This window comes from Amphiprion ocellaris, chromosome 19 (assembly GCF_022539595.1).
Source record: "Amphiprion ocellaris isolate individual 3 ecotype Okinawa chromosome 19, ASM2253959v1, whole genome shotgun sequence".
Lineage (NCBI taxonomy): Eukaryota > Metazoa > Chordata > Actinopteri > Pomacentridae > Amphiprion > Amphiprion ocellaris.
This window is the reverse complement of record NC_072784.1, coordinates 6,183,967-6,291,777: the sequence shown is the minus strand read 5'-3', so window position 1 is coordinate 6,291,777 and position 107,811 is coordinate 6,183,967. Positions and strand designations below refer to the sequence as shown.

At 41.5% G+C, this 107,811-nt stretch overlaps 3 protein-coding genes and 1 non-coding gene across 4 annotated transcripts; 1 reads left to right on the top strand and 3 right to left on the bottom strand.

Moving 5' to 3' along the window:
- Positions 1–1,084: 1,084 nt before the first annotated feature.
- Positions 1,085–64,102, bottom strand: smurf2 (SMAD specific E3 ubiquitin protein ligase 2). Its single transcript, XM_035947701.2, has 20 exons — positions 63,784–64,102; positions 63,496–63,569; positions 37,206–37,244; positions 34,662–34,770; positions 28,656–28,789; positions 24,382–24,447; positions 23,711–23,795; positions 23,402–23,485; positions 22,665–22,879; positions 18,628–18,712; positions 17,463–17,621; positions 17,300–17,347; positions 12,617–12,818; positions 10,181–10,284; positions 8,874–8,988; positions 8,493–8,671; positions 5,779–6,037; positions 5,476–5,677; positions 3,393–3,468; positions 1,085–3,257 (listed from the first exon to the last, which is right to left on the bottom strand). Exons 2-20 carry the CDS (start codon positions 63,545–63,547, stop codon positions 3,158–3,160), a joined length of 2,313 nt encoding a protein of 770 aa, XP_035803594.1. The 5' UTR covers positions 63,548–63,569; positions 63,784–64,102; the 3' UTR covers positions 1,085–3,157.
- A 2,420-nt stretch (positions 64,103–66,522) lies between these two features.
- kpna2 (karyopherin alpha 2 (RAG cohort 1, importin alpha 1)) lies at positions 66,523–71,472 on the bottom strand. Its single transcript, XM_023269278.3, has 11 exons — positions 71,451–71,472; positions 71,115–71,237; positions 70,880–71,020; positions 69,089–69,177; positions 68,710–68,978; positions 68,339–68,433; positions 67,935–68,198; positions 67,609–67,842; positions 67,091–67,273; positions 66,843–66,992; positions 66,523–66,758 (listed from the first exon to the last, which is right to left on the bottom strand). Exons 2-11 carry the CDS (start codon positions 71,169–71,171, stop codon positions 66,669–66,671), a joined length of 1,572 nt encoding a protein of 523 aa, XP_023125046.1. The 5' UTR covers positions 71,172–71,237; positions 71,451–71,472; the 3' UTR covers positions 66,523–66,668.
- Positions 71,473–73,370: 1,898 nt separating this feature from the next.
- LOC111567909 (nucleosome-remodeling factor subunit BPTF-like) lies at positions 73,371–102,964 on the bottom strand. The gene is given in 33 exon segments (XM_023269279.3): positions 73,371–74,184; positions 76,303–76,489; positions 76,979–77,063; positions 77,552–77,744; positions 77,917–78,093; positions 78,179–78,336; positions 78,338–78,694; positions 79,039–79,264; positions 79,399–79,481; positions 79,583–81,069; positions 81,193–82,366; positions 82,583–82,812; positions 82,912–83,023; positions 83,114–83,250; positions 83,721–83,888; positions 84,364–84,604; positions 84,712–84,835; positions 84,937–85,087; positions 85,525–85,653; positions 86,295–86,419; positions 87,593–89,216; positions 89,325–89,600; positions 89,706–89,841; positions 91,086–91,215; positions 91,470–91,601; positions 91,810–92,162; positions 92,381–92,460; positions 92,590–92,811; positions 94,948–95,130; positions 95,339–95,509; positions 97,789–98,009; positions 100,261–101,083; positions 102,229–102,964. Coding segments are annotated over 33 exon segments (10,446 nt in total). The 5' UTR covers positions 102,740–102,964; the 3' UTR covers positions 73,371–74,144.
- A 757-nt stretch (positions 102,965–103,721) lies between these two features.
- trnas-aga (transfer RNA serine (anticodon AGA)) lies at positions 103,722–103,803 on the top strand. Its single transcript has one exon. It is a non-coding gene; the product is annotated as a tRNA-Ser (tRNA).
- Positions 103,804–107,811: the final 4,008 nt, after the last annotated feature.

Below are 107,811 nucleotides of genomic sequence, written 5' to 3'. Positions count from 1 at the left end.
TTTATACATACTGCATAACAAGTTTGGAATGGGGTATTATCCTAAATAAAGGGCTTTGATCAACAATATCTATTCATTTTCAGAGGCCACAATGCATGATTGGAATAAGAGGTCAGATTAAGAGATTATCCTTTGTTGAATATTGTTTTTGTTTCTAAAAAAAAGATCTGTTTTGTTACTGTAGAGATGCTTACTCTTGATACTATTCACAGATTCATTTGGAACAATGTCTGATTGACTCCCTAAGTCACATTGATTGGAGAAACATTCAGAGCTGTTAGAATAGAACTAAACTCCCATGCTTTTGCGTTATTAACATGACAAAGTGCCTTATTTCCTGTTTGTGTGGCAGTATAGTTTGACTTGTGCAGGTTCAAGAACAAAAACAACTGTACTTGACACCTTTTGTGCCCGGCAGCCTTGTTAATTGTCATTCTACGCTTTTACGCCCTCCTCTGAGCCTTCTGCCAGACGCTGTAATCCAGACTGATAGCTGTGAATACTCAGTGGGTGGTCGAGGACATGTGCAACCCCCACTCCACAATTACTCACACATCTCTGAAACTGATGCAATATAAATAATTCCAGTTTAAGCACACCGTTAACTTAAGCACCCATAGCAATAATTACGATCGAGCAGCTTTCTTCCTTATGATCTTGAAAAGAAAAGACAGGACATGTCTTTGTACAAGGCCTTACATTGTTAGACAAAGGCAAGTTTAATTAGAACTAATTACACACAAAAATAAAATACTCTTACAAAATGATAGTGTTAACATACATCAAATTGCATCAGTCAGCTATGAGAGATATAGTCCTGCTAGTGGATCATGCTATTAAAAAAAAAAAAAAGGAAAAAAAAAAGCGGCATCTCTCAACTTTGACTTGTTTAAAAAAAATAAAAAGTTCAGTTCAGTGGGAGGCAGCTATGGGGCTTTGCTGAGCGATGTAGTGTAGGAACAGACAGTAGGGCGATCAGCTTGTGCACTGGACTTCTTAAAGGTGAATGAATATCTGGTACAGAAGTCGCCATTAAATACACACGGCGACCTCCTTTTCGTCTGTGTGCAATTCCTCTTTTCAGTTCAAGAAAATGTTTTTTTTTTTCTACTTAAGTTAAAGATAAATTACAGTTTGTTTGATCCACATATATGAACAATATCTTATTACTGTACAAAGCACCATCTGAGGACACTTTTCACTTTGCATACACTTGTCTACGTGAAAGAAACTCGTCTTTTCTTTTTTTTTTTTTTTTTTTAGCATATGCAAACCTTAAGAACAGTCCACGGTCGTAGAGATTGCTAGACAGGCAGCATCTTTTAAAAACATTCAAGAATTTTCATTTCTAATTGTAGAAAACAACCCCCTCCCCGCCCCCTTTCTCGAAATAAAAACATCACCGATAGGACTGTAGAGCAGGCTAAAAAAACAGGAGTTCATTTCATTCAACCAAAAGCAGACATGGAGACATGCAACAGTATGTTAATGGTTCGCTGTGGGCACAATAATGCAAATAACAAGACTTTTAAAACCCCCTTAACATTCAGCAAATCAAGACAAACGGTCAGAATTAAGTTTTCAAATCAAACTGACGTTGCAAACTACACATGGTGTCTCCTGAGAATGTGGCAAAAGGTAGAGCTCTTGATTTCTTGGAAATGTTTTGTGGCAAGGTGTGAGCATGAGCAGTGTGTTGTGCACGTTAAGCAGTAGTACGTCAGTGAGCGCCAATATAAGACGAATGCTAATGCTGCTTAGCACCACATGGCTAGTAGGTAGTAGAGGTTTTTCTTTTTTGATCATGACATGGAGGCAGCACAAAGTAGATAGTGACAAACTTTGGACTCTTCCTAACAGAATACCATTAGAAATTAATGGTAGTGACACTAATACAGCCCAGCTACAAATGACTGTTAAAAAAACAGAGGAAACCACACGGGGGGAAACGTCGCACCACCACACGTAGCTCCAGGATAATCAGTAGAATTTAAAGGGTCAGCTCGATATTTGCAAAGATTCATTCATTCGAAAAGAATTATGGCACTCAGAGGACATTGTGTGTTTGAGATTTTTTGCCTTTAAGACCAACCTCTCCTCGTACACTTACAAGAGGTCACGTCGACAAACAAACCACAGCATTCTTTAGTGAAATTCAGTCAAGCTTAACTCTGCTTTTCACAAATTGTCTCGTATAATTTAAACAGTAACACTCAACATTTAAAAGATTTTATTTTTCGGAAACAATGGAAAGGGGTTTCTGAAATATAACAGCAATAAATTATATATATTATATAGAATTTTATTGTTTCTTTCTCAATTTTCCCTGTTATATAAAAATAACACATTTCAAGCTATTCATTCATTTACTCAATTTCACACACAGCTAGTCGTGAAACGTGCGACACAGGGTTTCTGGGAATGCAGCGCTAGTCGTTGGGCAGCGGGGGCCCTTCTGCTTTCTTTGGAGAAGGTTGTAAACAGTCGGTCGTAATTCAGTCTCTAGTCTCGCCTTCTCGTCCACACACATCCCAGTTTTCCATTCTTGGCATCACTGACGGCCCAAATGTGATCGCTCTGAGGCACCAAACAGCCCAAGTCGAGCACACTCTGCGTCCAAATTTAGTGTTTCCAAGTGGTCAACCAATCACAACCCTGTACTCTAGCAAACAAACCAGTCTTGCTAATGTGGCTATTGTTTCAGAGTGGACTGACCTTGTGTTCTGCTTGGTAAGATGGAGAATTGCTACATGGAATATGGTCTATTTTTTTTTTTAAATGCTAAAATGAACTTAGAAAAAAGGAAGAGCCGGCAAAAATTGCTGGTTCCACAAGTTAGTAAATAGTCTGAGTTATTAGCAGCTGAAGAGATCCTTTTCAACGATAAAAAAAAAAAAAAAAAAAAAAAAAAAAAGATATTAAGGAGGGCTGCAGGGTGTAAAAAAACAAAACAAAACAACAACCCAGAGTCAGGTGGCATTTTCTGGTCTTCTTCCTCCCTTAGCTTGGCCACATGTCCCCCAGGAAGTGAGAGGTTCCCTGGGTGAAGCAATCATCAATGACCCCCCGTCTGAATGGATTGATTTGCGGGCGGGGGCTCATCGTGGCCAAACCACGTTGCTTGTGGCTGTTGGTGAGCTCTGCCGGCATCGGTGACTCACTCCACCGCGAAGCCGCACGTCTCCTCAATGGCAGTGAGCAACTTGTCGTACAGTTTGTCGTAGTGCTCGTAGGGAGGAATGTCGATCCGGTTGAAACTGGAGGAAACAGAGAGATTTTAAAACCGTGCTTCGCTATCGGAAAGAATCATTTTTAAATTGTGACAGTTCAGTAGTTCTCTTCCAAGACTATGTCACATGATCAAAGCTTTAATAATGCTGACTGTTCCTCACCAGGTGTGGGCTTTGGGCAGGTTGTTGGTGCTGGCATCGATCTGGTGGATGGTGAAGAGTCGCGGGCCAGCAGCACCTGTGTGATAAAAACATAAGGAAGACAGACCTTCATACACCTGATCTGCACTGTCAGTGTTTGTACGTATTCTACAGATGAAACCAGCACAAATAAACATGTCTAGGTATTAGATATAGTGATATTTGCACTGGCAACTATTAAACCCTATGAGCTCAAAGCTATTTTCAGAGTAATTTCACTGCCTTTTTCTTGTGAAATGATGTTGATGGAATAGATATTAACTATAATATATTCAATGATGAATTCAGGAGTAATTCAAAGCAGAGTTATGGGTGCGGAAAAGGATACAGAGCCGTATGCAAGTTGCAACTATGATCAAATCTTAGTGTATATTCAAAATACATTTTTCTCATCTACAATTTGTTGCACAGACTAGTGTTGGAAAGGTCAATGATATATGATCAATATATACTATACCACAGTGCAATGAATACTTTGAGAGCAATACATCCAAGAGGAATGGATATGAACTTAGTTTGTTCGTCTGGCTCTAAAGGTTAAAGTTAAAGCTTAAAATAAGACAATGCTCTCTTGTGAATGTGCACATGAACACCAAGGACGTATTCCAACCATACAGCTCCCGTAGTTACGTTGCAGCACAAATACAAACTTTGGACTGCATGCATAATCAGATAACATAATCCATGCAGACTCTGACAGACTTGGCCACATGTTAAAATTTATATTGCTTGGACCTCTGCCATCCCTCACATGCTCCTAGACGCATAAAATAAAGCATTGGCCTTAAAAGGAATTGAAAACCTTCCTGAGAAAACATTCAGCTATATTTTCACATTATGTATTTTCATGTTTGTCCAGGTAAGTTGATTGATTTAGATGTACGAAGTGAATTTAAAATAGCTCCTCAAATTAAAGGGAAAAAAATCACATTAAAATATCTTAAAATCCAGTTTACAAAGGATAATCAATCATCTTCTGTTCTTCTCCACCAGGAATCCACAAAAGAAAAGTTAAGATTAGTAACAGGAAACCCAAAGATTTGAAAATCTCCATTTATGGGGAAAACATCTGTTGTTTTTTTTAATCACACAATGTAACATTATGTTCTGGAAATCTCAAAGAGGACAATTTATATCACATAATTCAGACAAGTAAAAGTAAAATGTGTCCATACGATAAATACAGTGGATTAAATGTGAGTATTCTGTATTCAGAGGAGGTTAAATTTCTTTCGAATTTCTTTATGCAATTCTAATTCAAACATCCCTTTTGCTTCTGTACATCAAGAAGTGTCAAAAATATGTGTAAAGGTAGTGATTGTTACAGATAGCAGTTAAAAAAAAAATCACTGCAGACTGTCCTGTCATTTGTAACACGTCTGTGATTCACAGACCCAACATGCTGCTGCAACTAGTGGACTGACCTCCATCCTGCTGTTTACTTTTTAACTACAAGTAAAGAAACTAAAAGCAACATTAGTGACTGACATGCTTTATTATAATACTGGAATCCCTCATTATTTTTGCAATTTTCTTGTTTATGCCTTCTGTTATTACAGACAAATCCATTTGTTTTGTTAAACATTCAGAGGGTTTAGTGTAGTAATTGGATGCCAGCAGTGATAAATACATTAAATTTGTCCCAACTGTAGCTTTGTGTTCATCCACGTTAAGTCGAGTTTTGTATGAGTCATTTTGGGACTTGTGCTGATGTTTTACCCAAGAAAGGACATCAATGTTGTATAAGGTGTGGTGGGGTGCTGTGTGTCTGTGGGTCACAGTGTACATTTTCATGCCTGGCTGCTCTGTCTCTGGGCAGCATTCTCTCCCAGGACGGACCCACTGAACTACACTCAGACTCAGGGTTCATGTCAGGTTGGAGAAACCCAGAGACTCCAGCACACATCATCAGTATTGCTGTCAAAGCCTGAGAGTGTAAAGTGCATGCACCAGAGGGACCAAGCACACCGCTGCTGATCTCATTAGCATTCCTTTCAAAACATGACCAGGCTGACATTCATTGTTTCGTCCTGGGTGTTATTACCTTGAAGGGCCTTGAAGCCTTGAAGGGGAACCCTGGAGGATCCGGTGACAAACTGCAGCAGCCGCGCTCTCCGCTCCTCATCAAAAGACTCCACAGCTTTCCAGAACCATTTAACGATGTTGCTGTCTGGAGTACAGTGCTTGAGCCGCGTGTTGGACTTCCAGTCGTTGATGTCAATCTTCCCCAGGCCACATACAATCAGCTGCAGGTAGAGAAATGATTTCAGCGTGTTGGATTAACTGTACTTTGTAGGTAAGTCGAGTAGTATGATGTCAACGTGTGAATTCGGAGACTTTAAAGTACCTCTAGCTCCTTCTCATCAAAAGCTTTGAGCAGGTGTTGGGGGATGACCTCATTGAAGCCCTTCTGCAGAGCCAAGAACTGGGCCTCTATTCCTCGCAGAAAACGCCAGTTGACGTAGAGTCGGACGTATTCTTTCTTGGTGTCCTGGGTGACGGGGATGCTTTTGCCGTTGGGCTTGAGTTCATGCTGGATGATCTCTCCATACGCGTTGTGTTCTACACAGAAGGTGTGGTCCAGCACACCTGTGATGTCATTGTCCCTGGAGGCAGATAAAGTTTGAAATGACTGTCAAAGAGCAAAAACAGACCAACGTGCAAACCATTTTCATATCCTATGGGACTGCCCACTTATTGGACAGGATTGGAATGATGTTCGTGGAGCACTGAAAGACATTTTTAAATGTGTAATTCCTTTTGGAATAAAAACTGTTTATCATGGATGTTTACCACAGGAATGGAGAAAAAAAGGCTAAATATTTATTGAGTGTTTTGTTGGTTGAAAGTAAGAAAAATATAACTAAGAAATGGTTATCATAAGGTATTCCCATTATGTCAGTATGTTTGGATTTAACACTGGATTTTTATAAAATGGAAGAGATGACAGCGTTTGTAAATCCAGAACAAGACTGGTTTGTAGCATGTTGGGAACTATGGGTTGCGTATATAACAATTAAAAAGCCCAATTTAATTTTGAGTCTGAAAATTTAAAGCCAATGTAATGGTCATTCCCAAATGTTCTTCAATGTACTAACGTACACACATGTACAATAGTCAGTATTCCAATGGACATGTATAGTATTTTTTTGCACCATGTACAACATTCTCTGCTTTTGCACTGTATCATGCAATTATCATTTGCACTACTGTCTTTATATATTACCTCCTAGCAGTAAATTTCTGTATATATTGAGTTATATTTAATTTTATTACTACTATTTTTTCCTCCCTGTTCCTCTTTCTATAGTTTCTGTATTTTTTATTATTCTTTTCTATATTCCTAGAGAAACACCAACAGCCGAAACCAAATTCCTTGTACATTGTGTACGTACTTGGCCATTAAAGCTGATTCTGATTAAAGATGTTCACGTTTCTGGTTATTTTATTTTTGTTTTTGATGGGAAACTGTTTTCTGGCAATAGAACAATCATAATATTGTGCACATGATGGCACGTGAATTGTACCCATTACTAAAAATTGTTAAAACTGATTCATGAAGAATTTTTAAAAAATTACAGAAGAGCAAAAACAGGCGGTTACACAGTTAATATTAGTTACTCAGACTTATAACCTCACTGCAGTACAACTCTGCCAACCAGTCAAGTTGCCCTTTACATCAACCTCTCCATCTGTTCCTCAGTTATGGTGTTAAATAAGGGCCAGAATGCTTTTTGAGAAACTTTCCTATCTTTAAGCAGGAGCATGGTCTTTCAATTTAAGAGCATTACTTTTTAATTTTAATTTTACACTTAGATTTTGTAATGCTTCCCCTGAAACCCTGTAGTCAAATGATCTCTTGCTTCGCTTTATTTCTCTGGGTGCAAATCTGTTTGTCTGCACTCAGGTGTACTGATGCTACACAAATGTTCTGTGCCTCGCTTTGACCACATCTCCTCACAATCAGACTGCTTCTGTGTAAAACATTTGCTCTCAAATGTGTATTTTCACTCTTATATCTTTGTGAAACACTCTGTCAGAAATCCCCAACTACCAGAACACCAGATGTGATGCCGACCAATGACATCTTCACTTTGTTTCTTCCTGTGTCCTTTACTATAATAACTAAACATGCTAGTAGCTGTATAGCACGCTTATGTCTTTTACAGCCTCCAGGTTCAGCAAATCACTTGCCAGCATTCAAATCAAAAACCTCAGGTAAGTATTATATTTTAATGGTGATATCATGTTCTTCAAATATATTTATTGAAGAAACGTGTGTCTTGGGAATACAATCAGGACAATATGCTCAGCTTTCAAGCGTAATGCAACACTGTTAGTAGTCAAAAACAACAAAATAGACGCAGACCTGTTTCTCTGTTATCTTCATTTCAGTGTTTATGAGCAGGAAAAGTACTAAGTAACAAGATAAAAAAGCAAAACGGTACAAAAATAACTCCTCTGAGCTGTGATATTTTTATAAAATCCAACTGGTGAAGTCATGTGTATAAATATAGTGTGTTACTGATGAAGCTGTGTCACAAATATTATTCCATTTTATTCCAGTCTTACCTAAAGCTACAGTGAGGTTACTGGACATAAAGATACAGCCGTGGCTGCTTATCACTGCTCTTGGTTTGTGTCAGATGAACCTCGGATTTCAGACTGAAAGCTGAACTCACTACATTGATTTCAGACAAATGCGCAATGATTTTTTAAAAATTAAACATATACCAAGATTTAAGCTTGGGCAGAGAAACAGATGTTTTTGTAGAACATTATGGTGTGACGGTGAAAACATGAGCACATGGTCTGAAAACATGTGCTCCAGAGACCGCTGTTGTAAAATTCAGACAATAACTCTGGGGGGCGCTGTCATCCAAGTAAGGACAGAGGAGTTTTTCCTTTAACAAATACAGATAATTAGGTTTTTCACTTGGAGTAATGACAATACTATAGTGGATAATGTGTGTGAGAAAGCCTTACAGACTCTTTTCCTTGTTATTTATTCAGAAAAGTCAGTAGTGTTTTGATACTGTATAAAATGTATCTTATACTTACAGGATCCAGACAAGGCTGTTGTGCAGGTCGGGGTCAACAGACTCCATGTCATCCAGGGTGATGGGTTTACCCAGCAGCTGTTTGTAGAAAGGTAAAGTGAAGCCCCCGTCTATGTAGTGACCGTGGAACACTGCCATCCCCATAATGCGGCCCACAAAGTGAAAGTATGACAAGTGCTCCTGCAGGGAGACAAAGCACTTTCAGTTTTCAAATGAGGAGACATCAGTGAGTTAATATGGGACTCAGATAAATGAGGTATCATAATGTTAAACTGCTTTATTCATGTCAACATCCTTCCACAAGATCATTCCCACCAACTGATGGGGTCACAGTTTAACAGTTTAAACAAACAGGGTGATGAAGTTGTAAAATAAGACTCACAGGATTGACAGCAGAGTCGGGGTTAATCTGCAGAGTGTAGATGTCGTCGCGGGAGTACTGGAACAGGCCGTAGTACGGGTTCAGCATCTCATGCGACAGCAGATACAGCCACTCCCTGTACAGAGAGCATCACACAGAGGAGAGATGGAGGGGGAGGAGAAAGACAAGGAGGAGGAGAGAGATCAGTCACACCATGCACATTGTAAGACGGAACATGAGCAGAGAATCACTTTTGCTGATTAAAAGAATAGGGGCTGCACAGTGGTTAGGTGGTTAGCACTTTCGCCTCGCGGCTACAAGATCCCCGGTTTGTGTCCTGGCCTGGCCCTGGGATCTTTCTGCATGGAGTTTTCACGTTCTCCCTGTACATGTGTGGGTTTTCTCCAGGTTCTCTGGATTCCTCCCACAGTCCAAAAACATGCTCAGGTTAACTGGTGATTCTAAATTGTCTGTAGGTGTGAATGTGAGAGTGAGTGTTTTTCTTTATATGTAGCCCTCTGATAGACTGGTGACCTGTCCAGGTGTCCCCTGCCTTTGCCCTAAGTCAGCTGGGATAGACTTCAACCCCCCTGTGACCCTAATGAGGATTAAAGGTACGTGTCCACTAGATCCGGCAATTACCCGCGTCCCATTCATTGTCTATGTGAAACACACCGTGTTGCATGCTGGTCCAGTTGCGGTGTGTTTCGAGCTGTGATCCGGTGCGTCTCCCTGGATTGAGCCGCAGCTGATTTGCATAAAGGAGACTCGACTTCTACTTTATACAAATTCGATGCAGCGGAGGTCCGACACATTGCGAAACGTTCGTCAAATGTGCAAACTAGCCATCGGTGAACTAAAACAAGGACAGTTTCAGCAAATGCACAGCTCATTTCTCGCTTCAAATGCTTTCAGAAATACTTTTCGCTGAACTCTCTTAGTAATAAAAGAGAAAGTTTGTGACCGAGTTGGTCCAGCTTGAAATCCAGGAGCAGACAGCTCCCAAGTCGATGCGTTTGTCCAGTCAGGGGCAGGATAGTTCAAGAAGATGGTCGGCAGGAGTTAAACACCGGCTGCTGGTGTTCAACTCCTGCCGACCATCTTCAATGACAATAAACGGTACACGCCCACCAAGTGGGTGATTTTCAGGTGTGGCGCGTTTATATGGGGGAAAAATGCATCTAGTGGACACGTAGCATAAGTGGTATATAGATAATTCATGGATGGATGATTAAAAAATACCCTAAAACCAATAAGTAAGTTGTGTGCTTTGGCTCCCCCCATAGTGGAATGATTTCCAAACTGTCCTCTTCACTATGGCTCCTTACCTGGCCACTCCTCCATAGTCAAGGCCCTCTTCACCTCTAAATTTCACCATTAGCCTTTTCCATAGGTCCTTCGGCCTCATCTTCATCACCTGTCGATAGGATTCCTGCAACACAGGCACAAACAACTCATCAAAGTCAGTAAAGTGTGCTCCCTGCTGGTGCCTCGACATCTGGTTCAAAATGGCACTGAGATGGAAAAGATGCTGCACAGTGTGCTAAAATATGACAGATGTATTTAAGAAGTGTGCAGGTAGTGATGGGGACAGTGGGTAAGAGACGCTGAGAGCAGCTACTTTGTCATGATTACTATGCTGTGAACTAAACTTGTTAAATGAACTAAATGTTTTTGACAACAGTATGTTTATATTCTGGACTCCATTTCCAGGGTTTAACCTTTTAGACTCATCAAAATGGTCCGCTGTAAATGGATAAAATGGTAAATGGTCCACACTTACATAGCGGTTCAATATAAACATGTATTTTTGATCATTTTCTTTCAGACCACTCAATTCTTTTTTGTGTTATAGCCTGTAAGGCATAAAAATAAATAGTTAAATGCTCTACAATCTACACAAGCAGGTGAACAAGGCTCTGAAGGGAAAGAATGTAGGAGGAGGGAGCAGAAACCAGCACAGATCCAATTCGAGGTGCACCATTGTTTGTTATTGTGTGACTGCCAAGTAAATTAGAGCACAATACATCATTTATGTAATTACAATAAACGGAATGAATCGCAAGTGTCTTGCAATATTTCAAAAACTAATTAAAAAAACAGCCTTTGAGTCACATTTGGTGTCAGTTGATCATTCAAGGAATTTGGTTTTGAATTTATGCTTTGTCAATTTAACACAGAGAGGAAAATCTTGAAAAATGAGTTTCATCATTTTATATTTTAGCCTGAGACTAGTTTGACAATCTCGCTTTGTCAGTTGGAGTTTGGTGAATAAAACTGAGGCCAATTGACAGAAAATTCCTGATCTGCTTTGTGTTGCCTGACTCTGGGGACACTGTCAAAAACCATGATTCTTCCTCTACCCTCCTGTTTTTCATGCCCATACAGTGCACTACAGCAGATATTGAACACAGCAGGAAAACTGATCTACCACAGGTTGACAGGTTGGAGCTAATACCTGAATAAAAACGAACTAATCTACTGTAGCAGTTTTGTGAGAAATGAGAAAGCTGCAGTGTGGCGTTACAGCAGTCACTTCCAAATGGTTCTCTGCTGCGAGGCCTGAGATCTCTCCGCCTCAATCAGCGTTCATCCCACGTGCACACGGCTCACAGCGTCAGGGGGAGGGCTCATTTAAAGTGGATTAGGGGCAGTTATAATAAACACAGCCGTAAGACTATAATAACACGGCCTCTTCTACTGCCAGGTTGCACTGTGCCCTCCAGACAGAGCAAGACAACTGAGGGGTGCTGTGGGAGGAACGGGAACGTCTTATCTATACCAAAAAGAACACATAAAGACAGCTCTGACAGTCCACCAGCTAACACTTGCCTATTCAGTCATAACTTAATGCTTCAGCTGGTCTGGAGAAGCTATGCAGTTATGTCTCGCTCAACCCCCCCCCCCCACCTCCATCCCATCCTCCACCCCCCCAACTCTCTCACTTTGAGATCAGCCAACAAAAATGTCTTCGTTCAGATTAACAGACGCGGCTGTTCCAGCACATTCCAATGCATATTTTATGAGGGTCATGCAGTCTGTTGCAGGTGTTGTTCTGATGAAGGCCCTGCACCTCCTGGATGCACAAAAAAACTCTGAGAAAATCTTCGTCTCAAACAAGAGGTCTGCTTTAGATTTTGAACAGACTACCTTCACACATGGTAGATAACCGTGTGTGTGTGTGTGTGTGTGTGTGTGTGTGTGTGTGTGTGTGTGTGTGTGTGTGTGTGTGTGTGTGTGTGTGTGTATGTGTGTGTGTGTGTGTGTGAGAGAGGAATCATTCTCACAGCCAGACTGCTTTGGGCAATGACCTTTATGGGGGTACTCAAGAAGAACAAGGGAGAAAACTACCTCTAGAGAATGTTCAAAATAACTTGGATGAGACTAGAAATAACTACAATTATAAGCAGATCTGCGAGTACAAAATAATTAAATACGATGCTGGATGCTTTATTTACAAACCATAAAATTTACTGGCATTATTTGGAAACTGAAGGTCAACACAGATTTTTGGTTGTTTACAGTTTGTAGGGCCAAATGTCAACGTGCTGGCTGGAGGTTTTTGGGAACAGTGGATCCAGTGGTTGTGCAATGGAGTAAATGTTCGATTATTTTCCTGTTTTTCTAACATTTTGACAAGCATTTTAAGCGGTTTTGCACATGCTCTGGCTGCGACATCTGAATTTCCCTCTGGGTTAAATTATGTACCAATTTCTGAGTATCTTTAATAATATGCACCCCTTGTGAGTTCTTTTCATACTCACCTCGAAGATCTCCTCCCGGGACACCTCAATGCGGCAGTGGCCCGCCTGGGGCTGTTGCTGGGACAGTTCCTGGCGAAGGATCTTGAGCTTCTGAACAAGGTCTCTCTTGTACTTGGGTACCGTGAGGCACTCTGCCTCCTCTGGGAGCTGACCGGGGGACACCAGAGCCTGCTGGACTTGATCCTTCAACTGGTTCTGACGGCTGAAGAAGCGATGGCAGAAGAAAGGGAGGAACAGGCCAAGAGAAAGAGACAGAAAGACAGAAGAAAGGCAAAAATGTTAAGTCTTTGGTGTACAAATATCAGTTACAAACACTCGTGAGAAAAAAGTAAGCAAGCGCTAGTGCAAAAACAAGAGCAAAGCCAAGAACTCAAAACACAGCGCTGTGAGAGTCAGAGTTCTTTCTCTGTCCTGTGCTGACTGCAGAGAACGAGGAGTAAACACACTGAGGTCATCTGGGAAGCACATCAAGTCAAACAGCTGCCTCAGCCCCTCACACACAGACAGACATAGGTGGAGGTGGGATTACTGGAGGTAAGACATCTCCCTTCTTCACTCACAGATAGACACATATCTTCCTCTCCTTCTGGTCTCTCACACAGGGACAGATTAACTAAAACAAGGTTTATATAGATGCTCTGTTGCTTTTGACTCATCATGTCCAACTGAGGAAATGCAAGGTCACGAAGGTCACTTCTCAGAGGTGGACTGGAACATTCAGGCAAGTCCAAAAGTTAGTTCCCAACATGAGAGACAGAAAATACTACAGGCTCCTGCCATGTTGAAAAGTTACAAAAAATTTAATATAATGCAAATTCGGCTTGTTTCCATACACTAAGGCTGTGTAATGTGGTCAGAAGGTGGTGGTATAGCCTGCATTAGACGTGGCTGGAATAAACTGAGTAGAAGAAGCCCAAAATAAAACCAGTTGTCTGACAACCCCAAAGAACCTTGAAGGAGAACAAACAAAACTTGTCCATCTATGAGAGAACAAAGGAGAGAAATCTTCTGGAATGGTTTTCAGTGAAGAAAGTTATAATTATTTCTTCAAGTCAGCTGGTATCAACCATGTTTCATGCTGTCTAGAGATGAAAACAACACATCAGTCATGCGAGTTAAATGTTTGCTATTGTCAGAACTAATTTAGACAAGATTTTTCCATCTTCTATTGTGCGCATTAAGTTTTTTCCCAAAAAATTCACAAGTCACTTCACTGGATGAACACTGTATGTACAGCAGTCACGCAGCACTATAAGACGGCTTTGTTTACATTTGCTGCCACATTGGATTATGCTACATTTGCTAACTTCATTATGGCTCCCAAGTGCAAGTCAGACTTACAATTTACATTTTTGCCGCTATCTTCTTACCAAGTTGTGTTTCAGTGTGAGCTAATGACTGTTCTCATTACTGTAGCTGTACAATTATGTAAATTGAGTGATATCGTGATGCATGTAACGGCTTGGTTTACATTGTCACTGGAGTTAGAATAGAATAGAATGTGCTTTATTGTCATTATACAGTGTACAACGAGATTGGAGAGCTTCTCCTTTTCAGTGCAAACATAGCAGAAGGTGCAAGATAAAAGTCTTTAAAATCTTAAAGGTAAGTCTATTTACAAATACACATGAATGGCACAAACAAAACATAGTGTGAATATTGAGGTAGTATAGAGCAGCAGCAGCAGAGACAGTGGTGTATATTGCACGTTTTACATTATATTGTTGGCTGGGTTGTTACATGTGAGAGTTCAGGGTAGTGATGGCTCTCGGAAAGAAGCTGTTTTTTAGTCTGTTCCGACATACGACGAAAATCGACTTACATCACACTGTAGGAACAGAACTCTGATGTAAGTCGAGGACCCCCGTACATGGTTTTGTCCAGACAACTGTCCAAAAAAAGTATGTAACATCTACATTTAGTCTGAGTTCTTACGTGCTTTGTAGGTTCAATTATCGGCCTTTGTAGAGCTGTCTAGGTTCAATGGAAAGGCATTTCATTTATTCAGTTTTCTTTGACACTTTTCAGCCTTTAAAATCATTTCTTTAAACAGTTTATGCACTCATTTAAGCATCAATAGTGAGACTGTTGGCATCATATGAGTTTCATGATGACAGAGGTCCTGATTCTGGTGCAGACCACCGGATGAAGAATACAACTTTTGAATTGGGTTTGGGAAGAAGGCCTCAGAGGGTGGTACAGTAGGGAGGGGGCACACAACACACACACACACACAAACACAGACACACACACAAACACACACAGAATCAAAAGAGCCTTTATGGGGCCGGCACTAGAGGATTATTTGCACAGTGGCCTTTTGCACTTCAGTGGGGGGTAGTAGGCATGCTCGACCCTGAGCAGGGTCATAAACACCAGACGCTAGAGTTGAGCCCAGAGGGTGGTAGAAGGATACACACATCAGTCTGCAGGCATGCAGTATGGATATGTAGGATGTAAGACTCAAAGTAACGCCAAGGTAAAATAATCACTTTTAACAGGTAATTACATCAAGCCAACAGTTTTCAACGGAGGAAAACAGGAAGAACAAACCCAAACTGTCAGTCAGCTCACTTCTCAGCAGAATACAGCTGTCAGGAGCTCATTTAGCTCGAGACTGCTGCTTTAAAAGTATCCACCCAACAGCCTGCATTCTCCTTCACCACAATGACAACTTCTCCTAACAAAGTGACTGAGTTTGGTTTCTGGTGTCTGCCCAGCAGAATCCACTTTGGCTTTTCAATCACTTCCTGCTATCCCAGAAAGCCACAGGGCCCCATGAATCCCTTTATTTCCTGCAGACTAGACTTAGAGGGAGGGAAGGCAAGCGAGGGAGAGAGGGGAGGCAGGAAGGGCACTCTTCTGACAGCACCCAAACACTGCAGACAACTCAGAGGGTGGGAGAGGAGGCATGGAGCATCTCTTCCTGCACTTTCACCCATAAATCAAATGTTCCTGCTCCGTCTCTGGCTCCTGCAGGCCTCGCAGCTCTCTGTTCTCCATCCAATTGCTTACCGATGAGCACGACTCTGGTGCATGCAACCTTTAGACGCTCACCGCAGAGACAAGTTGTCGCAATAAAAGAAATGTTTTGCTAAGCGACAAATCACAAACGTCTGGGAAACTACAGTCATTTCTCAAACAACTGTACAGATGGGCATTCCCGCAGCCAGGTCTTAAAACCAGACAAGGATTCAGTTACCTATTGGACAGTGACCTTGACCGGTCGAGGGGCTTCGATTTAGCAGAAGATTGCAACATCACAGGGGGAATTTAACCAAAACCATGCTCTCAATGCTCAGGCTGTGTCTTTAGCAAATAAAAAGGGCAATAAAGTATAACTTTGATGGACGTGTATATATCAAACATTTTTGTGGGATGACGGCACACGAGGGGTGAAAATTTCTAAAATCCCTGACCTGATAAAAGGCAGATGTCTTGATGGAAATCCATGAAGACTGATATCTTTTACAGACTTTTGTCATGAGCTAGAAAGTTACTCCAAATTTAGGACAGAAATCATACTAAAAAGGTAATAGATCATCAGTTACATGTAAATAGAATGGACAGACATGGGCTCAGGCTGAACCATAAGATGTCCAATGTCCATTTGTCTTTGTGTAACCAGGATTTAATATTTTATATCATGTCAAAATAACCCAAGAACCACACTAGATCAATAACGCTATTAGCTACATAGGTTTTTCCCATGACATTACTTTAAAAAGACACACACATACTTTCTAGCTAATTAGCCAACTCTAACATATACACAATCACAATTCTGCGTATGGGATTTTCACACATCTGGGCATAATCACGCTCATGACAAAACTCCTACATTAAAAACAAATGTGGCGTGCCAAGCTACATTTTTATAAGAGGGCCGTAGATGGAAAAAAAAGTGAAACGAATACAAAATCCCAAACACGTTCTTTGATCCATCAGAACAGGAAAAAAAAGAAACCTGATCTCTGTGTCGATGCATTCCGTTTCTCTCTGCATGGAGAAGGAATGAGGTCAGGAGAAGGAGGCCCACCAAGGCACCCGTACACTTCTCCACCTTCGTGAAGCAAGGGCCTATGGGTAATTCTATGGCTATTGCTGCACAGTATGTGTTTGAACAGCTGCAAAGGGGAAGAAATCCTGAGCATGTGCATCCATGCACGCAGGCATGTACCAAGCGCAGAAGCATGAACCCATACACATGAACTCGCGCAGATGGACGCACATACATACGGCTCATTCATTGACTTGGGTATAGAATTTATGCTCTGTTTCCTGGACGTAAGACGCTCCTCAGCCGCAGACACAGCAGCCTTGGTTTCCACTCCGCTATCTGATGTCTGGCCAAAGACAGCTTGTGACGGATTGTGTGCTAAAACGCCTTTATGATCAAAACCTCTGCAGGGCTGAGGAATTTGAAATGTTGTGTGGAAAGATAGACTGTGGGGGAGTACGCTGTGCATGTATTTCTGTGTGTGCGCTCGCAGACGTCTGCTCAGCAGAAGGACTACGCTGAGTGTTGAACCTCTACAGGTGGTGAACACACCTTGGCACAGGATCCTGGTGTAAAACACTGACTGAGGGGCAGACAAAGTAACCAAGTCTAAAATGATGTGTGTTTGTGTGTGTTCCTGTCTGTGTGTAGTGAGCTGTACTGGCAACGAGCCCAAGCCTTACCTGACGTTCTGACTTTCGATGCCTCCTCGAGAACCATTAGGGCTTGGACTGCAGTAACAGAATGAGAAAAAAATAAATGGCTGCTTTTATAGCCGTATTTATGAACTGTCTAATCTATTTCACGGTTACATTTTTCTGGTTCAAAAGGTGCTATGGTTCTTACTTTAGGACTAGATGCAGGTTAGCAGAGAGGCGTGGGTCTGTGAACTGAGTGGTTCGGTTATTGTGGTCGACAAAGTAAACCCTCCCGGTGGCGGTGTTCCGGATCTCCCATCCTGGCGGTAGAGGACCTAGCTCCTCACAGTTCACATTACTCAGATCTCTGAAGGCACGACAGAAGAGCAAACAACACACAACAAAGCATCAGTACACAAGAATTTCAGAAAGAAAAGAGAGGCTGAGCGCACACATTAAACTTTGGGTATCAAACATACCAAATGGCTGACTAACTGGACCAAAGTGGACAGCAAGATTCCGAGATGTCTGAGAAATCACTTTTATTGTATTTTATTCCTTCCTCCCATCAAAATGATTTACTGCTGCCCTGCAACCCCTTTCAGCTGGACTCCACGGAGACTAAAAGGTTCAGAAATTACAGCAAGCTTGCTATGCTGGCTAGCCTTTCTGTACGAGAGGGTTAAAGCCAAAGCGACTGCAGCCCAACAAGTGGTGAGAGCTTGGATGCTGATGTTGGAGCTGCCTGAGGAGCACTCAGTAAGGTGTGGCGTGATCAGCGGCCTTCTATCTAGAGCAATAAAAATGTCATTCATTGCTCATATACTGATAGAGTGCAGAAGAGAAGTAATCACAATTTCCTGAGGGAGCACACTGAAGCCTGTTTCTGCAAATGCACATGTAGATATTGTGCATATGCATTCTTCAGAAGTATAGAAATCAATAAGACGCACGTGCCTCAGAGAGTATTTCCTAACAGCCTCTGGTCGGGGCTGATTGAGACCTGTGTGCTGTCGGCCATGTGTCCCACACTGAGGCATTTCAGTGGTTGTGCCAGAGGACTGAATTGCTCTCAGAGCCCCGTGACATGGGTCTTCTCACAGCATGTCAGAGTCGTAATCAGCTGCAGGTTTACGGTGAACTACAAGGGAACTATGGGTAGTGTCAGTTATGTCGGTGTCAGTAAATTCAGGGGGGGGACTGTGAAGCACGAAGAAAGAATTAGAAAGGATTCTGTGGACAGCCAAAATCTTTTATCCATTGAAACATTCTTTTCTTGTTTACATTTTATAGTATAGATTATGTACAGTGATGATAAGCCATGATCATGTTGTGTTGTGTATCTGTAAGCACAGATGTCGTGGAGAACATACCTGGGTACTCTGGGGTCGTGCCACGTGCTAACACCTGTCTGAGTGTGGAGAAAGTATACTTGGCCTTGCTGCGTCGTCCTTTGCTCTGAAGGAAGACAAAAACAGGGGGTTAATCAAATGCTTGTTTATGCAATGTTGTGGATCAAATTAAAAGTGAGAAACAAGAGTACGGCATACGGCATTAAGTGTTCGTCAAATCATTGAAGTAAGCAGTACAGGGGGTCCTTGACTTACGTTGGAGTTCTGTTCCTATAGATTGATCTAAGTCGCTTTTCACCGTAAGTCCGGAGAAAATGCAAACAAAGCCGTTACATGCATCACAATATTGATCCGTTCTTCATAAAAGACATGAATACCAACGACTTTCATGCACGTATGAGTCATTTTACAAGAAGACAACAGAAAATGTTGCACTGCTTTTACAACTTGATCTAAAAATGCTGATGTTCATCTGTGTTTTGCCGTCCCGAGCGTTTTATTAAATCTAATTTCACTTCCATGGTGTGTTGCCCTTAAGGCAGAATTATCGATGTACTTTTATTGTAAAAAAGCCTTTATTTTGAAGTTGTTTGTTGACAGCTGTCATTTCCAAACTGCTATTTTGATGTTTAGCTTTATACCTGTACGTACTTTTCTGGATGCACGGCTCTCTACTTTGTAAACGCCACAGAGGCAAGGTCGTAAGTAAATAACTTCATTATTGGACAGACTGGTTAAATTAAAAGGATTTATTTACATGCATTTATGTTGTTTTATTCTGTTTTTGTTGCAGTTTTCACTCTGCTTGTAACGTATATCAAGAGCCACAGTAAAGAAGTCGTGTGCTACGACTCACGATTCATTCTGCAAGTACAAGTTTAATGAGTTGGATAGCTGCAGTTTTTACCATCACCATCTTCTTTGCCATCAGAAGAGTCTGACATGCTTGGGAGCCATAATGAAGGGCAAAAAGTTAGCAAATGTAGCACAATCCAAAGTGGAATACAACCGGAGAATGTATACAAAGCTGTCTTACAGGGCTTCGTGATGACGTATTCATCCGCTCCACTCGTCAACTAGTTCCACGTAACAACTTCTGACGAAACGCTGTAGGTCGAGGACGTCGTAAACTGAGAACCCCTTGTATTTCTAAATGAAATTGAGTTTAATTCACGCGCAATGTGTTGTCCGATTGTGCTTATAATCTGTCTGAGTGAGAGAGTGAACAGACAGATGGAGATAAAAGAACGGCCTGAGTCAGTGTGGATCCCACAAGGCAGCCAGGAAGAGGCAGAGGAGGGAGGAGGTGAGAGACAGGGTGAAGAACATTGGAGAGGAAAGGGAGGAGAGATGGGGGGTGGATGTCTGACTTTTCAGTTGGTGAGCTCATTCATCACAGCTTGACTGAGATATTTCCATGAAGCTGCCTGCCAGAGAGCCATTCGCCGGCATCCCTTTGGATCTACCACCCTGCTTCAACATGAATGTAAACATAACCTTCCAAACCCGCACTCAGTTGACGAACTCGCTATACACCCCCCACACAGGGTGACATCTCTTGGCTCGTGTAAGAATCAGAGCTGCAGACAGGTTTAACAAGCGCTGCCAAAGAATTAACAAAGTAAGGACAGATTAAAGCCCTTTTCAGCCACAAGACAAGTGAAATTGCTGCCTTTGTCAAGCTGTTAAAATGGCAGCGTTGCTTCATTCAGTAACGGGTGACGTTTACGTTAATACACCTGCCAGGGTTATTCAGATATGCCAGAACCAGTATGGAAGGAGCCATGACATGCAAGTGATATTTGGTGTCAACACATGCAACTAGAGGGTAAAGAATGTAAACTTACAGCCTGGTTATGTTTCCATTACACAGGCTGGTTACGTCATCTACAGTGCAAAGGAATAGGAGCTCTCTGATCCCAGTGACAGACTAAATTTCCAATAGTTTTATTTATTTATTTTTTAAAGTTATTTTTGGGCCTTTTGTTGGCTTTATTTGATAGGTTAGCAGAGAGGCAGACAGGAAAGTAGTGAGAAGAATGGGGGGATGACCTGCAGCGAAGCAAAGCAATTCCACAGTCAATCCTGCCATTCCCGAATGACGTCAGTACTTCAAAATGTTGTGCATGACAAATCCCTCAGTGTGACTGCATTCATTCACATATTCTATATTCAAAGTGACACAGCAGTGTGAATGCTGTGAACGTGTGAACGGTCACATCTAGGTTAAGCCATACATGCTGCATCTTGTTTTCTTCAGAAAAGTCTAGGTATCATGATCTTCCATCATTTGATAATACCTGCAGATATTTTATATATTAGCCTTTACATGAAGGAAAAAGCATTTACTGTAATGAACTTGTGATGTTTTTACATGTATTCAGCATTAAACAGTAGAGATATCTTTTCGTAATTGTGGAGAAGAGATCATTTGGAATCTGGTAATATCAGACCGATGATGGTAGAATACTATATGACTGAAAAATATTTTATTTCGTGAACTGTTCTCATACAGTAGCCTGCTTGCAGAGATGGAAAACCAGGCAAATTAAATGATTACATGTATAATAACATATTTAGGTATTAATATGTCCATGCGATGACGAGTTCATGAGCACCTCAAACAGGGGAAATGGGTGTGGACATGGATGCAGAGCTGTATCCAGACTGTAACTATGATTCAATTCAAATTCATTTTTTTGTCTTGGACACGTCGTCGTACAGACAAGTAACTAGCATTGTGGGAAAAGTCAAGTTGTGCAGCTTTATTTGATACGCGTTCTACCTCAGTGCAAAGAACACTTTCAGAGCAACTCAACCAAGAAGAAGGGATGTGAACTTTGTGTTGGACTCTAAAGGTTAATAGATCTCACCTCGTGAGATTGCCGTCATGACTTTTCTAAAAAAAAATAAACGGGGCTCTTATTCTGACATGAGACCAGCACATAGGCTGCTGTCAGATTACCAGAAAAGAGAGGGAGGCACAGAGATAGAGAGCAAGAGAAATAGAAAGAAAAGTGTTGTGAGACTTGGAGCCTCCTAATCTGAAGGACTGAGGGCAAAGCTGTGATACGCTTCTATGGCTCTGGCTCCCAAATCCTACAGAAGATTTTACTGTGAGGATAAACAAAAGTCCCTTGGGCTGTGTGGGGGATCTGTGTGTGTATGTGTTTGCTCTTACATGAATGCGTCTGATTGTTTGACTGTGCGCAGAATGGAGAGAAAGGAGAACAGAGGGGGGAGTGAATGGCTGCCGCCAGCTTTTAACAGCTAGATCAATTCAGTTAGATTGTCTAAAATGGAGCCAGTATTTCAGGCTCCTTGTGGGAAGCTGCAGCGTCATCAGAGCAGCGCTGGACTGAATGAGGACACAGATTAGCTGGGTTACTGAGCCCAGTGTTGAGCAGGCAGGAGGGCCGAGGTGAAGCAATTAACACAACAGCATTACAATGATGACACAGTTCACTGTCAACACAGAGGCAGAGTTCAGAGGATTAAAAAATAATGCACATTTTTTGTAATTAAAATATTAAATCTTTATCTGTATTGACATTAGAAAACTGGAGTCTTGTGCACTCGTTTTTTCCAGAGGTTTATCAATTACCAATAAAATAAAGGGGGATTTTTTTCCATGCAATTTAGCTGCAGGGTTTAGGGTTACTACAAAAAGCAACCCCATGGGTGCAAGTACTGCACTTGTAGAAATCAAAGGTGCAGCACTTGCAGTACTTCTTTCAATGCATTTTCAGTGGATGTGGGGGGACCTTGTGGTCTGATCTCAGTTAGCCGTTCCCTTTGAAATTCACCAGATCAAGCAGATGTTAATGGTTTATGATTTAAGACTTTATGCCAACATACACGACAGTACACACACTAGCGATCTCGTGCAATTATGATTGATTTGCAGCTGTGGTTCGAACACCGAGGCTATACAATAATTTTCCCAGCTATTCTTCCAGCTGCAAAGCCACCAGCAAAGTATATGTAAATGTAACACGTAATTTTGAACTCCATAAATAAAATACATGTCGAGTCTGCGGTGTCGGCTTCCCACTAACCATATCCCTCAGGAAGGTCCGGGGGCGTGTGCAGGTGGGTTCTGCTCATATAGTTGCGATGCCTCTGCGAACGGACCCGTCTCTCCTGGGCCCGCTGGTCGCCGTCAGTTGGCGGTAATGCTGTGGTGGGCGTGGCGCCGTTCGTGCTAATGGGTGTGTTCTCGTCCACAATGCAGCTGAGCGGCCGGCCAGGGCTGGAGTACTCCGATGCAGGCCTGAGAGGGGCAAAAAGAGTGGAGTATAATAGGTAATACAGGAACAACTGCCAAGAAGAAGAAAAGGTAAAATAAATTAGAATGGAAGAAAAAAGAAAATGAGAAAGACACAAACAGCAGCAAATCAATAGGCACAATAATCGTGTATTAATTAGGAAATCCATTCTAAACAGAACAAACATCTGAGGTAAAGCTGGTAAGAACTAAGCAGGAAATATGAACGTGCCTGATGATTAAAACAAATCAAAAGAAACACAAGTATTAAAGACAGACAGAGCAGGGCAGAGATGCTTCTATTTCTGCTAATGTCAGCTCTGTGACTTCTTCCACATCATTAAACCTCACTGGAGCAGTCTGTCTGACACCTTTTTTTTTTTTTTTTTGAGGAGCCCACTCTAGTTCTCCAGAGTTCCCCAGTTTGGGAGCACTGAGGTCAGAGATGAGGTCTTCCATCAGGCTGCTGCTGCTGTTTGATTGAAGAGGTCTGGGCTTGAGTTTCTGTGGGCTGCAGAGTGTACTCACCTGGTAGGCCTCTCCCACTGTGTGGTGCGTGTGATGTGGTTCAAGTACTGGATTCGTCCAGACGCGGTCCTTCTCTCCTCCCAGCTGGCAGCAGAAACATACACAGACCCAGCAGTGAGCGGACATAGTTGGGCACCCACAGAACCATCCAGTAGACCTGCTGCTCTGTTTTACCACATGCTAATATCATATTCTAACATGAATATCATATTAATATCTCTACTCCTGTTCTTAAAACAACCATTAATTGTTTAAGCTAAAAAACTCCTCCTGAAATGACAAGAGACTTCCCCCAAATCTCTCACTCACCCATCTGGAAGATCATTGTCAAACAGCCGGCTGCAGTCCACCACAGGACCTCCTGTGCCTATCCGGTCCCTCGACTGCAGGCTCACTGCAGCAACACATGGCACACAGATGCACGCACTAGTGTTACTAGACAGCAGATCACAGCGTAGGCACAGATTTTTCTTTTAAATCGAAGCACAAAATGGAGCTATATATCTTTATGAGTAGCAGGAAAAGGGTTCAGTTTCATCAGAGGTGTACTGGAAGGTCTGCTTCAACAAACCTGCATTTTCTCCCAGTTCTTAGTTTTACTTCTCCAGGAGGATCCGGAATTATGAAATCTGATCTGGTATTTTGCAGACTTTGCAGAACAATAATGGGCCAAATTTGGCAGACTACATAAGGCATTTGCATACGCATAATGACATTAACTCTTTGATGCACAACATGGGTCAAGAGATACCCATTTTCCATTGAATATGGGTCACTTTTTACCCATGTAGCTCATCAAAAGGTTAAAGAACACCCCTGAGCATATGCATGTACTATGCATTAATATGTGAGAAACAAAACAGAACATGAAGGATCATTACAAGCTCTGAAGATCAAAGCAAGCATTTTTATGGAAAATACAAAAATGGCTTTATACGTAATTTATATTGTGTCTAACATCAGGCAAGCAAACTACTCACCAACTATCTGGCCCCTGACCGTGTCACTGTCGTTGGGACTCAGCTTGTTCAAGTCTAGTCTCTGGTCTGTTCAGGACAGCAGAAAGAAGAAGTAGAGAGAGAGCAGAGGCAAAGGACAGGGGAAGACAAAGAGAGAATGAACACAATCAGACAGGCAGGAAATGAGAAGAAAGATGAAAGAAAGAGTAAAAATAGAAAAGAGGGAAGAAAGAGAACAACAGAAATGAAGATTTATCAATTTGAGAGAGATGCATGTAAACTAGCGTGAGTTTGGGCGCATTTTCCCTTCTTGGACGAGTCCCATTGCTCTGTATCATTTACATCACTCAGAGTCAATTCGTCTTCCCTCATTATCTGTCTCCTTTTCTTCTGTCTGCAGACCATAGCTTGGCTGTGCCCTGGAACAGATGGTCTGGTCTGTGGAGCAGCCACGGGCTGTAAAAATCTCACTGAGCATCGGTACAGAGCAGGCTTCAGTTCAAATGTAGGGGTCAAACATTTGACAAATTTCAGTACAAAGCCTGCACTATTCCGCTCAGTCTTAGCATGGACATGAACTTCAGCCAAAGTCTGGAAACTCTTTGTCTGAACTTCTTAAAGTCTGTGGAATTTGAGAGTGAGGGAGAAAGAGAGAGATCAGGCGGAAAGAAAAAAAAAACAGACCAAAAAAATGTCCAAGTTGCCTGCAGACATGAGAAATGCCACTATCTCCTCTCTGTTGTCTGGGTGTCATGCAGATCAGCTCAGGATGTCTGTCTAGACTAAGCAGGGACCAAAACAGGCAATGGTCAAACCGTTACAAGGCTGGCCGGAGGTCAGGAGCCACAGAGAAAACAGAAAATACACACACAGACAGTAAAACGTAGAGCTCTCACATGCTGCAATGCAGAAAAGGGCATACACGTAAATACTTGCACAGTCATATACACAAAGACAAGAAACAGAAATACTCTGCAATTATACATAAATGTTACAGTCAACCAAAGACGGTCTACAATTATACACAAATGCTGAAGTCAACTCGGTGCCCTCTCTGCAGCTTGTGGAGGGGACAAAATGGCAGCTGCTGGTAAATGCGCACAAAAAACAAAAGAATGACAAATACACACAAGGGGAAAGAGACCACAACAGAGAGAACGCTACAAATCTACACTTACACTTAAATAGCTGTACAATTATGCATGTCTGCGTAAAATGACCGGTTGTCTAGATCGGCAGACGGAGATAGAGGGAGGTTAGTCACAATGGCATTTTGTGTGTGTGTGTGTGTGTGTGTGTGTGTGTGTGTGTGTGTGTGTGTGTGTGTGTGTGTGTGTGTGTGTGTGTGTGTGTGTGTGTGTGTGTGTGTGTGTGTGTGTGTGTGTGTGTGTGTGTGTGTGTGTGTGTGCAGATGCTGCCAGTCTATGGAGGAGAGTGCAGGGAAACCACGGGGTGAGGAGAAGGCCAGCAGAAAAAGGAAATGCAGAGGCAAACCACTCACAGCTGTGGCACAAGGTTCAGGTTTCCTGTGTCGCTTCAGGAAAATAACAGTGTCAGGGGCTTCTAGGAAAACTGGTGGGATTGTTTCCCGTATCTGCCTCCAAGACTGCAGGGCCCACGGAGCAGGTACCAGCTCACCATTCAGAAAAAAAAACCCTGCACCGCTTAGCTGGAGCTACAACTGTCTGGCACTATTTGCTCGGAGCCATTTACTAAAGCTTCTGTCTCATTTATCTAGTTAGCTTCTGACATGAGACACCTTTACTGTAACTGTAGGGTGACACTGATTGACTCTTCTGCCCCCTCTCACACCCTGGTCTGGCCTCTGTCAGAACTAGTGAGTGAGACAGGACACTAAATAAAGCTTCTCTGTGTTGTAGTCACTTAACTTTGCTATTAACTACTTCTTCTTAGTCACACTATGCCTTGACGGACACAGCTTCATTAGCGCTGTGGAATTCTGATAACTGCAATTAATAATGTCATTGCTGCTCTCCTCTAGTAGAGAGTAAATCAAATAGCACCCAAGTGGCTCACAAAAATGAAACAAACAACACGAGCCGATCCTGAGGATTAGTATTAGGATGATCCAGGCATATTTTAAAGGATCAGTTCCAGCTAAAATAAACTTCACCACAGTCTGCTATTGCGAAGTTGCTCTCTTTTAGGATAGCCAGCCTCTACAGCGCAGCATTTTCTTAAAAAAAAAAAATGAGTGAAAATTATAGTGTACATAATGTACAGTCGTCGTGTGAACCAGTAAGAGCTCTGACACTCAAACAGGCAGAGTGCACTCTCTCTGTCTCATTAGCAAAGAGCAGCAATAGCAGCGTCTCATTTTTAGCTGACTGCGACTTTTTCCTGTTAACACAATTCTCTGGCGGCGAGTCAAACCAGCTGTTGCTATTAATTAATGTTAATTAATAGGATGACGTTAAAGTTGTATGTTTAAAGTGGTTTAAGTGCTCACTGGAAGCTGGTGTCTGCACATTTGAGAGAAGATCGTCCATCAGAAAACTGTGAGTGGACGTTATAGTCTAGACCAGGGGTGTCAAACATGCGGCCCGCGGGCCAAAACCGGCCCGCCAGAGGGTCTAATCCGGCCCGCGGGACGACTTTGTAAAGTGTAAAAAATTACAGAAGACATCAACTGCAATTTGTATATTTGTACAACTATAAATTTAAAATAATTTCTAGACCTTGACAAGTTGTTTTGATCATAAAATAAAATACTAGATTGCTCATTGTTCTGTTGTCATTTTTGTGATATTTTGTCCTGTTTTTGTTGTTTTTTTTGTCTTTTTTGTCCAGTTTTTGTCGTTTGTCTCATGTTTTTGTTGTTTTGTTTCCTTTTTGTCTCGCTTGTGTTTTTTGTCTTATTTTTGTCATTTTGTGTTTTGCTTTATCATTGTAACTTTTTGTCTAATTTTTGTCTCTTTTGCTGTTTTGTTTTGTGTCATTTGTCTCATTTTTTGTTATTTTGCTTCTCATTTTTGTCGCTTTGTGTCTCATTTTTGTAATATTTAGTCTTGTTTTTGTTATTTTTTGTCTTTTTTAAAATAAAATACTACATCACTGACTTCCAGATACCTGTGACTAAATGTTTTGTGCCTTTGTAGACACTCTGTGATCTGTAAGTTGTAATGTGTAAATGACAAACTGAGGCATCATGTTGTTGAAATTTTATTTATTTTCCATAACAAATTTCAGTTTGTTTATAATGTTTTGTGAAAAGATAGTTCCTCAAATGTGATTATCTTCAGAAAGTGCCTTTTTTTGCGTGAAAACAAAGGAAAATTTAAATTTGGAGTTGTGGTTATTTGTAGGTTATTATGCTCTGATTTTACTGGTCCGGCCCACTTGAGACCAAATTGGGCTGAATGTGGCCCCTGAACTAAGATGAGTTTGACACCCCTGGTCTAGACACTAGAAGATTGCAGTTTAAAACATGTCACAGCATATTGTATATCATGACATGACATGTGTTTTTTGTGTCATAATATATCATATCACCAATATCTTGTTGTATCAATAATTAAAGCTCATCATCTTAATAGTTTTTAACCAGTACCTTCAGCTTTTGGATCATGCAGATTGTGAAAAATAAGGTATGTCAAATTAGGTCATCTACATTTGGTATTCTAATGCCTTGGGCGAATATTAAATCAAGATTTAGCTAAATATAAGTATAACATTGGAATAATTGTTTCACCAATTTAAAAAAGTGTCCACAATGTCTCTGATTTTAAGATTAAACTATAAAATTGTAGGTTTTCTCATTTATTCCAACTCATGAAGTAAATCTGACCAGCATGGCCACTGACCCACTTGCAAAACACATACTAGTGGTTTCTTGAGGGGAAATAAAAATTTAAACAAAACTGATTTAACTCTTAGCTGTTCCAAAAGCGTGAGGCAGGGAGACCAGAACAAGAAAAAGGTCTGTGTATTATTAATGGCCACGGTCTGTTTATTACCAGTAGAATCACGTCTGTGAAAGTTTTTCTTAATTATATAAGCAATCATGTTAAGTTAGCCCACAGCTTTTTACAGTTTAACAATCACCATCTTTCTCTTGTAGACTTTTCCCTGATAGTGAAGCAGGATTCTACAGGAATTAATATTTTCACCGTGTAAAGTTTGACCAATCTGCTTGTATTTCTTGTTGTTACATGTAGTTTTAATTCTTCCCCTAGTGACCAAAGAGAGCTAAGAAACATCAAAACAATTACAATTACTCAAAAATGGGATTGTTTACATATGGGTAGCTACATTAAAGTAACACTGAGACTTACAGCCTGTGTCTTTAAGGCGGTTGATAGCGTTGGACAGAAGGCGGACACAGCCCAGGAACCCAGCCCCTTGCTTCTTATGAATCTTCTTGTGATTCCACACACTGATAGTGATGGAATCTGACTTTCCGATGTATCTGAGAGGGGAGAGAGAAGGAGATATAATTAAAATTTAAAAGGGTGCACGACTAGTTCAAACTATAGCAGCTAATTTGCTTTATGAACGTGACTCAGGATGTCGGCATCACTACAGGGGAGACACACATCCACTGCAGTCTACTCCTGAGTCTCCTCATCAAGGACACGCTGTAAGAAACAGTCGGGACGTGGAGGCGGAAGAGGAAGGAGGGGGGATTTTCCAGTCAGCGTATGTGAATGTGTAAATCTGACCCTGAGCGTCTGACAATGAGACAAAGCACCACAAACAGAGTGTGATCCTTTGAATCATGAATAATATCCACTGCAGCTCTCCTTAAATATCACTGAGATGACTGTGGGAAGAAAGACATTGCAGAGAGACAACAGACAGCAATAACAAAACAATTTTAACTCTGAAAATACTCTGAAAACCAACTAGTTGCTTTTAAGAATCTAAAAGCATGCCTATATTTTCCGATGAAACAGCTTTTTGTCAGTCTGTTCCCTTTTGGTTTCTACAATTTACATGACACTTTAAGAAACATTACCATCTTTCTCAATTTTATGAAAAGAAAAATCACCAGCTTGATTAAAGTGGCTTAATTAAAAATGCAATGAGCATAAACAGTAATCAATCATGCTGTCAAGTGTGGAGGTCTGCAATATTACTTATAGAATTTGAAGGTTGTTTGCCTCGGAGTAAACTATTTAGACTTTTATGAGTAAACTATTTATGCTAAGTTAAGGAGAAGTTCAGAACATAATGTGTAAACTCATTGTGAGCTGAAGACGTTGGCTAATGATTGCACTGAAGTGGTGAAAATCAAAAACATCACATGGTGCGAAGTGACAACACGCTACAATAAACCTCCAGATATAATGCTGATCACAGTAATAGTTTAGATAATGCTCCTTAATTAGGGTTTTTTCCTGCCTCAGAATAAACCTTTGGGGAGTAACAACACACGACGGTCAGATCAGTCTGCGTACTACAAAAGCAAAGAGGCAATGCGTGCATTTGTGACCATTTAATGACCAAAAATGACTATTATGCAAAAAAAATAAATTAAACCCTAATTAACATTTTTTTAAAAATTAAATGTACTCATAACTTTCCTTTGGTGCTGGGGAACACTACGTAGAGAAAAACCCTGAATTAGTACTCAACACAAAGCACACCTCAAGCTTATTGAACTGTCATTAGTTTTACAAATATTTGACCAAACACTGATAATGTGACCCGATGGTGACGCTAGACAGAAAGGAATTACCAAAGCCATTACAACTCATTCTGAGCAAAACATGAATGTGTACACCTAACCGAGACGTTTAACTACTAAAATACACAAAATTTCAATCTCATGTCGGCACAAAATTCTGTTGGCTTCATCCTCTGAGGACCAAGAATACGTGATAGATAAACTTTAAATAGGGCAAAACTGCACAAAGGTAGCACAAAAAGCAGTTAAAATATAGCAACCTATCCAAACCAATTCCCCAAGAAGGTCCAACATCTGACAATATTAGCACCCATTTCAATCACATTTGTCTTTTATATGTCAAAATTATGAGAAAACTGTCTCATAATTAAGATGAGATCAGGATCTTGTTATTGTCAGATTTTATTTAATTACTGTGAGAGCTTTACTTGTAATTATGAGATCCAGATTTCATAATTACAAGACATAAAGTCATAATAATGAAATACGGAAGTCATGATTTTGTATTTGTGAATGCAATATGCTTCCCAACAAAACAAACGTTACATAGGGCAAAACTGCACAAAAGTACCACAAAAAGTTGTTCAAATATAGCAACCCATTCAAACCAATTGTCACTGATCAGTTAAAGTAAAGAGGGTCCAAAATCTGACAATACTGGTTTTTGCATCTCAAAATTATGAGAAAACTATCTCATAATTGAGATCAGATCAGAATCGTGTTATTATCAGGTCTTATTTCATGACTGTGAGAGCTTTTCTTGTAATTATGAGATCCAGATATGGTAATTATGAGACATAAAGTCATAATAATGAAATATGGAAGTCATGGTTTTGTATTTGTGAATGCAATATGCTTCCAAACTGACGCTACTATCTGTAGAGTCATGCTGCTAGCACTGGCAAAAATTAATGTTAAAGGATCAACTGCTTCACCCATTATGCAAGTAACAAACATGATCTTGTAATTACATTGCAAACAGAGAACCAAAGATTTATTGCGAATGAGAGACATGTCTAGATAAAAGTCAGATCACTTCCTAACTGTCTGTGTCTGTCTCCTTAGGTGTCGGGCCGGGGTGTGATCAGATCTCTGCATGTGAACCTGCTGTGGCACATCTGCTCGGGTGGGCTCCCTCCTTCAGTCGAAAACTAATCATCTGCACGATTCGCAGAACTGCATCCCACTGTAATTATCATGCCGCTTACCAAAAGGGATATGAAACAATGGGGCTGTGAGTAAGACGTCTGGACATTTTGAGTCGATGCCAAATGCCTGTCTGGGGTGCGATGTGAGAGAGCCGCTATGTCAGACAGACGTGACGGGAGGGAAGTATTACAACCAAACCCCAGTCATCTGGATCACCCTCCATGTAATAAAACTCATTAGTCTGGCTAAGATTTTTAATACACTCATAGACAATAGCACACACGCAGCACAAAAGACAATGGGGAACTTGCAATAAATGGAAAAAAAGCAGCAGATCTGAAGAGTCAGATGTGCTTTCTAAACATATCCTTTAATTTAAGAGCCTGTGGTCATCAAAGAGGCATTTTTGGTATGTTTTTTGTTGGTTTTTTCTTCTGCACAAAGTTACTGCCAAGAACATACGATCAAAGCAAAAGAAAAACCCTGAAGCAACACTGAGATCACAATCTGAAATGCAAATGGAGCAAAACAGCACGTTCACCGCTAAGATTCACAGCTCGGGGCTTCAAACTGCCATCGCTTGAAACATCTCGTATTTGTGGACCTGCAACAGTAAATAGCTAATGCTGTTTTTATTATTTACCATTAAAAATTTAGGCAGTAACACTTTAGAGCAGCAGGCATTTTTATCCCACAGAACAGTTCTGCAGTTGCCAGTACTTGGAAAGACTGAAGTTAACTCTGCTAAATATATAAATAACAGCTAAATGAATGCACTTATTGAAACACACACAAAAAGTTAGTATTAAATATACAAGAAAACCAGCTTGCAAGTTAGTATAGTTAGCTGAATGTTGCTGATAAATAGCTGCATCAATGGATAATGGATAACAAAGCTTTTAGTAGCTGATAAGCAAGTGAAATAGCGTAAAATTATCAATAAATTGCCCAAATAATTAGGATAAACAATACAAGAGTAGTCTAAAGTACTGCACAAACAGTTGAAATAGCATAAAGTAAAGGAACAGCCATTGTTCTGTAATTAATAAGAGCATAATGTACTGTAAAATCCACTTTAAACGACATTTGTTGATGTGCAGGTGTCTGAGATCAGCTGACAGAGCTATGTAGTTGCACTAAGTGGTCCCATTCATCACATAACTTTTGTTTTTAAAAGAAAAGCAGCTGAAAATGAGTCAAGTATTGCTATATTTATTAAATGTGTCAAGACACATTTAATAAACGCAGACACATAAAGTCCCTCCACTGTCGTTCATTAAATTCCTATAAACTCATGTATCACAGTTTGATATTTAGCAGTGTTTTTACATGGAATTAATCCCTTCCTGCCTTTAAATTGTTTAGAAGTAAATCGCCATAAATCTACCTACTCACTGTCTTTAATGACCTGCCCCTCCAGCAGGCAGACTCAGACACTGTAAAGCTACTCTGTGCTACACTTAGCAATTTAAAATATTTGATTTATTCATTTGGAAACACTGATGAAGGATTATGGTACAGAAAGTACCTCCCTGCAAGATGAAAAGATTGGTTCCTAAGGTTTGTTACATGTGAAATCTAGAAGTTTGAATCCGTGTTTTTGAGTTCAGGATGTTTCTTCTAGCAAAGAAATAAACAACATATGGACACGATAGCAAAGTAAAAAACTTTAAACTCAAAAATATAGAGTGAAACTTGATACAGAGAGGGCAAAAAAAGCCGTCCCATTTTTTTTAACCAACCCACTGAAACAGATGATTTCACAAATAGTTAGGTATAAATACCCAGACAATCTCTTTTGCTATGTCTGTGTGGTGTTTTTTTTCCCTTCATTTTTCTTCATCCTAATTATATTACATAGCAATAAGGTTAATGATCTGATAAAGCCAGCTAGTAATTCTGTTTAATGGGATTCTTCCATAGAAATACAGCTCAGATTGTGGGTTGGAAATGGATGGATGAGTGGGCGTAAATAATTTGAGTCTAGACTGGGCACTTAACATTGCAAATGTATTATTTAATAATGCTGTATCTGAAGGCCTCGTAATTACCCAAATGTGATGCAGTGCAAACTGACAGGAGAGTTCGCAAATGCTGGAAAACACTTCACTAAAGATGAAGGTCGGACTAATCTTTTCATCACTAATAATGACCATGTCCCCGTCCTCTACTAAATGACAACAGGAGCTGCTGTTACGCTCATGTGTTCTTCATTTCAATCATATCCTGCTGTTGTTAGTGATCTGTTTTTTAAAACGTGGCTCAGGCAGAATGAGTATGAGAGCCAGACGGCCAAATAGACTGTGTCTACTATCCTTGGCATGCCGGCCACATCCTGCAACAATGCTGCAGGGTCACAGTTCATGGGCCAGTTTGCTGGCTGCGGCACACCAATGAAACCACAGCTCTGGACACACACACACATATACACATACACACTTAGACAGAATTTCTACACCCTCACATGAGCGCATACAACAAATGGAAAAAAAGAGTCACTGCCAACAGCTTTAATGCACTCGGCTGTATTGGGAACACCAGGTGTTGCAGGACCTATTTTAATAAGTGTGAGCCCGCCAGACAGCTAGCAAGGCTGCTCTCAGTCAATTAAAACCTCTCTCCTCCAACACACCACCTGAGAGTCCTTCTGCTGGCCATAAGAACAAACACTGAGACAGTAAAACAGGCTGCGGTGATGGTAAACTTATCACTGGAACAGAAAAATACAAGTCATTTTCACGTAAATTCCACTCAGCTGTATCTGCAGGCTCTGGGGACAAATTAGAGCAGAGACGTTCCACCGAGCCATGAGTCTGTGCTCTTCTCTCCATCAATTTCTCCCCAAGGTGTGCATACGTGCGCGTGACTTTTTCCCTCTTGTCAAATGTGACATGACTAGCTAATTTAATGGCCGTGTAGAGAGAGAGGGTCCTGTATCCCCAGCAACCAAACAAACGGAGACACATGCTTCCTCTCGCTGTTGGCTACGAGTGATGGTTTGGATAAACACCGGGCGAATACTGGAAACTTTCACTCTCACATTTTCGCTCACACGCTCTGTCTCTATTTTTTTTTTCCAGGTTACTTTCACAGTACACACCATCTTTGGGAAAAGGCAATCAGGGTACAACAAGACATGCACGTGTTTCAGTCAATGGAAGAAAATACTATTGAGACACCCCTCCTTCTCTGATTCCTTAAATACTGTTCCAAGGAACATTTTTAGACTGAAGTGTTATGTCATAACAGAGAGTCTAGATAAGTGAGAGGCCAGATTCAAGAGCTGTTTTCATCTGTTACTGTTTAGATCCTGTTAATGGCAAATCCTGCCACTTATCAAGGTTAAATAAAGAAAGACATGCAAACTGTGGGGCATTGTAACAGCTTAGACATGGTCTGAAACTACACTTTATAATCGGTTAAGTCTTTAGGTAGGTGAGAGGTATTCAAATCCATGAAAGCAGACGCATGAGAAGCGTCATAAAAATGCTCATGGACTTACAGATCATAGTGTTGGTTCCACTTTGGGTCAAGCGTGTTCCTCACAGTGTCTGTAGAGTGGCATTGTCCTGAACCGTCCACGACCACCTTGGCAAAGGGATCAGGGAGGCCTGCAGGGAGAGAGGAAAGCATCACCGCACTCATGCCAGGAATAAATAGTTTAGGAAGAGACAAACAACCACTTAACAGATGCTGTGGTATTGACAACACTTGTTTCTGCTCTGGTACTAATCCAGACTAGTCACATACTACTCATCATTCAAAAAACCTCTTGTATTTTGACGCCAATGGAGGTGACAAAAGTGCAGTGGAAAACGGTGTTAATTTTGTCAATATCAACTATAGCAAAACAATATTTGTTGACCACCTCTTGGATCTCCTTGGATGGAGGGTCACCATCCAACGAGAGCCACGAATCTGAGCAAACAGACGAGTCGGTGGGCTCAGTTCACTCACAGCTCGAAGTCAGTTCACCAAATCATACACAAACACAGTACTTCTATGTGAGGAAGTCTTTTCTACCAAGGCTCTCGTGAAGTAAAACAGATCAAAAACATGCAAAAATCTATACATGTCTAATATATGTTAGCCCACTAACAATATTACATAATGCTATCGGAGTGGCATCATCTATCATACCTACTCAATGCATTTTAAAACTAATTTTAGACAGATTTTAAGTAAATTCTGAAGGTTTGAGTCCTTTAGTACTATTTTTTGACTAGTTTCAGAGGATTTAAGTAGTTTTCAGCTCATTTTGGACAGGTTTTGAGTGATTCTGGGCAGTTTTGTGTCCTTGTGGACAATTTTTGAGTCATTTCGGGCAATTGTGTGTCCCGTTGGACAATTTTGAATCAGTTTGACACGTTTTCAGTCAAAAATTGACAACAATTTTTAAAAAGGTAATATTTCAAATGACATAATGTTACCCTTTTCATTGACAAATAAAAACTACATTTTAATGGGTAAATTAACTAGAATAATCTCTGGTTTAATCACTGTTCTGTGATCAACAGCATCTGTGGAATCACATCAAAGATTTCTGAGTTCAGTAGATTTATGAGTTTGACCCGTTGTACTGCTGGTAACTAAGAAGCTCCTTACATTCACTAAGAGTAATGTTATTGTTCTTGTAAGAAAACAGTCATCTACAAACTACAATGAGATGCGGCAACAAAGCAGCTGTGACAAACTGCAAACACGCAGGCAGCTGCTAACAATTATAAAAGGGTAAGCTAATGTTAATCTAACTGCTAATGCAACACATTTGATGTGGGTGAAATGTTGATGCTGCTTTCGGTAACATTTGACTCATTCAGAAGGTATGAGTCAGTTTCAGGATTAATGACGGCGCTCCATTTAAAGCTTCTTCTAAATGTTTATGAAATAACATTGGCTAACTGTATTCAGTGTCTCTTCTCAAGCTAAACCCCAGACAGTTCCTGATCCCAATCCTTGTTTTACATTTGCTGTCCTATATGTGTTGCAAATGTAAATAATTGATTTCATATATGAAGCATTATCAATCAATAATTAGATATAATAAAAAATGCTCTGAATTTTTGTACAATATTGGTGGTTTTCAGTTTATGTGGTGGTGTCATGTAAAAACAGACCACCTGGTAATTGCTAAATCCATCAACAGATGAATTACTTAATCTCAAGAAAGTCAAATAAGTGAGAATTTTAGTTATGTTAGGTGTAGAGACTTCACATTGACTCTTGACATTATTGATAACCAAAGACTTTTTATACGTATTTATTTATGTATGCTTCAAACAGTATTGTGAAAATAAATGATAATGCAAATTAACCTTACAGGTCTATAACTGTGTGACATTTTCCTAGCTGCTAATAATCTAGATGTGATTCTAGCATGCAGTCTAACCGCTAAGATCAATGACAATGACAAAAAACAGAAAAGATGCTTATAGTTCACAAATAAGGGCACAAAGAGATTTTTATCCATGTTCTCAGTGCCGCCGTCCACCACCTCCCTAACTGAATGTTTGCTGAGCTCCTGAGCATTGGAATGGCAGGAATGGGCACCACAGAAACCACCTGAGTGAGCAGAGGACCTTTACATGCTCATTCACCATGACAGCCTGACCCAAACACACCAAAACACTCCCAACACTCCAGGCACCTACACGAGGGATTACAGCTTTAGCAAGCAGTGGTTGCAGAAAAGTGACAATATATTCCCAGTATTCTAGTGATGTTTTACGATGAGGGATGAAATTTAAGTGTATGTCAGTAATTATTACAATAAGTCTTAGTTTGTGTTTTTTATTAATTCAATGGGGTACTATGTTGGCACCACTTCTGTCTGCACATCTGCTGAAATAGCTAAAAAAAAAAAAGTAGATCCTCTTGTGTTGCTGATGACGAACAGAAGGCATTTTATCAGCCAAAAGTGACCCAAGTTTCTCAAGTTCAAGAGGTATTTGCAGTGAATCATCATATCATATTACATAAATCCAAAAGGGAACACCAAAGAGTTACCAAAGGAAACATAGGTTTATCATAAAAAGCTGATACTTACGGAAGAAGTCCTTCTTCACCAGGTTTTTGGCACAGAGGACTGAAAAAGAAGAGAAAAAGCCAAGCATTACATCAAAGAAACACTAATCTTACAAATCGCAAAGCATTCTTGCTAATAAGCATAGTTTTGTACTATGAATTTCACAACAAAGGGGCAAAATCCTGTAGCGTGATTTTTTTTTAAAGCCACTACAAATGTCAAATTCATCTGCTTATATGAATTTTTTTTTTTTTTTAAATGAGTCCAGTGTTTTTGTTAGAACAATAGGTTAGAAAGTGGCAGAAATGCAAGAATGTGCATGGGTAGGCAGCAGTAAATGATTGTCTACTAGAGGATTCAAGAAGGAAAACATTGTGTTGAGAACAACTGCATAACAGCCACGAGCCAAATACAGGCGAACGTTGGAAAAGATTACACAAATCTTTTCTCCCCTTTGATTAGACAGCGTATTTATAGCTCAGAATGCTGGCAATGTGTCAAGACACCTTGTCAGCAACACCACAGGGAGCCACTCCCTCGCTGGAGGTTTAATACAGAAGCTTTACAGCAATTAACAGTTATTGTGTCATTAGAATAAAAACACTTCAATATGTAAATGTCACATTCGAACATCTTGACTTCAAGCAGTTGGAGCGGATGTTTAGTCTCTGTTTCAAACAAGTCTGTCTGCATCGGAGAGGCTGGTTCTGCTGATCTACTTTGAGAGCCATGGAGGCCGTTGCTGAGGTGATGAGGTCGAGCCACTTACACCCTCCTGTGCGAGTGTGGATGGATGAGGAAACTCAGTAACCACCTGGGTGTCTGGAGTTCACAGCTGCAGCCAGTGAGTCAGGCGCACGGAAACAGCTTTGTGTTTTTCTAAAGTAAGGTCCTTTTGGGGAAGAGCCACTAATTGGTCTGGATATTGAAGTGGCTGATTCATTGGTTTGAAGAGAAATGATCCATTATAACAGAAGTGATACAGCTTTAAAAAATGACAGGGTAGTTTACATTATTAGTAGTAAGTGAAACCAAGTGTTCCAAAGGACTTCTGTACTTCGGTATTCTGAAGAAACTGTACCGAAAGCAGCAGCTGATGCAGTTAAAGTTGTAACATCTGCTCAGATACACTTGGAGCTACAACTGGAATAACTTAAGGCAAGATCTCAAAGGGACACAGTGTTAATGATATCATCGCTGCCATTTTCTTTGTTATGTTCTATATGGCTTATTGCACAGGCTGCTGCTTTGCCTGCTGGCTACCTCCTCAGCTGCAAAAAGCTGTGCACATGGCAGCAAAGTGCAGTCTCTCCTCACTGTGATAATGCTGTAAATTAGGACTATTTAAAGTCTCAAACATGTGTTCTGCTTTTTTTTTTTGGGATGTTTGTGTTTCCCTTCACTCTGCACAACGATGTACAGCAGGTCCTTGACTTACGTCAGAGTTCCGTTCCTACAGATTGATGTAAGTCGATTTTTGCCGTCATGATAACAATGACTTTCATGCATGTATGAGTCATTTTATAAGAAGATAACAGAATATGTTGCACTGTTTTTACAACTTGATCTAAAAATGCCGATGTTTGTCGGTGTTTCGTCCTGGTCCGAGTGTTTTATTAAATCTAATTTCACTTTCAAGGTGTGTTGCCCTTTGTTTTGAAGTTGTCTGTTGACAGATGTCACTTCCTGTCTGCTATTTTGATGTTTAGTTTTGCACATGCGCGTGCTTTTCTGGATGCAAGGCTCTCTACTTTGTAAACACCACAGAGGCAATGTCATAAGTAATTAACTTCATTTTTGGACTTACTGCTTAAGTTAAAAGGATTTATTTCTATGTACTGATGTTGTTTTATTATTTTTTTGTTGCAGTTTTCACTCTGTAATGTGTATCCAGAGCCACAGTGAAGACTCACAACTCATTTTGCAAAAACGAGTTTAACTAGTTGGATAGCTGCAGCTTTCACCATCACCATTTTCTTTGCCATCAGAAGAGTCGGACTTAAACTTGGGAGCCATAATGAAGGGTAAAAAGTTAGTGAATGTAGCACAATCCAAGGTGGCGCACAACCGGAGAATGCAAACATAGTCGTCTTATAGCACCGCGTGACAACATATTCGACCGTTCCACTCGGAAACTAGTTCCACATAACCAGCTCCAATGCAACAAAAAAACGCCGCAGGTTGGGGACAAAGTAAACCGAGGACCCCCTGTATAAGCAAGACCCTTTTTACCATTCACGTTTCTCTACGCTAATCTCAAATTTGAATTCTCACAATTAATTTAGACAATTGTATGAAATATATATAGGATATATTGCATAGGAAATAGTTGATAAATTAAAGGACAAGCCAACAAAAGCTGTCATAGTAAGATGTAAGGCAACAAGGTGCTCATATTAACACCTCTTGTTGGTTACTTATAGAGATAAATTGACAAATCTATTCATCAATTGGCAAAAATATAAGCACCAACAGAGAAATGGTTTTTCTTCGACCTGTCCCCTCATGTAAGAGTGCTCAGACTTGACGGTCACAAAAGAACAAAAGACACACCCATAGTAGCAGACGGCAGCTTAAGCCATTCATTTCTTTTCCTCTGGCCCTCCATTCCATGCCACACATACTCAGACACACACCAAGTCAAATATCACTCTGAATCACTTTCGGTTGGAGATGAAACAATTTTGCCCACCAGGAAACGGAGGGAGGACGGCATACCTTCTGCATGAACAAAATTAAACACACAAATCACTAGCTTCACACACACAGTAATGCATGGTGTTTATACACACACACACACACAAGGGGCACATGCGATTGAAAAGAAGGAGAGAGGAGCACAAACAGTCAACTAAGCTGGATGCATATCCGTCGTGGGGTGAGGGGGGCGCAGAACATGCTCGACAGATGAGGAAGAATTTCTTTCCGCAAACATCCCTGGGAATGTGTTACGTTCCAGTGAAACCCACCTCATTTCTAAAACATCTGGTACGCATCACTTTCAGTCGCATTCTTCAAGAACACAGTGGCGAGCATGTGTGCGCGCGCGCGCGCGCGCGCACACACACACACACACACACACACACACACACACACACACACACACACACACACACACACACACACACACACACACACACACACACACACACACACACACACACACACACACACACAGGCTCCTGAGACACCTCACTCTCCACTCCAACTCAGTGATCTAATTAATTAACAGGAACAGAGGAAGGTACGTATGCGTGTGTGTGTGTGTGTGTGTGTGTGTGTGTGTGTGTGTGTGTGTGTGTGTGTGTGTGTGTGTGTGTGTGTGTGTGTGTGTGTGTGTGTGTAGGTGTGTGTGCACACTTCGAGTCTCTCAGGGAGGTGAAAAAGCTGGACTCAGTTAGCAGGTGACAGTTTCTGTTTCCACAATGCTTCTGCCCATATGCCGCAGACAGTATACACAGCACAGTGCAAAGGATTCAGGCATTTTGGATGTTTAGACTATCCATCTAGCAACCATCCGGTGGGCGTCTCATTGGTCCCAAATCCATTCTGCAGAATGATAATGACCCCAAACAGTCATGAAAAACTCTGGTATGGACAGCACAGAGCATCGCAGAGTCAGTTTGGGATTACGTGAGGAGACAGAAGAAACTGAGCACATTGAATTAAGTTAAATGACAAATAGAACTGGTTCACGTCATTATTTTTAAAAGCAAAAATCACTTCACTTTAAGTGCTTAAAATTTTCACACAGCCATGTATTTAATGTTTTAAAAAAAGCTTGACATTGATTTGATGGAGTTTCCAGGCGGGGACATCAAACATCAAACACTCAGTCTAGAAGTCCCAAAGCAATAAATCCACATGAGGTAAAGAGAAAGAATAGTGAACAACTGGGAAATATGACTCTAAAGCAAGGTAAGGCGGTGGCAACAAAACCTGCATTCAACATCCAGGCACAAAGAAAAGACAAAACAAAAATTAGACCAACTGCAGAGAAGGGCAAGGCATGGCCCACACAACAGCCAGTTTAAACTTAAAGCAGGCTAAGCCCAGGAAAACCTGCAGACCCTCCTATGACTGCACAAGCAGTCCTTGGCTGGCCACACAGCAGGAAGGCAACACTACAATTATACCTATATAGGCTCCTTATGAAAACATACAAGGGGCCAAATTCCTGCTGAAAGCAGAAAACAGAGAGAAAACCGCTGGAATGGTAGACGCACAGAGACAATAGTAGCAAGGAAGCCAATTAGGAGTCTGAGGCTGCAGAGTAGTGAGGGGGAGAGTACAAGGACAGCAATCAGGAGGCAGTGGAATCCAACCATCAGATTACAGTTCTCATTCTCCACTGATGAAACAGAGTCATTATAGAGTGTAAAGATGATTTACATGAGCTTAAATTAAACTGCCTTTTACAGTTGTGCATTAGAGCAAAGAAGTGTATTTTGCAAATGGAATAGTTAAATGTAATTTGAAAAACAAACTGCAGACACTAAACAGTAGAAAGAGCTCAAATCTGTAATCATGGACACATAGCAGCGTGAAACAATCTAAAACTGCAAGTGTGACATGCATGAGGTTTGCACTGATATATACTGATTCCAGGAAATACCCATTATGCATGCGCTCTACCATCAGACATTCAATTCAATTCAATTTTATTTATATAGCGCCAATTACAGCCAAATTGTCTCGAGACGCTTTACAGAACCCATATGCCTGACCCCCAGAGCAAGCATGACAAAAGCTTTTGCTTTCTTTGCTTTTATATGTTCCCAAATGAACTGCAAGCCACTGAGTACACTACTTCCTTTAGTTGACCCAAGGGCTTCACTGAGAGGATCAGCAAAACATCCCTGTCTCTCTGAGGTAGAGTGACTGATGCTGCAAGTGCTTAGGACTCTATGTGTTCTCAGAACACTGGCATAGAGGACTGGCATAAAGGGCGAGCTGGGTTTTGGAAGACTTGGTTTGAGCTGCCTGTCACCCTTCATGGCAGGATTGGCCTCATTTATGTTTGATGAGTCTTCTCTGAGGGTTTCTCCCTGCTTCACTCTGACAGTCCTTGTTGATTAAAATCCGAATTTTACCATCCCCAGCTTGTAAAATCTCTCTAATGATGTTGTTTTGACTTCAACTGTCATGCACTAAATCCATTCTGAAGCTAAATCTAATAAACAAATAGAAAGATGAGTGGGGTTCTTTGTTAAGGTGGCACAACCCTTTACATGAACGACCTTGTAATCAGCTCTTTCAGCCAATCTTTAACTACATATTAACTCTAGTTCTATGAGCATGCAGGAAACAGATCAATACAGGTTTGTTATGTTAATCTATATGGTTAATTTTATGTTAAAGATTACAAAGTTTTAGTGGAGAACACTGATAGGGCAGAAAAATGGTGCTTGTTGTCCTTGTCAGAGTTGAACCAATCAGCATTTGTATTCTACAAGTTTAGCCAATCAGTGCCAAGACCTGCACAGCAGTTTTTTAGGTCCAGAAATACCTACTATCTGTCACGCGAAAACAGCAAAAACAGCACCGAAAGGGGATCTACAGAGGTAGTTACTGGGCACCCTCAAGTCCCTGCAGCAGAAAACTGTCCAACATATGGCAAGCAGAGGAATAGAAACGTAGAAAAGAAAACAATGAAAGAAACTTTATGTTGTGAAAAATTATATGGAGATTAAATTCAAAAATATGCAAATACCGTCATGATATTATTTTGAGCCACTTTGGGCAATGCTTGCAGATTTAAGCAGACCCCTTGCTGAGGTATATCATCAGTAGCTACATGACCCAACATACACAATATTATTAATTTCTCTTTCTTGATGCAGAAGCTTTACATAATGTCATTAAGTCAAAAGGAAATGCCTCTTTACTGACCAGAGCACAGAAATCCCCCAAAATTTATGTCATAATGGGAAACAGGGTGCTGATGACAGAAGCCTTTTCTAAGTAAAGGAAGTGGGCGAGCTTGCACCTACAGGGCAGTATCGTAAATCTGATGTTTTATTGGTCACCCTGGACGGGCTTTCTCATGCTCACACACTGACAAATATAATTATCTGCTCTCTCTCCTTCTACATAAAGTTGGAAGAGAAGCCCACGTCACTGTTCACACACATTCAGTCCTGCATACACATGATGGACACACATGTGATTCTAAAAAATTACGGAAAAAGCAGAAACTCTCATTTCCCTCATGTCAGATGCCAGCTAGAATCACATCATTCTGTTCCATGGCTGCACTTCACTGTTTTCAGGGAGTGGCATTTTTAGCACAACCAAATTATTTAGCTGTTGCTGGCGTGAATATGGGCTGAGGACGACTTCAGACGCAGAATTAACTTTTTTATTAACTTCTGAAGGTGTGGTGGTTCAGCGGGGATGCTATCCTCTCCCCAAAAATAAAACCCAGCCAGTAAATATTTATGGCAGCCTTCCTTTAGAGAGACAGTCTCAGGGGAGCAACAACATAGTACGGCGCAATATTTCACAATACAAAAATGTGACACTATGCATCATGAACTGGACTGCTATCAAAGCTAAATCTTGCAGATTTTGACAGTTATGTCCTTGCCCTCGGTGGGAAATAAAAAAGCAGTCTTTCTGAATATGTTTCACATGAGGTTTAGGAAAGTTGGGTCAATGCATAATTGAGGGACTTTTGAAGTCCATGGGAAATATCACGCATACATTTTTATTTAAAGTTAAAAAAAAAAATGTTTTTTATGTTCATTATAATCATGTCTTTACAAATTCCTTAATTATTTTTTATGGAAACAATCACTTATTAATAAAAAATGACTGGATATCACTAAAATGTCAACAAAATAACTGTTCATATTTAATAACAACCACCTAATTAGCTAAACAATAATAAAATGAGCTTATTCAAAAATTGTTTTGATTGTGTTCTTTTTATTAAGTTGAGACAATCATGACAGATGTTTCTTTTTTGCCAATATATCAAATTTGATTTGGAAAATAACAAATTGTATGTGTCCCAGGAATCACTTTCAACTAAGTTCCCCATTACAAAACCACCTCTCAAGGAAATGTGTTGATTCCAGATCACATGACCTGCTCCACATGATGTCATTTCCTTAATTCAGTTCAGTTTTCAATAGTCTTTACTGGCATGCATATCATGTAAACAATATTGCAAAAGCATCACGGATAGTGTAATTAAAAAAAACAGAAATCAAAAATATATAATTTATTAAGCAGGATAAAGAAAATGAGGATAAATAATGATTGCCAGACCTCCAGTTATTTTCAAATCTGATTAATCCTTCATAATTATTCATAAAACATATTGAAAAATTCCCTTTGTAATTTACCAGACTAAGCTGGCATATTCAAATTCCTCATGTTACTGCAAAAATCTATTACTATCGCATATACATGACAGAGACGAGTTGCAAATTATTAAGAAAATTGCCAATGTTCCAGCAACTGACTAATCGATAAATAGCAGCACTAATGTATTGTCTTTCGCTTTGCAAATTGGACTTGGCTGATGTATAGTTCGAGTGATTCATTGTTTGCACTTTGATTCAAAATGTGCAACAAAAAAGTAACATAAATACTTGTTTTCTGTCTCTAATAATCTTAGAGACAGAAATAAGGAATCTTGTGCTGTCATTGTGTGTCCTATGAGTCTGCATCGTACATTGTGCTGAACCATGAAACGACTGTATCATTACGCTCCTCGACGGCTTTCAACTTTCTCTTCGTCCGTCACATGAACACACAGAACTCAGTCCGGAAAAGCATCACATAGCCCCCCCATGCATCTCGGCCCATCTGAAATCCTCTGTCGTCATAGCGACTGCGAGTATCGAGGCGAAGCTAAGAGAAGGGTTTCTCTGTGTTGCCTGTGTTTCTCATTCCGGTCGCAGCGCCTCACACAGCCAGGGACTGCAGCGCTGACTGATGGGGATGAGGGAGGGGAGGGGAGAGACGCTACCGCAGAGAGACAGACAGGATGAGCACCACTGAGACATTCAAGAGACCGGCACAGACATTTAAAATAACAATAAGAGAAAGCAGCACTACTTAAAGCCATCATTTATAACCATTTAACCATCATTTGATTTTTGACAGGAAGTCAGCATATAGTTTTTTTGCAGTCAGTCCAATACCAGAATTTGTCACTTGTCATCATATTTCAGCTCCACTTCAAGTCCATCTTTCCATCACTGGTGCCTCCTTGCAATAATTTCAAGGGGACCACATACAATTCCTTCCATCTGATAAATGACCAAAACCTTTTAGGCTCAGAGCACTTTCACTGAGTATTCTCAGGCCTAATAGACCATAGGAGACAGGAAAGGAATTTAAGGATGTGATTGCAGGCAGACAGGCTCACCCACGCAAAAGGCTAAAACACATTAAAACACTGTTGAAATGCAACATTGTGTTATAAGCACCTGCAGCCGTACACACTGCGACAGGCAAAAACAAACACAAACTGTCAGTGGAAATTTAACGTGGGGGTGTCGTGTGTGTGCGCGCTCGTTGGCTGCTTGGCTCACTGCAACTTATTAGTCACATAATGGCTTTTCACATTACGGCCCAAACAGGGCTGCTTCCCCGAGGACAGCTGGGAAAGCTAAACAAACACCACATACAACTGATTATCAGCCAGCGTGCACTTAGCTCCTTCCTCTGCCAGCCTGTCTCTTAATAAAAATCAATTCCTCTGAGTGGCAACAGCAGCTCCATGCAGGCAGAGACCGAGACCTTGGGGGTGAAGTTAAAGTCCCACCTGTGGGGAGAGGATGGGCAGAGTTTCTCACAGGCTGGCACACAAAGAGCTCTACTGTGCAGGCGAATCAATGAAGTCCACCAGACGCAAGCCAAACACCTGGGGAGGGAGTGGTCACATGATGTCTTGGGGAGGGAGGGAGGGTAGGGGGCGTCGCCATGGTAGCAACCACTAGTCAGGACAAGATGGAAGTGGGAAATCTACTTACATCTGCTGCGAACCAAACATATAGAGTCACTTTAACGCAGCATGGGAACGGAGCAGCACACCGTGGGGAAAAGAGGGTTCACACTGCCTCAAGTCGCTGCTTTGTGGTTAACCATTACACTGGAGCCTATGAGTTGAAGGAAATGGGGGTGTGGGAACAGAGACCACCGCCTGGTAATATTCCACCATTCCCATCGACGTCCTAAGTCAAAACTGTCTGGAAACACAGCCTAATAGGAAGACGGAGAGGAAGAGGCATTTCAGAATATCAGGCGATCGTCTGGTCGCATGAAATCGTAACTATGTGTGAACCTAAACAAATCTCTTCTAGCTCAGGTTGACCGCATTCTGAACCTCGCTTCCTGTCCACCTGGTTCCTCCAGTCCAGTGCACTGACCCATCCCCGCCAGACAGCCAGACACATCTTCAGGGAACAGTACTCCCCCACCTCCTCCCCATTCTTCTTCCAGCTCCCCAACCTTTCCTCTGCCTGTCTGCCTGTTTGTCTGTCTACCCTGTTTTGACTCCAGGCCCAGGACCGTACACTCTCATGCGTAGCATTGTTCTTCTATAAACAAAAGGCTTCCTCTTCCCCTCTCTGCTACTCCCTAACCTTTGTGGGACTAGAAAACAAAGATGACGAATTCGGAGTTGTCATTGATGATTGCGCAAGTCAACCTGTTCTTTGTCACATGCTAATCTCGGAGACGTCTCCTAATCTGTCTCCAGTGACAGCACGGTAGGTATTGTTTGGGCTTCACTGTCTCTGTAGGCTCATATTAACTGGGTGCCACAGCGTCCATGCACGGCAACTTGACAGACATACAGCTATTCAGCCTGACACAGGAAGGAAGAAAAAGCACAGTTCATCTGGAATAAGTCCAAGTTCAGTATAAACTGAACTGACACAGTGACTGACCAATAGCCCCTTTGACTAAAAAGTTCCAGGAACTATGTAGCAACTAAACTGAATCTGAAGAACCTCGACAATTAGACCAATGATTGATTAAAAATCAATGACACTGAAATCAATTTCCACACACATGAAAAGCAAGACTAAAAGTAGTTTGTATTTGTTGTGGTATGATGTTTTAGTGAATATGTTTTTAAAAACTGCTCCTTCCCTTACTGCTTTCACAATCCCATCTACTACAGGAAACAACAACGTCTACAGGCTGAAGATTTGAAGCATCGAAGGTAGCGCTGCTTGGCTCTTTTGGTGAATTCCATCACCAAAAGACTTGTGATCATCCCCCCTTGCGTGCAAATGTGAGAACAAAAGAATTCCCTGTCACTGTTTTGCAGGGGCATTGTTGCTACATCATGGGCTTAATGCCACCTAAGACAAATGTGATTGGTTTAATGAAACACAAACAACCCAGACTGCTTCTTTCTTTTCTAGCAGAACGAGATGCAGGCAGCATCAACACAGTGTGGTGGAGATGTGAGATTACTCCAGTTTTAGCCCATAGTTACTTGTAAGGCTCAGCAAAAAAAAATTATTAATGAGACAAAAGTTCCAACTGATTTATTATCTATTTCAATATTCTGATGCATGTGAAATGTAACAAACAAGTGGAACTGCAGCAAAACCCTACGGTCAATATATAATTGCAGGACTTTGGTTGTCAGGTATCATAGTTGACATTTTCACTGTTTTCAGGCCTAAAATCAACATGGCCGCCTATAACCAAATACCACATGGTATTTTTACAGAAAGATTCTTCTAAATATTATATATATAATTGAGTAAAATTGAAATTGAAAGTTATAAAAGTTTATAAAGATATTGTAATAAACATGTTGACATGCCATAAATCCACACTTGACTCACACACTACTTTATATTAAATAACTCAGAAAGCCTTGGAGTCTGGCCAGACTTTTCTTCAGGAGGAAATGACATCATATGGAGCAGGTCATGTGATCTGGAATTAAAACAATTCCTTGAGAGGTGTTTTTGTAATGGGTAACTTAGTTGAAAGTGATTTCTGGGACACAGATACAATTTATTTTCCATATCAAATTTGATATATTGCCAAAAAAATATCTGTCATGATTGTCTCAATTTAAAAAAAAGAACACAATCAAAACTATTTTTGATTAAGCTCATTGTATTATTGTTTAGTTAATTAGAAGGTGGTTGTTATTAAATTCGGACGGTTACTTAGTTGACATTTTAGTGATATCCAGTCATTTTTTTTTTTAAATTAATAAGTTAATGTTTCCATAAAAATAATTGAGGAATTTGTAAACAAATGATCAGAATGAACATAAAAAACATTGCAAGACATATCCCACGGACTTCAAAAGTCCCTCAATTATATATTGACTCCCTAATTATCTCTCAAAGGCTGATACAAGATAACTGAACTCTAAAAAAGGCCTGGTTTTATGGGGTAGTCTTGTGCATTTGCGACAGAGGTAACCACAATGCCCATTTACTGAGTGCATTCAGAGCTTCCCTGTTCATAGCAAAAGTGGGTTACTTTATAAAGACCTGGCTGCACCACTTAACTTTAGCCCTTAAACGGCAGTCAGGCAGAATGGAGTGGGGAAGCAGGGTAGAATTTCAAGGACCCAATCCAGTTCCTCATGGGGTACATACAGGCTAACTGTGGAAATGTGGTTAAGGCAACTTGACTTGTAGGCACTGGGAAATATCTAAGCTTTGACGGGTTTTTAGATCTTTGCAAAGCCACTTACATAATATGCAAATCTGATAAGACTTCTTCGGGTCACAGAAGACAGATACTAGAGCCATTGGTTGCAGAGTGGAACTGCTAACTGCCAGGAAAATCTTCTAATACCTCTAAACAGACCAGTAATTTCCAAGATTTACAAAATTAGGAAGGAAAAAGAGTAACATAATCTCCCAGTGCATCACTTTACACTGAGAGGAAAACAGAAAGGAACACTTCAAAAAAGCAAAATGAGACCTTGATCACCTCTTTCCAAGTACCAAAAATTGCACAGACATTCAAAAGACACGCTCCATCTCCTTCTCACACGTGCCTTGACTGAGGAAAGGAAAGAGGAATCTTGTCAACTATTGAAGCGGAGAGGGAACCAGACATAAAACATACTAAAGGAGCTCATAATGTCTGTGACGTCCATTAAATACCACAAAGAAAGGACAAGGAAACCTAGAATCCCAGTACTGCCGCTGAACGTCTGGGGACATCTGTTGTACCAAATCACTGTGACCAGAAGCGTAAAAAAATTTCGGAATTAGAGGAAAGAAAAGACAGAAGACATAATGTATCTCCCAACAGCTTCTTTTCATAAAGGGATAAAAGGCCGTGACTAGGAGAAGCCATATATCATTATTCATCACACTCAGCACCTGCTGGAAAAGTGATGAGGGATCTCGTGAAACGCAGCGAGACACGCAGAGGAAGCAGAGACCTGTTCTGCCAGGTGGTGCTAAAAAATAGATGACGTGCGACGGGTAGAAAATGATGTCGCATTAAAGCTCAGTAATTACTAGACATTGTTAATGTTTGGGCAATCAGCCAAGATAAATAACTGGGCAGGAAGTTAACCTTATTTTGGATGTTTTTTAGGTGCCATGATACATAGTGATGGCAGCTGAAACCAATGGAATAATGGACAGATGTTAAATAGAGTGACCAAAACACTGGATATTCAGACAACAGCTGACTTTATATTTTTGTTTGCATCTTGAAGCTTCACATCAGAAAAGGTTAATGGAGACGGCAAAATACACAAAAAGTTTTCGCAAAAAGGTTTTTACGCTCTTTTTGACAGTTTAAAAAAATTGTTGATGCACATAGTGGGAGATGGACTTAACTCTTGAACTCACGTGACTGTTTCGTTCTTTTGCCCTTGCCTCTGGAATGCATGAAACAAGGCCAATACCAGCTGTCATGAATGAATAATTAAACCTGTCCTGACTGAAAATAATTGCAGAAGACTGGTCTCCATCTTTCCCTTGTAGAAAAAACAAACAAGTTTTTTCTTATTCAATGTATTTTTGAGCTAGTGGCAAAAAATGTTTTGTTTCTAGTTTCTTCTACTCTGTTAATTACAATTATACATAATACAGTCCCCTTTATTCACTTTAAAGCAGTTAATGAAAACAAACTTAATTGGCTTTTCAGTCTGCTTTCAAAGTAAACTGAAGTTTGGACTGATATAGTTTTCACAACTGCCACTGACACCGATTATTAGTAATCAAGCAGGATGATAACCAGTATTTGGAACTAGAACTATGGACAGCTCTGTGCTGGCAAGCCTTGGAGCATTGTGGAGGCTTAGCTAGCAATGGGCCACCACGACAAGGACTTCTGTGATGCCTAGTGGTTTCCAATATAGGTATGACAAGCTAGTATCTCCTCGGACAGTGTTTCTACAACCCAGTGATATATTGGTATTGTAGCTAATGTAACATGTCCATCGACAAAACAGCAATGTCAGCATATAGAATGATTTTTCTTGTATTCAGTTTGCGTAATTAATTTAATATGGATTGATGATGCTGCCAACTATCCAATAAGAACATTGCTCAAAATCTGCATCCCTATTTGGAACCAACATACATTTGCAGTAACAATGAAAATCAGTGTCAAAATTTAGAATTAAACAAACTATACAGGCACTAAAATGTGGTAAAATGCTGAACATCAAATTTGATATTTGACTAAACCGATCTGGTTGACCCTACTTTTAACTGTTGGTCTGAAAAAACAAGATATTTCAGGATGTCACCTTCACATGTGGGAATTTATGATGGATTAAAAAAACATTTAAAGATAAAACTATTAAAGAAGTAAGAATAAAACTTTATTATTAAAAATGACTTACTAAATGTCACAACCATAGTTAACCTGTGAGAAACACTACTGCTAAACTAACATTGCATGCTAACCAAACCGGTCTTTAAACAAAGACAAAACGCAGACACAAAGACGCACAACTGCAACAAATCCATGAACTGAGAGAAAAGCTTATCTTCCATTGCAAAAAAACCTGTTTGACGACATGGGGAAACTAACCACACACTTCCACACGTGAGAGGAAAGAGGCTGGCAACATTCTTAGTGTGAGAACATTTCATCCATCTCACGTCACCTTTTCCCTCCGTGATACAGTCCACTGTAATTGCATAATAGAAGAGTCCACCCCTCCTATTTTCAGCTCCAAATAGTGGGAAACCATGCCACAATGGCAATTTTTAGCGGCATTCCTGTTACCCCTGCATAGTACATCACTCTCTCTTTCCACTCTGTGTGATGCAGCGTGCCTAACAGAGAGTCATCCAGGCGAGTAAAGTCTTCCACAGTACCATCATCGCTAAGTGAGAAGTCAAAACAGTGAGCAGAGCAGAGGCACAGCTCAGGCTTCTGCAAGCTTGCACCACTGTTGGCCGGGACCCGAGCTGTTTTGAGTGGCTGCGTGGCTTTCCTAGCTTCTTGGCTCCTATGTCGGCTCTGATGTAATGGAGGAGAGTAGAGGAAAGGCCTGGATCAAGCTGCAGCAGAGGGGGGAATAGTACCACCCTGTTTAACAGAAGTTGAGGACCAACACACTTCTGCGTTAATTGCCAAAAATATTGCTACTTCACTTCTCCCCTCCTCCAAGTTTCCTTGGGAGTTTTAGTTTCTGAGAATGATTTCACAGCTTCATCTGGGAGTAGTGTTACATCATTACCACCCAGCCATATTTTCCCTTCTCTTACTATCTACCTTGCCAATGAATGTGTTAGACTGAGAGGACCCTTAGCTGTTTTTGAAAATCTGGATAATCATGTCGTAATCATAGATGAAAGCGCCACACAATGATCTACTCATGTCCTTCCTTCTTCTCCTTTGTGATGTAAGGTGTTTATTAATAGCAATGGGTCAACATTAACTAGTCCCAATGATTCACTGAGATGCAGTGGTGGTCCCTACATCAAAAGCCATGATCGAATGCCGCCGTGTGCAGGTGCATGCCATAAACAGCTTTTACAATGCACTTCAAGTCATGCTTAAAGTAGCGGGCGCGTGTCTGCGGGACATGTGTCGTCATGTCTGACCCAAATTTAGGCGTGCATCGATGAAAGCATTTGTCAGAACCTGGGCTGTCCAATCAAGCCATAGTTTAAGGCTTCTGCCACGCAGCTAGACAACCGCTATTCAAACCTGTGGAATGCCGCAAAGTAAAAGGATGTGTAAATGTTAAGAAAATGCTACACCCAGCCAAATTTTATAACTTGTGTTTCATAACTAGAATTATTCAGTTGTGAGAAACCAAAGTGTAAATAAAAACTAGGTTCACTTACAAAAAGCCATTCTCATAGTCTCAAGGTTTGGATGCTAAATTTACACATCAAGTGCTTCCATTATGAATAGTGATCAAAAAGTTCTGATAGTCAAACTGGAGCAGAGAGTCTGGAATGACATGCTTCATGCATCGTCTCCACAACCCGACCGCAGATAAGCGGAAGAAAATGGATGGCTGGATGTTGCTTGATATGTTTAAATACCAGGACTTATGCTTTCCAGGGTGTGCTACAAGAATTGTAGAACTACTAGGATTACTGTATCACAGCACAAGTAGACTACTTTGATGGTTGTTTTACGGCTCTTATCCAGGTTGCTTGCTCTTACTACATCCTTGCTTGTGTTGTATCTACTCTCAGATGTATGTCGCTTTGGATAAAAGCGTCTGCTAAATGAAACTGTATAATTGTAGAAATTGTGGATGTAGATGGTAGCAATACTTCAATCAGATACAGTCTCTGAATTTTCTGATCACCCCTCAAACATGTGGCCATTACACAACCTAATATCTGAACTTATTGAAAACACAAACAGTGAAAGTAACATCTGGGTTGATTTACAAAAAGTCATCATTTCTCAACAACTATTTAAGCCTCAAGCTCTGAACACTTAATTTGTACACAGAATGCTTTGACTATAATAATAAGGTTTATAAAAGTAAATATTGGGCCACATCTCAGAACATGTCTTCTACAGTGTCTACAGCATCTGCCCTCAAGCTGAATCATCCGACACTCCCAGTTTTGGTTGGATTTCAAAGTTATCTTCATAACTGACTTCCTGCGAAGCAAACCACAGCTCTTATCAGCCAGACAGTTACACATCGTCAGAGCCAACCTCAAGCGTCATTAAGAGCAAGCAACGGATACTGACTAACTATGAGTCCATGCACATATTTAAGATTCTTCTAAATCTAAGGCAAGACTGTTATTGAGGAAAAAAAAACATTTTTGAAATATCAGATTTGCTTCTCTGTGTATGTGCAGTGTGATTTTTTTTTTACTACACAGGAATCCTGTGGTGTATTTGTTCAACTTCAGCAGAGATGCCATTTGAAATGTGATCTGGTGTGAATATAAACATCTCTTTTCTGATCCCGTCTCCTCTGAGAACTGAAGGGGCTCAAGCGTCAGGCCGAGGCACGGACAGACGTCTCCAGTCAGCTGTTGGCGTCTTGTGGCTTTTGCACCAACACCCCCCCCACCACCACCCGTCAGCCGGTAACAGTGGAGACTTGAGAGACCCCCATCTGCTTGAGGTTAGTTAGAGTTAATCGTATCAACCCGTGTCCATCCAGGTTTAAAGCAGAGCCAGCACGTCGAAGAATTAATCTCAGGTTACCCTCCTCCATCAGACAGCTGGGCAGGAACACTCTGGCCACGGTACCTCCACCTCTGTTTCTAGGGAAAATGAAATGACTCTTGCATGTGTGGATGTTTATCAGGACTAATGAGACTTTGTGCAAACTTGCTGAGTGATCTCACCTGGGCACAGCGCTGAGAGAGGATAATAATCTCAGACACCCCTACAAACAAACGAAGGAGGAAGCAAGCTTAATGCCACAGCTTCAATCACAGATCGAAAGTGGAATGTGACAGGGGAGGCCTTTCAACACACACTGCTCCGCAACCTCAAGACCTCAGCCGTCCAGAGAGGTGGATAACATGGACCAGTGTAATTATAAAACGACTCTGTGGTGCTAGCACGCCACTGTAAGCTAGGCACAGATCCACCACACTTCTTACCAATAGGAAACCCAATGAAGAAATTTAATTCTTTTCTGTAAAGACATACAACTACATAAACAAAAACTAAAACTAAGATTCTGTTTCTAAAAAACTGCACTTTAAAAATTGCAAACATTTCGCACAGGGGTACAGAAAGTCATTAACTCCTAAATAGGTAATGTGCTTCTAATCTAGTTTCCTAATGATTAGGCCTAGAGGTGGGTGATTTAGCAATCTTAAATCATGAATTATCTTAATTTGGCATAGAATCAGCTTTTCCGAGAAACAGTACAGAATGCAACACGTAGAGTGCAATATGTAAAAATGTTTTCCTAAATTTTAATCGCTGCTAAACAGCTAGTCCCTGCACAATGTTGTGGTCCTCAATGTCATCCAGCTCCCTTGCCAACAAGTCTCTCATCCCAGCAAATGGACTCCAACTCCACCATCTTAGACTGCAGCTTCATCGGACACATTTTTAGAAACACCAGACCACAAGGCGGACAAAGAAAAGGTCGACAGACATTCTGAAAGAAATGTCAAAGCTGCAATATAAATCAGAAATTTTCTGAACAAAACTCGAGAGAAAACAAGATGCAAATATTTGAGAGTTGTCCGTTTCACTTGAAGTGACTAGTTTTGTACAACTCGTGATCATAAGGGTTAAACTAAATCTGACGAGAAAATTGCGATTTAGATCATTGCTTTTGATCTTCATCGCCATCAAATGATCTTTTGGCCTGTTCGCCCACCCAGTTAGGACCTTTGTTACCAAAAAGGGTAGAGTAACACCCTGTCTTCACTTCATCTGGTTCGCTGAGACCGTGTGTGTGTGTGTGTGTGTGTGTGTGTGTGTGTGTGTGTGTGTGTGTGTGTGTGTGTGTGTGTGTGTGTGTGTGTGTGTGTGTGTGCGTGAGCAGCCAACGGTAAAACCTGACACAGGAAGCAAACAAGAGCAGAGAAGCATGGTGACCAGAAATGAAAGCAAAACGTATCTCAGCATCTTTTTTTCTGCTCAGCTGGTTCAGACACTGAGCCCACATCTTATTATGGTAGAGAAAACCCTGCTGTTTATTCTGGCATCCTATTGGCTAACATGTTGGTGACATTAATATGAGTAACTATACTTAAAAATAAATATGACTGAACTGTCAATGTGACACATTAATGATCTCTACAAGTCACCTGTCTCACTGCACCAGTGTCATAAGGCTCAGCTATACGGTAAAATAAGACACGGTTAAAATACCTGATGCCAAGTATACTTTACTTCAGTATAGACTGTCTGCAGACAAGTAAGGGCATCCAAAGTCAAACGGGGTTCTAGACTGACATTGGATATGCATGCTACCATCTCTGATAGAAAAAATAGCCCCAAGTAGAGTTTCTAACTTCAAAGAGAGCAGTAGTTTGGGAAATAGGCAAGAAATAGGGGGGTTAGGGTGGTGGGAGGGCCAGCATGTAGAACAGCAAGGCAGCAGTGATAGGAAAAGAGCCTGCAGGCAAGAAACTGTTTAGTTCTCACTGGAGCTTCTCTCCCTCACATTCAGCCTTAATCCAATTCTGACCCATTAACCATCACAGCCAGGTTAACAGAGCAGGCCTTTGAAGAAGGTCTTTCCCAAACCACCCAGGAGGATTAGCACTTCTCCAAGGCCAAAGAGATGTTCTCACTCTATGCACTCTTTCCCTCTGACAGGGCGGCTTCAGGCACACAACCAGTGTGAGCTTGTAATATGGTACAAGTGTATAGATGCTGATCTGACTCATCCTGGACCTGGTTCTACTGAGCACTAATTTAAATTCTTTATGAACTGTAATTAACTATGGCTTCCAGCAGGCCGACTACATAAAATACAGAAATAGAGATCGTGTCTGCTTTCAGGTATGAGAGCAGGGGTGATCATTCTTCACTACACAGAGGGTGGAAAGCCACAGAATGATAAACTGAGAGAAGAGCATCTGCATGTGTTTGAGCATTAAATAGGTCAGAGGATAACTTGCTGCCCAGTCAGTACAACTGATATGTGAAGGATATCACACGCGTTTGAGAATACTGCTGCAGCCAGTAACACTTTAACACAGCAGACATGTATGACGCAAACCTAGTTAAGCGCGTATAGCCAATGCCGGACATTTTCATATAGAAAAACATGACACTGTTGAAGCCCTGAATGTTGCCTTTTTCACAAAATATGCATTTCTTCATATGTTATTGCCCAGCCAGGGTTCCCATCTGGACATGATTTGTCCTTTAAGGAATGAACATGTTGGGTCAGTCAATGATTTATTCATTAGGATTAATCGCATGACCACCTTATGAAACAATTACTGCATCAAGTAAGGTGTTTAGTGTATTGATAGGAAGGGTTTATGTTAAACTCACACTGCCCACAACGCAACCAATCTGATTCCTGAATATAAACAAGTGTGCCTGACATTAAAGCAGGTCTGTCTGTATGTCTCTGGGCAGCCCACCCAGTTAGATAGAAATGACTTGGTTTCATCATTGGTAGATGTGATATTAGAAAATCACGACTCAGTTTAGGTCATTTTCCATTACAATTGAGTACCGTCTCATCGTGGGTGGGGTCGTCATAGCACGACGGCCCGACCAGTGAGGCGATGGTGTACCTGCTGCTCGGTCTATGGCTTTTCGTCAGATTCAAAGTTTTTTTTTTTTTTTAGATTCAAAGTAAAAGAAGAGAGTCAGAGAAAGCTGAGAGCAACGAGTCCAAACACTCAGGAGACACACAGGAGAGTTTGGGAGGCGATGCAGCAGTATCAAGCCGAAGACAAGAGGATGTGAACTAGACGACATGTGAGGGTGAGCTAATGCTAGTTCGCTACAGTTATCGTGTATCAGTCCCGTGTACAACCCTGTAATGGCTGCAATTTATTGCTATTGGGTATTAAAATATGTATGCTGAGTAGTGTTATCACCCACTAAAATGACGTAATTTGTCCGCACAGGTGGCAAGCACACAAGCTTTATACTCTAAATTGTCTCTGCATGCAAGCTTTTATTAATTTCATTACTTAGAATACAGCTCATCCTTATAAAAGAGAACACAACATTCATCTGTATTTTTATTCCTGTTTAATATCAGTTGCATGATATGTTAATAAATGACCAATGTGTATAAACTAGCACTTATTATGTATTATTCAGCACCATAAAAGCACAGTCTATAATTGTGGGTACAACTAAATTATGTGCACCTAAACAATAAAGTTTAAAGCAGCAAACAGTTACTCTGGCAAACTTCAAAAAAATCAGCACCACTCTTTACATGTACCAAACAACAAACTACAGAAGTGAACCCCTGGATGTGCATTACAGCTAGAGTACACTTGAAAATAAACACCGATCATGCGGGTGAACTTCTCTGTTCTTTGCGACACCAAATAAAACGGTGTGTGGACAGAGGAAATATTGTTTGTAGTTATATTAATAATACAAAGCAGCCATTATGAAGTGTTGATGCTCTACTCAGCAGGAACAGCCAGTCTCCCCAAAACCACACATGCCGCCCACTAATCAAAGCCACAGCACTCTGTTATAACACAGCGACAGGATGAAGCTGTAAGCCACCCAGCCATGCACGCAACACACAAGACGCCTCAAGTCCTGCTGAGTAATATGACTGCAATTCTTCGCTGTATTATCATAAGGGAACCTCAAAAGGGGGGATTCTGGACTGTTCTGCTCCCCACCTGTCAGGGGTGACGTTTGGACAAGTGTTCGGGGTCTGGGGAGCACTTCCTCTCTGAGAAGCTGCCCACTCTCTCTCTCTTTCTTTCTCCCCTCCTGCTACATCTGGTCTCCTCCGGGCCGTTGCTGGCGGCGGTTGAGGGCAGAGCGACCGCAGAAGGCTTTGTCCTCATTGAGGAGCAGCTGAACCAACAGGAAAGCCAACTCCAGCCAGTCAATTAATTGATGGAACAATTTAAAATTATGGGGAGGCTCTCAGCAGGGGGAAGGAAAATGTTTACAAATGATGTGCCATAATTGCTCGTTACGTTCCTGTTTTGATTCGCTCTGCCTTGTTTCTTTCTTTTTTTTTGCTGCTGCTGCTATTATTTTGTTTTCTTTCACAACTTGTCAAAGCAAAATGTGGAAATGTTTGCAGAAAATACATGCCTGTGACGGGCCAGCAGAGTCAACAGTTCACCACATGCAGCTAATCACTGTGTATTTACAATGTATCCTGTCTGAACACCCAGATGAACCCAAATCGCTTCCATACAGCCGCTCTGTAAAAAACGGCTCCGACTGAGACCACATGAATGTACCAAGCGCCAGCTCAGACCACATTAAAACTGTCTTGATCATCGGACCCTGTGCCTCCGCAGCCCCATCTGTGCCCAGCTGTGGGGGTTTCGTCTGCAATTAAGCAACATCCAAAGACCCCCATCTGTAGACAACAGTCAGACCAAGCAGCATTGAAAAGACCTAAGCCTTTCACTCCACGCCACACAGTAGGGCAGTGTGAAACCCCAGAGCCTTTGTTGCACCTTTAAAATAAGTCTGTTTCATTCTCAAGAGGCATCTGTGTCCATTCAACCATCATTCTGCGAAGGGAAAGAACATTTTGAAGCTATTTCATCGAAAATAATAGCGCTGAATACTTCTGTTTGCCGAAGCAGCTGCAACACCATCGCAGCCTGATCAAATAAAAAGAAAAGGACACAAAACCACCAACAGAGTGCATCAGACAGAAAGAGAGTCACGGAGTGCGGAGGAAGCTCAGTCAGTACGGGTGGGAGTGAAATGTGCTTTGGACTCGGTCTGAGAGGGAAGAAGCGTACAGTCGGAAAGAACAGGAGTGACTCAGAGAGGAAGAGGTGGGAATGCGAATGGAGAATTCAAGGGAATCCCACTGAGATAGCTCTCCTTGCTGGTCTGCACCGCGCCAAAGAATTCAGACGAGCAAACCATATGCTTAACAAGTCACATGTAAACTTTAAGCGAAGACAAAACAGCGATAAACGTCAGGAATCTGAAAATCAAAGAAGCATCAGTTTGCTTATTATTCCGGTGCACATCTTTCTGGACAGACGAGCCATTCAGAGGGCATCGCTGGCCGTCTGATCCTGACTATCTCTGGGTTTTATGGGTCTGATTTGTGGCAGACGTGTTCTCTCCTCTGCAAAATCATTACAGAAGACGCTCTGTGACTTCGCATTCAGCCGCATGTCATCGGAAAGTGGTCCAAATGATGCCAAGAGCGACGTCTGCGTGACGGAATTCAAGAACGACCAGACGAGGCAATGAAGCGTGCAGCAATGATGTAATTTATGACTCGTGTTACGCCACTAGCCGTGTTTGCGTCTGACATAATTTAGCAGAGATCAGCTGTAGTGAATAATGGAAACCCGTCTCGTGTAGTCAAGGGACAATTCTCACCCCAAGTGTTGGTTTTACCAGCTTGCTTGCGATATTTTTCCAGTTTAATAGCTGGCACACATCTGCAACATCTGGTTCGTATGGACAGGGGGGGTTTGTCAGCAAGGAGAAGACGCCTACAACACAAACAGCTATGGGCCTGTTTGAATGCAGCATCATTCACAACCTGCCTGGGAAGGAAGTAGTCGGCAGCTATGTGTTAAAAATCAGCTAAAAACGACAACATGCAGCTACGATGTTGCAATGATGCTCTCTGGGTCCATCGCTCCTTATGCAGCAATCTAATCAGGATAGTATACACAGCTGTGCAGGGCTAAACAAAGACACGCATAATGAGAGTGTGCAGAGAAGCTCCTCCACTAAAAGTAAAGATTCGGACTGCCTTCCTATAGAGAAGAGGTGCCAAACATGCAGCCCGCGGGCCAAAAGCGGCCCACCAGAGGCTCCAATCCGGCCCTCAAAGTGTAGAAATCTCACTTTTGTTGTTATACGTCATTTTTGTAATATTTTGTCTTGTTTCTGTTGTTTTTTGTCTTTTTTAAAGGAAAATACTATATCATTCAGTTCAAGATACCTGTGACTAAATGTTTTGTTCCTTTGTAGACAATCTCTGACCTGGAAGTTGTAATGTGTAAATGATAAACTGAGGCATAATGTTGTTGAAATTGAATTAGTTTTTCTTAACAAATTTCAGGTTGTTCATAATGTTTTTAAAAAAAAGACTGTTCCTTAAATGTGAACATTTTCAGAATGTACGTTTTTGCACTAAAACAAAGGAAAAACTTGGAGTTGTGGTTATTTATAGGTAATTATGTTATGATTTTACTGGTCCGGTCCGGCTGTATGTGGCCCCTGAACTAAAATGAGTTTGACACCCCTGCTATAGAGCTTCCTCTCCTGCTCAGAACTCTGCTTTGGAATTTGAGAACAACAGTAAAGGAACTCAGTCAGCTGATCTACAGGACAGGACTGACTACACGGACTACATGACATGATATTAAATAATTTTAAAAGAAAGTTTCCATAATGAGGGGTTGTTGGTGGTACTGGGGAAATATCAAGCACATTGAATAATAAATGGAAGTATGAGTGCTGGATTTCTGTTGTTCTTTAACAGGAAAAATGAGTCTTGAGAGGTGTATATTATCACTCAGCATCAAGAGGAGAGGTGGTCTGCGAGGTCCTGCTCTCGCCATTTTTCACAGTAGACTCGCATTCTTTGCATTCCACCAGGAGACCACTGCAGTTCATCTCAAACTGCGGAGACAAACTAATTCACAACCTGACAGACTCATGTGGCTTTCAGCATGAAAGTTGTGTACAAAGAAATAAGACATTTCAAGACAAAGGACAAACCAAGCACGGCCAAACCCATGAAAATACTGTCAAACATGACATATAAATGTGGATAAAGCAACGACACAATTGTTCTGGAAGCAAAGCAGCTATAACATGCTTGTTTCAATCTTACACTGCACAATTTTCAGAATGCCGAGTACCCTATATTCTTATTTAAAATAAGGCTGCACAATATATTGTTTCAGCATTGACTCTGCAGTGTTTGCATCACAGGAAGTAGGACTGAACCAAGGCAAATCAACTGAAAAACATGAGAAAACTATCACGGTTCTCATATTCCATGCATAATCTACGAGAGAAGCTCCTCAGATACCATATCATTTACTCAGATTTAAGCTTTTTTTTTTGCTATTGTCACTACACATGACTAACTTGTCTGACATTTTAAGTCAGCATTACAAAGCTCTGTATGATGAGTGCAAAGCCAAATCTGAGCACCATCCAAAGTAAAAAAATATTTTGGATAGTCCATAAATCATTTTTTATCATCATTGCAGATGCACTCCCCGATAAAAAAAAAAAATCACACACATTACTCTAGAACAGGGGTGTCAAACATGCGGCCTGCGGGCCAAAACCGGCCCACCAGAAGGTCCAATTCGGCCCACAAGACGACGTTGTAAAGTGTAAAAATTACAGAGAAGACATTAAACTGCAAATTGTAAATTTGTCAAACTATAAATTTTAAATAATTTATAGACAAGTTGTTTTGATCATAAAGTAAATTACTAGATTGCTCATTGTTCTTTTGTCATTTTGTGTCTCATTTTTGTAATATTTTGTCTTGTTTTTGTTGTTTTTGTCTGACTTTCATCGTTTGTCTCGTGTATTTGACGTTTTGTCTCATTTTTGTCGTATGTTTCCTTTTTGTCTCGCTTGTGTTGTCTATTTTTTTGTTTTTTGTTTCTTGCTTTTGTCATTTGTTGTCTAGTTTTTGTCATTTGTCCATTTTTTTTGTCATTTTCTAACTTTTTTGTCAAATTGTCTCTTTTTTGCTTCGTTTCACGTCGTTTATCTCACTTTTTGTCATTTTGTGTCTCATTTTTGTAATATTTCGACTTGTCTGTCATTTGTCTCATTTTGTTTCCCTTTTGTCTCACTTGTGTCATTTGTCTATTTTTTGTCATTTCTCACTTTTCTCATTTTATCTCGTTTGTCCATTTTCTGTCGCTTTCTAACTTTTTTGTCTATTTTGTTGTGTTTCGTGTCTTTTGTCTCATTTTTTGTCTGACTTTAGTCATTTTGAACATACTTTTTTGCTCTAAAACAAAGGGAAGAGTTGGAGTTGTGGTTATTTCTAGGTTATTATACTGTGATTTTACTGGTCCGACACGCTTGAGAAAAAATTCGGCAGAATGTGGCCCCTGAACTAAGATGAGTTTGACACCCCTGCTCTAGAATGTTTAATTCATGTTTAACGTCCTTTTTCACCCCAATATCGTGCAGCTCTTCTTCAAACACCTTCTTATTACGCAGTGATACACCATAAACTTGTCATTAAAAGCTTGCTGTCATTGGCCATCTAGTATCTCCAGTTCATTTAATCTGCCTCAGTAAGATCCCTGCTTGTTGTCTGCGCTTATTCCAATCAGAAACAGCCCCAGCTTCAATATTTGATTTGGCTCTCCCTGATGGAATATCAGGTAAGATCCTGGACATGCACCAAAAAAAGGGCAACTGTCTGACCCTTCTCCCAGTCAAAACAACGTGCTGCTCTCATGCAAACCTTTTCTTGCCGTTTGTGATGAAAAAGGCACAACTGAGGGAGACAAGGAGAGAAGGAGTTGTTCAAACACTGCATGCAACAAACTGCTTCATCTGCAAAAAGCCACGTTTAACAGAATGTAGAAGTAATCGGGGGTCAGCGGTTCAGGCGGGACTGTTGCTGCAATACAACTAAACGGTGACCTGTTTAAACTACAACAAACAAAAGGGAGGCAGCTGGCTATCGGGGGACAGTTATGGGACGCTGCTCGCTGTTCGGTCGCTCACTCTGGTGACCTGTGGAGCCGCCTGTCATCCCAGCCGAGGCTCGCTCTGGCCGGAGACCGGAGCTAACTGCCGGGCTAAGCTAACGTCAGCTAGCCAACTTTAAGTGAGCCCGTCAGTCAGCAGAGCAGGGTCGTGTAGCGCTGCTGAGCCGAAAATACTCACAGGTTATTTAGAAATTCAAGTTATTACCTCACGTTTCGTCCAATTCTACCGCACGACAGCGTAACTACCCCGCTCCGGAACCCGTGTTATAGCTGGCGGTGGTAGGCTGAGACTACTTCCAAGAACAATAATGTCCAAATTCAGCGTTACCTCCACGCTCACCGAGCCGGTTTCCCCACATAAAGCAACACTGTGAGAAACAACTAATATTTACATTCATGTCTACGTGTGTTTTTACACTCAGAAAATCGTGGAAATGACAGGAGAGAGAACCGGCGCTAAGCCAACTCTATGGCCCATGGGAACTGTTCCCGTCCAGCAAATACACGGCGCCTTCCTAGCTAGTGTGTGGGAATATTGGGGATTTAAAAGCGTCGCTAGCTACCTGTTAATCGCAGCTTCACAGGGCCATTCCGCCGGACTCCTTGGTTAGACATGTCCTCTTGATCCCAGCCTTCACTGCACGGAATATAGATGTGTGGTTAAACGTGAAAAACTGCAAGGTTTATCAACCTCTCCGCCAGTTTTTAGACAATAATGGAGTCAAAGCATTGTGGCCCGGATGTGGACTGAACTGCCATAGCGAGAGCTCACAAATGCGAAAAATTAAAAAAAAAAAAAAAAGAAAGAAAACGGCGAGTGTAGTAGCGCTACTGCTGCAAACTGCATTTACTAGGAAGGACTTTCCGCCTGGTCTGGAGCGTGTGAAGGAGCCGCCGTGGAAGTCGCTGCTAGCGCGGTGTTTATCTTCACATCTTCGGAGGGGGAGAGCCTCTGCCTCGGACTGGAGTCCTCCTCTCTGCTCGGCGAGAGTGGAAGTGCGGAGCCTCCGGGGGAGATCCGCTTCAGGAGGCGGCGGCTGCTGGGAGCTCACCGCTGACGACAGCACTCTCTGGGGGAGTGAAACATTTCAGGAACATGTGGCACATAGCTGGGAAGCAACAACACAGGTCCCAGTGTTGTGCTGCAGCTGATGATGAGCAGCCCAGATCACCGGGTTGCACTTTGATGGCAGGAGTAAACACGGCTCCCATTTACAACGATTTATGACTTTTTTTTTTTCTACCAGGGGCGTAGCTGCTATCTATGGGGGCTCTCACCTCTAACCCGGGTAGGGAACATTACTCAGGCTGGGAATGTACAATCTCTTACTTTTTTATGTTCATTTTTTTTGCTTTATTCAGTTCAATGCAATTTTATTGACACTACCGTTCAAAAGTTTGGGGTCACCCAGGTAATTTCATGTTTTCCATTAAAATTCACACTTTTATTCATGTGCTAACATAATTGGCTCCCCGAGACCAGGAGTGTCACACTCATCTTCGTTCAGGGGCCACATTCAGCCCAATGTGATCTCAAGTGGGCTGGATTGGTTAAATTACAACGTAATTACCTATAAATAACCACAACTCCAAATATTTTCTTTGTCTTAATGCAAAAAGGTACGTTTTGAAAATGTTCACATTGAAGGAATTATCTTTTTACAAAACATCCTGAACAACCTGAAGTTTCTGAAGGAAAATAAGTTCAACAACATTATGCCTCAGTTTAACATTTACACATTACAACTTCCAGATCACAGTGTCTACAAAGGAATAAAACATTTAGTCACAGGTATCTGGAACTGAACGATACAGTATCTTACTTTTAAAAAGACAAAAAAATAACAGAAACAAGGCACAATAGTACACAATTAGACAGAAAATGACAAAAACGAGACACAAAACAACCAAAAAATGAGACAAACGACACAAATCAAAACAAGAGACAAAAAAATTGAAAAAAGTTAGAAAGCAACAAAAAATAGACAAGTAAGACAAAAAATGACAAAAAGGAACAAAACGTCAAAAATAGCCAAAAAAACCACAAATGAGACAAAAAGGAAACACAAAACGACAAAAGTCAGACAAAAACCAACAAAAACAAGACACAATAAAGCAAAATACGACACTGGAAACAGATGTAGTGAGCGGAGAATAAAAACTGTGACAGATAAAAACATCAGCGTGGACGCCGTGGCTTTCAGTTTAATACATGAAATAAACCAGATTTCCATCACGTTTTCTACAGCTGTTTTCCACAGCTGGAGGTTTGACTGATGCTCCTCTTGTTGTGTCCTCTTCTTCCATAACAGAGGAACTTCATCCAGCAGGAGAATTGGCGCCACCAGCTGTTTATCTCAATGAATTCTGATTTGCGTAACAGTAAAGATGGAAATGCACGAGTAAAGCTTTCGGAAAGTTGTTAAAAAATAAAAAAAATAATAATTCAGATGGAAATTTGGCTATTTGGATGTATTATAGTGAGGAGAAGGAGTATTAATAACCAACAATGGTCCTGTTATGTTCAAGGGTTTCAGTGCAGCAGTCATTGGAAGAAGTATTGAGATCCTTTACTTCAGTAAAAATACCAATACAGAAAAAAAAAAAGTTGCACACTCTAATAGTGTGTTGGACCACCTTTAGCTCTGGCACTCATTCACTGTGGTAACATACTGAATTGACCAGGTCTTTCCATCAGTGGAGTTTTTCTTCCCTGATGGTCATGGACATGTTCCAAGATGATGATGCCAGGATTCATGGGGTCACATTGAGAATGAGTGGATCAGGGAGCATGAGATGGATTGTCCTCCACAGAGTCCAGACCCCAGCCCCATTGAGAATCTTTGGGATGTTCTGGAGAAGACTTTGCACAGTAGTCTGACTCTCCCATCATCAATATGAGATCTTGGTGAAAAATTAATGCAGCTCTGGACAGAAATATATGCTGTGACATTGCAGAAGCTTATTGAAATGACGCCACACTCAAAGCTAAAGGCAGTCCAACAAAATATTTGTGTGTCTCTTTTTTGGGGGGTGTAAAGTAGCAGAAAATGGACACACTCAAGTAAAGTACATCACTTGAGTAAATGTACTTAGTTACTTTCCACCACTGGAGCCACTAAAACCAATACCAGTCTCTCATCTATGTATTTAGAACTTGTGAAACAAAACAGTGAGCAGTAGTTATTAACATATTTCACAACTCTACAGAGGTATTGCAGCCATAACTCTAAACAGTAAAATAACACCATAAATTATGAATGTATGACCTCACTCACCGGTAGCAAGTTGAAAAGAGTCCACATTTGGGTCAATGTATCTGCTTGATTTAGTTTTGGGAGAGTGGATTTGGGTCAAACTGTGCTGGGAATCAGCTCCACTCAGACTCACTGACCCACTGTCAACACGTAGAACTGAATCTCTCAACTCAAGCATCATTATTTTTAAGCCTGAAAACCCAAATTTAGATTAAAATTATATTTAAAACTACCTAAATGCATCGTTACATTTCCTGCATGAATCCACACATACACTGATTTAAGAACAGTGTAAACTTAATATACTAGATGGTGATAAATTAAACCTTCACACATAATCCAACAACTTTATTTACAAACTTGTTTCACCAGTCATGTTAAAACAGTATGTACAACACATACAAAAACAGCACATGAACAAAAGGACAAACAGTAGCGATGAGGGAAGAGTACAGTTCACAGTAGAGGTAGAAAATCATCTAGAAATTGAAAGTGCTCTGGGTTTCACTGATCTGGAACGCGTAACCGTCATCGGTTGCTTCTGGGGCCACACACTGCACCTCCTCCTCCTTTAAAAAAAACAAAAAACAAACAAACAGTACAGTAAAACTTGGATCCATACAGAAAAATCAGTTAAAGCATCTTACACCTACCTCTTCTGAGAAATATTTCTCGATCAGATTGAGGGCAGCTCTGTAGATCGTCTCGTTCTCATGAGCCTGCAGCGCCTCAATCTTGTCCAGTCCACCGCATTCTTCAATCATCAGACTCAGCTTGTCTGATTCTCCAATTTTATCCCCGGCCTGACGACAGAACACATGACAACGATCCAGCCACCTGTTAATGAACTGATCAGACGTGTTTCACAGACGTTCCTAATATGGGCTGACAATCCACTCACCAGGAAGATGTTGGTAATTGCATCCAAGATGACGAGGACAGTTTTACTGTCCTTAGAGGAGAGCAGATTCAGAAGAGGCTCGATCACGTTGGCCTGCACCAGGTAGACCACCTGCTGAACGGTGCCCCCACTGGTGAAGTTTGTAATAGCCCACACGGCCTCTTTCTGAGTTTTATAGTCGCCCTGCAGCGAAAACAGATGAGGAGGATGAGTTACATAGACCTGAATGTTGAAGAACATCTTGAACAGCTGCATCTCCAGTTTCCTCCCACAGTCCAAAAATATGCTGATGTTAATTGATTGTTCTAAATTTGCCCGTAGGTGTGAGTGTGATTATTTGTCCTGTTTTAAATTACTGTAGTGTTTTTAAGTTATTTTCTTGTTTATTTACTGTGAAGCACTTTGGTCACCCTTTGGGTTGTTGTAAAGGGCTATAGAAATAAGCTTTGATTTATTTATTGATTGATAAAAATAAAAGTATATTCCCTACAAGTGAAACAAAAACCAGCAAGCCATACCCTCACTAGCACTTCAATCATGTACGGAACGAGGCCTGCGTTGATGACCTCCTGGATTTGGGTGTCCTTCCCTGCTGTGATGTTGGACAGAGTCCAGGCTGCCTCCTTCTGAATGTTGGCCTTCTTGTGGCGCAGCAGTTTGGGGAACATGCCCAGGGCTCCAGCATCCAGCACCGCCTGGGTCTGCTCATCTGTACCGGTCACAATGTTGCCGATGGCACGCAGCGCAGGAGTCTGAAGGAAAAGTCAAAGTGTCAGCGGAATAACACAACGTACAGCTGAGCATCACTCTTCCATCAAAACACGAAATGAGACTTCATACGTACAACCACAGGCAGCTCCTCGAAGCCGAGCAGCTTCACCAGGCGAGGGATCAGACCAGTCTGCACCACCACCTCGATGCGGTCGTTAGGACCATCTGTCAGGTAGGAAACGGCCCAACACGCGTCCGCCAACACCTCCAGGTCGTCATGGTGCAGCAGACGGATGAGAGCAGGGAGGATCTGCTGGATCGCACCGATAGGAGGGGAGGGGTTCTTGTTGCGGCAGAGGTTTGAGAGCGTCCACGTCACATTTCGCAGGTAGCCGGCCTGCAAAGACACCAAACATGAGAGAGGGGTAGGTAGGTTTGACATGGAGGGACAGTTAGTTGAGCCAGGACTCCACCTAGTGGCCAGTAAGGTGAATGACTGATCAAAAGACACACAAAAAACAATAAAAGAAAACTTACACTAAATACAGTGAGGTCAGGGACAGCCAGCAGACTGAGCAGAGGGGTCACAGCTCCATTCTTGATCACCCTGTCTCTCAGAGCCGATCCATCACCTGCATTGAAGAAAAACCAAACATTCATAAAAATTAACCTTTCCTACAGTCAAAAGTCCTTTGGCTGACCGGGCCTTCTCTGAGGAGATGAGGCTCGCCCAATCAGTAAATTCTTTTAAATCCCTTCTTAAAACCCACTTTCCAGTAAAGTTCTCCTTTGTCACTATGTTCTACCTGTCAAAGCACTTTGTGAATGTTCTTCTGAAAGGTGCTATATAAGTAAAGTTATTATTATAATACAAGTGAATATAAACTTGAACATATTGGATCAATTACCAGCAATATTTCCCAGGGCCCACACTGCTTGCTCGCTGATGTGCTGGTGTGGGGAGGTGATCAGGCTGATGAAGGCAGGGATGGCCCCGCCCTCCACGACAGCAGCCGTCTGATCAGACGTCCCGGAGGCGATGTTGGTCAGAGCCCAGGACGCCTCAAACTGGATTGGAGGACAATCTGCCAGCCCCAGGAAGGAGACAAACTTGGGGATGAGCCCAGCGCTGATCATCTGGTCGATGGGGGGATGTTTGTCGCGGGACAGCAGCTTCCTGCATTCAGGACGGTAATCAAACAATCAAAATCATTAAGGCTGCAAGGAGTCGCTTTAAAACGTGCAGTGAAGCTCCGTTCTCGATGCTCTTTAATAAACAGTTATTACCGTGCAGCCTGTGTGGCCTGGAGCTGGGACTCAGTGGTTCCGCTGTTCAGTCCTGCGACGATCTCTTCGACCGTCCACTGTCTGAACGCCTGCAAACAGTCACAGGAAGAAAGAATAGAATTTATACTTTATTGATCCTTACTAGGAAATTATTTGTAACGGCAGCATTTGACACACAGACAACCCACAAACCAGACAGAACACCAACATTAATAGTCTAATAATGATCTAACTAATAGTCATATCTATAGAAATCGGGAAAAAAAGAGCAGTAAATCAAGGGAAAGACAGGAGATTGGCACAAAGGGCTGCACAGAATTTGCAAACAAGTGAAATATGCTGTCTTTATGAGTGTACAAAGACCTCTTTTTTGAGACGAGTATTTTTTTTATTGTTCATATGGTGCTTTTTAATAGATAGGAGGATGCTGAAAAAGCTTTTGTTGGTGTACAGAGGCCATACTAGTTTATGTTATACCTAAATATTGATTTTATGAATGGAAATTACACAAAGTCCATTCTAAACATGAAGAAAAAAAACTGATTCTGTATTGTGTCAATGCGAGGACAAGCATTTCAAGTACAATCTGGGTGAATAAACTCACTAAGTTTATTTTTAATTTTCAACCATAAGGTCTTCGATAGAAAATTATTTGCATATCATGTTTGTAATATCTTAGAAAAGTAGGAATTGAGTTTTGAGAACTTTAAAAACTTTAATTTTGCTTGCTTGATCTACAAGGTGGGCTCGCCTCACTCCCCATGTCTGACTTTCTTAACTTTCATATCGTCCTGCAGGTCAAAATTGACCCGGTTTAAAGTTTGAAAATGTGGAGAAAAAAAATATTTTCAGTGAAACTTCTGATGTCCACATTTTTGGGAAATCTTTGAACATTTTTTGGTGGAAAAAAGAAATGTTGAAAATGTTTAAGAACATTCACAAAAAAAAGAAAATCAACCAAAATCCAGTGAATTTCGCTGGATTTTGGTTGATTTTTTATGTGAATGTTCTTAAAGAAAATATTAGAAGTTTTAATGATATATATGGAATCACTTTAGATGTTTTTAGGATTTTTTTGGAAGATTTTTACTCATTTTTTGAAAATATTTACAAGAATTTTCTTGCCAAATTTGGGGGATTTTTAAAAAAAAAAAAAAATAAAGCTTTTAAAGAATTATTGGAAGTTTCTTCCTGAAGGTTTTGCAAATTTTCAGAAATTTGGGGAATATTTTTGCTGAATTTTTGGATTTTTTTCAGACAAGGAAACAATATTTTTTAGTGTCCATAAATGAGGACCACAGGAGGGTTAACCCTTTGATGCACAACTCGGGTCAAGAGATACCCATACTCCATTGAATGGGTATCTTTTGACCCATTTTGTGCATCAAATGGCTAAAAGTAGGGCTCACAACGGCCTCACGACCAGGGCCTCCTCTACACAGAAAAACAGCCTTTAGACAAAATGCCGTTTCTGTGAAGGCCAGTAAGATCTGGAACAGTTCTCCACTCTCCATAAGGGAGTGTCCCACGTTAGCAACCCTCAAAACTCACCGTGTGGCTGAAAGTTAATCAGTCTTGCAACCATTGACCTTTAACTTCTTTATGTATTCTTTGTGCTTTTATTGTCACCTATTGTCCTATGTTTCACTGTAGAAATAAAAGATAATACTACATAGATTGCAGCAGGATCGTTGTTAATGAGTGTTCCATTGGATATAAATAGCATTTAAACGGATCAACACCAATACAGTGACCGTTACCTCCATTTATAAGCTGGATTTAAAGTCTTACCTGGCAGTTCTGGTTTCTTTCTTGAAGGGGAGAAGTGGCCTCTTCAGGAAACGCAGCCACATTTCTCCTTTTGAACATCTGGTCATCTTTCTTGGCCTTGCGGAGCTCCACGTTCACCTCCACCCTCCTGCGGCGAAGCTCCTGCATTGATTCCACATGAAACCAGGTCAAACATCTACATCCGTTTAGCTAACGGAGCTGGACGATGCTAATTTAGTAGGGATATAAAACTCACATTAGTGTCTTTGCCTTTGTTCTTGAACTTGTTCAGACGGGCGCCGTTCTCAGACATTTTTCAAGTGACACAGGAGCTCAGCAGCAGTGACACAAAAAGTAAACTTGGTGTTGTTTTATTTTCCTGCAAAGAGATTCAAATAATATTAGCTTAACTTTGAGCTGCCTCGTGATTCTGTAGAGACAGAAACGATAAACAAGTAAAGCTAAGCAGATTTGATATTTGACAGGAAATGCAGTAACTACCACACATAAAATATGTAAAGCTGCATTTTAAAATTAAAAAATTCAAATGACATTGGTTTTAAAGCGCTACATAAACTTCTAACGTGCTTACCTCTTTCCCGAACAGAAATTTTGGTGTGTTGAGAAAACGCCGCTGACCTTTAAATTCCTGCTACAAACTCCTCTGATTGGACAGTTCGAGCTGGAGCGTCCAGCCGCCTGCGATGATTGGACGGTTCGAAAAAAATCACATCGCGCAGAGGAAATAGCGTCACTGAGGGAAAACATCGCGAGATCTCCACAGCAGGATGGATTTATTTGAATCTGAACGTGAGTCAGTGCCGTACCGTATTTTTTTATTTTTCTACGTCAAGGCTGGAAGAGAAGAACTGTTCCCAGACCAGTGGATTTTAGTTCTAAGAGGAATGATTTACCATGCCTCAAATATACTTTAATAAAGCATTTTAATTAATATCCATTCTAAAATCAAGACGAACAAATCTGTCTGTCTGTCTGTCTATGTATGTTACATTTAATGATTTAATGTCTGTATACGTTATGTATGGAAATGGCAAATGTGGCAGATGTACTTTCTATCAGTCTGCTCGTTGGCTAATCATCTGAATTGGAAAAGGATTCTTTAATCCATTATTGTTTGTTTTTTATGGTGAAACGCTTGGTTATTTTCGCTGTCGATTAATCTGTTGATTGTTTTGCTGATTAATCAGTTAGTTGTTAGGTCTATAAAATGTCAGAAAAACTCCAATCTGTGTGTCCAGAAACTAAAGATGGCAGATAGTTTTGTCCACAATACAAAGTATACTGACAGAAATCTGAAAATATTCACGTTTAAGAAGGTGGAATAAAAACTTTTTGTGTCAGGGTGACTAATCAGTTGCAAAATAGTAAATTTAAGATCTGACAAATAATCAATTCATAATTGCAGCATTATTTTTATACCACTCCTGCATTATATTTTAGTTGTTGATTAAACCCCAAAAACATTTCTGAAAAACTACAAAACTGCGACTTTCCATCTGAAATATATAAAATATTTAGAACAATTTCTGCACAACCTTGTTTAATTTGCCTGAGAATTTTATAGTGTGAAATATAGATATTAATAAATACATCTGTGAGTTTTTTGTTTAATATATCAAATGCTTACTTTTTTGAAATTATCCCACTTTCACCACAATTTTTACACATTGAAATCCGAGGCATGTTTGATCACCTGAAAGCCTGAAATTTCAGTTATTTCTCATCACACTGTTGATTTAAAATGGAATACTGGACATGTAGATCAAATAATCTCTGATTATTTGTGAATTCAAAAATGAAAAAAAAAAGGAGCGGTCATGAAAAGTGCCATCCTTAAGCACACATTAAAAAACAAAATGATGACAGAAGTCAAGGAACAATATGTTCTGAGCCAAGTAGCTGCATGTCACAATAATACAAAACATATGCAATATTTTTAAATGTGAAAGATTTGGTCACAAGAATGAAAAAGTTTTTCTTGTTGAAACTCTGTAACAAATTCAGCAGATATGACAAGCTTTTCCAGGAAAACAAAAATACTGGTAGATAGCTTAAATTCAAGTAGAAAAAGGTTTCTGAAGTTTCAAAATGGTTCTCCAAATACAACTAAGAAAAAAAAATCTTCTGTATGTGCGCATTTTTCTCCTTTTAGGACCCCACTTCATAGGCATAATGCTTGGTTTGGAGGAGACTTGACATGTAGTTTTATGTAATTTCATTGGAAAATATCACTGCACTAAGTAATTATAATGGCATTAGCATAATTATGTAGATCTGTTGGGATAGTGGGATTATTCTAGTGTGAAATTTTCATGTCTAGCCATGTTTATTTCACTCAATGCATCAGCATATATAAATAATAAAAAAAGAACATCATATGGGCATTTTAACAAGATAAAAAAAACAAAACGTGATTTTACCAAAAGAAGCGTTTTAAAGTTGGATAAAAATGTCTCTGATGTGTCCATCAAAAATACATAAGAGGAAGAAATCAGTCTTTTGAATTTTATTAAGTTCCATATACATCAATATTTCTTCAGCTGTAATACAAAAGAACGGAAAAGAAATCAAGTCAAAATCTGACTAATTTTTTTACAAACAGGGCAGGAACCTTCCGACACATGGTTTTAACCTTCCCAGCCACTCACTACTACAAAGCGATTGATTTCCAATAGCTTATTACTGTACTTTCAGTAGAATATGTCCAGATATCCAGAAGTTTAACTGTGTCTCATGCCGCTTCAGACTAAACAATGGAAATGGAGAGAAGAACATCGTTCCACTGTGATCTCTGAATTTAGACACAAAACTCTTGATACATGATGCTCAGTAAAACTCAGCCGTTGTGTGTCGGCGTTCAGCTTCCTATTTCACCGGACATGATGACCAACGAGGATGGCCTGAGGGATTCTCTTTTGCTTTTTTTTTTTTTAACCAAGTAAGAAAAAAATAAAAAGGCTGAGATCAAAAATAAAGTACATGGAAATATGAGAGCTCCGTAAGAGTCTTTTCTCCGAGGTAAACTTTCTTCTGAAATGCCTCAAGTTGTTGTCGCTCCTCTGATGAAGACGGGTCCAAAAAAAGGTCCTGAAACGGGCAGAGGGCAGCTCTGCCTCGACGAGTGCCGGCCGGTCGCTTCTGGACGCGGAAGTCAGAGGTGCAAAATCCCAAAACACGGTGCGAGGCAGAGTCCGTCACAGAGTTACAGTTCAGAAAAGCCATATTTGTGGCAAGTGCATTTTGTTTGCGCAATGTGCGACGCTTTCTAAGAGGCTGAAGAAGACTGAAGCTTGTTGTTATGAGACCTACAGAATGCGGAGAAAGGGGAGAGTTGAGAGCCCTTTGCATCGTTTTCTTTCTGTTCTCAACAACGATCAAACAGACACAGGAGGATGCAGAGGGGTCGGCATAGCAACCAGCAGCCATGTTGGATGTAATTAACCGGGAATGCCTTTATAAGCGAGGAAATTTTCCACAACTACAAAACTGAGGTTACTTCGTGAAGCGAGGAACGAGGAGTTCCTCCATGTGTTAGTCCCGTAAAATAATCTAAAAGGATTTTTTTCATTATTACTTAAAACGATCAGATATATCAACAACAACTGTACATGATAAAATTTATGTACATTCAAGACGACAACCTATCAAGCTGAACCGAGGGCAGGAAACATACAAGAACACCTCATAAATATCTCTCTATAATAAAATAGGCAGCTTTCTCTCAACAGATCCAACCCGAAGAAGCAGAATAGAAATAAATACAAGTTTGTAACTAAAATGTACTTAAAACCCAACTGAACAGAACCTAGCTAGCATGATTGATTGTTCATAAAGGCCAATATTGAGATCTGGGATGAGAACGAAGCAGTCCCCTCAATTACATTATGAACGTGTCAACATGGCTGCTATTTCATTATTAGTGAAAACTGTGAAAGCACATTTGGTGTTTGTGTGTGTGTGTGTGTGATTCTGTTTTGGTTTTTTTCATAATTCTTTTTGCTGGTATGGGAACACAAAGTTTGAATGTCAGTATTACTAGAGACCCCAGCATCCAGTCCAGACTCCAGCTAGACTGGCCCACTTAAGAATCTGACAATCTGTAAGAAAGAAGAAAATGGGATGGCATAAATCAAAGGCATGCAGCAAAAGGTGAACAGACACAAGTGCAGGATGGTACACAGTACAGATGTAACACGGCACTAAAGGGCTGATAAGACATTACGCATGTCTTAATGTCTGGCAGCTCTGTTGAATTTTCAGCAGCACCAAGTGACAAATAACCCTCTGAACCCCAAAATCCACCGGCTGTTTGAAAGGTGTGTTATGTTTAAAACAAAACAATTCCTGGATTTTTAACCTTTAAATGGTCCTTGTGTGACGTGCCGTTCTGTTGGAAAACTTATCCAATTTAATCCTAATATTGCATTTTAATCACTTTACTCTACGTGTCTCATTTAAAAATGCACCAAAAAGAAAAATCACTTGCAGAAATTAGAAAAAGTTTGCACTAATGACTCAGCTGTGACCCACAGTCATGTGACAAAAATTCAGGAACTATTTGGATGAAGTGCAGACTTTGTTTACACAGAGCAGAGAGGAGGCAATCGTGGAAACTAGGGATCGACAGGAAAATAAAATATAACCTGGCTCAAAATAGGTATACAGAGGAGCGAATTGTGTGAAGATACATTCAGCACGGTGAAATATCTGAGCGAACCCGAACATTCGGATATTCGTCATTAATATTCGTGATTAATATTGCTTTATATGGCCACAATATTTATTTTTTATTTTATTTATAAGCACATTTCTTCTTATTTTTTAAAATAATTGTATTTATTTGTCTTTATATTTCTTCATATTCCTTTTATTTGCTTATTCTTTTATCGATCTTTTCTTTTTTTAATTTGGCACTCTCACTACTCCATAGAAAATGCTTTTTTTACCGCAAAAATGATGAAAATAATATACAAAAATAATTATATACTGCAAAATCCTGTGATAGAGCAAAAAACCCGCGATACCAAATGCAATTTTGGTTGTACTGTTTCTATAAAGGTGCAGGACTTTATCATGGAGTGAAAAATGAATCCACACGGAGTAAAACAGAAGCAAATAAACACTCAGAAACTGCTCCGCGGTTCAGAGGGTTAAAAAACATTTAACAGCAACTCTAGTCTACAAGTACAGCGCATTCTACTGCTCATTTCTACACACATGCTAGTGGTACAAAGAATAAAGAAAGTGAAATGCAGCCATAAATGCACAAACTAAAAAAAGATCGAATGAAACCAACAGGACAGGATTTCTGAATAAGCCGGTGAGGATGGCCAAGGCTGAACGGCAAATGAACAAGCATGGAGGTCGAGGACGAAAACTTGGAAACCTTGAGAGTCATTAGGTGTAAAAGTACTTCATCTCACCTGCTCGCTTTGAAACCTTTAAGCTTCTGTACAAAGAAGGCTTCGAGCACCTCGGCACACTGAAAGAAGGGCGTATCGTTGGGGTTGTAATAGCGGCAGTTGTCGAATATTTTGGTCACGTCTGCCACAAACTCCGTGAGCTTGTGGTAATGTCGCTTCTGCAAACGAGTTTCCATCGTGGAGAAGTCTGTGAGGGAAAGAGAAATATGTGAAGCAAAGAGGATAATATACACACACCAGGGCTGCAGCTATCAGTTATTTTAGTAATCGAGTATGCTGTCGATTATTCTGGCCATTAATCAAGTAATCGGATTCTGTGCTTGGCGTTACAGCATCAAAAGAGGAAGTGAGGGCGCTGTGCAACAGAAATAACCGTCCTGGGGGAACACGGGTTGACATCTATGGTGTATTCTAAATATATAGTATAGTACAGGGGTATTGTACATATATATAGTATAGTACAGGTGTATTGTACATATTATCTAAAACTGAAAAATCAGAGGAGCAACACTCTGTTTAAATGTATATTCATGCAGTCTGGCTACAGTCAGTCTGGTAACAGTTTGCTCCAACAGGAGGGCAGCTGCCCCAAACGTCTGTGCAATGCTTGAATAAACAATTTAATGGAACTTTTGAAGAAAATAACCATAATCACTTCACTCTCATTTAGTCTTACCCATTGGCTCCTTTATCACACGATAATAATCAGGAGCGTCATGAGGATCCACTGGTTCGAGGAAAGGCCAGGCCATTTTGTGAGACTGAAAAAAGCAAAATAATTATACATTTTACAAATGATGCCAAACTCACCAAATGACCACAGGTAAAAATATCATTTGATAAGTTAAATATTAGCAATAAATTTACAACAGTTGAGAAAAGGCCAAACGACAATAATCATATTATCGGTGTTGTTTAGATGACTGAAGTTATCCAGATTGTGACTCATTTTTAAGTGAAATTAAAGCCCAGGTGTGTAGAACATTGCTGTTTTTCTGGATTTTTTTTCGTACAATTTCTCTTATTTTCCAGGGGCAGATTTCAAAAATGTCCAAATTTTGCAGGACACAGATAAAGCCAGAGAGCTAAATCTTTCACACTGTTCTTTCTACAATAATTTCAACCCACAGAAACAAACTGACCCCCACTGGGTCAGAGGAGTTTTAGCAGCATAAAGGGGACCAACACAATATTAGGCAGGTGGTCATAATGTTGTTCCTGATTGGTGTTTAGTCCCACAGGTGTTTACCTGTAACGAGCGTAATATTCTTTTCAACCCCTCATAGTCTTTGTCAGTGAGCGGCGTGAGGACCGTCATGGCGTCTTCTGTCGACTGACACTGCGGACACACGTACACGTCGATGTGATTGGCTTCGCTCTGCAGGATGCCCACACAGCGCCCGTGGTACCAGTTCTGACAGCGATCACAGCCGATGTAAAACCTGAGTGAAAATCGAAAACGTTCTGGTTAGCACACCGAAGAATGAACCAACAGAGATTCATGCATAAATACCACTCTGCATTTCAGAGACTGTAGCTACCAGAACAGATCTGACAATGCTAACGGTTACACTTAAAGCTGAAGACAGTTGTGTAATGTTTAAGGAGCCCTACTGCGATTCGTCATATGGCGTCCGGCAAATGCAGTACAGCTCCTCAGTGCTTCCTCCCTCTTGACCACGTTTACAGTCGTTACACACAAAGTCCTCCAACTTCTTGGCCTCCTTCTCTGTGATGCCAACACATGCACCATGAAACCAGTTGGAACACAGGTCACACCCGATATAGAACCTGGGAGAGAAGAATCATTTCAGTGGCAGTGATGTAGCTGACTCAACATTAAATTAAAACGTTTTTGAAATGAGGTAGCGCTCACTTTGACTCGTCGTAGGGAGTTTTGCAGATACAGTACAGTTTGGTGTCCTTCTTGTGATCCTTTGAGGTAGAAGAGAGCTTCTTCTTCTTCTTGTGTTTTGAAGAGCTGGAATCTCTTTCTTTGTCTCTGTCCCTATCTCGGTCCTTGTCTCGGTCCCTTGTCTCGATGTCTGTCCCGCTCTCGGTCTCTCTCCTTGTCTCGATCCCGGTCTCGGTCCTTATCTCTGTATCGGTCTCTGTCCTTGTCTCTGTCCCGTTTCTTGTCCTTGTCGTGATGCCTGTCCCTATCTCGGTTTCTGTCTTTGTCTCTCTCGTCTTCCTTCTTGCGTTTATGGGACGAGGAGGATGAGGTCACTGTGTGGGGGCTGTGAGAGGAATTTGTAGAGTGAGAAAGATGGGAGGCATGGGAAGAGTGGGAGGAGGCTGCCTTTACGGTAGCTGCAGCGGCCTGGGTGATAGCAGCTCGGGCTTTTTCCTTTTCTCTCTGTAGCCTGGCGATGTCCCGCTTCAGCTCCTCCTGATGGACAGACATGACATGGAATGGAATGTACTATATCCTGCAATATGTCTAAACATGTTGCCTGTTAATGCTGCAGTAAATTGCACTGTGGACTTTGCTGCTATTTGAACTGTTTGATCTGATCAGTAAAAAGCCCTGTGATTGGCTAAAAATGCACTTCATGGTCACAAAGCTAGGAGGATGTTCTGAAGTCTAATTTCCTCTCTTGAACTACAATATGCTAAAAGGTTAGTTGGAAATTTTGGCCCAATGATGCAAGAAAAACGCAGCCTACTGCCTGAAAGAATGACTTTCTAACTTCTATACAAAACCATGTTGGTGAAGGCTGAATGTGTGCTGACCTGTACTTGCAGCTGCAGCTCCTTGTCCAGCAGGGCTCTCTTCTTAAGGATTTCCGCCTTCAGCTGCTCTTTGTGCTTATACAGCAGTGCAGTCAGCTTTGTGGCATTCTGCTTGGAGCGTTTCTGCTCCACCACTTCTTCCTTCTTTCGTTTCTTAGCTGCCTGCTTCTCATCCTTCTCGATCTTGTCGAGGATGAACTTCATCACCTGGTTGCACACAATCATTCTGGAGACAGAACAGTCGTTTTGTTTGGTTTAGCTGGTGGGGTAAAATCTCATATCAGAGTGCATCAACAGTTGCCAGTTTAAAGGGTTCAAGGTAAATTATATTGAACATTTCTGTGAGTTTAAGATCCAAACCTCTGGTTCTCCTCTCGTTCAGCAGCAGCCAGAGTCTTCCTCTGTTTCAGCTGATCTGCTGTGGTATTCTGCTTCACCACCGCCTGACAATTGCAAAACTTTCTGTTACTATGTACAATATCTTGACAGTTCATGTATAAATGGTGCCAGACATCAGTTAATTTGTTGTTCTTTGGAGTCTCACCTGCTTTTGGACACCATCCCCTGCGCTCACAACTTGCAGATTCTGATCTTTCTGTTCCCTTTTAGCCTCGTGGTGTTTCTTTTTCTTTGGTTGTTGTTGGTGTTGCTGCTGTTGTTGCTGCTGCTGTTGTTGATGCTGCTGCTGCTGCATCCTCTGAAGCTGCTCCTGGACGCTTGCTGGCGCCTGTATAGTGACCATGTTCTGGATCTGATGGGCCTGAATTTGTCCCCCAGTTTGCTGGATCTGGATAGGCAGCTGCAGTTTGATCTGTTGGGGAACGGCGCCACCCTGCTGCTGTGCCTGCGCCTGGATCTGGGCTTGGATCTGAGCTGCAACATGGGGCGGCAGGGCAGAGAGGAGCTGGACTGGCTGTTGGAGGCCCGGGACAGTGATGAGTTGATGCCTGATAGGAGACTGGACCTGAAGCTGAGGCTGCGACTGAACTTGGGTTTGGTTCTGAGGTTGGAACTGGACTTGGAGCTTCGCTTGGACTTGAGGTTGGGCTTGGACCTGAAGCTGTTGCGGGACTTGGGTCTGTTGCGTCGACTGGACTTGAAACTGGGGTTGGGATTGGACTTGAGCTTGAACCGGTGATTGAATGTGGACCTGGGGTTGCTGTGAGGCCTGAGGTTGAATCTGGTTTTGCTGCTGGAACTGGACCTGAACCTGGGGATGGAGTTGGGTTTGGATCTGGGGCTGCGGTTGAAGCTGTGTTTGGGCCTGAGACTGAACCTGAGGCTGTGACTGAACCTGGAGTTGTGGTTGGACCTGAGGCTGTTGCTGAGCCTGAGGTTGGGTTTGCGGCTGTGTTTGAAAAGACGCGTGTACCTGCTGGTACTGAGGTTGGACCCTTGGTTGGAGCTGGGCCTGGGGCAACGTTTTGGTTTGGGACTGAAACTGCACCTGAGGTTGAATCTGAGGAAGGGACTGTACTTGTGTTTGTGGTGGTTGCTGAACCTGTGGCTGAATTTGCGCTCGAGGCTGAAACTGAACTCTGACTTGCGGGTGAAGTTGAGCATGTGCTTGGAGATGCGCTTGCCCCTGAATGTGTGACATTTGTTGGACTTGGCCACAAGGCTGGACCTGAACCTGTGCACGGATTTGGGCTTGAGCTTGGGGCTGAAGCTGTGTGTGGGTTTGGGGCTGGAGGTGAGGCTGTGTGGGTCTCACAGCGGTTACAACAGAGGAGACGGGTAATCCCTTCATATGAACCTGCACTGATGAGACTGGAATTTGAGACATCTGCTGCACGGACACGACGGCAGGGTGCTGGACTTGTGCTTGAGACTGAGGAGTCAGAGATGCCTGAGGCAGAGGGGTGATGGGGGAGTGTGTGGAGATGGGTGCAGGGGCAGAGGCAGGTACAGTGGCCAGAGCAGGTGGCTGAACTGGAACTGCAGCCTGTTGAGCCGGCTGAACTGGAGTCAGGGCTTGAGATGAGGCTGGAGCCCATCCTTGAGGCGGAGCTGCCCTCTGCTCTGTTAGAGCTACAACCAGAAAGAGGAACAAAGTATTAAATTCAACTAATTCTGAAGTCACCTGACAGGAAAGGAAACCATTGTATGTAGACTGCAAGAGGACAGTGTTGATGTTTGCATGGGGTTTCTTACCTGGCACTGAAGGTGTTGTAGATGTGGCTGTGACTGGTGTGACAACAGCATTTGCCACACCAGCATGAAGGGGAACAGGAGCAATAGCTTGGATTTGAGGTGGAGCTTTGGCTATGGACGGGACAGCAATGTGGGTGGACACAACAGCTATGACAGGAGCAGAAACAGGTGCGAGAGCAGGGGTTGGAGCTTGGACAGGTGAAGGAAGAGAGGCAGAAACGGGCATTTGGGCCGAATTAATGTCGGCTGCTGCAGCAGCAACTTGGTTAACTGCCTTGACTGATATGTGGGATAAAGCAGGAGCAGTAACATGCGTCTGGCCAGGGGTTGATGTTAAGCCTGTCACAGGACTGAAGGCACGTGCCTGGATTTGAGGTTGGGACGCAACATGTGTTGGGACAGGGAGCGAACCTGCAGGTTGGGTTGAAGGTGGTGTAAGGTTGGAGACTTGAGTCTGGACCACGGCTTGGAGTTCAGCTTGGTTTTGTGGAGGGGCTGTGACTGAGGTGAAGATCTGTTTGTGTGTCATAGTTACGCCTGCATTTTGTGTTGCAGAAGGTAAAGATCTTGCCACTTGGGACTGTGAAGCAACTGAGGCTGGTGTGGAAGACAGAACATGCATGGAGGACTGGGCTGCAACTTGTGGCAAAGCAGGCATAGGAGCAGATATTTGTGACTGTGTGGGGACGTATGACGGGGTAGCAGCTGATACTTGTGTTTGGGCTACAGCTTGTGGTGGAGCAGACACAGGGGCTGTGACTGGGGTCTGCAGAGGGACTGAGGCTGGGGCTAAGCTTGGCATTTGTGTTGAACCTGCAACATGTGTTGGGGCAGGCAGAGGGGCTGTCATTTGTGTTTGGGCTAAGGCTGAGGGAGTTGTCTGGACTTGTGCAAGGGCTCTCGCTTGGGTTGGTGTGGACATTTGGGTTTGAGTAATCTGGGCTGGGGCAGGTTTTGTAGGGGTAGCAGCGGTGGGAACTGAAGTTGAGGCTGATGAGGATGGAGGCATAGGAGTGAAGAGGAATCGTTGGACCTGGCCACTGGGGGGCATGGCTGCCTGCATTAGCTGCTGGCCAGGGCCTGGGATGACTGTTACACCCTGGGGGATGATTTGGAGCTGTCCCTGGGTCTGGCCTTGACCCTGGATCACCACCGTCAGACCTGGGTTTCCTCCCTGCAGAGTTACAGACAAAGGAATCACATTCAGCTACAAGTGACCTAATCTGTTCTAATACAGTGCCTTTAAAAACAATGGTATAAAATATTTTTAAAAGAAAATAAAAAGATTTAATGAAGAGGTATAAAGACAACAAACTGTGAATGCATGGAGTTTCCACTTTGTTTTGTAAATAAGCAGAAAAAAAAGGACGATAGCAAAAATGTGCCTTACCTGTGCACCCTGTGTGAGCTGCATGAGCTGCGCCATAGTGAGTTTGACTTGACCCTGCTGTGGTCTTTGAGGCTGAGACGAAGCTACAGGGGACTGTCCAGGAGCTGTGGTGGCTGCACAAGGTGATGCTGCAGGACCTCTTTGAGCTGCAGCTCCCTGCACAGGAGTAGAACCAGGTACAGCTGCAGGCTGACCACGGCCCATCGGGGTTGCAGCCTGCTGAACCTGGCCTGGAGGGAAAGATGATTTATTATTTATTGATATTTGTAATATTCGGGTTACAAAGGTAGCATTCATTTGAGAATATAATTATCAGTTGGACAGAACACCTTGTTGAGCCAATGTTGGACTTCTGATCATTGTTGTGCCCACAGAGGTAGATGGAGAAAGTGTTTGGTTCATCGTCATGCCAGGCTGTGTTTGGCCTCCTGCTGTGGTGGCCTAGACAACAAAGACAAGAGGAAAAAGCATCAGCAATTATATTCAGTATCTTTAGGTAAAATGAAAAGTCTTCTGTGAAAGACAGAGGACCTGCTGTTGGGTAGCTGAGGCAGAGGTTGTGGCTCTGAGGTTGACCTTGCCAGTTGTGGGATGTAGTGTGCTGTATGTTCTGAGGTTCGCAGGAGGCCCAGAGGGGAAAATGCCCAGGACTTTCTGTTGAACTACACCTGTTGATAAGAACAATTAGGTAAGGTAGGAAATAAATATGCTCACAAAGAGATACATGTCAAGGATGCATAGAAGCAGCAAAATGTGCACTGTGTGTGTAATTGTGGAAAAGATTTTTGCATTGTCTTGGTAAAAAAAAGAAACAAAACAAAAAACAAGACTGAACTATCTTCCTCCCTCAGTTTATAGGAAAACAGTTATTTATACAACGCAAGAAACAGAAATGATTTTAAAACTGTTGCACACAACGTTAACAAAAAGTAAGCTCAGCTTTCGGCCAGAGAACCTAATCTGGAAAAAAAAAATAAATAAATAAATAAAAAAGAAAAAGACACTGGTGGCATCACTCATGCTCAGTGTAAATACTTCATCACATGGCAATTTTTGCCTCTCACGCCACACTCTTCCATCAATTTTGGCGAATGTGAGCCAAAAACCAGCAGAAATGGATGACACTCGTGCTCCCTACCTCCTTGAGTAGTGGGCATGTTGAGCGTGACAATCTTGCTGTTAGCAGGGAGGGGCAGTTTGGCGGTGAGGACTTGGCCAGCCACAGTCACTGGGCTGCCAGCAATCTGGAAGGTTTGCTCTGTGGTGGTGATGCTGCTAGCCACAGTGGCCACCGAGCCAGTGGAGGCTGCAAGACACACCATGCCACCTGCAGTCACGTGTACCCACAAGGGCCACCACAACAGCCAGTCTACAGCTGTGGTGTCCACTGTCCGGATCCAGTCAACGAAGGGGCTGATACTTTGAAAATTTGCTATTAAAATGTTTCATATTCTGATGATACACAGGCTTACGTGTATTTCTCTTGGATATACAGAATTCAGAATTTTCATGAGATTCAAAGTGGACACCACGAGCCGCAAAGCCATTTATATTTGCCAATGTGGAAAACTGACACGAAAAAAAAAGTCATGCTGATGATTCCCTTTTAATATGGCTGTCAAACGATACTAAAAAAGAAAAAAAAGTTAAAAAATGAAATGAACAACCGGATAAAGTCTCGTAGGTTCGTATGATGAATTCCTTTGAATGTCCTCCTGCCTGATGATGATGGATGGAAAGGAACATAACTGAAGACCACTCTTTGTCTTCCACCTGCTCACCTGAGCTGCTGTTGTTGTTGTTCTGACCCTGCTTGACCCAGGAGGCAAAAGATTGATGGAAGTTCTTGTCTTGCTGGAACGGAACTGGAGAGCCCAGTTTGGAGGCCAGGACCATCTTGGTTCCAGATGTTGCTTGACCCATCCTCTGGCCTGTGGACACTGGGGTGCTGGGAATGCTGGCTGAGGTGGTGGTTGTGGAAGCCGTGGCAGGAGTACCTGGTCTCTGCTGCTCAAGACGTTTCTAAAACAAACATGTTACAATGTTTTACGTATGTAGAGAGTTAGCCCACCTCCAAGCCTCACACTGTTGAAAACACCTGTTTGGATGCAATGCGCTGCAGTTCCTACCTGCTGGGCAGCCAGTCTGGCCTGCTTCAGCTGATTCTCCAAATGGGCCTTGACTTCCTCCGCTGTCTTCAGAGTCGCCCCGGTCTTGGAGGGATCTAAACCCTGAGACTTCTCTCTCTCCAGTCTGTAACACCAAAGAAAGAGTTGGTGAATTATTTCTATCAGAACAATGAAGTGTTCCCTAAAATAACAATGAGGAGAGGTGGTTTGTTGTGTGTTTCTTACCTCTCTGCAAAGGCTCTGATCTCCCACAACTCCAGGTCCTCCTCAGGTACCCATGTCTCCACGGCGATAGGCCCAGTCAGCTTGGCTGGTTCCTGCTTCTTGGGTCTCAAGGCGCTTGAGCGAAGGCCTTTCCTCTGTGGAGTCGGGGTTTCTACTCATGGAAAGTCAAACAGTCACCATTAAGTTTGCACATAAAATGTTGACAGAACTCCAGCACTGTATCTTGGTTAAGACTACACAACCAGTCCAAGTATTAATCACAACTTTGGATTCTCACAATTATTGTAGCATTAACTGTGATACAACAGCCAATGTAGATAAAGCGGCATGGTTTCAACTTGGGTGACATTAGAATGCTTTATTTTACTCTCTTTAAAGTGATTTTTAGTCACACATCTGCCTGAGTTTTTACACTGTAGGGACTGGAGGTTTCCCTGTGGACGGCTCACTGGTCATAAGTGGTTCTGATCTCAATATTCATCCAAGTAATAGTGATTATCGTTTTTGTGCAGCTCTAATCAGGATCATTCTTTAACTATGCATTTTTTTTTTTAATTCTAGTTAATTTCTGAAGAACTTCTGTCTTACCTTTGGGAGTGTCTCTGTTTCCAAGGGGACAGATGATCTTCCTGATGCAGTATTCTGAACGGATGCCATAAGGCCCAGCGTCTCTTCTTTTTATAATCTCTGTCGTGATGATGTCTGTGTCCGTGGTTTCTTGGGTGGAAATCAAATATAATTCTACATTGTTATTGAGAATGGCTTTTCCTTACCTTCATATTTGAACAGTAATGCAGACTAAATATCCATAAAGCATTTTCTTTTTGAGCGCAAGCTTCTGTTTTGAATTGTTCCTAATGAGGAAAGAGCATATGGTGTCACATGTAGCCGAAAAGTACTGTATCAAACGTGTTTTTTTTTAGTGCTCTTCCTTTTTTGGGTGATTGCTCTGTGAGCTCCTATTTGAAAATTCCAGAATTTTTCAGAAAGTCACTGCTGTCGTCACCATTGCTCATTTGTGGCAACCAATCGTATGAAACTTTGAATGGAAGGTTGTTCTGTCTGGGTTTGTCTATCCTGAGCCATATGAGATGTCAGACAGAAGTTAACACAAAGACAGGCGATGCTAGTCTATGATACAATGAAAGTGGAAGTGAAGATACATTTTCAAGAAATGCAGTGTGGAAGTGCTTTCTGGATAACGCATTGAAATTAAGTGATGCCCGTGCCCTACCAGACATTTTTTGCAGGAGACACATGCTCAAACACAGTAAGATTCCTCAGAGGGACAAAGAGAAGATGCCAAAAGAAGTGGAAGATCAGTATATGTAAAGATGATGTGTGCAGAATTTTCTCACCTTTCCGTGTAGTCCCAACAGCAGCAGAGGGTTTAACAGCCATATCGTCCCACCTTAGGCAGGCCCACAGCAGCCTCAGCATCAAGCTAACACCTGCCAGCGACCTCACAGTTTGGAGACGGTATCTGAAAAATGACAGCCATAAATTAGTCATTTCCAACACCCGAGGGCTGTACTACGAGGCAAGAGTAGTTGGTTATCGAGGTACGTTGAGCTTCAAGCTTGAGTTTTCAGTGTCTCAAAGGTGGCTTTCTTTAAACCTGCTAGATCACCATGGTAACGTATGCTATGGAGCTAACCTGGTCCTGAGGAGGTTATGTTCAGAGTTTTAAATCAGCTAGAAGAAGCATCTCCCTCTAGTTAGTCTCGCAGACTATACGCATCACGTTGCCATGGAACCGGACATGCATTCACTGGTGATGCAGAAATCACATAAATATGTTTTTATGTTTGCTCCTGATTTGCTGTAAAGTCTGTTTACACTGTTGCTACTGCAGCTGATGGAACACAGATTAGAAAATGGAACATTCTGTTGGTATTTATTACTGAGAAAATTCAATCAACATTAATTTCACTTTGATTTGGCCAACAATTAAAGTGATATTTTTAATCATGTCAGACTAAAAAGCACTTCAGTAATATATGTGTAAAATACATGAAGTTTATCAGTTCGAATGTGCAGCTGTCATGTAAGAAATAAGCAGCTGCCCTAATAGTTAAAATAAATTCCTGTCTTGTACCATCTGCAGAAGGAGCACCTTTTAAAGTCAGAAATGTTTATATTTCTCGTTGCTCCCCATTGGAACAACCTGTTGAGTGAGGAACAGCACCACTGGTCCATTTTGTGCTTTGATGTTATGCAAAGAGGAGTCGCATTAAACGCCTCCTTTCATGTGAGCGTGCACAGAAACAGAAAGTCCGAGTTTACAAAGAAAGCTGATAACAACCTTCGTGATACCCGTTATCTCTGCTTGAGGGTTTAGTTTTTGTCAAGCGAACTTACACAAAGAAAGCCTTGCTTGATTCATAGTGCAGCCATCTGCAAGTATGTCTACATACACACTAATTTACTGCATTTACTACTTGTGCTCATGAGTGAAAACAAATATTATTATTATTGCCATGTAGAGACAACATGCACAAAAAACAAAAAAACAACCAGTAAACAAAAACACCTCAACCCATTCATGAGTGTCCTTATTTAAGCTGGCCTATCAGTTATAATAAAGGCTTTTACCTCCATAAAACAAATGGCAGGTTCAAGATTAGTTTAGTCGGTGTCTAAATGTGTTACAGACCTCCATGTGATCCCAAAGGTGGGCCGAGGCGAGGGGTACGGCCATATATCCAGGGCAGGCTTGGCGTTGTAGTTGAAGATAGGCACTTCTCTGATGCCTGCCTTCCTCGCCATCCTCTTCAGGTCATCGTTGGGCAGGACAAAGATGCTCTTCTTGCTGCTCTTGGTAACAAATTTGCGGTAGGATGGCAAGGCGGTGCCTGAACGCGTCTTCTTGGATTTAGAGAATCTTAGAAGGCTGACTCGGTCTCTGGTGGTATACTCTTTACTAATTGTCATGGAGCTGTTTGACGTGGAACCAGACGCAGCCATTTTGGTGTCGGTAATCGGAACTTTACTCTTCGGGGCTACGACCGCTCCAGAGCTGGGCTGGGTGGTGGCAGAAGGGTTGACGGAGGAAGCTGCACTACTTACTGCTTGAGATGTCACATCAGGCTTCCCACCGGTGCCGGAGGAGTCAGATGTGAGGGCATTTTGAGACTCTGTCGTGGTGATATTAGAGGTGATGGAAGTCTTTAGACCTTCACTATTAGCGCAATTGTCTGTACTATTACTATTCTGGCAAGACGAGTTTGAGGATTGAAGCTTAGCAAGCATTGGCCCCTCACCATCCATGGCCACATCCTCACTCTTACTGAGAGTGCCTCCTATCCCTCCAAAATGGTTCTCTAATTTTGGAACTTTCAGGGGAGGTGAGTGACATGTGTTGGACACATCATTCTGTGACACGTTTCCGTTCATCAGAGTCTTGACAGGTTCTTTCTGAGGGTCTTTGATGTCACTTAGAACTTGATTGGCCGTGTCAGAGTTGATGATTTGGTCTGTCGGGGCGGTGACCAGGGATTTTCCATTCACCTGCAATGTACTGCTCTTGCTTTCGGTTATGTCCATGCTCTCTGTGTTGCTCTGTCCACTGCTTTGCACCATTTCTTCATATGAACGTTTTTTAGCATTCTCTCCCACTCGAGCCACTTCTGGCTTTTGTGTTTTTTCATCGTTTTCAATTGTCTCTGAAATGCAATTGTTTTTGCTGTTGAGTTCAGTGCTTGCTAAAGGTTCTCCGTTCACTTCTTTATGGGCACCGACCTCCCCACCGTTGCCATGCACAGCATTTACCTCTGTCTGTTTACTGTGGCAGGGCAGTGTGATGTCTGATTTGACATCTAGGCTGTCCCTGTTTGCCCCTGTGTGTTCCTGCTCAAAGTCAAGCTTTTTAACAACATGGTCTTTCACTTGTAAGCTCTCCTCCTTCTCCTCTACTTTAACACATGGGTTCACAGCAGGCTGCTGTTTGTTTGATGTGGATCCTTCAATCTTAACCCCAGAAGCAGGCTTTGTAGCAACCATTTTGGACAAAAGGGATGCCTGTCTCATCCGTTCTAGCCTCTGCTTCTCCTCCAAAGTGAACTGTTTTACCCGTCGCTCCAAGAGCCCATCCAGTTTGGACGGCTTTACCTTCTTCTTATAAGCTGTTCGCAGCTGAAAGCCCTCGCTGACATTCACAACATCATAAAAGATTTTTGATGCTGCACTCTCTTCCTTTTTGGGTTGTTCAGATATCTGGGCTGATTCTTCCTCTGCAGGTTGCACAGCGGGCGAGGACGGGTCCGTGTTTTCCACTTTATCTGTGACAAGAATCACAGAGGTCAGTGGATGATGGAAATAGTTGTTCACAAATAGCATCAAGGAAAATACACAGATAAAGGAGAGGTCATTGAATTTCAAACATTTACCTTTGCTATCAGTTGAAGCAGCAGTTTCGAGGGAGGAGTCCACCTCCATTTTTTCCTCTTCTCTCTTCTCTTCTGCATTTTTTGCCTGCTGCCCTTCTTCTGCAGGTTTTTCATGTTCTCCTGAGGTCTGAGGTTTGCTGTCCTCCTCTAAGAAAGTGTTTGATGTCTGTTTCTTTTCCTCATCTGCTGTGTTTTGAAGAGTCTGCTTATCAGCTTCCATCAACTTTTTCTTCTTATTTGTGTAAACTGCTACATTTTCCTTTTTCAATTTAGCTGCTACGAAGACAACAAAAAATCATTATGAACCCAAAGTGTCAGCAGCAGAAGAATATAGCAACAAAAATAAAAGAAGCACCATTGGGAAATTAGTTCAGGTCTTACCCTCCAGTTCTTTGCGGTAGTTTGCGTTTGTGTTCCCTGGTAGCTTCGGAACAAAACGTGGCACACGGGTCTTACTGACCCAACTCCAACCACCATAACCCGTCACCCTGTACTCCTCCCCCTTCTGCTTCCACACCTGGAGTTAATGATGAAGAACCACAGTCATTTCAGAGAACATTTATAGACAAACTGAGAAACAACATCAACTGTAAAGCAACCTCAAAGACACAGTAAAGTTCTGTAACAACATTTAGATCAATTTCACACCGTGTACAGGCTCTATGACAATATCAGCAGTGTACCGCTACACAGCTTCTTCAATGCACTACATTACCAGACTACTGAGACTCTTTGATATCAACCAGGAGGTAAATGAAGAGATTGTGCAATAACTCAACCGGTTTTAAATAATAAAATTGTTATTTCTATCACAGAATGCAACTGAGAGTACAAGAAAAAAAAAAGTACAACCACTTAACTAAAATTCCTTGGTTTATGGTTAAAAAGTTAGTTTAAAGTAATGACTAACACAGCCTAGTCACTAACAGCTGACTGTGGAATGAAACCCTACTCTAACAATACAACTTTTTCAGTCCTAATACCAATTTTGATACCACAACTTTAAGTCGACTGCTACGAGTATCAATCTGACACCAGTGTTAAATTATGAAGTTGTATTCCTCTGTGTAGAAAAGACTGTAAGGCAACATCACGCTAAACTTACAATTCACTTTCCTACTTTGCAAACTAAAGCATAACAAATAAATATGAATTTATAAATTCACTGAATTATTTACTATCAAAATAATAATTGTGCACTTGCAGGAGATGTTTTGATTGCACTGTGAGGCTCACAATTCAGGTCTATCCAGGGTATGAGTACTACCAAACTACATCTTTTAAATTTTCTGATAATTGTTGACACTTTCTTGTAGAGTTCGGTAAGAGAAAACAGTCCCAGAATAATGTATAGGTGATGGTAATCTGTGCCCTGGTTCCAGGTTTTCTATCAGATGGCAGAAGCCCTCTTTTCTAAGACCTTTTAATGGTTGCTTATGAATGAATGAATTGGCCCCACTGTCACAGACATCGGCTATTTGAGTCAGTGTCAGCCCAGTGCATCCCGATGAACAATGTCCAGCTTTATGGTGTTTAGCATGTAAAATGAAACTGTGTAACATTAAAGTAACATGAAATGCAACAATTACAGGTGATGTTGATGAAGGGAATATTTGCGCTTATTCGAAAGAGCTGTGGGAGTACATCTGAGAAAGGCTGAAGAAAATGTGGGAACTACTGGTCTAGATCAGTATGTATGGCATAAAATCTCCCTGGCAACGTGCAGAGCTGAATTACAGATGAAGGACATTGAAGTTTTACCTGGTGTTTGATAGGGATGGTGTACTTCACCCAAGTGGCCTGCTGCAGTGTCTCTTCATCTTCCAGTTTTTTCTCTCGCTTTTTCACCTTCTCTTTCTCTTCACGCTCCATGGAGGTCATGCGATGTAGCCTGAGGCAAGAAAATATACAGCATTCAGCCAAGATGTAAATCCCATGGAGAGTACTGCAAAAAATATCTGCTGCTTTTGTATTTCAAACAGTTGAAGGAAATCAGAAGTAGTAATAGAGAGTAACTGGTTCCTGTTTAATCTTCCAGAGAGCAAGATACAATGTAAGTGTGCTATACGATACTGTTTGTGTAGAAAACACACATGTAGCTGTTTGACAGTGACACAGCTGCTGCCAGTTTTGTTCTTACTTTACCTCGTGTGTCCAAGAGAATCTTTCCATACAGGCAGCGTAACCACTGGTTTGATGGCACACTCCAGTATAGCCAAGGCCAAGGCAAATTCCCTGGCCTTGCTGCACATCTGCACTGCTTTGTTCCAATTGGTCCTACAAAAAACAAAGACAAATTGTGTGAACTGCATTATTTCTCCCATGTATGTTGTAGCTCTGAAGGAATAGCTTGACATTCACTATAACAGTTAGTTTGTCTCTATCCAAAGCTAACAGACTAACACATTATATTTCACTTTTTGGGTTAAGTGCAAGATCTACAAGTCCAACAACCCACAATTTCCCTGATTTCTCTGAGGTGTACCTGTGTGATGCCCAGTTGGGATGCATAAATGGCCCAGGGATATTTGTCTCCAGCTGGATGATCGTAAGACGCAGGGTGGAGACGGTCAAACTTCGTGAACCGTAGATCGAGCCGTTCCATTTGAACTCGGACGCGGTGGTCAGGCTGAACTTGTGGGAAAGGTGGCGTCTCTTGTCGTGGTCCTCTCGGTGCTGATGTTTGTTTAGTGCCAGGACGTTGGTGCTGTACTGGTTATGGTACACCCTGTATTTGCCCTCCTGACCCAGTTTGAACAAGTTGTTCAAGTTCACTGCCAGGTCCCTTTTGAAGAAGCTGAGACGTGAAGATTCACCATCGGAGCAGACAGGAGACGACTGAAAAATGAGAGAGGACAAAAACTGTGACTTCAATACAGACCTAATTGACGGCTATGCTGCTACAATACAATTACAAAGGCAAGCATGGTGGATGTTTCTACAAAATGACAGAGAATTTTACATAAATAAATACAAGATACTAGGTGCCATGGACACGATGTAGTCATCACTTTACTTTAAATTTTAACATACTTCAAACAAAAGTAAAACCATACCTCTGTGCTGCCTTTGGGCATTTGGTTATTTGATTCCCGTCCTGCAGCTTTCTCACTCTTGAGCCTTTCGTTATACTCGTCTGTAATTCAGAAAGAAAAAGACACTGTTGGTGTACTGATAGTATACCAAAGACAATTAAAGACAACTGAACTGACTCCAAAGTCAATGCTTTAGTTGATGAGAGCTAACAAGCCCAAGTAATGATTACCTGCCCCATCCTGGCTGGTAAAAGAGGACTGGGAGGACCTATCAGCCAGGTCGGGGGGTTCTGGTTTCTTGAGGCTTCCAGATCCAGGAACCTGACTGCTGCCACCACTCGACTCTGGCTGAGAGGACTGCTGCTGCTGCTGCAGTTGTTGATCTTGGGTTGCTGCCTGTGAGTCATCAGGGTGTGCGGCTTCACTGCCAGACTCTGTTTTCCCGTCTTCATCTAGAAAATGGTCAGAAAGACTGAGTAGAAGAAATAGTAACAGTAAAACAAGTACAAGAGGGAGTAGGAGTGACACTAAAAGCCGACTGTACAAGAAATGAGTTCTAAAAGAAAAGTTTGAAAAAAAAAAAAAGACAACCAAACACTAACTTGTATTACAAAATTCTTAGTATTGCTTATCTTTTATGTCAGAAGGTGTAAAATCTTGGCATTAGCATGTGATCATCAAAGTGTTATTAAAAGTTATGATAATGGTTCTTTAGCAGTCTAGTTGGGCCGATAAAACCAAACCCATCTTGGAGAGGAACACCTACCCCCATCAAAAACAAGCTGTACACCTGCTACAAAGCCAAATGAAAACACCAGCTCTGCCTTTGAATTGTATCGGGAGAGAGTCTTGCATGTATATGCAGCTCTTTGTCAGTGAGGCAGCAGGTGGGGCTTCCAGGCAGAGAGTCTTTTGTCTGAGCAACAGGAACCCACCCAAACGCCAAAAATTGGAATGAGAATAAGGAGCTTCTTGTGACAGACGTGGCGTGGTGGTTGCTGCCAGGGACGCCGTCAAGCACGGTGCCAAAAACGTGCTTTTCAAGACCGTGAGCACAGGAGACAATATAAAACACAGGACAAGAAATGAATGCACCAGAAATAAACAGAAGATTCTGCTACCACTGCTGAACTGCTGCAGCAGCTTTAGTTAAGAGCAGGGCAAAATGTATAGCAGAGAATGCCCTGCAATAGCTTAAGGTCTCAGTGCATCAATTACATGAAAGGAGAAAATATCCACTTACTATTTAATGAGATGTTTACTGAAGATAATGAAGAAACACTCTGACAGGGAAGGATGAGGGTAATTACCGTCCCTCCAGTGTTACGAAAGTGCTTGAATGTTTGAGCTACTTAAAGAAAGGAGGAGTGTTCAAAGGCCACAGCAGAGTGCTTTCAGTGAAATGTTATTTATGTCCAGGTACAAGCACAGACAGCCACAATGTCTCTTTTCACAGTGCAAGCCATGCAGGGAGGCTGATAGAATTCATAGAGGAATTATCTGTTAGGGAACGTGTATCACAGCACAGTCAGACACACATATGTTCCACTGACCAGCAGCCAGCCAACACAATAAACACGAAGCTGAAGAAAAGCAAAAAGAGACCAAAAACGCAGTGTTTGTGACTAGCATAGCAACATATGATGCATGTATGAGTCATTTTACAAGAAGATAACAGGATATTGTAACAGACTGATATTGTTGTTGATGTTTCAATGTTTATTGTTCAGTTCAAGATTTACCTAATGTCAGTGAACGTGCCATGTTTAGTTAGCTCACCTCTGATTATCCTGTGTGAAAGTTCAATAAACGACCAGAGAACCAGATAAAGTCTCACTCATTCATCACAGAGGGTCGCTACACTATGTTGCACTGTTTTTACAACTTGATTGATGTTCGTCTGTGTTTTGCCCTGCTCCGAGCGTTTTATTATATCTAATTTCCGTGGAAGTGGCTTTCCTTTTCTTCAAAGCACTGCCATCAGAAGAGCCTGACTTACAGTTGGGAGTCATAATGAAGGACAAAAAGTTAGCAAATGTAGCACAATCAAAGGTGGCGTACAACTGGAGAATGTAAACAAGTCGTTTCATAGCGCCATGTGATGACGTATTCGTCTGCTCCGCTCACCGACTAGTTCCATGTAACCAGTTGTGACGAAACGCTGTGGGTCAATGACGTCATTAACCGAGGACCCCCTGTAGTCAGCTATAGACCACTTCATCCCTGGAACATGGCAATAGCTGAATAGGCCGTTTCTCGTGTTCATCAGGGAGAGACCAACTGATCCATAGAAGAAGAAAATTACTACTTTCAGGCACAACAGCCGGCACAAAAGCTACGCATGCAACCATGTCAAATTGAGACTTGCACAGGCCAAAGAAATAGCTACAGTCTGGACTCCTGTATGCAAATATAAAACACATCAGTGTAGTCGCCTGCTTACAGCCAACAAAGCAAATGACTGGGGGCAAAAAGGCCGTGACAAGCAGACAGATGAAGATGGATGCACAGCCCAGCAGCGAGGCATGAAGTGGATGATGACAGCTGGACTGCGGATCAAACATGAGTCAATCCTGGACTCTGAGTACCTGTCCGTTCCTGCTTTGCCACCGGAGGGGTCTCACAGCTCTCCTGGTTCCCAGAATGAGCAGGCTGGGTTTCCTTGTTTGATTCAAGGGATTCTGTTTTAGGCGCAGTTGTGTCCTGGGTGGCAGAGCTGGGGTTAGGATCTGACACGCAGCTGTCTTCTGCAGCAGGGGCAACGGTAGCTGCTGTGGTATGACATACATACACAGGGCGAACAGCACCAGCTGAGTCAGAACAGTTTCACTAGAAGAAGCTCAGTTTCCACATGTGGGAAAATTGCACCTGCTGTTACTACTAGCACTGGCTCCTGTGTTTAAAGGCATTAGACAGCGAGCTACAGCCGGGTGGTAAACTAAACATTGTATATCAACTTTTAAACCAGGACATTTTTACCTTGTGAACTAGCATCTTCCGATGCCTCAGCATCTTTATATTCTCCATTGTTGAGCTTCGATGGGAACTCTGCAGTGTTCTCAGCTGTATTTACACTTTCTGCTTCCTGCTTTGCCTCCTCTGTTCGCATCTTTGCTTCCCGCTTCACCTTCAGACGCTCCATGATCACATCTACAGACAAAAGAAGGCATTGAATTTGAAATATGAGCAACAATCATATCTGTGCGACAGCTTGAAAGACTTGATATTTAAGGATAACATAAAAGCAAATGGGAAGTGGGGAGACAACTTCAAAATTAACCAGAGATCACAAATGTACACTTAAGCTGCCAACAAGTGAATGAAAAACAACATGAGGAGGGCAGTGTTAGGTTATAAATATGTTGCATAAATAAAGGACCTAGTTCATTGGCTATCAAGGTTAAAAAAAAGGGCTGTAATCCCATGTAGTCATCCTTTTTGTAGTCTAGAATGGTGATTTTTTAAATCCATTGCTGTTAATTTTGTGTTGTTAAAAGGAAACAAAAGATTTTAGAGTAATGTTGTCTCTGTTGTCGGGTAGGGCACCTCAGTGTCTATGCTTGATTGACAGCCACTGACTGTGGTACACATTAGGGAATGAGGAATACAGTAAACAAATTTGCGCTTCAGTGCCTCTTGTCATGAGCAGACAACATGTCATTAGTGGTTTTGCAGAGTAAGAACCACTTAAGAAGAACCAAAGGGACATTTGCAGATACTTTTACATGCAGTGAAACCTTGTTTACAGGCTGTTTATTTTCTGATTCCACTGAATTAATGCAAAAATTAAGGCTGCTGTCAAGATTCCAAAAAAATACTAGAGCCCGAAGGCGAAGCTTTTACATATAAATGAACATCTGTTACATTAAAGCCAAACAAAACAAATAAATACATCTTTTTGTATTTCGCAATAAGCCGGCGTTTGAAACCTGGCGCTTTACGTCAGCTCATATTGATGGGTTTGCCAGTGGTGAAACCATAGTGACAGGGAGAGGAGGCTGCAACAACTAGGACTACTAGAAAAAGAGCAACTGACGGATAAGCATACAGCCTAAGCTTGCTGCATTTGTATTATTACTCTTGTTGCTATATGATGGAGACTAAAGTTGTACAGTGTAGGTTGAAATAAAATTTGACATTTTTTGTAGAAGATGAAGAACAAGTGATTAACAGTGGATGAAGGGTACGGTACTGTACTACTTACAGCTGGATGTTACAGTGCTGAGAACGAAGATCACTTGATCCAATTTCAATTAATAAGATTGCAACTAAGGTAACAGTTATTTCTATAACTGATTCATCTGTTTTGCCAATTTTCTAAATAAGTCCTCCTGTCTCTACAATAGCATAAAGTGAAATATACCTGTTTTAATTTACCAGTCAAAGGAGACATCTTCAGATTCTCTACTACAACCATCAGACTACAACAAAGAAATCACAAAAAAGAACTCGTTGCATTAAAGAAGCTTAAACTTGATGAATTTTCTTTTAAAAAATGACTAAACTGCATTAGTTCTATGGAAAATATGTAAGACAAGTATTGTGACGAGGAAAGTTCACCACAACAGGTCCACCAGCATTCTTGTAATCATGTTCAGTATAAACTGCTACTGTTAACCCGTCAAAATGAAGTTACTCCAAATAGACCCACATCCAAAAGAGGATTTTCCAAAATCTCCAAAGAATCGTGTTTCACAAATATAATTTTCACTGGGACAGAAACAATCGTGGCCTCTTAGTTCGAACTAAGAAAAGCAAGGTGCAGCAGCAGCAGTTTCACAGAAACATATTTTCTTCCATTTCAGGCTACAGAATACGTATTCAAACGGCTAGTCTTTGACAAAACGCCAGAGGCACATCCCCAATAAAACGCTGTACCTCGCTGTCTTTGCGAGAACTGGAATCAGGCAGTTTTAGTGACACACACACACAGATACACACACACACACACACAGGGAAAGTGTTACAAAAACAGACAGATATGGCAGCCTGTCAAACAGAAACGGAAACTGCTGGCTAAGTAATCAAAAGCGTTCTAACCACTCTGACTCCTCGGAGGAAGACAGAGGGGAAAACAGTTGCTTGTTGTGTGAGAGAGGAAGGAAGAAAAGGCAGCACCCAGCTGTCATCTATGCAAAGCAATGCTGCCTAAGGGGAAGAGTGGTGCTATCTGAAGCTTAGATGGACCAGTTCAGAATGTAACCCTGCAGGACACAAACACACGCGGAGATGCAAACATGAACTTCACAGCCAGAGTCGCACGTGCGCCGATCATTAACTGTCAAATCAATGACTCCCCCGTGTCACCTTCAAAAGCTGCTCACATGAACATCAGTACAACCGACTCACAATTCCTCTTAACCACAACACCACGGTTAGAAAATGTTCTCTACTTTGAGGTAAGAGGATAATATAGACAAAATCTGTACCGTTGACAGCAGTGAGGTAGGCTTTATTGTTTCCACGGGCTTTGTTGGTGAGGTCCTCTGTGATGTCCATGTGAGCTTGCACCTCCTCCTTCATCTCGTCCAGCGTGGCGTACAGGTCCATCTCCCAATACTCCTTATCCAGGCACTCCATGAGCTCTTCCAGCTGTGCCTTGGTGCTGTAGTACCAGATCTTCTTCTTCTCATGCTCCCCATCTTCCTCGCTGGTGAGCAACAACAGGATAGATGGTTAAAAATCAGACTGCAACACATTACTTTTTCTATTAGCTCACTGCAGGCTACCCTTACAATGTAAGTTAATGAAAAATATAAACATGTTTACCTCATGGCACTCGCTTATTTACCAACTTATTCATTTATAATATGAAATTATAGATTTTTGTGAGTTCTAACTTTTGGTATAGGAATATCATCAACTAATCTTTAGGTTTGATTCAATTACCTCTGCTGAGATGCCTGTGCAGGATAGGGAAAAGTCTTTACAAGTAAGTTTGAAGATTAAAATTCAGTTGGTGAAGGAAGCTGACACACGCATACAGATACAAGCCATTTGTGAGGGAATAAAGTTTGTCTGGTTTGAGATAAAGCTCTCAAGGACAGGTGTATCTGTGACTAAAGTGGACTGCTCATCTACTCATTACTATTCTCTGGGTGCAAGACAGTTCAGCTCAGGTACCGAGTTCCTTTTTTCCCCCAAGTCAAGAAGATTAAAAGGCTCTGGCAGACACTGTGTGCCAGTAAGCTGAACTCCATGTTTTGTTCGTAAAGGTTATGCTTAAACACAACATAATAGTGGATGTGGATGCATTCTAGAAAAGCATAACTGCCAATAAATGTAAAAGGCCTTGCTTGCAGATCTCTTCTATAATATTGAGACAAACAAATGACTGAAATCATGGAAGCTTGTTGCATTTTGCGCACCAACTGATTTTTTCAGCAACTTTCACTTTCACTCTCCAGCTGTTTCACATTTTAGAATGGAAAAACAGACAGTGTAAATACAAGTCTGGTAATGCGAGACCATCTTTTCAGTAAACTATGTTCCTCTTGCTGCATTTATGTTTGCATATGTTTATTCATTCGACCAATGCTGAGGCTTGCCTGTTTAGGGTAAATGTACATTTGGTGTTACAACAGATTATGTTGTTTCATAAGGCTCAGTGAATGATGACACAGGTCACAAGTAACTACACAAGCTGGGACACTTTCACTGCTTCTTCACCAGTGACATGTATTACATGAAAGCTTAAGCTCACAATGTCTCACAGTGCACTGATGCATATAATTAGTATTAAATGTATGATTCATACTGCAAGCTGAGTTTACACCAGCAGTTCTAATTGAATTTGTTTAACTAGAAGCTCCCTGTTGAGCCTGGTGACATGACAACTCTATATGACTATATTAACAAGAATGATTGTGAAATAGCTGGATGTAGATATCACATTGAAACTGATCATCACTCAATTCCCCATTTCAACACATTTTCTCACTAAAAGGCAGTTAAAGGACATTCAATATCGGCTCTATACAACTACACAAATATACTATGACCTGTGCTTATCTTTGACCTGTTAAACTCTGTTAATGCTTTTATTATATGACCCCCATATAAACCCTGAATGGCAGAAATGTCATCCCAGATCCATAAGTGAAGTATTACTATACATTCAGAAGTGCACACGTGCCCAACTAAAGTCTACAATCAACTGATGTTAAAACAAAAGGTTATGGTAACACTAGAGCACAAATCTGCAATATGACAAATCTCATCTCTGAGGCAGAACGCCTATAGCTATTTTTCACATTTGCAAGCCTTGCATAACAGACAATACTTGCTCAATATTGCAAATGTATGCAGAAGTACAAGTTAATTAATCAATCTGATGTTAAGAGCATTAAAGTGTGTTCCAATGTTGTGTAATAAATTTAAAAAAAATCTTCCCAGGTGTTAAGCATGCACCTTAATAATCAATTATATTCATTTTGATGACAATTTGCTTGAAAACATTTGATAACATAACTATGTGAACTAACACAACGTGACTCCACTGGCAGTTGATATAGTGACTTATTGTGCAGTTCTAGATATATGCACTCTGTAAAAAGGTCAGTGGTGAACTAGAACATGTAATCATGCTTGATTAAATTACAGATTTTTTTCTCTGTGTATTCAATGACACACACTTGATATGTGTTGCGATGTGCTGACTTGCACTGTCTGCCAGTCTTAGCTATTATTTGGCACAATCACACTTGGAAATGACTTCTGTGATGCATTTTTACCTGGATAAATGAAAATACTAATATGCTTATTGCTGCCATTTGTTTTCATTTATGATTTCTAAGTTTAAAGCACATTTGGTGTAATATTTTGAAAAGAAAAAAAAGGAGGTTGGCACCAAACTAAAGGTAATTCTCGTGCAACATGAGGCTGTGAGCATCCCAACTTACACAATAATCCTTCTGTTAAGGAACCAGTATTTCCTCTGGTGCCGGTCATATCCAATGGGCTCCTGGCGGATGTAGGGCCTGTTTTTCTGGGCCTCAGTCACAGAGTCTGTGACACCGGGCACCTTGTGTGCCACACAAATCTCGCACTGCCACTCGTCCTCTGGAACCTCCTCAAGTGGTGGCTTCACACACTCCAGGTGGTAGACAGCTGAGCAGGTCTCGCAGCACAGCAGATCCCCCAGGCGGTGGCACACACGGCAGTGGTCGTCATACTGCATACTGCCGTCAGACATGAGCTCCTCACGGGCGATGTTGGTGGTGAGAAACTGGTCCACTAAGAACTGCAGCACCTTGATCTTGCCTTCAAGGGGACCGTAGGGATACTCATCCACCTCCTGGTATGGCAGAACATGATGGTACTCCCGGTCACTCTCACAGTACGCCCGCAACACCTCAGGCCATGTCATGCCATCAATAAAGTACAGAGTGGAGTTGACGCTGTCCTTGAGGTCAGCGGGGCCAAAGGTAGTGTTGGAAGAATCCTCCTCACGTAGGATGACCTTCAACAGGGAAATATGGGTCTCTGCTATTAAAGTGCACTGCTCCTGGCCGACCAGTGCTGCACAGAAGTCCTCAAAGCGGAATGGTGAGAGACGCAGCACCGGGCTGAAGTTCCGTACCACCTCGTAGATGGAGGTGGCATTGAGGAGCTCCTCGTTAGGCACCAGGAGATCCATAGAGGTCTCAGGAAGCTCAAGAGGGGGAATCTCCTTGTCCTCGAGAATGGGAGTACGAGGTCGAGGAGCCCGAAATTTCTTCTTCCCTGTTGGACACAAAGTAAATCATAATTATATCATCCAAAGGGTATGCCAGATATTTCTCTGCTACATAACATTTGTTTTTACAGCTGTATAAAAACACTGAAACTTTAAACCCATTATGACAAGCAGGCAGTGTTAAGATACTGTGACATTTGAAGTTATCACTATCAGCCAGCTTTTTTTAATGACATAATAACAAGTTTTCAAAGTGGCAAATTTTTAAAACTTAAATGTAAAGTGAACTTGCCAGAATCAGAATTTTTAAAAAGACCTAAACTAACATACAATATTACAAATGTGAAAAGAATATCTTATGAAATCGAGACTTAATTGGTAGCAAACTTCCAAGTGTGCTACTTGGGCTGAGCCGGCTCAACACATGGCCAGTGTCATTACTAGCTAAATGAGGCTGCCTCATCCCCCGGCATGAAGGAAAACATAAGCTGTGCAGCTGGCTTTTAACCTTAATGCAAGTCAGGCCTCCCATTATAGCCTCTATTGCTTAGAAACATCGTGTACACATTAGCCGTCGCTGTTTTAAAGTGTTTACAAATGATTAAATAACTTAAATCTACGCTAATAGCTGGTAAAGTGACAGAATTGACAGGCATGCTAGCCAAAGCTAAGTAAGTTAGCTAACTCGTTTATCGTTCTCCTAATTAACTTCAGCCAAAAACCACACTCTTTTTCTTCTATAAAGTAGTATAATGATGCAGAAGTGAGCGATAAACATAACTTTAGCGTTATCTCACTGGCACAGACTCTACACAGTTGGCAGCATGGAGATAGTTTCGGTCGCTAACGTTAGCACGCTAGCAACTACGTTATGGTTTTAAAGGCAGCTGTGATATTTCGAGCTGGAGGCCCTCACAGTTATTCTAGAAACAACTGCGAATTATCTGATGACAGACTGTGATGGCAACCAAATAAAGTGTCGACACAGCGACCGATTCAATCCACCTGCAGCAGCATTAATGAGCGGACTGCGGCCTGTATTCATACAGTGTGCATTCTCCATTTTGAACAATAACCTTACTGCTTCCTGTACTCATCCAAAACACTCATCAGCAGCATTTTAAGATGCATTTTGCAGCCTCTTTAGTGTGTGTTGAGACACTGCAGTCATGGCCTGATCATGTTTATTTACCCGGAGTGCTAGCGTGTGTGCTCTGACTCCGAAAGCTACTCTCAGTACAGTAGCTGGCATCATCCTCCTCCTCCTCCTCGTCCAGCACATCATCTTCCAGGCAATCAGAGTCTGCTTTGAGGGCCTCATCCTCCTCGGACTGAGGTTCCTCCTCAATAAACTCGTCCTCCTCCGACCTCAAACTGACAGCATCGTCATCGTCCTCGCTCTCGTGGTCGTCGTACACCACTGTTTTGGACGCAGCCGTCCGCCTTCCTCCACGTCCACCTCTGCCTCCTCTGCCGCCGCCGCCACCTCTCCCTCGTCCCCTGCCCCGTGTTGACGTTACGGAGCCCCATTTCCTCTTTCTGGCCGACTTGGTGGGCTCCCTTGTGGGGCTGTCGGCGTCCTCATCCCCGCTGTCCCTCAACCTGGGCTTCAGATTCCTCCTGGGTCGCAAGCCCCGGCCCGTAGCTGGTGATGGCTCCTCGGTTTGTAGCGGTTTGGGCGGCCTGCCCCTTTTCCCTCTCATGATAGGCGAATTCTATTATTTTACAATCCCAATGTTTGCGTTTATTTAGCCTGCACGGACGCCAGCGAAAGCGATACCGCCGCGAAGCCAAAGCAGCGAGGATTCAAACCGTGCGGTCACCCCGCGGAGCCCCTGGGTCCTTTCGGGTGAGAAAGCTCAAAACGTTAGCCCGGCGTCCCGTTCGGGTTCGCCTAGAGCCGCCATTTTTCTTCTTCTCTGCCTCTCTGGCTGAACAAACAGCAGGCCCTCGCCGAGCCAGTCACGTGGTGTCCCTGCTTCCAGCTCAGTGGCAACAATGACCGAACTGACAATTACTCCAAATTACTCTCATGTTTTCACTCACACTTCGCCTTTCTTTACTCCCCTCACAGAAGTAAGATGTTTCAGGTTGAATAAACAAATAACGGAAAACGTAGTTGTTGGAGCTTCGCGGCTCATAGCAGCGTCTTATGTAGGTGGAAGCAAACACGACAGTCATGCAGGTAATTCAGTGTTAACAGGCTGTATACACGCAAAACAGACTGTACGTTAAAATTATCAATATGATGCCCATTTGGCTCCTGACATGTGGGTGACAGTCATAGTGTTTGTAGAAAAAGTTAAAAAAAAAAAAAAAATGCGTACGACATTCTTAAGATCGCAACAATTTCAATCTCTCATCCGTTTTGCGTGTTTATATGAATGTAGGCAGAGCAGTTACAAAATGATTAAATCTTAAATCAAATACTGCCAAAAATTACTAAACTATCCATTTAATACGATAATGAAATGAGCTAAACGGACTATATTAATTCTTCTCTGCACATTTTAAGATGCTGACTGGAGTTAGATGAATTCTAGTTTCACTTCCCTACAGAGATGCCAGTACATCACTGTAATGATAATATAGTTACATCATATTGAACATTTTATGTTAAGAACCCTTCACATTTAACGCTGTTTATGTAGGTATGAATTGAGTATAGACTACTACTGATGATAGGTTGTCGTGGCCGAGTGGTTAAGGCGATGGACTAGAAATCCATTGGGGTCTCCCCGCGCAGGTTCGAATCCTGCCGACAACGTAATTTTTTTTTTGATGTTATTTTTTCATTCACTTCCCTTGACCTCAGTTATTTCAACAAATGTCACAGATAGTTGAACATAATTCGAAATCGATGATAATCGAGGTCAAAGTGTTGTGTTCATGTTGACAAAGTAGTGACTGAGGCTCCGTTCGGTTACTGAAAACCCCACTGTCAGGCGTTAAAATAATGAAACAGCGCCCCCAACTGTTGCACTTATGATCAGCCACAACATTATACTCTGATTGGTGAAACGAATAACATAACGCAACGTTCTGCTGGGAAACCGTGAGTCCTGACATTCATGTGGATGTTTGACATGTACGACCCACCTAAACATTGCAGGTCAAGCAACCCCCTTACCCCCAATGGCAACAGCAGTTCTTGATTGGAGTTGCCACCCTCACCCTTCTTAATCAAAGAAGAACATATACTCAAACAAATAGTAGCCTAGCTGAAATCAATATTCATTCATTTCCATAATTTATAAAAACAGATCAGTCACTTTGAAAAATAAGGAGCCTCTTTACATTTCAGATGTTCCATGTTAGGTGCCAATGATTAGGACCTCCAGATGGAGCCAGCAGTGGAACCTGTCTTATGTAAATTTCTGACTACTGAAGTTTGTGGTGTCATCAGCTCTCTTAGGCCTTCACTTCAGAAAATTGGTTGAGTATATCTATGAGTCTGGCAAATAATTAAAGAAATCTGCAAGTTTTTTTTTTAAATAAATCTTTTCACCACAAGTCAAGTCACCTAAAAAGTGGTGTGGATTTCAAAAGATATCTCCAAGATTCCTAAATTTCTTCACAGCGGATAACTGTTAGCTGCTGGTTTCAAAGTGTTCAGATCAGAATGATTTTGCACAATATGGCCTGTACGGGAGGGAAGCCAAGAGAAGTTGTCCAAAAAGGATATTAGAGTTAAACTACAGTAAATCCATCAGTCAACGGCTCACATAGACGAACTGGAGTATTACAGGAAAAACCCAGTTAAAGAACCAGGATTTGAAAGAGGAAGTAGATACAAGAAAACCCTCAAACATCATTAACTGCAACTAAAGGAATTTGGCCTGGAAGGGCAGTAAAAAGGTTCATCAAGCTGATGTCAAATATGATGAACAATCAAGAACTTATCTCTGCCTAAAAGGGTCATCCTAGCTTCTGAGACCATTTCTGTCCACAGGAGAACATTTCCGTCTTTGATATTTCCATTGAATAAATGATTTAAAAACCTACCAGAACAGCTTTGATGCACCTCGGCACAATCACCATTCTTCAAAAAGTTGTTTTCATATTAGGTGTCTGCTCAAAATGTCGGTCCAAAATCTCCCACAGCTATTTAATTTAGTTGAGATCTGCTGACTGAAGGCCATAGCGTACGATTCACATCATTTTAATCAAAGAGAGCACTTTCATCTGGACAGAAGTGTTTAATTTCAGGATAAAGATGATTACTCACTTGGATTTACAGTGACTCATCACACTAAGGGGACAAGTCGACCCAAGTTATACCAGATGAATGACCTTCACAAAATAAAAAAGATCCTCTCAATCACTGTTCCCTCTAAGCTGCGCGCGTGCGCACTGCTGACACGGTCTCCACGCACAGAAAATCTGCACTGTGCACACACAAAAAAAATCCAACCTAAATTGTAAATAAAATAAACACGTAACAATTCATTCTGTGCTATTTTTCAGTGTGAGTCAGTGAGTGACCGGTGACTGGCTGCTGCAGCCAATGATGCGATTCACATACGTATTTACCATAGACTGTATATAATGGTATTTACGCAGCTAATCAACGTCAGGCGTCCTTATTATGGACTAAAAGTGCCAAAATTAAATAAATAAATACATCATTAAATAATTAATTAAATATGTCATTAATTAAAATTGAAATCAAATATGTCATTACTTAATTAAAATTGGAATTAAATACATAAATGTGTTATTAAATATGTCATTAATTCATTAAAATACCAATTCATTTTAAGTAAAAAACATATATTATTTCACTATTTAATTAACTATTTCATAGTCCTTGTGTTGCAGTGGATCATGAATTTATTTTATCTGTCAACCTCGCCCGTCAAAGTCGGTGGGCGGATCCTAACACCTGATTGGTTACCCTGCACATCAAGTCAAGGCAAATCGATTCCAGATAATGGATTGACGCAGAGCTTGTGAACACACATTCCGATACACTGGGTGGCGCTATTCACCTCTACGTTGGTTTGGATACTCAATAAAACAAAACTTTATTGGCAACCGCTAAAGACTCGGTCCTCTTGCCCAAATGATGCAGCGCGGTGCAAGACAAATTTCCATTAGTTTCCTTTAGCACCTACTCGGCTCCCCTCGGTTTATTTGTTTTTCCATTACATTGAGTACCACCTCATCGTGGGTGGAGTCGTCATAGCGCGGCGGCCCGAAAGTCGCTTACCGTCATTTCTGTGCCACACAAACGCAACACAACAATGTACATGGAGGCGATGGTAAACCTGCTGCTCGGTCTGTGGCTTTCTGTCAAATTCATAGTAATAGGAGAGTCGGAGAAAGCTGAGAGCGGCGAGTCGAAACACTGAGGAGACACACAGGAGAGTTTGGGAGGCGATGCAGCAGTATCAAGCCGAAGACAAGAGGATATGAACGAGACGACATGTGAGGGTAAGCTAATGCTAGTTCGCTAGCTATCGCATATCAGTCCTGTGAATGACCCTGCAATGCAGCCCTCAATTAGCGGCCCGCGGGCCACATGCGGCCCGAAAGCAACCCTCGAGTGGCCCTAAAGCAACTGCCGAGTGATTGGGACTTGGGTCCGAGAAGAACAGAAAAACATCTTTCAGTAACACTGACAAGTTCTTACAAAAATTCTAACATTATTGCAAACATTGAATGCAACACTTCCCGTAACCAAGCAACTAACCCACAATGCATTGTGTTGAGGACACGCGTTGGAAAAGTTAACATTAGCAGTTCTATACAGGCGAAAATAGCAGCATGTCTTTTTCTATCCTGAAACGACAAATCGGCGAGGAAAACCGTCGGTGTAATCCTGCGTGGACTGACAAGTATTTATTTATTTACCACCAAGTCCAAACGCCAAACCAATGCGTTTACTCTGCAACGAGTGCTTTGCAGCGCTGAAAGATTATCATGTCCGAAGACACCACGTTGGAAAAACATGCCGCGTTTCGGACAAACTTTCCCGAGGGATGTCATGAGAGACATCAAAGTTTGATTGCATCTTACAACCGGAGTTGTACTACAATGAAGCGGACTTGCACAGCTCAGGAAAGGACCACGAAAAAGAGGCCGTTCACAGACTCAGAAACTGTGAAGGACTGCATGTTGGCTGTCGTGGATGAAGTTTTAACGGACGATAAAGTTAAGACGAGTGTGACATCTGCTATGAAACAGGTACCCCTGTCTGACACGTCAAACATTCGCAGGGTTGATGTTCTCGCCACAGATGTCATGGTAAGTGCAACAAAGCAGCGTACTGTAGCAGACAATAAAGGTAGTTTTATGTATTTATGTGACTATTTTCTGTTCACTTATTATAAGTTTAATATTTAAGAAAGACATTTTGTTTTGACAGTTATTTCACTTAGTCGCACTTTATTATGCACTTTGATGTCAGCTTTATTTCGTTTCAAAGGGATAGTAACTATCACTGTGCCTACTGTTTATTTTTTGATTATATGCACTGAAGATGCGACTGTCTCAGATGAGACCAAATATGGACAGAGACAAACTCTGTTTTTTGTTATTTCAAAAGAAGAAAAATGTCTCAAGTTCTCAAACGTTACTGTTAACCAAGTTACTTTTTAATGCACTTTGAGATGTGACCAAAACAAAAGATGGTGTTTCTAATCGGCACTTATTTTTTATGTTCATATGCACCTTAACATGTGCTTATATTTACCTATCAAAATGTGTTGAAGTTGTGTGTTTGAAATGTAAAATTTAAAGAAGCAGTATTTCAGCACAGGTTTAGTTTAAG

Bases quoted from the DNA above. Each gene is read 5' to 3' on its own strand.
- smurf2 (XM_035947701.2), bottom strand. From the start codon at position 63,547: ATGTCTAACCAAGGAGTCCGGCGGAATGGCCCTGTGAAGCTGCGATTA. The intron at 37,245-63,495 runs GTAGCTAGCGAC...CTTCTTTTTCAG, and splicing joins TGTGAAGCTGCGATTAACAG to TCCTCTGTGCCAAAAACCTG. The intron at 28,790-34,661 runs GTAAGTCCATGA...CTCCCCTCTCAG, and splicing joins TGGAACCAACACTATGATCT to ATACATCGGAAAGTCAGATT.
- kpna2 (XM_023269278.3), bottom strand. From the start codon at position 71,171: ATGTCTGAGAACGGCGCCCGTCTGAACAAGTTCAAGAACAAAGGCAAA. The intron at 66,993-67,090 runs GTGAGTGGATTG...TTCTGTCGTCAG, and splicing joins CAATTACCAACATCTTCCTG to GCCGGGGATAAAATTGGAGA. The intron at 66,759-66,842 runs GTAGGTGTAAGA...TTTTTTTTAAAG, and splicing joins AGAAATATTTCTCAGAAGAG to GAGGAGGAGGTGCAGTGTGT.